The sequence below is a fragment of the Bradysia coprophila genome, unplaced genomic scaffold (genome assembly GCF_014529535.1).
Source record: "Bradysia coprophila strain Holo2 unplaced genomic scaffold, BU_Bcop_v1 contig_151, whole genome shotgun sequence".
Lineage (NCBI taxonomy): Eukaryota > Metazoa > Arthropoda > Insecta > Diptera > Sciaridae > Bradysia > Bradysia coprophila.
Genome location: NW_023503423.1, coordinates 464,465 through 608,643, shown reverse-complemented (window position 1 = coordinate 608,643; position 144,179 = coordinate 464,465). Strand labels below are relative to the sequence as shown.

The 144,179-nt window shown below is 35.3% G+C and overlaps 2 protein-coding genes across 2 annotated transcripts; one reads left to right on the top strand and one right to left on the bottom strand.

The window, feature by feature from the left end:
- The first annotated feature begins 24,794 nt into the window (after positions 1-24,794).
- LOC119074284 (somatomedin-B and thrombospondin type-1 domain-containing protein) lies at positions 24,795-129,564 on the top strand. The gene is made up of 5 exons (XM_037180303.1): positions 24,795-25,759; positions 91,318-91,512; positions 112,836-112,956; positions 128,536-128,612; positions 129,203-129,564. Exons 1-5 carry the CDS (start codon positions 25,507-25,509, stop codon positions 129,448-129,450), a joined length of 894 nt encoding a protein of 297 aa, XP_037036198.1. The 5' UTR covers positions 24,795-25,506; the 3' UTR covers positions 129,451-129,564.
- LOC119074282 lies at positions 70,878-72,098 on the bottom strand. The gene is made up of 2 exons (XM_037180302.1): positions 71,073-72,098; positions 70,878-70,934 (listed from the first exon to the last, which is right to left on the bottom strand). Coding segments are annotated over exons 1-2 (918 nt in total). The 5' UTR covers positions 71,990-72,098; the 3' UTR covers positions 70,878-70,933.
- Positions 129,565-144,179: the final 14,615 nt, after the last annotated feature.

Genomic DNA, 144,179 nt, shown 5'->3' with positions numbered 1-144,179 from the left:
CCTGAATGTGACCAAATGTTTCCAATACGGTTTACGATTTCTGATAATTATTGTAACAGTTCTAGTTATTTATGATGAAAAGTGACCAATTTCGAAACAATGCATCTCCGGTAATTTTAAACCTACATAGTCAAGGGATAGCTCGTTTTATTTTGTTGGTATCTAAAGCGAGAATATGATGGAATAGGGTTTGTGGTGATAAATACCAAAGAGTAGAAACTGAAATGTTCGGCTATACATAGTTGCCGCGTCTCAAAAAGTTTTCTTCGTTCTTTTATTGGGGTTAAGACTGCGTCAAGTCCTCCACTCCGGACATGATACACCAGTTAAGTCTTTCATTGGATATCAGAGACGGGGCGTAAAAACCTGAACAGGGGCGCTAACTGAGATCGCACGTGGTTAGTCCAAAGTTAATTGTCATCTTGTCATCGTGGGTGAAACTTTGACTGAAATAGGATGACAGAGTGCAGAACGGAATTTCAGCACCTTGACAGCCGGCTGTGTACTTGTTGATGCTGATATACAAACTTTTCAGACTTGGCAGGATATGTAAGAGCAAGATAAACTGCAGTCATCAACGTAAAGTATTCCATATACATATGTGTTCTTTGAACGTTAATGTGTGGAGCATAAACGCTTCCCATTAACAAAAACATTGCTAGAATGAGTAATGAACGATGGACAAAATTCATTTATGTCCGACCACAACGGTAACAAATTGACAGCAGATGGTTGGCAATAGATCACGACAGAGTAAAGTTAACCAGGCAGGAGCGCTGGTTTGATTAGGGACCTGAATAATCTAGTAACCCTATATTTTTGCGAATAAAATTTTTCAATTTATGTCAGTGTTTATTTGAGTTCATTTTCATACAGCGTATTAGGTCCCTTAGGAGCGGTTCATTTTCGAAACGTCAAGAAAATGAACCGCTCCTGCCTGGTTTATTTTACTTTGCCGTGCAATAGATCTGTTTCGCATTTTAGAGCAGAGGAAAATGAATGAAAAACCGAATATTTTATAAAACGTTAAAATTGTTTATTAAAGTGAAAATTAATCTTTTTCCAATGATTCCGAAGATCAGAATGAATATTTCTTTCACCTTTTTTCCGTGCTATTCTGATCCATATCTTTTTTGAATGATTTGAATGGTTTCCTTGATTTACAAAATACTGAACAAGATCACATGAAATATAAGTAGCTTGAACCATGTGAAGTAATCGCAGAACGTATTGCTGAAGATGTGAAACAAATCGACGTAAAGTACAATTTCATCCGCAAACAACAAAATCATCATAGAGTACATTCCATCGGAACAGCAGATACCATGACAATGCTTAGGAAGAACTACCTTCAAAAAACATTAAAGAATTATTTTTCACACAATAGAATAATTTCCTTTGCATGTAGCTGCAGCACTGGAAGTGTAATTGTGAGACTATGTAGACGGCGCATATACATTTTCAATCAATATTTTTCAATCATTTTTTAAGGTATATGCAACCGTAAACCGCTGCCACCGCGTATGGCATGTCACACTAATCAAATGTATACATCGTCCTTAACTCAATAATCATTTTAATAAATATGGTAACACAAACGTCGGTCGACTAGAACAAGGCAGCTAAAATAAATAATCAAATTTCCCATAATTTGACTTTCAAATAAATTTCCAGTTTACACATAAATTTCACATCAGCATACACGTACTGCGTGTGTAACATCTATGTAATGTGGAGATTAACGACCGAAATTTACAACATTTACATATACGAATTGAATGACAAGTAGTATAAAGTATTTCAATTAGGGGAGCTTTTTAAACGATTTTTAATGGTTTGAATTTGATGTCGCGTCGCTAAACTGGGATAAAACTGAAACGATACTTAGGCAAAGTTTTTCGTTTTTGTTTTTGGTAAAGCTCTCATTCAAAAAATGCCAGCGATATGGGGTATGGGGTATGCGAGGTATGCGGGGTGTGAGAGGTAAGGTGTAGCTTTGTAAAAGTAAATGAATGATTAATCTATTTACCGCTTTCGATGACAAATTAATTTGAGACCGGAAAAAGTTTGGTGCATGACTTGTAAACATTTTGTATCTAGTAGACCCAGCAGACACGTACAATTTCGATTCATGAAACAATTTTCACTCAGATTATTATATTTTACATACTTTTGTTTTCCCTAGGGTCGAAAGTAACTTATTAAACACGTAGGGAAAACAATAAATTTGGTTAGCGTTTCAAAAGCAGGTAAAGTCCATTACATAACTCGGGATATAAGTTGAAAAGTCTCGTTTTTGTGTTTTATCTCAATATATTGTTTTAGAGAAATGCACCACCCAATTTGAATTTTTTTTTTTAAATTTGAAATTTGAATTTTCGGTATTTTTATCGTTACGCTTTAGCAACGGACTATAGCAGTACACATGAGGAAAGTCTTCAAATGTGCGAAATTCTGAGTGGTAAGATGTAAATTTGGAATGTAGAGTGATTTTGAAGGTGTAATTTGAAATGAAAAATTGGTGCTAGGGTGGGAGACGAACCCACAATCTAAACCTTTCCGGCGAAATGTTGAGTCATATTGTTTTCAATGCAATGTTGATCTGATGGTCGCACATACTGAAATGGTCGCCAGAGTTAGAATTACGTAATTTGAAACAAAGATTCAATTTCAATTTGAAATGCACGACTGAAATAGCAAAGAAAACTGGCGATCTTACCATCTGGTAATTTGGATTTTAGCCCCCATTTTTAATCCTACGATGAGTCAGTTTCTTCGTAGCAACGGGTCAAAATAAACTATTATATGGGATCAAGAACAAATTGCAGCAGTGGTAAGATCGTCGACTGGAGTACTGACGGTCAAATCTCGTCCGGTAAATTTTTATTTGTGCTGTACAATGAAATAGTTGGATTTTTTGGCTGCTCTTACTATACAACCAGCTATGAATGTTCAGATTTCATAAAATCCAACTGGACAACGTTATATCAGTATTTAAAAAATTATTAGCGACAATATTATCCTTGTGCTTAGGGGCAGGTGATTCTCAGATTTCAATCAAAATCGTCACTCCCTTACATAGAATGCAAAAAAGACTAATTATTTTGCGAATCTGTGAAGAGATATTCCCACTCTCATATACCAAAATAAATTCAGATGTGTAAGTACGGTAGGTCCGTATTCAATCAAAACCATGCGTCTAAAAGCTTTTTAATTAAAATTGACTGAACAGTGTACATTTTAATGGAAAGAAAATTTACATCATACCAAAGTGTTTGCAATGGATTTTTATGGAAAAAAATATATTTTGAAATATAAAACTAGTTAACATAGTTCATGTATTAATGCGCCATTAGAAAATTTTGCTGCTGCACAAACTTACGAACTGCGTGAAATTTGATGTTACGAGGTTCATCGTAAGGTTCATCCATAAGAGAGGTTGGAAGGAAAGCCACTTCTACATTTTATTAAAGGGAAAACGAGCACGCACACACATTTCTCTAATACTCAATAGGATTTCCCATTGTCACCAAAATTTTTACGAAACAAAGGCAATTTATCTGACAACATAAGATTAAATATTTATTCTAAGTATTTTACTATCAATATAGAGATATTACCACCTAGCATCCAACCAGATGGACAGACAAGTAAAGCTTCAAAAGCGTATTATAAGTTTTTTTTCTGATATGATTGGGACAGTGTGACAATCAGAGTGGAATCAATGAAAAATTCAGAAGAAATTTCGACTACAATTGGATTGGAAATTTGCTATACAAATAACGAGAATTTGTTGGCGCTACATGTGAGTTAGGGTGTGTCAAATTACCGAAAAGGTCAAGTCGGACTTTGCGACCCACCTAGTCTGACTCAGCGAGTTCCATATAAATATATTAAATGCAAAAAAAAACACGGCATCAGAACAGTCGGAGCGTTTGCTGCGACTTAGCCCCGTACGACCCGTAATCCTATTTCGTCTGTAACCATAATACGTCCGTAACCATAATACGTCCGTAGCCGTAATACGCCCGCAACCATAATACGTCTACAATCCTCTAATGCGTCTGTTACCAAAATGCAAGTCAAGTTGGGCATGGTCAAATTTACTGAAAGTGTTCATTTTTAAAATTGCGCATAGCGCAATTACGAAAGCCCGTACGAAGTACATCTCAAATAAAACCAACAATTTACGACATTATTTTAGAAACCCAAAATTTTTTGCCAACTTTCTATTGGGTATTCAATTACCTCTCAAATAAAACAAAAACTAACAAAATCGGATGAGATTTACTCGATTTATGTGCAAAAAACACTTAGGGCCGAGTAACGGCCTTTGAGCCCTCCCAACAAGCTCGCGTTGCATCTTACCCAAAAACAATGTTCAGCTCGTCAATACTCTACTCGTCAATACCTTTCATTTGATATATCACAAACAGCTATTGCGTGCGTATTTCGGTAGATATCGTCGAAAGACTGAAAAACACCTATAGGGCCCTAGCTCTGGAAGGGCCGACCCTACCATGCCCATTTTCGAACTTGACCTTACTTTTGTCGATACCAATCGGGGAAAAAAAGAATTTTGAAAAAAGGTTGTGCTCAAGCTAGAGGGGTCACAGACGGACGGACGGACGGACGGACATTTTTTTTATTGCGGATTCGTCATCTATGAACACAACCAAATGCTTTGCCCTTACTGTCTGCTTCCAATTCGACGTGTTACAAACGGCATATTAATCTTATAAGCCCCCAGTACTTCGTACGGGGCTAAAAACATTTCAAAAATATCAATTAATGACCAACACTTAATCTTTACTAACTGCAATATCACTAGTCTCTTATATATCTTATTCGCTGCTCATGATCCAAACACTGTGGTGAACTCAAAAGGAGATACATCCGTAGCAGCTAAAGCTGCTTAACCATCGTTCTAGGTTTTCTTTATGGGACAGCTAAATTGCTTGTGAAAACTTTTATATAGACATTCGTACAGTACTGACTCAGTACAAAAACTGCAGTCTGTATAATCTGTTAGAATCATCGATTGCCTTTGAACATTTATTCAAAATTAATCCGCCAATATAATCGAATTTTTGTGCACCTTTGGTGATTTTACATAACAAAATCTATTCCATTGTATTACAATGAGCAATAATTATCATCAGATGTGGTGTGTCACCTGCGTATCTTTCTTTGGATAACCCCTCAATAATTTATACCACTACCCAAGTTTTACACTAATAGCCGAAGCGCATCGGCACTACCTTGAATTATTAGCCAACAATTTGTAAAAGGATGAATTCACTTGAACCAAAGAAAAATTGTCACTTTTTTAGCTCCAAGTGGTGCGTACCACAGTTGTTACTGCAATTTAAACTTATTGATTCAATAAGAAGAAGATTCAATGACAAAATATAACAATCCGTTTCCCTTTGCATGTGAAGTTACGAAGATGCACTTTTAAAATTTTTAGCGCTCACAAAAAGTGAACCATTTTTGACACCTTTTGATCTAGTACGTTTAGCACTACTATTTTGACGTATATTAAAAAATTTAAATCAAAAACAAACCGCAAAATGGTTCTTTGATGCAATGGCTGCTAGGAATTTCACGCCACGTCATTCACAATAATTGACAAAATGACACATTTTGTATAAGGAAAATGTCACTTTGTGGGTTATTGTGAATGACGCGGCGCGAAATTCCTCAACACCCTACTGACCTAGGGCATACAAATTTTGTTCTAGGACCCCTTCAACTTTCTTTTTTGAACATTTGTCCAGAAGATACCAAAGCTCTACGACGCCATCTTGTGACCGTACGAACATCAAAGTTGGCACACTGAATTGACACATTTCCCAACTTTTCTCGAAAACGCTTCCGCCGATTTTTGTGATATATACCTCAATCGATAGGTAATTACAGTGGCTATCAACGATTAAAGTTATACGAAAATTCTATGTACCGTTTTTGAGAAAATTAAGAAAAACCACCAAGACAACCGCTTACAAAACCGTTACAAAAAATTGCGTCACAAGTGGCAGATGTTGAGGAAGGCAAATTTTTATCATTGTGAAATATATTGCTTAAAAGAATGGAATTCAAACGGAAGAAAGCCGAATCATCTGCCCCTTTTTAACGCAATTTTTTTTGTGTTTTCCTCATCAGCTGCCATTTGTGACGCATATCTTTTTGGGTGTCGAATCTGTAAGCGTCACCTACACCGATATCAGTTCTTTTGTAAGTGGATAACATGACTTGCGTCACACCTCCACTGTAAGTGGTTTTGGGCGATATCAGCTCTTTTGTAAGTTGTGATTTTGGTCGCAGATAATAGACAATTATATTGTGTAGTTTGAACGAAAATATTCTTCTTACATAACTGTATAACTTTCTCTATGATCTGAACCTTCCAGCTTTCATTTGACGAAAATCGAAAATTTTACGAAATTAAAAAATTTGACGAAAATCGAAAATTTGACGAAATTTGAAAATTTGATGAAAATCGAAAATTTGACGAAAAGAAAAAATTTTACCAAAATTTGATAAATTTTTCAGTGTGAACGGACTTGCGTCACGGCTCTTCACTAACGTAGGGCCACGATTGTGGAAATTGTTCTCGTCACTACCGTCATTGTTTGTTAAAATTTTCGATCATAATTGACAGTGTCAATCATTACCGGTCCTGCTCAAATCCACAAACTTCTAAACTACAGCGCGCCAGAAAATGTTTGATTTTCTGTTTAACGATTCGTTTTAAAATACATTTTACACCACTCAACAGCAACTTTTTGTTTGGCTTTATTTCGAAAAACCTATTAATTTGCAACAATAAAAGCAAAACAAATTCTACAATGCAAATGTAACAAAGCCAAAAGACCTATCCAAATTACTAATACGACTATGGTGGTGACATGAGGAAATTAAAATGTTTTTTTTTGCAATGCCAACGAATTGATCTTTTGACAATAAACATCCGGACGTTAGCACAAATGTGGTAATACACACAACATTCATATAACATACACAACACATATCAAAACCCTCCAACAAGGAATAGGTGACGCAGTTCTGACAATTAAACTTCCAAAACGACTTACCAGTAAACATCTCTACAATAACACAGTCGAGGGATATAGCCAAGCATAGAACATCTTCTGACTGATGTTAGACACTGCACATGGGCTCGTTCCTATAATCCGCGTTGTATATGAAGTACGAAATCTGGATATAGCTTTTTCACACAAAAATGCAAACGGCTACGAAAAATCCAACATGTCAAATGTAAAATGTTCATCCTTCACATATGACAACTAGACCCACTAAATCCCACTAAAAAGTGCATCATTTTTATATTAAAGATATACAGCTCGTTGGACTCGTATTTAAGCATAGTTTTTGGACTTCTGGTGGATGTTTGTCAATGGTGAAAAATCAGAGATTCGTTTGTATCCTTGTTGTGTTTTCGTTACTTTACTTTTTATGAGAGGGGACAACTGCGTCACGAACTCCGCTATCAATGCATTCATGATCAAGGGCTCTGGATGCTATGGACTGAAAAGCTCTTTATTTGTCGTTGTTGGTAAATTTGGTTTTTCATCAGTCATGATTTAATTCTTTTATCATATCAGCATCAATACGATTTAAATAGAGCCTGCGTCGGGATCTAGGGAAGGTTTTAAATGTTAGTGCATATTTTATGATTACTCGTTTCTGGTGTTGAATATTGAAAATTTGTACCGACCACATTCGATTGAAGGACACCATCCAACAGTCAAACTTTTAAACGACGATTTTCATAATTTATATTCGCCAACGGACGAAAAAAAATTATTAAATACCTGACACCTGATTGTCTATTTTGTTTCGAATTGTCAGCAATGTTTCGCCACTCGTTTTCGCATGTGATACTAATAATGTGGTATCACTCGATTCATGAGCGATTGTGGTTTCAACTCAGGGGCGCCGACTTCTAGGTGGCAATGGGTGCGCGAGCACCCGACAAACGAATCTGTTGGGTGCGAAGCACCCGACAAGGGAAGGCTATACTTATTTTCGATTCAAATCTTTTGCAGCTCAAATAATTAATAATTTCACTATCAAATGTTTCCATACTATCCACGCAATTAGTGCTATCTGTTTTGTCAGATTGAGCCGATTGTGCTCTTTGTCAGTTTTCTAATTTCCAATTTATTTTTTGTTGAGATTTACGAACAGATAACTAATTGCTTTGATTGGAGTTACGTTCTACGAGTCAAAAATCATTCTATTCGGTCTTAGCTTATCGATATTAACTTTTTTTGGATTATGTTTTTTTAATCGGCGAAATCGTTGTTCGATGCAACAAATTGTTTCGTTGTCTTGTGACCAGAAAACGACTCATTACCTTGTAAAAATGGAAGGAAGACAACAAAATACCGCACTGTCTTGCAGCGAAGTTTTTTGTTTCGACGTGTGGGATGAATTCATCGCATTCGGCTCTAAATACAAACTTCACACACACCTCAAATGTCCCAGCGAGACAGTAATATACTATTTTCACACGAAAAAAACAAACCAAAAAACCAAATTTTATTGGACTGCGCAAATATTGGGAATGCGTAGAAATTTTCATCTCGGCAAGGCTTCAAATCTCAAAATTTTTCGCTCGCTCTGCTCGCGTAGTAAGTGTTCACTTAAGTTTTGATAAGGAGTGCCGTCAGAGGAAGTGGACGTCATTATTTATCAACCCATGGTGACTCAGTTAAAAAAAGTTAGAAAAATAAAAATTAAATACAATTTTTTACAATGGGCTCATAGCTTTAGTTTTTTTTTTCGTAAATTCGTTTGAAGTTGGTGTTATTTGAAGGCAATAGAGTAGATCTTGTCTTGCAAAGTATGTTACGCAGAGAACCGTTTCGAAAGTTATAGACTTTCCTGAATATGTTGTCTGAAGACGTTAGAATTATTTCAAGATCGCTCAACCGATGAAGCAAAAATTGAGGACGTATTTAGTTTAAATATTATACGCCTATGAAAGGTTTCCAGGAATATGATAGATTTTACGACTTTCTCCAATTTCAAAAGTTGCCCGAAACGATAATTTTGTATCTTTGATTTCATAATGATGAAATAAAAACTCTTGTGTTTAACAACTTGGGGTCTAGACTAATCAATTTCAGTAAAACTAAAACTATGATCTGAGTCAAAGGTTTGAGCACCCAACAACTCAAACGAAAGTCGGCGCCTCTGTTTCAACTGTACTGAACGCTAATATAATAAAGTTTGGTACGAGTAAATTATTTTACACAAATGTTGCATGACCATAATGCAATCATGAATGACTTAATCTGGATCACTTACTTGTAACATACAAACTATTCCATTCTGCTGGGATAAAAGTGCGAAATTTGCAACTTTTTTCTCGAGTCTCTATCTATCTCTTTCTAGTGTGTCATTTAGGCAATTTCCCACCCATAAGGCTTGATTTCCACTTAACAAAAAAGTACTTTGTGTGAGAGACAAAATTGAATTTTTTCAATTTTTGCTTATTAGTATACTTGACAGTTTGCTCTCTAACGGCTCTCGCACGGAGTACTTTTTGTTGAGTGGAAAACATACTTAACACTCGTTCCGCTCGTTCAAAAGAAGGGAAGATGGGAAGGGAAGTAGAAAGTTAATACACAAAGCTGTGACCTTACCGAAAATCTAGTAAATGGAAACGAGATTATTTGTTGAACTAAAATTGCGGCTTTCACATCAATACATCAATACAAGGCAGATTTCATAAAAAGCTCTCTTTCTTTGGATATGGTTTTTCTTTCTTTTCGTTTAAGAAAAATTGATTTATGTATAAATCTGAAAACTTCTTCGTACCATTTACAAATAAATTCTTATTGCAGAAAGCTCACTTATTGGCCTTCAATTTTTCATTCTATTTTTTATAGGAGCATACAATATTTTTATAAGAAGAGAAAAAAAAGTAACAAATCACTGCTAAGCAATTTGCGGTTTTATGTGGAATAATGATTTGGAGTCTGAAATAAATTATTTTCAGGGAAAATATATTTAATAAAATTGTTTGTCGGAAAAAAGGAAATCGGTAATCTGAAATCATCATCAATTTAAATTGAAAAATAATAAATTTGCTATTCATTATTTATGTACATTGTGACATCAAGAATGGTTGGAATTTTTGAATTTCATTTCAAATGAAAGTATAATTTTATATCATTTACTGTTCAAAATAGCTTAAGCAATCGAATCGTGTAGTTAGACTTTTAATTCTTTTATTTAGAATTAATCAGGAAAAAATAAATTTTTACAATTTATTTTAATGAATTAATAAATCTGTGACGATCTATTTTACAAAACAGAATCAACGACATCGATGGATGACTGTTTTTCGATATGGTGAAGAAGAACAGTGGAATATTGTACGCTACTTCAATGCTTATGAACTAAATTCAACCCTATCTCAAAACACCATTGTGTGTTTCCTGACTAATTAGAAAGGGCAATGAAAATTTAGCACAAGTTTATTTCAGCTGATTTTCGGCTGTAGTCTAGGTCTTTGTGTGCGCCTTAAGTTTTTTAAGATTTTCCTTTATTCCATGTTGTTTGTCACGAAAAGTCGTGGAACAATTTTTTTTTCCGAAAAATGGAAAATCGTTTTTCAGGCCGGAAAAACCATTTATATGAAAACTTTCAAAGTCGAATATCTCGGAAAATACAAGATCTTTTTGAAAAATTTCTTCTGTTCTGGTAAGGATGGCTCATTACCGATATTTAATGGAACTTTTTTTTTGAAGGAGTCGGAATGAAGTCGGGTTTCCACAAAAGTGTCCAGGAAAATTTGTCAACTTTGAAGCCCTGACCATCTCCAATTTACTTTTCATAAAAGTGGTGTCATTCGAAAGCTCCATTCAAGTACTTCTGATTTCAGCCGGCCGGCCATGATACATGTTTCAGGAGCCTGAGATATAGCCTGGGAAAGTCATGTATGTCGTCATCATGGGCGGAGCGACAGCGGAGGACTTGACGCAGTCTAACTTCCAAAAAAAGAACGAAGAAAATGAGCTATCACACGCCTACCAAAGTGCTCGGGAGTACAAATACATGAAAAATGGCATTCTTCAAACAATCGGTCTCGGTAAATCTGCAGCCAATCTCCATGAAATTTTGCATGAACCTTAGTCAGGCCATTAGAACTTAAGTTTCATTCATCATTATCCCTGGATCAGGATTTCGTGTAATTAATTAATTTCTCTCATATAAAAATGTACAGCAATTTTGTGATGAGAGTATTCTGATGATTGTTGTAAAGTTGGTTGTAATTTGGTCGTAATGTCAAAATTCAAAGTTTTTGGTCAAAGTTTTTTTTTCAAAGTATCACTGTCATGGTATGTTGGGCAGCTGGAAAAATTTGGTCACTTTCAGTGTATGTTGGGCAGCTGGAAAAATTTGATCACTTTCAGGGTACGTTGGGCAGCTGGAAAAATTTGGTCACTTTTAGGGTATGTCGGGCAGCTGGAAATATTTGGCCACTTTCAAGGTATGTTGCAAATCAGACCCGTATCAGATTATTTTGTTAAACATTTTCATTTAATTTTTTTATTCAACCAATAAAAATTATAGTTTTCTAAGAAAATAATTGAAAAAATATATTTAAGCGGAATGAGTAGCTCTTTTGAATTGTTTAATGCAAACTAGAGCTACGCAGGTCATGTCAAACAGAACTTTTTTTAAAGATGAAATAAATGAAATGAAATGAGGTCGAATTGGGTCAAATATGTATCCCGGCAAAAACTCTTTCAGAGCAAAGTTGGACGCAGTCTACAGTCTATATGTGTGATAACTTCTAAAACAAGTGATATCGCTAGAGGTGACGCTGTCAGCGTCGTTACGCAAAATTGAATTTCACAGCCAATTAATTGAAATTAGCTGATCTAGTTTTCCAAACCATTCGCCAATTATTTTTTTTCAGAAAAAATTTTAACCAACAGAATTTTGACTGAAAAATTTTCAACAAAAAATTCTGCGTCGCATGTGGCAGATTAAATGTTCTCGTAGGTTTGTCCGTGAGCATCTGCCACTTTGCGACGCAGAATTTTTTGTTGAAAATTTTTCAGTCAAAATTCTGTTGGTTAAAATTTTTTCTGAAAAAAAATAATTGGCGAATGGTTTGGAAAACTAGATCAGCTAATTTCAATTAATTGGCTGTGAAATTCAATTTTGCGTAACGACGCTGACAGCGTCACCTCTAGCGATATCACTTGTTTTAGAAGTTATCACACATATAGACTGTAGACTGCGTCCAACTTTGCTCTGAAAGAGTTTTTGCCGGGATATCAGTCGTTTTAGAAGTTAAGTCGGAAGTTGACGAAAATTAGAGGTGTGTGCCGGTTTTAAAATAGTCGGCGGCGATGCGCCGACTGGTAAGGGATCGACGGCGGCTAAATTATTTCAGAACGGCACATTGACTTAGTGTCAAACTTCGAAAGAACTCAGCTGATAACATTGTGATGCTGAGTTGCATAAAGTTGTTTTAGTAACACGCTAATACGTACCAATGATGAAATGGTCCATAATTGTGAACAAAAATAGTGTTGATAATCAAGGCTCCACATTTTGTCTCTTTTTATACACTTTTGGATATGCAAAAATTTCAAAAGTCTTTTTGTTACGCTAATTTTGCACATCTTTGATTTGAAATGTTTCAAGTATGTGCATGTTGTCAAAATTCGCAATAGTAAAGTCTACCTCTACACAGTAATCTTTGCATAAAATGCGTAATGTGCAGTGCCGCATCTAGTATACTCATACTCAGTGCTCCGGACCATTCTAACCTAGCGCACTTACGATCTATATCCATAGGATACCAATATTAGTTGTAAGACGCCGCTCAATGAAACCATATTTTTTTATAAATTTGACGAAATTCGAAAATTTGACGAAATTCGAAAATTTGACGAAATTTAAAAATTTGACGAAATTTGAAAATTTGACGAAATTCGAAAATTTGACGAAATTCGAAAATTTGACGAAATTTGAAAATTTGACGAAATTTGAAAATTTGACGAAATTTGAAAATTTGACGAAATTTGACGAAATTCTAAAATTTGACGAAATTCTAAAATTTGACGAAATTCGAAAATTTGACGAAATTCGAAAATTTGACGAAGTTCGAAAATTTGACGAAAATCGAAAATTTGACGAAAATCGAAAATTTGACGAAAATCGAAAATTTGACGAAAATCGAAAATTTGACGAAAATCGAAAATTTGACGAAATTTAAAAATTTGACGAAATTTGAAAATTTGACGAAATTCGAAAATTTGACGAAAATCGAAAATTTGACGAAATTCGAAAATTTGACGAAATTTGGAAATTTGACGAAATTTGAAAATTTGACGAAATTTGAAAATTTGACGAAATTCGAAAATTTGACGAAATTCGAAAATTTGACGAAAATCGAAAATTTGACGAAAATCGAAAATTTGACGAAAATCGAAAATTTGACGAAAATTAAAAAATTTGACGAAATTCGAAAATTTGACGAAATTCGAAAATTTGACGAAATTTAACGAAAATCGAAAATTTGACGAAATTCGAAAATTTGACGAAGAAATTCTCTATCTGCCACCAGTCAAGAAATATCTCCAAAACCCCAATTGACCCACCCATTTCCAACTTTCGACATTTTTCGCAAATGCCCTTCTTTTCTACTCGTAAAACTCTGAGACTTTGCCGAAGAAAGTAACTCTCTATCTGCCACCATTCAAGAAATACCTCTAAAAACATAATTGACCCACCCATTTCCAACTTTCGACATTTTTCACATATGCCAATGTGTTCTACTCGTAAAACTCTGAGACTTTGCCGAAGAAAGTAAATCTCTATCTCTCATAAGCCAAAAAATATTAGTCCTTTCATCCTACGCTCGAGTAGCTCAAAATTTGGTCACTCTGACCACTCCAGCTCAACCAAATCTGCACCAATTTTTCTAATTATTTTTTTGTTCGATTCGTGTGGCGAATACCTTTCATTTGATGGGTCACACGCCCCTGCAGGTTTCAATACAGCTGAGCTACAGCTGAAAACGCGTTCCCGACCCTCGAAAACCACACTCAGAAACCACTTCGAGGCCAATAAAACAAAATTCTGGTTTTTCCTGGGGTAGTGGCGTATCACATCTTCATTTTTATGCCCACCCTGAGGTTCCTGCAAAATTTCATGGAGATTGGCTGACTAGTTTCCGAGATCGACCGTCGATAGATAGACAGATAGACAGATAGACAGATAGAAACATACAGAGTAAGTTGAAAGATTTTGATTGTTTGGAAAACGTTAATTTGGTGCATTTTCTATCAAAATGACCAACTTCAAAACGATGTATCTCCGGCAATTTTAAAGTTACATAGTCGAGTGATAGCTCGTTTTGCTCGTATTTGAAGCGCGAATAAGATAGAATAGGATTTGTGGTGATACAGGCCAAAGGAAAGAAACTTAAATTCTCGCCTATATATAGTTGCCGCGTCTCAAAAAATTTTCTTCGTTCTTTTTTTGGAAGTTAGACTGCGTCAAGTCCTCCGCTATCGCTCCAGACATGATAGAAATCACAGTTGCAACTGTCACGTGATCAGTACGGATTAAATGTACAGCTATGTACGAATAAAGTGTACATCAACATATGGATTTAACTCCCAAAAACGAGATAAGACCAATGGTTTACGCATCCGTAAATTGTACGTCAAAAACGCACTTTTTACTTGTAGAAATTGGGCGATTTCAATGTACATCCAAACTTTCATATTTTTTTATGAGCTATTGAGTTGTTTGGGAATATCTGTAAGATCTCCAGCCCATCTTCGAACTTAATCTCAGGAATTCCCTGTCAAAAAAAAGTTTTTGAAAATATGTTCAGAATTGCTTGAGTAATTTTGTTTTCGAGCGCCGAGACAGAAATTCTTTTGGCTATAACGAAATCATTAAATCTGTTACTTCATTTGTGTATTTTCCTCTGCAAAATAAAAATGTCTTTGGAAAGGCTGTAAGTAACTTCAGAGGAGGGATGCATCAAAAAAATATTATCAGACATATTATTTACCTGCTTACTAAACATTAACATAAACATGAACATTATTTTGAAATTAATTTCAACATTTGATAATTATCGAAGCAAACAAATACACGCAGCAAATAAGATACAGATGTAGTTATATGCCAAATAAAAGCAAGTCTTCGACTTTCAAGAAAATTGAATTCAACTTTGCAATATGACTAAACATAATTTCGTTTCATCTGGATACTTTGTATCAACTACAACGATATTATACGTAGCGAAAGCTGAGAATGTATAAATCTTATTCAGCAGAAATTAAATTGGTTAAAATACTGATGATTGTATTTTATGAAGTGTGAATCGTTATCTTGTCTCCTTTTCGAAGGAAGTTCTGTACCATTCAAATATGACGAAAAGTTTTTAATTTCGAAATGGGTAAAACCAAAAGTAAATTAATTTCGTGTTTTCCATGTTTTATGTAAATAAATTTTCTTGGAAAATGTTTGTCATATTTTATGATCGAATTTCGAATGGAGAGCATTTTTTTAAATCAAATAATTTGTTTAATAAAATTGAATTATTTTACCAATATTATTGTAAAGGAATTAATTCAGACTTAATTTACTGATTTTCACAAGGATTTCGATCAATCTAAAGATAAGTATAAAGTATTTTGCGGCGTCAAATCAATTTCGATGATTGACTTTCATAGAATGGTAAGGCGTGCGCAAATACTTATGACTTGGTTATAACCCTAATGTATTACATAGATTTGCTCACGACATTGTCGTATGCAAATCAACTACGTTAGCTAACTAGATTCTTGCTGAAAATTATGAATATTTTCAAGGTGCAATAGATAAAACGAGACTTCACTTTTATCCAGAGTTAATGGATTTTACATGCGGAGTGCGTCAAATGTAGTATTTGAAACATGAAAAGTACGGTGTTCTGCGCATGTGGCATGTAAAAATCATTTATGCAATTCAGTGAGCGAATTCTATACTTACGCAGCCTGTGTGCAGTTTCATATGAACCAGTTTTATTTCAGCCAAAAATCAGTGCGAAAAAAAATTTATCGCACCCAAAATACATCGACACGATCATAATCATATATTCATCAAATGTAATAACACCTGTTATGAATACTGTTAGAACAACTGTTTTCGCAACAGTTGTAACACGTTTTTCAGTAGATGTCAACTTCAGTTTCAGTTTTTAGACCCGTACGAAGTACTGGGGTCTTATAGGTTTACGCATACGTTTGTAACACGTCGAATTGGACTCACTGAGTAAGGGGAAACCTATTGTGGTTGTCTAGAGATGCCAAATCCGCGAAAAAAAAATGTCCGTCTGTCCGTCTGTCTGTCTGCACGATAACTTGAGTAAAACGCATCCGATTTTGAAAATTCTTTTTTTTCCCGTTTGGTAATGTCAAAAGACAGGCTAAGTTCGAAGATGAGTGATTTTGGATCGACCCCTCCCGAGCTGTGGCCCAATAAGTGCTTTACGGTTTTTCGAAGATATCTCCGGACATTTAAACGTTAAACTTGTAAGTGATACGTCAAATAAAAGGTATTTACAATACCGATCGACAAAAAAAAAGTTTATGGAAATCGGATGACCGACTCGTGAGTTAGACCCCTTGGTGTGGAACAGGCACAGGGCGGCAAGCAGTTTTTGCTTGTAGGTCGGCCACATTTGAACATATTTCGTCTGTTTTAGCTTTATTAGATAGGTATTGACCGTACCAATCAGGGAAAATTTTTTTTATGAAATTATGTTCTCCGGAGCGTGAGCTAGGTCTCTTGGAGTGAGCTCTTATCTGGCTACTCGGAAGTACAGTGAACGTGGTGTATTTTGACAATATCTCGAGTAAATTTTGACCGAATTTCATGAATTTTTTTTTGTTTGAAAGGTATTAACGAATGTAAAGCGTCGGTACTATTTCTGGTCTCCTAACAAAATGGCTGCCGGCGGCCATATTGGATTTTAGTAAAATAGAAATATCTTGGGAAAAATGATACTTAGAGAGTTTCTGTTAACATGGAAATAATTTGTTATGTGTGTGGGGTTTCAGGGATTCCATATACGGACATCTATAAATACCTATATACAGCTATATTGAGCTATATACAGGCATATAGAGCTATATAATAGCATATATTTATCTGTGAAATGTTTATTTATAGTGAAACATAGTTAAATATAGCGGTATACAGCTGTTTAAATAGGAATTTATGAAATTTGTCTTCGTACGGGGCTGTCTATATTGCCTCCGGCAATTTAGTTGTATATGATAACAAGGCAAAGAGTGGATAATGTAAGTGATTTTAAAGGGAGAATAGTTTTTCAGCAGAGAAGAAAATGAAGTAAGAGAAATGAAGAGTTTCACATTAAAGGCTTTTGATACGAATAGGTGTTTCGTACGGGTTGGCGTTAGCTATGTTTTTAGTGAAAATTTTGTTTTTGTAGTTTGTTTTGTAGTCTTGGGGAATTCGCTCACTGAATTGCATCGGCTTCGCCTCGGGTTGACAATCGACATCTAGTGCGATAAAATACCTTCATACGTTTCTTGTTTCATAAATAACCATTATGCAATTCAGTGATTATATTTGTAACTTACACCGCCGTGTATAATGTCATATGAACGTATTTTATCGCACCAGTGCGATAAAGGATTTGCAAGATTATCTTCGGTATTTATTTGATTTTGTTCATTGCATAAAACGTTGTATGAAATCGCATTAGATGTCAGATGCCAATCCGAGGCGAAGCCGAGGCTGGCAAGACATTGTGTGTGATAATATCCCAGCATACGATTCTTGTTACATATATAACTATTTCGCAATTACAGGCCATAATCATCATTTTGAAGGTATTTATTTCACTATATTCCCAGACACAGTGAAATACAAACCTATTTTTTCGCACGCTACAGAACCTATTACATTCAACGAAGACTAAATTTTTATCAATAAAAATCTTGCATTGACCAGAATTCCAACCACAGACATCAAAATTTATTGATCGTTCAAATAAATTTCTGTTTACACGTGAATTTTGTATATGGTTTGCATTGAAAAGGTGATTATGTCTCGGAGGTCTGGAGGTCTCGCAGATACAGATACGCGGGTGACACACCACACTTGATGATAACATGGCGGATTTCATGCAAAAATTCACCTATTGTGATGATTGTCATCGCCGTGATCAAGTGGTGATTATTTTTTTGTATGTTAAATCATCAGACGTGGTGTGTTCCCGCGTGTCTAATAAAATGGCGGTCTGCGTGACCTCCCCAAAGTTTACAGCATTGGTATCTACTACGGTAGATATGCTGGTATTTTATCGTACGTCTTGTCGACCTCGATTTTGCCTCGGATCGACAATCGACTTTAGGGCGATAAAATAATTTTGACCCAAGACGAAGCCGAGGTTGACAAGACGTCGGATCGACAATCGAAATCTATGGCGATAAAATACTTTTGACCCGAGACGAAGCCGAGGTCGACAAGAGTTTTTTTTCGCACTCTTTGAAATAAGGATTTTTTTTTCGCACGCTAATCTTCGATGAAATAATCGAGCCTCATTACAGCCTGTGACAGTAAAAAAAAATGCATTTTTATTCTTTACGCGTTTCATCGATTTCAGTTGTTTTGCCATTGTAATTTGTATTGTTAAAACAGATGAAATCGATAAACACGAAATAGTTATTTATCTACCAAGGTAGGTATGAAGGTATTTTTTCGCACTAGATGTCGGCATACCGGCATACCGGCATACCTACCGTGGTAGATACAACGTTTTTCGCAATTTCGGGCCATAATCACCTTTCCAATGCAAAATATTACCAAAATTTCTACCAAACATTCACATGCAAACATGAATTCATTTGAACGACCAAGCAACATTGCAATGCGATGTATAGAGACGCGCTAAATAAAATCAAGTAGTCAATGCTTGCTTAGTATGTACGCTTCAACAAAACGTTCTGTATAATTGTGTGACTCTGTAGCCGAATGGCTATGTAGCGTGCGAAAAAAATGTGAAAAAGCCCAAGTGCGAAAAAATAATCAAAAACGCACTGTGAAATAAATACCTTCAAAACGACATTAAATGGATGCATGGAAAGGTGATGATTATGGACCGGAATTGCGAAAATCATAAAAATACACTTTTTTGACTGTCCTTGGCTGTAGAAACAGGCAAAAAAAGAATTTATTTACGTCAGTGAATTGCGAAAATGGATTTTCATGTATAAATTTGCGCACTAGTAAATTGACATTTGTAAAAAATGAGAATCCCACTGCTGCATATAAAATCTTGTTGCAAACACGTTATTAACCGGTGGTTTTACGCAAACTATGTGTTGGCGAACTCGCCTTCGGCAACATCCAACAATCCAACATCTAATCCGCAAAACATCCCATTTACTAACAAACTTGCAAAATAGCTATTTTGCGGGTTAAGCTGCCTTCGAAAACAAAGTTAAGTGTGTTGCAACGAGAAGAGAAGCCAGATGCAGGAGAAACTTGATGCACCTTGGTTGACCGAGGTAAGATGAAGAACATATTTTGTTTGTGTTTTATATTACAGATAGAGATTTTATTAGAGATATTTGAGTGAAGTGATGACACAATATTTTTCAACACAATCATCTGCAAATAAAACTTTACCCCCTTAAACCAACATTTTTATTGCGTCTTTTATTCTCTCATCCAATTTTCTTAATTACATTTTCTACCAGATGAAAGGGATCAAAAAAAATCAAATTACTTTTTAATATCCAAGTTTTAATAAAAAAAAAAAATCTGAAAAGATATCTGGAGCCCACCTACGTTACGATAATTTTCTTGAAAAAAATCTTTTAAATAGAAAATTGTTTGATGCATTTAATGAAAAATACAATTGTTGTTAGGGATGAAGGTATATGAAGTAAAATAAAAGCGAGGCAAGTATGTCTTAAACATGTTGTAGTGAGATTTAAATAACAACATATGAAATATGCTTTGACCGAATGGTCCAATAACTTAAGGTAAAAGTTAATACATAAACCACTAAACGCATTTTTTTAAACTCAATGACAAAGCAAAAGAGACATAAAATCAGAGTATCAACCCTTCATGATTAAAAATTGCCTAGATTTTGATAGGGAATTTTTACCTTGTTTGATGAAACATTTGTTTTTTTTTTTTTTTGGTAGGATCATTTAGATCACTTGCACATAATTATTCAAGGCCACGAGACCCGAGCAATAATTGGTTGAAAATGTAATAAGCGGAGAAAAACAAGAAATCGCAATTATGCAATCTTCTCATTCATTCCATATGACATGACGTAAAAAACAAGGCATCAGAACAGTCGGAGCGTTTGCTGCGACTTAGCCCCGTACGACCCGTAATCCTATTTCGTTCGTAACCATAATACGCCCGTAGCCGTAATACGCCCGCAACCATAATACGTCTACAACACTCTAATGCGTCTGTTACCAAAATGCAAGTCAAGTTGGGCATGGTCAAATTTACTGAAAGTGATCATTTTTAAAATTGCGCATAGCGCAATTACGAAAGCCCGTACGAAGTACCTCTCAAATAAAACCAACAATTTACGATATTATTTTCTACAGTGAACGACATCTCAAATTTTTTTCAGAGAATGTCATTGTGAATTTGCAATGACACAATAAAATTCTCAGAAAAATTTGACAGTGAGACATTTGAGATGTCGTTCACTGTATTGGGTATTCAATTATCTCTCAAATGAAACAAAAACTAGCAAAATCGGATGAGATTTACTCGATTTATGTGCAAAAAACACTTAGGGCCGAGTAGCGGCCTTAGTCCAAGGGCCCAAATGTGAAACTTTTTTCGCCACGTTCTTTTCGGTATTCAATTACCTTCCATAAAAAACTAAATCTAGCAAAATCGGATGAGATTTACTCGATTTATGTGCAAAAAACACTTAGGGCCGAGTAGCGGCCTTAGTCCAAAGGCCCAAATTTGAAACTTTTTTTGCCATCATTCTATTCGGCATTCAATTATCTCTCAAATGAAACAAAATCTAGCAAAATCGGATGAGATTTACTCGATTTATGTGGAAAAAACACGTAGGGCCGAGTAACGACCTTTGAGCCCTCCCAACAAGCTCACGTTGCATCCTACACAAAAACAATGTTCAGCAACTTTGTTCTACTCGTCAATACCTTTCATTTGATATATCACAAGCAGCTATTGCGTGCGTATTTCGGTAGATATCGTCGAAAGACTGAAAAACACCTATAGGGCCCTAGCTCTGGAAGGGCCTACCCTACCATGCCCATTTTCGAACTTGACCTTACTTTTGTCGATACCAATCGGGGAAAAAAAGAATTTTGAAAAAAGGTTGTGATTTGCTCAAGGTATAGGGGTCACAGACGGACAGACGGACGGACATTTTTTTTATTGCGGATTCGTCATCTATGAACATAACCAAATGCTTTGCCCTTACTGTCTGCTTCCAATTCGACGTGTTACAAACGGCATATTAATATTATAAGCCCACAGTTCTTCGTACGGGGCTAAAAACATGCGTCGAAAACCACACCACAATTATATAAAACGGGATAAAACGATAAAAAATATTGCTATTTTGTGTTTATTGACCTCGGCTACGCCTCTGATCAATAAAATTCAAACCAAAAAAGAGTAAAAGTAAAAAAGATCTATGGCCAGAAGATGCTGTATTGCTGTAACACGTTAGTTTTACTGAATATTATCTCGTAAGACTATAAATAATAAAATTCGCTCGAAAAAACGTTATTTTGGGGACCTTAAAGTTCGAAGAGTTTCCAAAATTTGATGGGTTGAGATACATTGTGAACAATCAACTCCGTTTCTATCTGGGACGGTGAGTATGGTCGAGTGGGATGTCAATGGATATGGCGAGAGGTAAGCTACAAGCCCAGAGCTCTTCAAAAATTTCGGTTTTTTCGAGGTTTTTCACTTGTTGTGGCGGCTGGGTCAAACATCGGCGTTTGTTGGTCAATAATATTCAGCTCATCGACCTTCATAAACGTACACAGTTTGACATTATTCACATCTCGCATGTTGGAGTAATTGATAAAAAACGATTTTCGCGACCACTTCGGAGAAAATTTTTCTAAGGGCCATGTCAGCCCAACAAATTTTTTTCGGAAAAAACGTTGTTCCACGATATTATCAGAATTGAACGACGATTCATTTGAGCCATAGCTCGTTTGGATCGCCGTCGGCTTGAATGCCGATTCCATATAAGCTGTTCGAAGTTTTGGCGAATTGACTCAATGTTGTCCAAAAATATTAAATTTTGCTTATTTTCATAAAAATGTCGTTTTTTTAAATGCAATATCTCAGTCAAATCGTAATCCACTTTGACGTGTGATGGCTGGTTGAACTCGTATGGATGCCTAGATTCGAAATATCCAATTTTGGGGTTCGTTGGATTCAAAGGGGGAAAGTCAAAAAGTTGCTGTAAATATGTAAATATAACAGCAGTGCCAGCAGACAAAGTGAACGAGATGAAAGATGCTTTTAACAAATACAACAAGCACATCCGATTCACAGTAGAAGAAGAGCTAAATCAACGAATATCTTTTCTGGAAGTGTTGTGCATACGGGACAACCGAAGCATCAAAACCGATTGGTATCACAAGGATACTTGGTCCGGACGCTATTTGAATTTTAAATCGCATTTACCGTCAACGTACAAACGGAACACTGTCACCTTGTTAACTGAGAAGATCTTTTTACTGTCTGAACCGGAATTCCACAATAAGAATTTGGATTTGTTAAGATCAACTTTGGCAAGGAATCTCTACCCAAAAAAGTTGGTAGAAAATTTGATCTTCGCAGCACAAGAAAAGTTCCGTAAACCCAAAAAAGACTCAACTAAAGAAAAATTACCGATTGCTGCTGTACCGTACGTGAAAGGTTTGTTTGAAAAACTCAGAACTGTTTGCAAGGATGACATCATGCTGGTTGGAAAAGGCGAGAATACACTGAAAAGAACGATTTTCAGTAAACTGAAAGATCCGACACCCAAATTACATCAATCCTTTTTGGTGTATTGCATTCCGTGTACTTGTGGCTATAAATACACTGGACAAACCTTGCAGCTTCTGAAAGACAGGATTTACCAACACAAATACAATGTCAGCACCAAGAACAACAGTCATAGTGCGTTGTGTGATCATGCTATCAACACCGGTCACATACCATTATGGGATGATGTAAAGATTGTGTACCGTGACACTAACCAAAAGAAAAGAGATATTATAGAGATGATTGCGGTAAAAAAGACAAATAACAATCTGAATAAGCAAATGGACTGTGTAATGCTTTCGACTGTTTACAATAACGTCATTTGAAATTCGTGTCTAATCAGATGAAGAAGTTCTTATCATTCAATTTTAGTTGGTATCAATGACTCATTCAGATTTTTCCTTTGTTTAAACTTCTGTCAGTTAATGTTTTGTTTTTGCTAATCGACCGTCGATCTATTATTTTAAATTAATTTATTCAACCGTAGGATTTAACCGATTATTCTGTTTATTCGTGACCACCGATGTTTTAAGTAGGTGACTATTGCTAAGCTAGTGTTTTCATTGAGAATCGTTTTAATGTTTTGTTTTGTAATTTAGCATTGAATTTTGACGAAACACGTATGTGTCAATGGTAGTCCTAAGTTTGTAAACACTCGAGGTAGGATATTGTGCTGTAATTTTCAATGAAAAATGTGTCCTTATTGTAACGATGTTTTCAGCCAAATTGATGTCGAAATTAATTTGGCATTAAATGAAATTGAATTGAGCGACTCCGAGTTTTCTACAAACTAGTAAATATGTTCCTTAGTCCCAAAGACTTGCGTCACGCCCACTTACTACCGTGCGGTCATGATAGTAAAACTGCGATTTTGTCTTATAATTATAAGTTTACGTTCGACTTTTTCGATGGGAAACACACAACTCATGAACAGGTCCGGATTAGCATTTATGTAGCCCTGTAAACATTCATTCTGTACTTTGACATAATAATGATATTTCCGCGTTTGTTCCTTGTGTTAAAATCCATTAATTCAAAAACACTGATACTTCAAGCAGCCAATGATACAAAGTAAATCTTTGCGTTGAAATTTCGGAAAAAATTGAAGAAAAATATTCGTCACTTGGAACAGACTTCAATATAAAAATAAGTTAAGGCCACAACAAATTTTATGAACACTGAGTTGAAAAGTGTCAAAAATTAAGGTTTTACTGAAACGAGCTACAGCTTGGGATTGTTTGTTTTGTAGGTTTTTACTCATGCAACGAAAACAAGTCATCTATCTTTACAAATAAAACGCAGTGATTTCATCAGCCTTCAAATAATTTCTGTGTTCATGCTAGAAGCAGTGCTGTGGTTAAATTCATAGAAGTAATAATATTTAGATGAAAAGAATATATCGACCTCTTTCGACTACCAGCAATTTCATCCAAATATTACATTTTCCGTAACACTCTACACTATTGACTATTGTGGTCGTTACCATCATGAAATGGTATTCATATTTCTCTCCAGGGTTGTTGAAAGAATCTCTTTCCGTTTATACCAGTCTCCGTGGTCTCTTTCAAATTCCTCTCATTCATCGGTTTTTTTCTTTTCAACATCTTCGTTCATTCAAAACGTTTTACCTTTTTATAAATAAATATCTGTCTGCATGCGCCGTTTGTTATTTTCTTTTTGTTTTTAAATATGCTCTCTTCAAACATGACTAACAGAGGCAGCGACAGCATAAACTTTGTGTATATTGACTGAATGGTTTTGTCGGGAAACTCTACCATCAGAGCAAGCACCATAATAATATTGTCATTCATCGTGCGGGCACCGTACGAGTTGGTTGAAAAATATTCCGTTTAATATTCTGAAAAATCAACTGGTTCAAGAATCTGTGTGCAGTTAAAGCATAAAGAAATGTTTAAAAATACACCTTTATCGAATACGGTATCCGCGAATATGGATGTTAATATTTAAAAAGACGTTGGTTTCTTGATAAAATTCAACATAAAAAGGAATTTTGCACTGTAACATTCTTGTGTGCGAAAGACGCGTGAACATAGGATAATATTTCTTTTCATTTTTTTGTTTCTTTTTCGTTGAAAGGAAGAGTTGTTGAAATCGTGACTGAGATACGTAAAAGAACGACAACTTTTTTCTGGTTATTAGATGGAATTTAGTGTATTAAAATCGATAAAAGATTCCAAACGGTGAGAGTTCGTATTCCAGAAGTAGCGATAATTAAAGTTATTTCCTGAAACCGTCGACCGGCAAAAAATACTTCCATAACAATATTTACTAAGGAATCCGAGTCGCAACTGGACGGAAAATAAACTACTAGTACAGGATTTGTAGTGCAAAATTTAATTGTTTTTATTAATCTAAATTGTCGTCGAAATAGTTTGCCTAAGCAAAATGAGCAAACTAATTGTTGCATATGAGAATGTGTTCGGTGTTGTCGCAATTTTCGCGATTTTAGTGGTTGGTGTGAACGGCGGCACATGTCGGGAGGCTACGTTGTGTTGCAATGGTCGAGATTCGTCGTGTGTTGTGCAGAAGGCTCCAATTAATGCCATTATCGAGGACTTGAACGATAAACCGTGCTATTGTGATCATGCTTGCTTAAAATTAGGCGATTGTTGTGAAGATTTTAAGCAACATTGCGGAGGTGAGTTTTTCAGTTTATTATGTTTTCAGAGTTAAAATCAGTCAAAACCGCCAAAAAAGGAGTAAAATGTGAATTTTGATTTTATATGTAGACTTGAATAAGCAATATGTTTTGACCGTTTCAATCTTTGGTCATTCATGAATAAAGCGACGTAGAATCAATATTGATGTCATTCAGAGCCTATTTTTATTGATTTAGAGTGTAAGTCATAAAAAGTAACGGCTAATTTAGACAAACAATTTAACACTACTACTTGATCCATCCAATCATAAATTTAAAGGTATGGTTATAGCCAATCGATCCCGCATCAACCTTTACATCTTAAGATTTTGGACGTTATTTGATGATTTTAAAAAATAACGAAAAAAAAATTTCAGAGAATTTGAATTGGTAAATTATGCTTATGAACTGTTCAGATAATTCAGATAATCAATGAGAATAGTGTTGGATTCTTGGCTTATAATTCGATTAATTTATTTTCATCAGTTAAATTATTCGTATAGGAAGGAAGTACGAATTGTTGGATCATCGTGTCTTAAGTGTTCAATGTTCATGAAGTCTAAGAAAAGTGGAATTATAAAAAAAAAAACTTTTCTCATAAAGGTCAATATTGACTTTTTGTACACAACAGCGAAAGTCGTTTTACATTTATAATTTTACGCAGGACATCTCTATAGCAAAGTGCACCTTTTAAGTTATAATAATTTCTATTCGACTTCAATTAATGTATCTCGTCTTTTTGGGCAAACTTTTTATGAAGCTCTACAGAATATTGAGAATTGAGTCCTCGATATCGACTTTAGTTTCTCGAGCGCGATAGACTTTAGTTTCTCTATATGTATCAAGTATTTTCCCAACTAATGTTGAAATATCGCGACTTCGTCGTGTATTCTAACGTCATTTAGGAAAAACGTTGTTCCCAACTTATGCTAAATAGTTATTATCTCGCTTCGCTCGTATCGTCAAACTCACATCTAGTGCGTAAAACAACCACATTTACAAACTCGTTAGCAACATTCTTGTGATCAGGTAGGCGAAGGCGGAGGTGACTGGTTGGTCCTCTCACTCAGATGTGAATGTATGTATACATGTATGATGGATGTGGCGTATGAAAAAAAGTTGCTGTTTTTTTCGCACGCAGTTAAATAAGAAATTTTGTGCACCGGACAACCGAAATACGACATATTTTGCCACGATTTTTTGATATGAAATGTCAAGGTTTCCCTAAGGATATATCGTTTTGGAAAAAAATCATTTTTTTACGATTTATCGTGTGAGAACGGTTTTGAATGAAATTTTCCATGACTATTTCATTGAACTGTAATATTTGGCGAATTTGAAAAAAAGTTAATTTCAAGTAAATTATGTGTTTTGTCTATTTCAGTTGTCCTGTGCAAAAACGTTGTTTGTACCTCTACATGAAAGTGATTTTTTCAGCACACGTCCTATTTTTCTGAATTTGCTGAAAAATCGACTTTTTCTTTCTTGGTACAAAAAAAAAAAAACTGCCACCGTTTCGGACTGTGAGATAATGTGATAATCTTACGATGTTTTGCATTAAATAATGCTGATCAAAAACACAATACCTGTCATGAGGCCAGTGGCAAAGAGATGACCAACCACTATGAAGTAGTTTATTCCCTTTCGCATGTACAAGTCTTGTGAATCATAAATGAAATGAAAAAGAACATTCATATTTCATCAACCGATTTGAAGACACATACGGGTCTAGTGATGAAGCAACCACTATGCTGATATTTTCCGACAACCACAGAGTGTTTTTTGTGAACATTTGGAGAATGAAAACTCGATTGAATGTCTAGTTCTATATTGACATACCGAGATGTATCGCAATAATATTGGTTCGGCTATCCGATTCGTCGATCAGATCAACAATGTTTTAGAAGAGCAGATACGCAAAGCTTACGTTTACTCACTACACCCTACGGAAACGCGTTTTTTTTGAATGAAACCAGTGATAAATCTAGTTTCCGGGTGTCTTAATGAGTAAAATACTTTTGTGGTCAGGGTAAACAAATCTCTAAACCAGCACATAATCTGCTATTTACTCCTAGATCAGTACTTTGAAGACTTTTAAGACTTAAAAAAAAACTTAGTTTCTTAGAGTTTCTGATATATAGCAAAATGTATGTTAATCTAAATTAAGCAAAAGATTTTTTTCGCCTGACGATCATAATTCGACGCTTTTCGTCACTCACTCCAATGATGGAATGTGCGTTTTTTCGGTACTGCTCACACCAAGATGGCCGCGTCCGAAAAAGTAACTTTTACTGCCGTTGATTGCGTTAAAAGTAACTTTTTCGGACGCAAAAGATGATTCTTAGAATTTCAAAGTAATTTCAACGTTTATTCTCGCAAATTATAATACAGCGTACACAAAGTCAAGCATTTTGTTTACTTTTGGTAAATATTTATCGTGCAGTTGCTCAGTACTTTGATTTCCAGGTTACTGTTCCGTTTCGGTGACACAGGAATGTTCAAGCACGATGCAACCGTTTGCGACTGCGACAATAACTGTTACTGTATGATTCACTGAATCCAATTGGCCAGTAACCGAATTCCCAGCAGCAACGTCGACCGAATCCATTTGTCGAATCACCGAATTGAATGGAGCAATTGCATGTACCGAACTGACCGGAGGAACTGTAATATCCGAATTGACTGGTGGAACTGCAATCGCCGAATTCACTCGTGCACCGTCGACATAATTGACTGGCTCAACTTCATCCATTTGTCCAACCACCGAATCGACTACAGCAGTGTCGACAGAAATTATGTTGCTCGCCTGTGGACGCATCACTTACATCAACTGAACTGACTGAAATTTTTGTACGCTTTTTCGTAAATTGGTGCTGATTTTTTAGGTTAAAGGTTCCGAATTACTATCTCAGCCTCCATCTCAATATCGAAAAAGTCGTTCGTCTTCGGTCTCGGATCCGCTCATTTTGCTTTTTTTTTGCAACACTAAATTATTTTACGTAGCCTTGAGTCGACACTAGAAAAATAGAATGTTCATGTGTCGTTTACGATTATTTGGTTTCTGTGCAACATTGATGTTTACATGACGGCCATTTTTATTTCCGTAGAGTGATTTTCATTTTTATTTATTTTTATTTAAATTTGTGTTTTGTCTCATTATGATCGTCAGGTGCAAAAAACGTAGTTCGTAACTCGTGATGAAATCAAAATTTTTCAGGACACGTCGTAAGCTTATCCTACTTGGCTTCGCCTCGTTAGGACAAGCTTATGACTAGTCCTGAAAAATTTCACTATTATCACTCGCAACGAAAAATACTATTATAATCTCATCACCGATAAAATGACGCCAAAAAAACGACGTGACAGATGTAGTGATTTTGCAATAATGACGATTAGCTTTTATGCTTGCAATTTTTTTTATTATTTATTGCTCTACCTTTTACGTTAGAATTATCTTCAGCGAATGCCACAATAAAGAGGTTTCGATTCATTCACTGACATTCTATTCTATTTCATTTGTCAGTCAATAAATACACTTCCTTTCTTTACCAAAATTTACAATACTTCGTTTATAAATATAAAGTAAATGTTTTATTGATTATGTTGAGATAGAATATACTATACGAATGAATGGAACTTTGATTGATAGTTTGTTGAATGTTGAACGAGTAATATTTAAGTTATTGATAGAATATTGGTTGAACTTTTGGGGTAAAGACTGTCATTGGTTGGTGTGGATTATAAAATCTCAACAAAAATCTCTTCGCGAATTTCGTCAAATTTTCGATTTTCGTAAAATTTTTGAATTAAAACTGTAAACTGTTATAAAAAGCAGTGTTGACTACACTTCTAAAACGACTGATATCCCAACAAAAATCTCTTCGAGAAAAGTGTGACGCAGTCTTTGAAGTACAATTTCTAAAATGAATGATATCGCTAGAGTTGACGCTTTCAGCTTCGTTACGCAAAAATTTAATTTTACACCCAATTTTAGTTCAAACAAGCTGGCTTAGTTTTTCTCATCATCTGCCAAATAATTTTTACCAAAAAAAAATTTGACTGGAAACAACCAAAATTTTACCAAAAAAATCTATGTCGCATGTGGCAAATAAATTTTCTTGTTCCTGAACATTTGCCACTTTGCGACGCAGATTTTTTTGGTAAAATTTTGGTTGTTTTCAGTCAATTTTTTTTTGGTAAATCTCTCGTAACCCAAAAAAATATTAGTCCTTCCATCCTACGCTCGAGTAGCTCAAAATTTGATCACTCTAATCACTCTAGCTCAAACGAATCTGCCCCGATTTTTTTAATTATTTTTTTGTTCGAATCGTGTTACGAATACCTTTCATTTGATGGGTCGCACGCCTCTGTAGGTTTCAATACAGCTAAGCTACAGCCGAAAACGCGTTCCCGACCCTCGAAAACCACACTCAGAAACCACTTCGAGGCCAATAAAACAAAATTCTGGTTTTTCCTGGGGTAATGGCGTATCACATTTTCAATTTTATGCCCACCCTGAGGTTTCTGCAAAATTTCATGGAGAGTGGCTGACTAGTTTCCGAGATCGACCGTCGATAGATAGACAGATAGATAGAAACATACAGAGTAAGTTGAAAGATTTTGATTGTTTGGAAAACGTTAATTTGGTGCATTTTCTATCAAAATGACCAACTTCAAAACGATGTATCTCCGGCAATTTTAAAGTTACATAGTCGAGTGATAGCTCGTTTTGCTCGTATTTCAAGCGCGAATAAGATAGAATAGGATTTGTGGTGATACAGGCCAAAGGAAAGAAACTTAAATTCTTGCCTATATATAGTTGCCGCGTCTCAAAAAAATTTCTTCGTTCTTTCTTTGGAAGTTAGACTGCGTCAAGTCCTCCGCTATCGCTCCGGACATGATGTTATTAATAATTCGGTTATTGGCGATCACGAACGTACCAATATATGTTTGAGAAATATTCTTCTTGTGAACATCCCGTCTGAGTTTTACGAAAATCATCTAATTCTATGCTTCAACATTCCAAAAGATGGTTTGACGTTTGTTCTTCCGAACGACAAAAAACACAGATCGGCGAGTTTAAGCTTAAGTGATAGGAATTTTATTTAAAAGTCACAGAGGATATGTGGAACATTTACATTTCTTTTCTAAAATAGTTTTTTTCGTTACGAGTGATGAAAAGTTGATTTTTTCAGGACTAGTGGTAAGCTTGTTCTAACGAGGCGAAGCCGATTACGTCACAACTCGATCGTTTCCCGCAGCTCCTCAGAACTTTATGATTTTAAAGGTGGCAACAGATTTGTTAAACCGACGATGTCATACATGCATATAGCATATATCAGACCTTATAAAGGCTTCGGTAGACATATATATGCCCTCGCATATGCCATACGGTCACATTACCCGATACGGAAAACATGATGAACCGTTTCCCCTGTTACAGTCTCACGGAATTTATACTTCACGTTTCCAATGGACAACGTCTTTCACAAACAGAGAAACAAAATTCAAATCAACTTTTTTTTCATGTTTTGTTTTTAAATCGAAGCTGGTACGCTGTAACATGATACTGAATTGTCGCCAATGGAATTCAACAATTTTGCCCTCACACTTAAGCTTTCCAGACAAAAGGTAAATGAGATAAATTCCCCGGTGTAACATTATACCTTGTTTCGTACCGATGTACATTACATTTTATTTAAAACTAACTAATCCAGGAGCTTAAGGTCACGCCGTTGGATTTCCGTGTGCGGAAAGTCTGGCTGTATCTATATTCCCTGCCGCCGTGTAGCCATAGAAACCATACCGTACGACCGGAGATCCAATATAACTTCGTTTTCATAAGACAAATATACTCAGCGAATGATTAAAAAGACTGAGAATTCATTCAAACAAATCTTTGTGAAACATCAACTACGGTCTCGAGATCTCGTCATTTACTGCATAACATAACATCATAAATATACAACAAACAGTCACAACATTGATAAATGAGCATTACACAACAAATTAGAGATTGTTTGGTATGTCTGAAATGATGAGTATATCCCGAGGTGTGTTAATGCTCAAACACATCCAAATCATTCACAGTGAAAATCTGCTGATTAATTTTTCATACATAATTACCTTCAATTTGAGATGCGAAGCTCTAATTTACAACATAAACAAAGCGTAACCCGAAAAGATGTTCAAAGCTGATAATAAAGATGGTGCTGAACGAACGACGACAAAAAAAAACGGTTTGTTTGACGGCACATCTCATTAAAATTAATAAGGACAGAGTTTTCGTTCGTGCACAAATACTTAGACAGATCAGACACATTTTTATGTGAAATCTTAAATCGGATAATTCATTGAGCAATTCGGTGCGCGTACAAATATAGCCAACTTTTATGTGTAATTACTGATTTCAACTTCCCATCATCATTTATCACCTAATCAAACAATAATGACGGTTTCAGGTGTCAGCACTTACAGGCCATTAATCATGTGTCTGAAATAAATATCATATCATATACATTACATTGATCAAATTACTACCAACCCCTTGTGCCTGATTGTAGTCGAACGGTATGTTTGCAGTATGAAAGAAAAGGAGTGTAGAGTGGAGGTGTGTAAACTTAATCATACACGTATATATTTGTTGGATACAGAGAACACACAGCAACCTTGAACATAACTTACCACCGAAAAGTTTATAGTGTTTTCAAAACATAAAGTAACTCGCATTTTGTGTTGCGGATATAAATGTCTGCACACAGTCTTGTTCGTTTATATGTATGTTCATTTGTCGAGTCTATTTTATGGCTCTTTATGTCGGATCTCTTATCGAATCATGGCCGGAGCGGTAGTGGAAGCCGTGGCGCTAGTCCTTTTCTTATTTTGAAAAATATTGACAAGACTGCTAAACTAAACTGCTCAAGATTTTTGGATTCAATATGATTTCTCTGGCATATTTCAACTTCCATCGGGTTTTTCGATGTTTTCGGATTAGTTCTGACATGAGTAACCTGCTCCCATGGTGATTCTTAGATTTTGGGATTCGAGGTGATTTCTCTGGCACATTCCAACTTCCATCAGGGTTTTCGCTGTTTTCGGATTAGTTCTGACTTGAGTAACCTGCTCCCATGGTTGGGAGATGATTTCTCTGGAATTTCACAACTTCCATCGGGTTTTTCGATGTTTTCGTTTTAGTTCCGACATGGAACATCTGCTCCCATAGTTGTTCCTAAATTTTGGGATTCGATGGCACTTCTTCTAAAACTAGTGATATCCCAACAAAGACCTCTAAAGAGAAGAGAGTGGCGCAGCCCTTGTGTTTCAACTTGAATTGAAAATAATTGATTCCATTTATTTTAGATGTTGAAACAGACGGGCTGCGCCACTGTTTTCTCTTTAGCGGTTTTTGTTGGGATGTTTAGGAATATCGGTGCTGACATTACTCGCAGTTAAGGCGAGAAAAAGAGAAAAAATTTCTCGTTCCTAAATATTTGAAATTTCACCTATGGATAATATAAATATTTAACGTTTTCCATCTAAAATTCAATTAGTTTTAAATTAAATTTTCAATAATTCATCACCTTCGAATATGATTTTATGGTAGATGATGAAAACCATGAAAGGTGGTGGTATAATTCGCATAGAAGATTCGTTTGACGGAACGTAAATTATTTTCTATTCAAAGGCATCAGTGTCAGTATCCATCAGGTAGACGGCACTGTCCAATTGAGGAAATTAATCCTTTTCCATCCTTGTGGCTAACATCATTAGATGAAGAACATGAATGGTGCTGTGATTCGTTTGATGAAAAGTTAATTAATTTCCGCACAAAGCCGTGCGAATCTGCATCTGTGATGTACATTTAAATATGGCTCGAAAATTAGGGAATAATATACCTAATAAATTTCTCAAAGCGTACATAATTGAACACATTGCACATTGTAACAACATAAACAGACCGTGTTCACTCAAGGGAAATAATTTTTAATCGATATAAACCGATATTAAAGATGCGTAATAGCTATTGACATCACAAGAGATAAAAAGTTCAAAACAAGAGTTTTCGTGTGAAATTTGTTGATCGGAGGCGAAGCCGAAAGAGATTTTTAATTTTATATCCCCAGTTAAGTAACCTGAATAAGTTTTGAAACCTAAACCAATCTTCTTGTTTTCCCTAGGTATGTAATAAGCCACTTTCGACCATAGGAAAACAAAAGCATGTCATCATTTGCATTTTCCCGCACGATTTCATTTGACAGAGATTTTAACGTGAATTTGTGACTTTTCGTTGAGTTTAATGACTTTTACTTCCTCGGTTTGTTGTTGTCGTCGGTGCATTTTCGATTGACATAACAAGTTTTTGCTCAGAATATCAATCTGAACAATTTTTATTTAAAATTTAAACGTAAACACTGACTTAAGCGCAACTGCTTACCGATAGAGTATGTATAAAGTCATAAATTTTAAATAAAGTCAGACCCTAGTGGCCATACATACCAACTTTTCCACTAAAATGGAAGTACCTATGTAAGTCAAATTCATTCAACGTCTACAGATGTAAATCGTTATTACAAATGGCTTTGTCAATCGATTCCAATTTTATATTTTCAATTGTTTTCATCGTTCTGTTTCCGTAAAAAGAAGTGCACTGTACCTTTACACAGTGAACATTTATTTTTTAGTGAAATATATTCCGATACACTCGTTCACTGACTCCCTGGTATTGTGGAGTATAATATGGAGAGGATATTTACATTAAATATTTACTCAAAGGAATTCATTACAGAAACAATAAACAAAACAAAACTGGAAATGACATAAAATGTACATAATATAGGTTATATGGGTAATGTGTGTGGATATGTTCAAATACCTTGAATGTGGTTGGCTATACATAATAGTCTGGGCTGCTATGTCACTAGTGAGTTTTAACGAATTTTGACGATTACGGGGTTCAAGTTTTCGCACTAAAATTTTCTTTTAGGTCTCATGAACCGGTAAATACCTTTTAACCTCTCTAGCGATCATAGGCGTTTTAAACTTTTCTAGAGCTTAAGGACGACAAACATTTCCATCTGTCACTTTACGTTCTTTTCTGGAGGTCAGTTCTTACAATTTCATCACACCTGGACATATAAGTTCCTGAAAGATGAAACTGTAGGGTCTGACCTCTAAAGAGATAAAACATCAGATGAAAATGTTTGAAGAGAATGTTTGAGAAGAAGATGGACCCTCAGGAACAATGGAATTCAAAGAACTAGCCTCTAGAGATCTCAAAAATTTCCTAAATGCAGATGAGAGTTCGAAAAAAATAAAATAAAATACATGCCATCTCTGAGTTATAAAACTAGAAAAAAGATAGACCTTCTGAAGTGATGGAATTCTGGGAACTGACCTTAAGACACCTTCTCCAAGTCCAGAAGAGAGTTCGAAAAAACCGATGGTAATGCTATACAATCCTTGAGTTCTAGAGCTGGGAAAAAGGCTGACCTTCAGGAGTGATGGAATTCTAAGAACTGACCTCTAGACGCCCAAATCTTTCCTCAAATCCAGAGTAAACTAAAAAAAGGATGTTAATGCTTGTTATCCTTGAGTTCTAACTTCAGAATGCGTGTGGAAAGACTCAAGAATATTCAAAGACGTCATGCTTCTGTGATTTTTATAGTAAATATAGTTACAATCCTTCGAGGCGTTAGTCAACACTGACATTTTCCAATAGAAAAATTGATTGAGAAAAGTACAGACGCTTCATAGAGTAGGGACCTTCGACCTTTTGACATGTCAGAACCAGCGTTGAGATCAGCTTTCCAAAAGGCATCTAAACGTCAAAAGTAATTAATAAATGGCCAGAGAAATCAGTCTCAAAGCAAGAGGTTTTTTCAGGGCACTTTTCCGGGAATTCCCCATAATCCAGGCCATTCTCATCTGTGACAAAAAAAAAACTTGTTCGGCGAGTTTTACTTTTTGAACCGACTGTCTTTCAGAATGCGTTTAAGATCATCAGAAACATATTCAGATTTGACAGAGATAGGTATCTAAGTTTTAAGAAAAAACGATTTTTACCAGTTCATGAGACTCAACATGTAGTTCGGAAACTTTGACCCCTCAATCATATCAAATCGTCAAAAAAAAACTCCCTAGCGAGCGAGATGACATAGCAGCCCGGACTAATGATATATAATATAATATACTATAAGAATCGAACGTTTCTCTTGATTAAATCGATTTTTCTGTGTCTGCCAGCGATGGGCAAATATTTACAGTCATCGATCAGATCCATTGTGAAAAAAAATGTGTTCTATGAATAGAGTGAACTAAACATAGATCCAATAAAAAGGTGTATCGTTCGACACGAACTAATGTACATCTATAAATATACCTGTGGTAAAATGTCTCTTCGTTTAATATTGTTATGGTGGACATAATTTCTTGTGTAACCGAGTGCATTGAGGTGTTACTCATTTAGTTGATGAGGAACTAACCAATTTCAATTAAAAACTATTTAGATGGAAAAAAATAGGAATTCTAATTGTATTGTACGCTGCTTGGAATAATAGAAGTGGAGAGAGAGACATTAACACGAACAGATAGTAAACGAAACGCATTCAAGAAGATTTAACAACACCAAAAACCGCATGACACGAAAATTGTTTGTTTTAGTTGTGGAATTTACATTATTTCTTAAATGAATATTTCTTTACCTCTGCTGTTCAAAGTATATGCTCGTGTCGGGATATAACATAATGAAATAAGCACACTCTGGTACACACTATTCACTAAGTAGTATTCGTTTACTCGTTTCAGTTGGTAATATTTTACATTTACCTTCTAGGAACCACAAAGAAATAGTTTGTGGGTGTGCGGAAATTCGTACAATATAAACTGAGTTGCGTCTGTTTAAATGTGAATGAGAATGTAATGGATATCGATGGCAACATTACTGAAGGGCGTAACTAATATATATCTCTCAAACTGCTGAACCGATTTAGTTTTTAAAAAACAAATGAAGTTTTTTAAAAGCTAAATCTAAGACGATACTATCACCCAGGATGATGTTACCATTCAAATCGATATTATCGTCCAACAAATTATCGCCCAGGACGACAGAAAATGATAGTAACGATAATATCGTCCAGTGGACATTTTTCTACAGGACGAAATTATCGAACAAAAAATATCTGCTTTCGTTCTGCAAAGTTTTATTCGTTCCACATCGAGAAACGCAAAGAGTGTCGCTGCACTCACTAACTTTTTGACAAACAAAACGTTAAGAACAGATGCAACAACTTGATGAAAATATCTCTAATAGATAACCATCAGCGGCTGTTAACGTCAATGTCGCTTTATTCCCATCGAATTAAAAAGTTGCTGAAAATTCGATTGACCTTTTTGATCCATATATCAAACAAAATGAAGAACGACCAGTGCTTGCAAAAGTTTATTTGAACTTTCAAATTCAATTAAGATATAAACCCTTCTCTATAATTGTTAGCGTAAGTAAGACCATGAGTTCTGTTGAATAAAAAAAAAACTTCAAAATCGCATAATGTTCTAGACTGTTACAAATTTGCATTAACTACACGTAAACCACAAGGACAGTTCCGAGATATTTACACAAGCATTTTCTTGTCTATTTTTCATGAATTTTTCTTTTTCTTCGTATAAAATAGAAAAATGGAAACTTTTCTTGTCTCAAAGTTGGTTTTTCTCATAATATCAAATTGGATTTTCAATTGAGTTATAAGCAAAATCTTTCTCATCATAGAGTCTCTTCCAATGAAAACTTTTTGTATGCATGCGACACAACAGCAAATAAGTTAACTTGTTGTGCAAAAGTTTCGTATATAACGCGGTAGATTATGTTAATGTTACTTCGAACGCTAACAAAACTGAACATCGGACTGAATATACTATATATAATGTTCTCTCGGTCTCGATTATGTTTGTTCTTTCATACTGAAATGCATAAATTGTTCTCATATGCGTTCATGGGTTCAGATGCAAACGTGCAATAAGAAAATGTCTCCAACGGAGATCTAAGGTTCTGTACGGGCTTGTACTGTTTTATACAGTGAATATCAACTGAATTTGTGTTTGCTTCATCTGTTTTACCAGCTGGTCCACTCTCACAATTTACCACTCATTTGTACAGGTTTGTACAGGTAGCACTGTTACTAGCCTTAACATATTTAGTATATCAGGATAGGCTTTGCATTGCTTACGTTAAGACAGGAGTTATTCTTTCTCGATGTGAATTCAAACGCACAACACATGCAAGTTTGGAGGCTTTTTGACGTCTGCCATACGAGTGCTAATGTTAGCACCAGTGACATGACAGCCAAACACGAGGTAATGGTAAAAATGCAGCACGTATACCGGTTGGTAAAACATATGAAGATAATTTCGAATGTATCGGGCAGGAGACAATGTCATTTTGTGTGATCATAAAAAAGCCATAGGTTCTAGAGCTGGGAAGTGTAAAGTTGTCTCTATAACTCTTTAAGTGAGGCGTTAGCCTTTAAATTTTCCAGGCGACCAAAAGAAACTTCTTGCGGCGCAAGAGCGATCCTTATGAGATCTTAGGGAAAAGGTCATTCGAGCAAAAGGGTCGGTATAGGGGAAGGGCAAGGTCGAATAAATGTCACAAAGCCAGGTATTAGCGACCGAAATAACTTTCTATATTTTATCTGAATTCCTATGAACTAGTTAAACGACTTAAAGCTAAAACTGGCACTCTTAACCTACTTGGCAACCTTAATCTAAATTTGCGTTCCTAAAACTATAGTTGGCAACCTTAACCTAAACTTGCATTCTTAAAACTATTGTGGCCGAATGTTTCACTTTTCACTTCACCGATTTAATGTGCATTAAATAAACAATAGCGTTAGGTACCTTTGGGATGTGGAATTGATGTAGCAAACGGGCAACCACGTGTTGGCAGGGGCAAGCAGATAATCGGGACCAGACGATTAACTCAAAATATTCAGGAACTCACAGTTTTCTTTATTGGAATTGAATTCGGGGAAATCACTTTCAGATGGAAATGATGGCGTCACAGTCCTTTTTTATCACACTTCTCAATCAAAAATAATTTGTCTGTACATTGGAATTGTTCGAAATAATTAGGCTTAAAGAGCATCGATCACTATTCGATCATACCGACACTTTTCTTTTGCACTTTCTATGCGTTAAAAGGCCGATGGCCGCCGATTTACTTTCGTTCGGGCCCATTCGTCTCAAAATCCGGAACTGCGATTAACGTTGACAATTATGAAACGTCGGTTAAGAAATCAATAATCGATGCGTCCCAATTAATTCAACACCTTCGCGCCAACATTTAAACTAGATTTTTGTGACAGTATTCCTCTTACGATCTATGGTCCTACGTATGGTCGCTAAAATTTATTTATTTTGTTTTCTTTCTTTTATATTTGTATTTTATTTCATTTTTTCTACAGGAGAAAGCACTAAAACTCCTTGAAATCGTTATAAAAGTTCACTTAGGGCTAAACTTATTTGCTAACAAACTGCCACTAGTGCAGTGCTATTTCTCCTAATTTACGATCGCTAATCCTGTACGATAAATTAATTGTATTCAATCGAAGGAGAAGAGAAAAGAGAATCTTAGAATGCGAAGTCAAAGTCAAAGGCAGTCAATTTTCAGCATAAATTTGCTTCAGCTGTTTTTCAGCTGATCCACACATACAATCAAAACTGGTTTTACTTGTTCATACGGTTGAAGCTGCTACACGCACGCGCACGATAGTGGTAAAACCGTATAAAGACGTATAAACGGTTGTGATTGTTTGTATGGATCAGCTGAAAAACAGCTGAAGCTAATTTATGCTGAAAATTGACTGTCTTTGACTGTAGCACTAGTGCAAAAATAGTGTTTATAATGATGAGTTATACAAATTTGGGAGTTGAAGAAAAAGCGATTTTTCATTTTCCAGAAAAAAAATCAGTTTCGCAGTTGTTCTCGCTCAATCACATGAAATAAAGAAAAAAATGCGAAAAACGTAAAGCGATCGAGCCCACTTTTCCTGACACAAGGGGCTAGACCCAGCGATGCTTTAAACATTTTCAATTATTATATCGCTCTTTGCAGCGTATATGAGGTAGAAAAGTTAGAAACTTACGAACAGGAGACTTCATGAGTGAGAGAAACTAACACAGAAACGAGAGCCTTCGGAAAAAAGTATTATGATGAAAAAATGGTACCGCTGTCATGCAAATGTCTAAAAAAGTAAATTGATTTTGTTACCTTTTCTTTTTACGTTTTGCACAAACTATAGAAAGTTGTTTCTCAGTTTCGTATTTCAAGAAGAAAAATTGCCCTCAGAAGAATAACTTGATGTGGTACTATCAAAACATTGCAGAAATAAAATATAAATCCGAAGGTATTACAGCGAAGTAAGGGTGTGTTTGCGATAAGCATTACCCATATTTTTTTTCCCTTTCAGAATAATACATTTACGAAAAAATATTTTAATTTCTTTTCGTTTTTCTCAGTTTTTTTTTCTTCTTCTTTACATCGGAGTTTAATGGAAAAAGTAATTTAACTTTTTCACCGATAAAATACACTAAAAATGCACTTACCTCAAAATCCACAATGGAAACCAAACTCGGTTGTGTAGAAGAAAAACATTCGAGACTCTCAACCAAAAACTACATATTTATCCACGTACCACTTTTCTCTATACAAATTGTGTGCGTTTTTCCTTCTATTTTCCTTTCAATATTCTACATTCAAATTCATTCTTGATTTATAATTCATTCTTTTGTACGGGAATATATTTCAGAAACACTTGTCAGCTATAAAATCCAAATGCCTTACTACTGCTGTGATATTGAAATTGAAAATTTTCACCGAAAATTCTATATGGTATACAACAGCAGCAGTATTTTTTTCATCAAAATAGAGTATCATTGCTATTTCCAATACAAGATTATTCCCAGAAAAACGAAAAGAAAGAAATCATGGCAGAATATGACTGTTGAACATCCTATGTAGACGTATTTCGTTTTTACGTCGTCGTCGTTATAATCAGAAACGTACATCCCTTCTATACATACGGTGGATAAAGTGGATATACACCATAACATACCAAATGTGCCAAGTTGCTGATTGTAATATTACGATTTAATGTAATGAAGTGATCATAAAGAAACTGCAGGAAAAAAAAACCGCCAATGAAATGCGAATTTTCCTGAGGAAATTGATAATTTTTTTCCATCCACATTCAGCTCTATACAGTATAGTATACGAGCTTATCGAACCATATTTTCCATGCTTTCAATTTCTCCGTTAGAATATCATAATGAGCTTGTGGTTGTCCAATTAGTGAAATTGGATTTGAAGATGAAAATATAAATGATATTTTCCATGAAACAGGGAAATAGATTTAATTCTGGTATCGATGGCTGGGTTCTGTTGGAATTTCCCTTTATTTTTAATTGTAGATTATATGGCTACAATTGACCAGATTAATTGTAATTGATGGTATGTAGAACTGCTGGTAGATTCAGTTAGATAAATAGTTTTTTACAGACTACATGCGTCGAAAATCTTACTTTCCATATAGTAGGACGTTTGACCACTGATTCGATCTGAGAAAAAATTAAATACGTCTTTCGACGTTTTGCATTTAAAATGCAGTTCAAAAATACCATTTATCGTCAGACCATGGCGACAGTGGTAATTGATACAATGCTCTAGGAACACTAAATCAATTTGCACGCGAACAAGTATAGCGAATCATAATCGAAATGAAATTCCAATTCATCACTAAACTTGCAGTCTGCAAGTTGCAGACTCGTGACGGTCTGTCGTTGAGCCACCACACAAACTAAACAAAGTTTTGGATTTTGTGTCTCATATTAGACGTATTTAATTTACTCTCAGATCGAAACAATGGTGAAACGTCCTACTATTTGTTCGACATTTTGCCAGTATAATGGAACGGATTCGTTATTGATGTTATGAATGCTTAGCATTCGATGTTAACCAATATAATGATGATCGGTTCATCTTTTGATTTAACAATTTTAACAAATACAGACACATTGCACTTTGTAACTATAGAAGAATCAAACCACCGTTGTCACATACGTGTGACATACATGACAGTTTGAAATTTTTGTCCTAAGTACACATTATTTGAGACACGACAGGTGAAACTTTGCACTTTAGTGTGGTTATTCGTTATTCACCTCGGCTTCGCCTCGAATCAATAAAATTCGCACGAAAACTGTACTTTTCCTAAGGCAAGGGCTACTAAAAAAAACAATTTCCCCTAGCTGTGTACAAAACTTGTCATGCCGAAATTGGTGAAGGTTGATTTATATTCTTTAGCGGAGCGAAAGTAGCTATTTTCGCCCCAATACAAGGCATGAAAAATAATGAACTTATATACAAATTGAAAAAGCAGAGTTTTGATGTTAACGGAGAAGTTTCTCACCCATATATGATTTTTCTGAATATAATACCAGAAGAAATTTATTGGTTGACTAACTCTCAAAGGAATTAGTTTTTTTTTGCCATCGGTTAATAATGGAGTTGCGCTATATTCAAAAGTGTCAAATTCGGTTAAGTTTCCGAACTGAAGATTTATGCATAAAATTCCACCTGAATCGACTTTCAAACAATAAACATAAATTTATTTTACAATTTATTATCATACTGTCTCGTGTTCAACTGCCATTGTAGCACAGTAATCGTTTCCCACCTCACTTGGAAAGCGAACGAAGTTAACAAATCCACGATCAAATAAAATTTCTTTATCACAATAAGTAGATAATAGAAAGTGTCAGATCTTTTCGGGACCGTTATCATTCTACTTTCTAAAAATCTGGAGTATGAGTGTGTTCTTAGACACTGTTTCAATAAAATCCTGAAGACGCTAATCGTTTCAAGTAGTTGTGTGGTGTTGACCTCAAGTTTTTTTTTAGACCCGTACTGGGGTCTTATAGGTTTACGCATACGTTTGTAACACGTCGAATTGGACTCCCTGAGTAAGGGGAAACCTACTGTGGTTGTATAGAGATGCCAAATCCGCGAAAAAAAATGTCCGTCCGTCTGTCCGTCTGTCTGTGGGTTCTCTAACTTGAGTAAAACGCATCCGATTTTAAAAATTCTTTTTTTCCTCGTTTGGTAATGTCAAAAGACAGGCTAAGTTCGAAGATGGGTGATTTCGGATCGACCTCTCCGGAGCTGGGGCCCAATAAGTGCCTAAGTGTTTTTCGACGATATCTCCAGACATTTAAGCACTACACTTGTCAGTGATACGTCAAATAAAAGGTTCTTACAATACCGATCGACAAAAAAAAAGTTTATGGAAATCGGATGTCTGACTCGTGAGTTAGACCCCTTGGTGTGAAACAGGCACAGGGCGGCAAGCAGTTTTTGCTTGTAGGTCGGCCACATTTGAACATATTTCGTCTGTTTTAGCTTTATTAGATAGGTATTGACCGTACCAATCAGGGAAAAAAAAGTTCATGAAATTATGTTCTCCGGAGCGTGAGCTAGGTCTCTTGAAGTGAGCTCTTATCTGGCTACTCGGAAGTACAGTGAACGTGGTGTATTTTGACAATATCTCGAGTAAATTTTGACCGAATTTCATGAATTTTTTTTGTTTGAAAGGTATTAACGAATGTAAAGCGTCGGTACTATTTCCGGTCTCCTAACAAAATGGCTGCCGGCGGCCATATTGGATTTTAGTAAAATAGAAATATCTTGGGAAAAATGATACTTAGAGAGTTTCTGTTAACATGGAAATAATTTGTTATGTGTGTGGGGTTTCAGGGATTCCATATACGGACATCTATATATACCTATATACAGCTATATTGAGCTATATACAGGCATATAGAGCTATATAATAGCATATATTTATCTGTGAAATGTTTATTTATAGTGAAATATAGTTAAATATAGCGGTATATAGCTGTTTAAATAGGAATTTATGAAATTTGTCTTCGTACGGGGATGTCTATATTGCCTCCGGCAATTTATTTGTATATGATAACAAGGCAAAGAGTGGATAATGTAAGTGATTTTAAAGGCTTTTGACACGAATAGGTGTTTCGTACGGGTCGGCGTTAGCTATGTTTTTCATATGGTTTCCTAACTTTTGACATAAAATCTTATATGGACCTTCAAACGTTTCACTTTTAATTTAAAAAAATATGTTTTTCCTTCCTGACGTTGGGAAGGCGTAAGGAATTGTGACGCTTAAATGGAGCCTGAAATTTAATCAACATCTAAGGCATCCCAATTTTTTCTTCTTTATACCATAATTCCGTCTCTCTGGTGGTCTACCTCTCCACCTAAAACCCATTTTTTTTAAGAAGAGAAAATCTTTATTAACGATAAAGGGGATTTTGTAAGTTGCTAAACACACCGTAGCTATAAATCATGTTATGACATTTTCCAGTTAATTATATTGTGGTGCAACATTTGAAAACACCTTACGAATTCAAATTTTGCGCCAAAATGTCATTAACTAATAATTTCCATTTATTTAACCATTAACGATTCCATTAACGATTCCATTAACTAAGAATCACTTAATTTGCTGGGAACATCAATGACTCTGATAAACTCTGATAAATCCTATAAATCTAAAATTGTGTTTTCTGAATGTGAATACACTGTACGACGAATGTTGTATATGCGTATATAAAGTATGGGAAATGTGCGGACAAGGAGCGGTCCCCGAGGAAAATTGAGAAGTTGCAATTACACTCACGGAATTTTGAAAAGCGACACATTTTCTTTTTTGAGGTTTATTGGTTTTTTGTGAATTTTAGTTATATTTTTATAATGGACAATTCAGAAACTCAAGTACAACAGAGAAACAGAAAGTGTGCCGGTTTTCAAAATTCCGTGCGCGTACTATCCAAATCTTCTTATTCATATATGCATTACCGATTATCGATCTTTTCATCGCAATGGATTAATCAACATGGTTCGTTAAAAATGTGACTCGCTTATTTTCTCGCACTGTATCCGATTCTGTTTTTCAACAAAATATTTTTTTTGTTTAATATGCAGTCCTCAGAACAATAAACTTCCTGTATAAATTGAAGGTATGCACACGATTGTACCGTTAACGATTTTATCGCAATAAAATTGGAAATAAAATTCATACTTTTGATATTCTTCATTAAAATTCATGAGCGAATGTAAAGTCAATTTAACGATGTCTTCTAAAAATATATTGTTACCGAGAAGTTGATGATTCCATTACACATATACACATTGTTTGTGTCTTCTTTTATATTGCAAGAACTGTGCGGGTATTTTATGTTCGAAAAATGGTAAATGGTTCGAATTCCTGTAACATAAAATATTTTTAAAAAAAATGTTTTGTCGAAAAGTCATCGTTAAATAAAGCTTTTTTACAAGAGAAACGAACTTACAGATAACGAAGGATTGTTCTGAAGTGTAAATAGATTAGAACTCATTTTCGCAGGGCTTCACAAGTAAAATGTCTTACGTAATTGTTTGCGAATTTTGATATTGCCTTGAATGATAATATCCCTTGCCTTCGGCTCGGGCTACAAACCTCCCAATTTAATTACTTTTGATTACTTTTGTTCTGAATCCGAAGCCAGTACGATGTATGTGGACAATAGGGGTGGTCCATTTCCCATTTTTGAATTTTTGAAATAGATGACATTTTGGCATAAAGAGGAATTAGAACTTTTTCATGCACTATATGTCCAGGTCAAGTGTAATTCACACTGCAATTCATGTTATAAGTCACGAATTCTCTGTACAATTAGCCGTTGAAATCGTAGAGATTTTTATTATTATTTTTTAACTATTTGAACGATATTACAACTAACCCAGGACGATATTATCATCCAAATCGATATTATCGTTCCAAAAATTATCGCCTACGATGATAATATCGTCCGAAAGAACGTAAAATCGTATAGAAAGCAATAAAAAAAACGATAACATCGTCCGAAAATAGTATTTTGCGTTACGAGTGATGAAAACTTGAACGAGGCAAAGCCGAGTAGGACAAGGTTACGACGTGTCCTGAAAAATTGTTCTTACTGCTTTCATAAATAACGAGTTACGAACTACGTTTTTTAGCCTTAAGGATCATAATTATCGTTAAGGATTTTCTTCCAGCGAGCAAAAGTGGAAAAAATTCCCAATTTTGACCCAATTTTCAATAAAACATAATTATATACTTAATTGAAATACATATGCAATAAAAAGGGTAGATATACTTAATGCCAAAGAATTCGGACACAACGCTCCCGTGTTCCCTATGGTTTTCCGTGAGCGCGCTGGATTTCGTTCGTTTTCTGTTAGCCTGGGACATCTCTTGCCAAAGACCGTTTATGTCAATATCACAGAAACTCAATTTAAAACAACACTAAACTAAAAAAAAGGATAAATTAAATTTCGTTGGAATGATTTAAAAGCCCAGCCCATGAACAACAAATGAAGCTGTGAAATATCCCCCCAAAAAAAAAGCGAACCACACCAGCATAAACAAATACGTAAATGAAAAGTGGAGCTTCAGTAACAGTGAAATTTGGTGTATATATGCATACACATATGCGAAAACCGTAAAATAGAGTGGATATGGAAATAAAATCCCCCGAAAAGCCAACACGAAGAAAAATATAAAACAATATTAATCAAACCGACAAGTCATAGCCCATTTAAAAAAAAATATAGAAAAGCACGAATGTGAACCTCGGGTAAAAAGTATGAGAGAAAATTGTCAACTGATTTAATGGGATGATATACGAAAAGCAAACTTTATTCAATCAACTTCAAGATATAAGCCAGTTTTATTTTGACTTCGTTTCAAGTTTCAGCTGTATGAGACCATGACGAACTTGTTAATGCTGCGCAGCAATCCAACTAATGCCCATGCTGAAAAGTAATTTCTGCTTGTAACTGATAAAAACTTTAACGTAATGCAGAAGTGACAAAAACTGGATCGCAACGGAGTTTAGGGAGGAAGTTGTATGGTTCTTTATGTTACCAACAGACATATCGTAATATGAGCTATTCATGTTGTTATTTAGTTCATTTTAAAATTTAACGCTGCTATTCACACGCTATTCCTATAAGTGTTGACTATCCGCCCTTAGGAAGTGTGAATAGCCATTTCTACAAGTTCCTCACGGCCGGACAAGTATTATTGCTTTGGAGAAGTGAGTAACATTTATTTTTGAATAATAATCAATTTCTGAAGGGCGGGTTATTCGAAAATTTGATGCATGCGCTTCTGATTAAAAAAAATATCGCAGAATTCCAGTTTAGATACAAGTTAGCAACAAGATTTTAAGCAAATTAAAACCGACAAGCATTTCTCGCTACATACCTGGAGAGGGATTAACGGCGTCAGTTCTCTTTTTTCTATTCAATCAAAACTCTTCTGATAGAGAACGATTCACTCTTCCACTGAAAGATGTCGCTGCAACAGAACCATTGTAAACAGAAAAATAATTAATTTTTTACTCGACGGATTTCAGTCAAATAAAATTCGTCGTATAGCGCATGATCTTAGGACTCCGGAACAGCAATCAGTTTTTCAATCGGCTTCATATCGGCTTAGCGATTAAAGTTTAAAGAAACAATATGATGCAATGACAGAAAACGTTTTTTCAAATCCTTATCGCCAAGCCGATATAGGGTCGATTGAAAAACTGATGAAAAAGTTCAATTTTCGCAGCGCAGTTCGTACGCAGTTCGTACCATCGATATAATATACTGTAGATAATGAGACACGAAGAACGAAGTTTCTTAAATATAGCACACATACAGAGAGATGCTAAGATAACGGCTGGGACGCCGTTTCGACGGATAGAGGGAATTTGTCAGCCTTTTTCATATAACGAATGAAATGTCAAAAATGGCTGACTTTTTCCAAAATTGGTCGGTTGTTTACAAAATAATTAATTTTTGACTACAATGATTCGAGAAGCAGAATATGGAAATACGTTTGCATCGGTGTCAAAATTAACGTAAAGGGTTTTATTTGCAAGGTACTTTCGTATTATCTGAGATATACGCGTTCAAAAATTGGTCTCCAAAATTGCTTTTTTCAATTCGGAAATAGTGTACGAATACTGAATCTGATTTATAAATAAATGGACTTACGTTCATTCTGATCCCACAAGGATCATATTAGCAATTTATTTCATTAAAATTGGTGATGCTGGAAGTATTAAAAAAAATCTGTGGTAATGTCTTTTTCAATTTGACAGCTGGTCGCATACGGTTCAAATTTTTTCAGAAATGATGAACAAATTCCCTCTATCCGTCGAAACGGCGTCCTAGCCGTCATATTAGCATCTCTCTGCACACATACAAGTGCAAAAAATACGAATCACAACACAAAACGAAGAGAAAAAGAAAATTGAGAAATGCAGAGTTTCAATTATTCCCTTGACTGAAAGTCAAGGGTCTTACGCCAGAAAATACCCTAAAATGTTGGTTACCACACAATGTATGAAATGTTATCAAAAACTTAATTGTTTTTTACCATTTTTTTTGTCATCACGATAACTTGAGTAATTCTTAACCGATTTTGATGATTTTCTTTTTAATCGACGAGGAATGGGATTCCTGAGGTTAAGTTCGAAGATGGGCCATCTCGGAATAAGGTTCTGGAAATTATTCCAGAAAAACAGGATTTTACTCTGTTGATAATTGTTCCCAAAATTATCGATTTGACATTTGGAAGGTCAAGTTCGACGATGAACTATGTGTGAACAATTCGTCAAAAGGTTTGCCAGAAAATATAAATGCAACAAAATAATCGATTTGATAATTGATAATTAACAAGCAGCAGATACCTAAAATTACATATACAGGGTAAGCAAATAGAATGCTGTAAATACAGCTAGGTCTTTTTTTGATTTATGTTGTGATTGATTCATGCCACACATTCAAAACTACAACGGAAGCATCATTTCGTCTAAACAACTGCAAGCAGAGATGTGGCTAAACAATGTTTCATGATCAAGAGGTACTTTATGCACGACGAGCAAATAGCAGCGGCCCAGAAGTACAGCACTGGTTGAAAGTTTTAACTTATTTGCTTACGTTTTTGTTCAAAAATCTATTGAGAAAATATCAGTCACTCAAAAGGTGCATTAGACAAAAAAAATAGTTGAAGATCTGCAAATTTGTGTCCACACATCAAATAATTTTCCTTGGTGCTAAATCGCTTAGTTCTCTTCTTTCAATCAACTGTCTTCAATTTGTCCATAATTAGTGATCCTTAATCATCCGTCCATAATTCCTTTCGCCTTCTCGCTCGTCCGTCGCCATGTAAATAAGCATCTAACACACTAACGCTAAATTAAGTTGGAAAGCCGTCCGTTGCTGCAAGTGAAATATTAGATTATATTTGTAATTTGTATTTTTTTGAATAATAAAGTTCGTTAAGTTAAGTTAAGTCATCCGTCCATAATTTTTAAATGATTCAAAGTTATTTGTAAGCTAAATTTTGGTAAAATAAAATTTCAAGAAAAAAAGAATAAATAATTTTTAATTATACATGAAATATGTCCTCAATTGTCCTTTCCTTCCGGACCTACTCTTAATTCACGTATTGTTAGTTAAAAATGTTATTTTAGAACAAAAGAAATGGTTAAGCTTAAAGCTTTACATCGCTGTTTCATTCATACATATTGTTGTCTAATGGATTTTTCATTAAACCAAAAATTTGTCCTTTCTAAGTACATTCGACTAAGTATTTTTTTCTCAAATTATTTATTTCACACGCAGAATGCGTCACCACAAGAGATATCAGATACTTTGTAAGTTATAACACAAAGAAGTGCGTCACCTTCACCCTGATTTCATATAATATTGACAATTATGACGCTTTTTTTATGAGATAAATATTTCATGTACTGATGTTGAAAAAGATTGTTCACAGTTGAGCGCACTTGGGAACTGCCCCCAAGGCCCTGCCTGTGCCCTCTTTTCTTCCCGTAGGAATCGGCGAGGAGTTAGGTCCGAAATGTGGCAACTTTAAGGAGAGTTTGCTTATAACTGATACACAATGATCGTATAAACAGTTTCTCATTGCCTAACAAGGAGTTAGGTTAATTGATCACCTATCGAATGATCGCCAACCCGAAAGAAATTCAAAACTAATGTGAACAATATACAACGTATACCGGCGGCAATGAGTGGTAAAACAAGACACATTCGCTACGAATGTATGCGCTATGCAAATGGATCAAGTAAGGACACCTATCTTACCAATACCGGCGGCAATGAGTGGTAAAACAAGACACATTCGCTACACACGTATGTGCTATGCAAATGGATCAAGTAAGGACACCTATCTTACCAGTGGAAAGTTCACATTAGATTCGAATTTCTTTGTAAAATTAGCTGTTACACATCGATGGGTGACAGAGAAATGACAACAGATGGTGTTGTCCCGGCCCAGACATCCGTTATCATTTCTCTGATGGCTTACAACTGACCTAAAGTTGCGTCCTATCTACCCCATCTAATGTGGCAATTTTAAGGAGAGTTTGCTTATAACTGATACACAATGATCGTATAAACGATTTCTCATTGCCTTACAAGGAGTTAGGTCAATTGATCACTTGTCAAATGATCGCTAACCCGAAAGAAATTCAAAACTAATGCGAACTATATACTACAACGTATACCGGCGGCAATGAGTGGTAAAACAAGACACATTCGCTACACATGTTTGTGCTATGCAAATGGATCAAGTAAGGACACCTATCTTACCAGTGGAAAGTTCACATTAGAATCGAATTTCTTTGCAAAATTAGCTGTTACACATCGAAGGGTGACAAATTTCCCTAACGTGATGTCCTATCCTTCGCTAAATTATTCATAACTAACTAAACCCTACAAATACCCTACTCTACCCCTCTGCGTTTTCACGGGCTTGGGACCGTTAAATAGCATGTGAAGCGTGCTATTTAGCCGCATTAGTAGATATTGCTGTCATTCAAGCGACCGACATTAAAACCTAGAGCGCAATATAAGTATGCACACAACACATATCAACTAGCATAGCAAACAATATCAGCACAACCAAACATACCACACAGTGCAACAATTCTCTTCTGTATCTTTATTATACATGAGTGGCTCTCCGGATAACAAAAACAACAGTACTTTGCTTTGATTGGTTTACTCTTTGACAGCTGATCACCGACTAAAGTATGTCCTTGTTTCGGCAGAGATGTTTACTCTTTGACAGCCAATCATCGACTGAAGTATACCATTGTTTTGGTAGAGATGTTTTCTCTTTGACAGAAAATCATCGACTAAAGTATGTCCTTGTTTTTGGCAGAGATATTTACTCTTTGACAGCTAATCATCGAATGAAGTAAACCATTGTTTTTCAGAGATGTTTACTCTTTGACAGACAATCATCGACTAAAGTATGTCCTTGTTTTGGCAGAGATGTTTACTCTTTGACAGCCAATCATCGACTTAAGTATGTCCTTGTTTTGGCAGAGATATTTACTCTTTGACAGCTAATCATCGACTGAAGTAATCATTGTTTTGGCAGAGATGTTTTCTCTTTGACAGAAAATCATCGACTAAAGTATGTCCTTGTTTTGGCAGAGATATTTACTCTTTGACAGCCACTCATCGACTGAAGTATACCATTGTTTTTCAGAGATGTTTACTCTTTGACAGACAATCATCGACTGAAGTATGTCCTTGTTTTGGCAGAGATGTTTACTCTTTGATAGCCAATCATCGACTTAAGTATGTTCTTGTTTTCAAAGATGTTTACTCTTTGACAGCCAATCATCGACTGAAGTAATCATTGTTTTGGCAGAGATGTTTTTTCTTTGACAGAAAATCATCGACTAAAGTATGTCCTTGTTTTGGCAGAGATATTTACTCTTTGACAGCCAATCATCGACTGAAGTATGTCCTTGTTTTGGAAGAGATATTTACTCTTTGACAGCCAATCATCGACTGAAGTAAACCATTGTTTTTCAGAGATGTTTACTCTTTGACAGCCAATCATCGACTGAAGTAAACCATTGTTTTTCAGAGATGTTTACTCTTTGACAGCCAATCATCGACTGAAGTAAACCATTGTTTTTCAGAGATGTTTACTCTTTGACAGACAATCATCGACTGAAGTATGTCCTTGTTTAGCCGAGTTGTTTTCTCTTTGACAGCTGATCACCGACTAAAGTATGTCCTTGTTTTGGCAGAGATGTTTACTCTTTGACAGCCAGTCATCGACTGAGGTATACCATTGTTTTGGCAGAGATGTTTACTCTTTGACAGACAATCATCGACTAAAGTATGTCCTTGTTTTGGCAGAGATGTTTACTCTTTGACAGCCAATCATCGACTAAAGTATGTCCTTGTTTTGGCAGAGATGTTTACTCTTTGACAGCTGATTACCGACTAAAGAATGTCCTTGTTTTGGCAGAGATGTTTACTCTTTGACAGCCAATCATCGACTAAAGTATGTCCTTGTTTTGGCAGAGATGTTTACTCTTTGACAGCTGATCACCGACTAAAGTATGTCCTTGTTTTGGCAGAGATGTTTACTCTTTGACAGCTGATCACCGACTAAAGTATGTCCTTGTTTTGGCAGAGATGTTTACTCTTTGACAGCCAATCATCGACTGAAGTATACCATTGTTTTGGCAGAGATGTTTCCTCTTTGACAGCCAATCACCGACTGAAGTATACCATTGTTTTGACAGAGATGTTTACTGTTTGACAGCCAATCATCGACTGAAGTATACCATTGTTTTGGCGGAGATGTCTACTCTTTGAGAGCCAATCATCGACTGAATGTCCTTGATTTCGCAGAGATGTTTACTCTTTGACAGCTCATCACAGATTGAAGTTAGTTTATAGCATATCAAAAACTAAATTATTGTATCGGTGATAGTGATTTAAGATGCTTAGGAAGTTTAAGAATGAAAAATAAGCTGATCAAAATTACATTGCAATAATTGTCAGTCAAGGGACCTGACCCACCCAAAAGGTGGGACCTAGTTTTCAAATATTTGTATGACATTATTTCGAGCGCTTTCTCAAAACGTAAGTTACGTTACACATACATCCATGTGATCTTTCCGCATAAAGTTGCTTTGAAGTAATCTACCCTATATTATATCAATGGTTCGTACGTACGGTGCTTTACGTGAATAGACACTGTGAATGCATATTTCATATAAGCGAAGCGCCATTTACATTGCCGTATCACGTAAAACTTATTTCGATTTATGGAGAACTTCTAGCGACCCACAACACTTTTCGCAGCATGTAAGCTAATGGGCTGTGTCTGTTTTTTTCTTCGTAAATAAGTTAATTATTGGCACTTGAGGTGGAAGCTGGTAACACCATTTAGCAAAGATCACGATACGTCCAAAATATGTGGAAAAATGAGAGACATGACAACTCGTGATCTTTGCTCATGTTTTTTTTTATATGAAAGTCGCGCCATCTACAGTGCATCTCAACTTACTTCAATCTTGACGATTTTCGAGTTTGTGTCTATAATATGCATATATCGATTTGAGTATATACTTGGCAATGGGATGAATGGACGTCAGTCTCCTACCATTGGTGATAGAAGACATATGCATTGAGCCAGAGGCATTAGTTAATTTGACTGTACTTTCGATTGCCTTTTCTGATTTCATACTGAAATAGGAAACAATTGTAAAATTTACAATACATTAACAAGGATACTGTCTGCTCTAATGCGCTCAACTATAGGACGAGTGTTTTTGTTCTGTCAGCTTTTCCCTATCCGAATGGTATGAAGTATGTCACCAACAACAGATAACATGAGGCATGAGATCTTTCGGTCGCTTAATAATTTTCTGAATTCAAGATTGTTTACAATCTGTAAATGTTTAACTTGGAAGATATTTAATGCTTTGCTGTGGTTTTAGATTATTAAGGTTTGTGTATTTATTTTGTTTGCTCAACTTAATATGTGTTATAATAGACAGTGATGATGAGAATATCACGTGTAATTTGTAATCGTGTATTTTAATGGCTGGCGCACTGTTTTGTCTTCATAATTTATTACCAGATTTTACGAGCGAAATTTATTTAAAATTTGCGAACATATTCGTTTCCGTCAGTGAAATGAGATTAATTTACATTCATATTTTAGTAAGGTGCGTAATTTTCTGTTTGATTTAACTACTCCGTAGGGGATGTAAATAGAATGGGATTATTCTTGCGTACCTAATACTGAGGTTTTCCTAGGTACTTTCTTCTTTTAACACACATGGTTCGATTTCAAGAAATTTGTGTTCAACGAATTTGTGTTATACAATAGTGCTGCGCAGTTTTTTTCACGCGTAACTCTCTACTCTATCCTTGGAATTAAGACTCACGTCGATTCTCGTTACAGAACTGTGGATGTCTAGCTAACTTCCATCTATTTTATCAAGAACGACAAAATGAAATATGAGCTCTGTTCATTGTAGGGCTCAAATGTAGATGACAGCTTCGATGACAGCACTGGTCTTGACAGCATGAACATAAAAATATTCGGAGACTGTTGAAATCACAGTAAGCACTGCATTTCTTATGTGAAGACAGATGACTTGTTGTCATTGGATAAGTTAAAACATACAATACATGCAATCGTAAGCGGTGGCTCTTATCTCTAAAGTCTCCCAATTTGACACTTGTCCATTCAGTGTGCATGCTAGAAGCAGTGCTTTGTGTAGATGCATGAATTTCACAGCAAACGACGTTTCCACCCATTGAATATTTCACATTTCAGTCTCGATACCAGTAGCTCTCAGCTTCATACAAAGTCATGGTAAATAGCTACTTTGCTAAAACTAGTTAGTAAATGGGACTGTTTTGCGAAATAACACATACAAAAACTTTAAAATTGAAATACTTGAAGCTAAACTGAAGGAGCAATTAGATTCCGGCATGCGATCCAACCGAAAACACTTAGGCCATTCTTTGTTGGGTCCATTGTGCTGTTCTCATTTGCTCAATAAATTTACCCTCGCGTTACGATCAGGCATTTGCTTCCTATGAAAGCAAGTTAGCCAGGTGTATTTCCAATTACTCTTCAGTCATATAGAAATGCCCTAAATGTCTCGTTCAGAGATACATCAGCGCTGGACATGTCCTGGGTCATTAACGATTCCCATATTGTTAAGGAGATAGTTTAGATTGTCTTGTCCCGTCAGAAAACCAATCAAGCTGCGAAGCTTGACTCGGCCCAGACCAAAAAGGAACTTGGTGTTCTTTCTATTGCAGCCCACCAAAAAGTTCTTCAATAGAAGCCTGTAGCTCCCACCTTTTTTTTGATGGATTCTTTCCGTTTCCCTCTTCACCGGAGATTTAATCAAAACTGCGTATCCCTCTACAGCTGATTCGGCCCCAACGAATTTCGAACTGCTCCCATCTCTGGGGCTGGTAAGTCGTTCCCAATATTCCAGAATGTCCCGGTACCCAGCGTGACATCTATTACTGCAAATGTCGGTTTTATTTTCTTTTAGGGAAAATTGTAAAAACAGAAATTATTGGAAGAAAACCCCACAACGGAAGATTTATTTTCAATTTTTGTAAAATGTTATTTTCCCAGCATTTTCCACTTGGCAACCATTATCGCAATATGCGACCATTTCACACATTAAAAATATTCACCAAAAATATATTTTTTTTTATAAACGACAAATCAAAGTTATATTTTGTGTTTGCTAAGCGTATTTTTTGGATTTATCGACATATCAATGGCTACAAAATTTAATACGTTGTGCATATGTGTGAAATATATACACACATATACACTCAAAATACTCAGAAAGGTGCGACCAGTGCCTCAAGGAGAAAAGGAAAAGAAAATCTTTTCTTTTGTCATATGTTGTACAAAATATTTTCTTTGAGTGCACTTGAGCAACTTCTTGATCCCTTTTTTGTGTAGCCAAAGGTAAAGTTAACATAAATTCTTCGTTCATAAATATCATTCATGTATGCTTTCATATTATGTACCAACCTCCCGAATATCATGTCTCGTACAAAATTTGACTGCTATTCAAATTTATATATGCTACAGCTACCCTATATTGATACATATAACAACTAACAATGATTCATGTATAAATCACACTCGGATTTTCCGATAGAAAGGTGTATTGAGATGATATTGGCTCCAACATAAATATCTTGTAATATTTTATTTTTGTTCGCACATTGCCTTTTTTACACACCAAAGCATTTTACCAAAATGGGGATTAAGGAAATGATTAGGCAAGGCTTTTTATTTGAGTATGTATGTTGGGAGTTGAAGAGATGTAAAAAAAAAACTGTAAACCAGCAGAATATGGTGGCGAGATTATTTTTCTTTCGTTTTATGTATTTATCTGTTCGGATACACACACGCAACGATTGAGCTTTTTCGTATAAACATGTAATATTCTGGAATGAATAATGAATTATCAATGTGATATGTGCGTGTAATGAGTTTCAGACGTTTTTTGAATACATATTGTTGATTTTGATTGAAGTAGCAACATAAAACATGTTCGAAAATGGCTATTCGCGTGCTAATATATTAGTTGGGATAGACCAATTTTATTTCGAATTTATTAGGGTGCAATACGATTTTATTTCAAAACAAGATGGTCTTTCTCACGTGGAGAAAACAGAAATGTTAGTAATAATTGTTAAAAATTTAAATCGTGTAAAAAAATGTGAGAAGTTCATTACACCGTCTGGTTGTATATTTGACGTAAGGTGGAAATTATAATGTGAATATCATAATCAACGAGCAGATCTTTTCCGATTCATTGTTTCGATTGTAATGTTTTACGAAGTACGAAGATTTAATGTTGAGAATCACCACTCGATTTGCTGCTCTTTTTTAAAAAAATGAATGAACAAAATCTCTACGGGAAAAGTGTGAAATTTGACTGGAAACAACACAAATTTTACCAAAAAAATCTGCGTTGCAAATTTTACAAAACTTTGTATTTTGTAGATACTCGAAAATTGGACGAAAATCGAAAATTTAACGAAATTCGAAAATTTGACGAAATTCGAAAATTTGACGAAAATGTAAAGTTTTACTAAAATCGAAAATTTGACGAAAATCGAAAATTTGACGAGCTTGAAATTTGGTGAAAATCGAAAGTTTGTAGAAAATCAGCTAACCTGAACGTGACCAAATTTTTCCAGCTGCCCAACATACCCCGAAATTGAGCAAATTTTTCCAGCTGCCCACCAAGTAATTCCATAATATTCATAATATTCATAATATTCAAACTTTGAATTTTGAAATTTCGACTAAATTACAACCAACAATCATTACAACACAATCATCACAAAATGGCTGTGGGAAAATTCGTTTATCCTGGAGGAGGATTTTTCCCTTGCCTTCGGCGCGGTAAATAATCATTATCTGCGCTTGACTCAAGGCCCAAGACTTGAAAAATCTATTGTATCACCAATTTCAAGGAAAATTTGTGTCTTTTTCGAATAACGTATGAACCTTGCAGTCCTTGCATTTGTAAATAGACTATTTATTGAGAACGAGCGGTTTGTGTCGGATTGTTTTGATGCATGAAAAATTAACGTTTACATCAAGCATTTTTCAGACTTTTTTCACGAACTGTGTCGAACATCGTGGAGTCCGTTGCACATCTAATATTAAATCTAATATTAAATTGAAACATATAAAGTAACGGCACCGTCTCTGTTGCGTCTAGCCTTGTTACATGAGTCAATACAGTTGCAACGGTTGATTTTGTGGGTTTCCAATAAGTGGAATCTAAGGTAGAAGCAGAGTTTCTATGCTAATTTCGGTTATTGTAAGTATGAAATTTTAGCGTGCAACTCTTTTTTTGCGTTCATACTACCATACTCTTAAACATCTTCGGCATTCGACGAAAGCCAATGAAAAACGACTGCTTGTTCTCATCAATGTCCCATATCTATCAATTAAACTTTATCCAGTTAACACACACTATGCAAACGAAATGTTTCCATTTGCATTCAATTCATTTCGATGGGATGGCGCATACACCTTATATGCAATTTTGCGCACAAAGCGAACGTTTGGTGAAACCAAACATAAAATAAACATTAAACTATCAGAAGCGCTTATCTTCAAACTCAAAAACAAATTCCTCTTGCAATGACAAAATTGTGGATGAAAAAGGAAATGAAATCAAAACAAAAACTCATGTCAGACAGTTTCACTATTTCGAAAACTTTGAGCAGTTGGATATAGTTTTCCAAGGAATCGAATGCAGCCAATTTCATGTGCAAACAAGAAACGTTTCTGTCTTCACCGAATATTTTTTTTTAAATAGGAAATTTGTTCGTTTGGGATATGGAAATAATGTCGTTTGCGTAAAGGCAAATCCCGGCCGAATCAATAAAATAAGCTTCTTTCCCGTGTGTTGTGTATCCACCACAAATTTCATTATGTAATGAATAATTGCGATTTGTGGAGGTATGTTCCGATAAAAAGTAGGTTCCAACATAACTCAATTGACATATCTGTTATTTAAATTCTTTGGTGGAACCCGAATTAAGAGCAATCGATCCTTTGCAAAGTAGCCTACATTTAGGCGGAAAAATATTCGTTTTTTGAAGATTTCTCTGAACCAAAACCTTTTTTTTAAGTAAAACCATTATAAGAAGCAAAAATGTGTGAAAAAGTGGTTTGTGGGTAATAACTTATCCCACTTAGAGAAACCTTTGCAGATTGTGTAAGGGACATTATATTGGCCGAGTACAACAAATCGAAAGTACCGGAACAAAAATTGATGTGATCGACTAAGATTATAATTTACCATTACTGATACGCCAGCACATGAGAGAAACCAGCACATGAAAAGTGAACGCATCCTAAGCTCTCTCGTGAGAGAGAGTTGTATTTCTGAAATAAAAAACCGCACATCTCTGGGATCGAACACGGGCCCTCTCACACGTCGGCTCATGCCAATTCATGCGAGCTAAATCGTTCTTACATGAAGTACGGTAATTGTCGAATAGAATTTATCTGCTCTTGTTGTACCAATTATTTTTATTTGTTTTGAAGCTTTGAAGGAAACCTCGGATCGACGTCTTCTTATTACCTTTTGAAAGCTTGTAAATTAAGACTTCAAAATCCAAAATACCTCATGGGTCCAAGCCTCCTGGCTCCAGATATAGCTTGTAGAATTTTCCATGTCACACAAAGGACTTTGTTCCAGAGCTACTAGAAGTCAGCCTTGGACTCATGTCTCACTATACTCAATCGATAGCTACTAGTACTAGGTAAATTCTGACGAAAAATTGTATGAGTCCAAGACTCCTGGCCCGAGATATAGCTTCTAGAATTTTTTATCCCATACAAAAAACTTTGTTCCAGAGCTACCAGATGTCAGCCTTGGACTCATGTCTCACTATACTCAATCGATAGCTACTAGTGCTAGGCAAATACTGACAAAAAATTGTATGAGTTCAATACTCCTGGCCCCAGATATAGCTTATAGAAACTGCTATTACTCAACGTTGTGATTTTCATTACTTTGTTGAGTAAAATCTGTAGGAAAATTTGTTTATCCCTTCGTTTTCGGCTCGTGATGCAAGTTTCTCCCTCTTAGATAAAGAAATTTTCCCACAAATGCGTAATGTACGATTATACTGTTACGTCGTACATCACTAAAATTTGGTAAACACGAGGGTAAACATTAGATTAGAATTCTGATGTCGTGCGGGTGAAAACAGAATTGACATAGTCACATCATTTTTTCCGTTAAATTTAAATTAATTTTCGGATGATGAGAACGGTGCAACTACGAAAGGTGTATTGTATGATTTCCGAGATTGTTCTTTAATTTCGTTAAGGAATTCGTTTATTATTTATGAGAAAATGTAACCTTCCACGTTATTGTAACTTTGATCAGGGCGAGTTTGCATGTTTAATACAACTACGTATACCACATTGAGAGAGCACATCGTTCTTCTACATTATAATACAAATACATAATGTTGTTCGGTTCAACGGTGCTGTGCGGTGAACGTATAAGAACATAAGAATAATGATGATAAACATTTTTCGGTAAAAATAAGGTATATTGTTGTCATATCACTTTATGAATGGTATGCTAAAGAAAGTGGAAAAATGTGTTTTGTGTCCTTAGGCATTGTTATCGTTTTTTAGAAGTGTCAGTGTTAGACGCTGATGTCAAGTCGTATTCTCTTAATACTTTTCATTCGTTTATAAATACGACTGGTATACAACAATGAAAAAGTCATGCTTTGATCTTACCAAATTATTATAAGGTAAATGCCATAATAAACAAAAACAAATGCTTCAAATGTGCGTAATCAATGTTTGCTTTAAAGTCTTCCGCAAATTAAACATGGAAAATTTAGTCTCATTCTGAAGCAAATTGTTGGGTTTGATATAATTCTTGATTTACATAGCAATGGAAAGTTAACCTGTTTTACAGACGGCAAGCATATGACCAGTATTACTATCGCGTCTATTTCTTAGTATTTTTAATCGGTTGATTTCAAATCTTGAACTTCAATTTTTTTAACACGCATTTTACTGTTTGAAAGACCCGTAGATTGTCATTATTTTTGTCGTCGTTATCGATAACAGATTAATAGACGTATGTGACAAGTTAAACAAAAAATTCTTTGGTTTTCAAGTCATATCGCATTGTCATAAAATGTCAAACTTTCATTTGCTACTAATTTTCTTTACGGCGGGGCTTTACGGCCTGCAACCTTGTGTCATAATTACACATCTAGATGTTAATAAAGTACTTTGTACCTCGATTGCATAAAATACTATTATGACATCGAGTATTTTATTAGGCACTAGATGTGTAATTATGACACGAGGCCGCAGGCCGTGTGTGATAATACACATAGTGCGCCTAAAAAATTACCTACTTTGCACCGAGTCGCATAAAATAATATGATGCGAGAGATAGAAGAAGGGGAAAACACTTTAAAGATGTGATATTGATTACGTTATACAAAACAAAGTGCTGAGTGTCTCAAACGCGAAAGAAAAAAAAAAACATTGTCACGGGCATGAATTGAAGTGGGGACCTCTCGATCTTGAGTCGATGATCTTCGCGCTGAGCTAACTGGATGTTGAGCTGAGCTACAAACAGTTTACTTTAAAGAGTTCTTTTGTTTGTCGTTCTCTTTTAAACACGAACTCTACACCGAGATAGAGAACAACAATTACATCTTCGTCGCGTTTGCCGTCGAAACAATGGAACCCTGGTGCATCGAAGCGCTTTCATTTGCTAACAAAATTGGTTCGAATTTGATAGACTGCAGTGGAGACCGTCGCGCAAGGGATTACTTTTTCCAGAGAATCTCAATGGCAATTCAACGAGCTAGCGCAGCTTGCATAATGGGATCTATTCCCGCGACATCTAGGCTCGACGAGATCTACTATTTGTGAATTTTCTTTTCTTTCCTTTTTTTTAAGTATAGTTTCCACTTAAAAAGAGCACTCCGTTTAGCCTCCGTCTACATGACAGTTGTAAAATAGAACAAAAGAACTGTCACGCAAACGGAGTGGAAATTGAATTTATTTATTAAACATTGTCATATTCTACTTTGTAACAATTATAATGGTCGTGCAATACTCTCTCTAGCAAACAAACTCTGAGCTCTCTGTGTCAAATTTACTCCTTATTCCTTTGTATTCTACAAACACTATTCTACATTTTGACTGACTACGCTGTAATGTACATGCAAATTCCAAAGGCTACTTGAATCTTTCACCACTTTAATAAAAGTAGTTTGGTTGCTACTAGTAGGGTATTGGGTCGTCAAATCCTAGGTTCAAAAGCTGATTAAAGCCTAGCAGTACCTTTTCTTCATCTATTTTTTTTCTGTCCGGGAAAATATTAGTAATCCAAGGTTCGTGAACAGAACACATGATCATACGATTCTCGGTGTATTTGGATATATTATTATGTAAGTTATAAGAGCAATTATTGTATTGCGGAAACGACCAACTTATCGACATAATAATGTAGGATATATTTACCTAGATAAATAATAATGACGTCATATCAATGGAATAATTGAGAGAAATAATGTTTGGTATAATACTCTGAAAAACAGTTTTTAATGTCGATATATAGACCGCAATGCAATAAAATAATTTGTGTAACAATTCAGAAATATCTGTTGACATCAACACCAAGCCAATAATGTTGTACGTCTTATATGTACACCATTCTACGTCTTAAACATAAATCATGCTACGGCTAAAGCGTACATTTCGACGATTCAATGGTTGAAGTAACCGTACATTTAACGTCTTATTCGTACATTTTTCGTCTTAGTAAGTAGAATGTACGTCTTAAATGTAGATTTTTTACGGCATTCCATCTGGCACACCTCTAAGGAGCGAATCTGGCACAGTCATGACTTTTCGTTACATGTAGTAAAAAGGCGCATACTATGATCGCGTGTGCTGATTCCCCAATGCCGAGATTTCACTTCAAAGTTGAGCAATTTTTAGTTGGGAACAAAACTATAGCTTTGAAAGGCCGAAAAGTGCCCAAAATTGTATGACCACGATCATCATCGAACCCTTGTGAAATGGTCTTGGCGCTGAATATGCTTAAAGAATCACTTGTGTGCTTTTTAGAAATTTTGAATCTATCCACCCTATGGTCTATGGTCCATAAAAAATCGAAAAAAAAATTGTTGAGTCTCATCATATTCTAGAATTAATTGAAGATCTCGAACATAGGCCCTGAGTATAAATTATCGATAAAAACTTTAAAATTATTTTCGCTTTTCCCCTCTTTTGTTTGATACAGAAAATCGGTTTGCATAGCACTATTTTGTTCGAAAACTTGAGATATAATGAATACACGACGAATAAAAGCTGATCTTCAAAAGGAACAAAATTTCTTTGGAAAAATGTGATGAAAGTTTAAACTTGTATATCGCAACGTTTCTCGCTGCTAGAAACTGAAAGCGCGCATAAAAGATGGTTGCATAACAATGAACAATTACTTTTTTGTTGACAAGACAACTTGAAGCGGCACTAAATGTTGCAATTTAGATATACACGTCACCTTCTAATTGAATTTTAATTAAAGTTAACTCGATTACATGGATTAATGGAAAACACTTTACTTTGACTGTTCTCTCGTTTTATCGTCAAAATTTAATAGAACAGCTGGGATTCAAGCATCTCTTGTATAGAAATTTCTTTGAAAATTGAAATTTGTGGTAAATGTTCAACGACATAGAGATGCAATCTTAGATTTATTGGGGGTGATATCATTGTTGGCTTTATTCTTCATTTCAAAGGATTCAGAAAAATACTGTAGCAAATCTAGCTGCAAGCACTTTTATCCTATAAATCATATACATGGTAGGGGTAACCAAAATCGGTAAACGCGAACGGAGGAAGGAGGTTCACATAATGTTTGTAACCGTGAATAAAAATCAAAGTAATTTAAGTTTCCACTGTGGTTTTCGTAAGTTTCGTTTGTTTTTATTTCATTAATATCCTCTCAGTTTGGCAAGATACTTTGTACGCGGACGACACAGTCCTTTACTATGCGGCTGATTCACCAACTACCTTGGAACAAATTATGCAACGCGACGTCAGGCTACTGCACAAATGGCTTAATCAAAATATTCTAACAATGAACATTGGGAAGACATGTTAAATGACGTTTGGACGTGCCAGCTCTCTACCTGACTTTAACATTATGATCGACAATGAAAACATAAAACGTGTTCGCACCTACAAGTACCTTGGTCTCATCTTAGACGAAAAGCTAACATTCGACTGTCACATCGAGCACGTTAAAAAGATGGTTCGTCCGTTCGCACCGCTGATGTGGAGATGTGGAAAATACATTCCGGCCGGTAAAAGAAAGCAACTTTATCATGCGTATGTTCAGAGTCACATCGTTTACATGCTACCGATCTACAGCCAGGGTAACAAGACAAAAATGGATGAACTGCAAACTATGCAAAATAAGTGCCTCAAAGCGTGCTTTCGACTTCCCAGAGACACTTCAACCACCTTTCTGTACAGCGTTAGCATTCTCCCGATTCATCAACTTGCCATAGTGGAGAGAGTGGTGCATCTGCATCGTATGGTTAAATCATTGACGAAACATGGATTTGACATCCGACTCAATGGAGACATTCATATGCGATCCTCAAGACGACGAAGTTGTGTGCATCTATTAAACATTCACCCGTCACTACAGCAGTCCATCAGTGAGTATAACCGGCTCAGTTCCGAAGTCCGTCAGCTCAGGTGTATTCACTCATTTAAAGCTAAAGTTAAGCTCAAAGTCATGAATGAAAGTGAGATGTTTTCTGCCATATCTCCCTTCGTTTTTGTGAATTGATTGTGGATAACTTTTTTGTGATATTTTATTCTAATTTTACCTTAGACGAAATTGATAGTATTCTTACTGTGATAAAAATTTAATTTATATTTTGATTGACACGAAAATTTGATTTTTTTTAATTGTATACTTTTTCGAATGAGGCTGTATTCCGCGCAATGTTTATTATGGAATTATAAAATAAATGATTTAAAAAAAAAAGTTTCGAACGTAATGGAACTTGCATATGACAAATTTTGTCGGTATGTGACTTTTTGGTGCTACTGAAAAACTATAAAATATTTTCCTCGGACGAAAATAGGTGTAATTTTTGATCACGGTGGTGAAGATACACCTTTCTGGCCCAAGTGGCATAATGTCAACTCAGGGACGAAAAATAAAACTGTTGTTGGCGTTTTGTACAGGTTGTCTCCATTTTTATTTATTTAATTTTTGCTAATTGATTGTTCGTATGAAATGAAATCTTTAAGATTTTAAACGACGTAACCTAATATATGACATAAGGTTGGGTTGTTGTCTACCATTTAATTTTTCGCCTCACAAAAAAACAAAGTAAAAAATGAACACGAGTTTTGAATGCTCCAGCCATTTCAAGGAATATTATAAAATTTAGCTTCCAAGTCCATTTTTGTTAGGAAATGCGGTTGGCGTTTCAGATTGATTTTTATTATTTTTTTTCAGTTCGTTAAATCAGCTACAACCCAGGTTGAAAACATGCACGTCCTTAATGGCATTTATAAATAACTGAGACCGAATATGATGAATTGTTTCAGTGTTTATGCTATCAGATATAACATTTCTGAAGAGATTAAAAATTTGAAATGGGTTTGTTATGTATTGTCGAGTGACCTCATAGGTAGATTGTTTTTTTTTTTAAATCGTCTCTGTTGCGGGTTCTTCGACAAAAAAAACACGAATATTTTTGGAATTTTATATCTTTTTTTTTGTATGCATTAGTAACGAATTAGAATGTGGAATTTGTGTGGAAACTGAACGATTTTATGAAAGAGAATTAAAATGATAGGATTACTCACTCAACGATAATGTCTCGTCCTCAGATCAGTTTTTGATATAATTTAATGCAAATAGCACGATCCAAAGTTTCTATAGAAAATTGTGTGTTACAAAAATAAGCTTGTGCAACGAAGTATCCAACTGTTGGTATGCCTTGAACGACAACGTGCATTTCATTTAAATAAAAAATGTGAATACAGTCACAGGAAGTGAAATGTCAGCATGAATTTGCTGCAGCTGTGTTCAGCTGATGTACACATACAATCAAAACTATTTATACGGTTGAAGCTGTGACACGCACGCGTGATAGTGGTAAAACTGTATAAACAGTTTTGATTGTTTGTGTGGATCAGCTGAAGCAAATTCATCGCCTTCGACTGTATTTCTTCAATAATTTGATCTACATTCCATTTCCTTTACATCATTTGTTTTTGTCGTTGTTGTCGATAAATTTATGACTAACCGTTTCTCAAAAGTATTAACCAAACTCTATCGGACTGTGAAGAAGAAAAAATAATACTTTTGACATTCCTTCAATCACTTCAAGCATGCGATGCTCATGTATTTATCTATCAAGACATATAAATGTAATATTGATTTGTACATAAGTATTTGCATAGCTATACACTATGTTGTTTAGGTACAATTATACATCTTCTATCGATTTAGAAGTTTTGAGTGAACCTTGTCGATGAACACAAAATACCCACTTTGCCATATTTATTATGTCGAAGTGTATCATTTAGCTAGACTTACTATATGCAATGTACGTGAACGCCGAAACCCATTCAAATAATAAAGTATCTTTGATAGAGTGCCGGAGGATATTATAATGAATACCAGTGAGTGAAGGTTATATATTCGAAAAGTTCGGTTTCAAGATAATTATACGGATCGAATACATTCGATTGAAGTAATCCAAATACCAGAGAGTGAAGTTATATATCGAAAAGTTCTCTATCTCTATCGACCTCTCTGAGGAACAAACTATGTCGTTGTTTTATCTTGTTATTCCCTTGACTGAAAGTCAGGGTCTTACACAAGAAAATACCGAAAAATGTGGGTAACAAAAAGGTTCACTGTGACTATCAAATTTGATAGTTGACTATCAAATTTGATAGTTGACTAACAACTTGATAGTTGACTATCAAATTTGATAGTTGTCTATCAAGTTGTTTGTCATTTATCAAGTAGGTAGTTTTTTACTCCCTTTAGAAGCACATCTTACGCCAGCAAAATGCCTGTTATCAAATTAGCACACTTTAAACACAGCATTAAAAAGTGTAAGAAATTTTAATAAAAAAGTTAAAAATTTTGCAGGCAATAGAGAAGATATGAAGTTTTTTTTAAATACATGGAATTAAATGAATCAAAGAGAATAGTGTAAAAATTTTACGAGTGTGTAGTTTGCGGCCAGAGCGAAGCGAGGGACGTAATTCACACGAGTCGTGACATTTTATTCACGATTGAAGGTTTTGTGAATGGGAAATCGAGGGATTATTTTTTCTCGGTCTACCAATAAATTTCTCCTTTTAAAAATATTTTACCATTATAGAGTGGTACCAATGTACCGAAAATATTGGTAAACTGAGTTATTTTTAACGATGAACCAAAAACTAATTAAGTTCATTTATTACAATGACACCATGTGAAGGTACACACGCGGAATTCTGAAAACCGACATATTTTCTGTTTTTGTGTTTTACGCGAGTTCTTGATTTCTCCCTTTAAAAATACATGCAAAAACCACAAAACTCTGACAATACACAAAACTGAAAATGTGTCGGTTTTCAGAATGCCGCGTGTGTACCTTCACATGGTGACATGGTAATAAGTGAATTTAATTGGTGCGAGTGTATATTAAGTATCGTAGGACTTCTTTTTTTTACGCAAAAGTGTTAGAGAAGAACATTTATCGCACTTTTTTATTTTGTGAAAAAGTCCTCGTTCGACATTCACAAAACAAACTTCGCATCTACTCTGATGTAACAAAAAGGCAATCAAACAGAATAATAGACAGCTCATACGAGTGGGAAGTTTACAGTCAGAGCGAAGCGAGGGCTGTAATCTACACAAGTCATATTTTATTTATGATTTGAGGTTGATTGAAAATCTTGAAAATTGATAAGAAAATTGAGAGCTCAAAAAGTGGTCAAAAATCATTCCACCTTACGCTCGATGGTTTCTAAGAATTTTTTTTTGTCAAATTTTACTGTCATTTGCGTGGAGTCATTAATATAGTAAATATATTATGTATTAAATGGAACAAGTTTTTATGAATACGGCAAAAATACATTTAGAAAAGTGTCAGTCAAGCGACCTGATCCGCCCAAAAGGTGGGACCCAGTTCTTAAATTTCATTTTAAAGCCGGTGGGGTTGCGGGTCAAGCTTTTCATTTTATTAAGCGAATTTATATTGGCACTTAAATTGAACATTAACTGATCTGGTTTTTCGAAGTAGCTGCTGATACGTAAATTTTATGGTGCCGAGTTAAATTTGTGTAATTAAAAGTCATTCCGTTTACCGTAACAATAAAATCTTTAAATTCGACTCAGATAGGGCGAAAGAGAGACGAAGAATTATCGCTTCCAATAAACAGTGTAAATAGGAACGAATGTCTTAACAATTTAAATTTACATCACTAACTTTTCGTTGTAAAAGTTCTATGCTGACAATGAATCATTTTTATCATTACTTCTTTATCGCAGCAGGTATAAAAAACAAAAAAAAAGTGTTTCAGTAAAGCAATCGTCACAAATGGCAATTTTGTTCCGACGAGATATTATGTTGCATTCTTATCCTTTTATCGTTTCGTCTCAAAATCCAACTTTTCTAGTAATTTCACGAACACGAGAATTTCATCTGAGTAGTTGTCAATGACTTCCCTGCTTGGATACCAATGCTATATGCATTATAGCAGAAACCACCGATAAGTTTTGCGGATGTCTGAAGCTCGTGTTTACAAGCTACTTTATAATAGTTTAAGATATGTTTTGAACTTGTAAACTTGTGGGGTCGATGATTTTGTGGAAACGAAAAATGTCGTTCCGAAACTACGTTTATGTTGAGATATGTATATTTGGGTTGAATGAACATTGAGCATAAAAATCGTCGCTTCTCTGAAAGTTCTTCACCTCTTCTTCTACGTCATGGATAGTTTTCCGTTAGAGCACGAGTACCTTGTTGAATACATTAAAGAGTCGTGCGATGGGTGAGGAGAGGAATCTACAATAATTATAAAATAGCACTCCTCTCATCTGTATGTAGAATACTGCTATTTTGCTATGCGATGCGTAAGTGCCCATTCCACTGAAAAAAAGTACTCCGTGAGAGAGCCGTGAGAGAGTAAACTGTCAAATAAACAAAGAAAAATTGAAAAAATTCAATTTTGTCTCTCACACGGAGTACTTTTTTTGGTAAGAGGAAACAAAGCATTATGCTGTAGCATAGGCAACAAAAATCGGTCAGTATTTCGCTCGAAATTTTAAACATTTCAATCTAGACATCGTTTTCTCCCCTCCGCTGAAACTTCGGAAACCTTTGTTACGAAAAACCTCGGTAAAAAAATTGTAAATTGCATTTCTCGTGACGTTTTGGCAACGAACGACACCACCTAAATGCCATTTCCATTTTCTTCCCTCGGTGAACAAATAACTCTTCACTCAAAAGACTATGAGAAAATGACGTGGCTGATGACAGTTCTGGGCAGAAAATGTTTATTTTCCCCTCTCTTACTTTCCTCTTTTTGGAATTTCCTACTTTCTTCCTACAGTAACCAAATTACTATAACTCCAGTGCTCTTTAGCTTATTGATTGCAAAGTCAACATAAATTTGCGAATTGTGTACCCATTCGATTATTACACAGTGTTCACCACAATGTTGACGACAAATCGAAAGCATTGTTGTTGACTCAACTGGATTCGATATGAATTTCATGTGGAACTGTTTTCTGTTGGCTGTTGTTTTATTTGTGTGTGTGTGCTTCTGCTTATGAAAAAGTGCATCCATTGTTGCATGGAAAATTACCCAAAGAAACATTCAGGACCTTTATATATGAGCTTGAAAGTTCAAGAGATACTCTGAATTATTAAAACAAGAGGTAGACATTATTTGATAAACTAAAAATGGCGTCTTTCGACGATGATGTATTCAATGTGCATGCAATGTACTGAACTTTGCCAATTTCTTCTTAGTAGTTACTTCGAGCACATGATTTACGTATTAAACTAAAACCTCTTAAGAGAGTGAAGCAAGTCCTTCACGTACAAAAGTTTTGATATCAGAATATGTGACGCTTACAACTCAGATTGACAAAAAGATTTACAACCAATTTACAGTTTTGGCTATGGAGGATTCCCGAAAAGGTGTACAAAATAACGATTGGAGGATTTTTTTAAGGTGGTATAAAACCTTATCAACGGTAGCTGGACGAGCTGTGACATAACAAAGGATCGGGAACCTAGCTCTAGTAATCATCTGTACTTACCTCAAACATTTTTTTCTTTCTCCATATTCTTCCCTGTTCTAGAACTCAAGGACGACAAAAATTTCATCTGTTTTTGAGCTCTTTTCTGTATGCATTAAGGACTGAGACGAATATGGACCCTTAGGAATGATGGAAATTTAGGAACTAGAATCTAGAGACCTCAAAATCCAGAATAGAGAATACCTGTTATCCCTGAGTTCTAGAAAAGGATAGATCTTCTGGAGGAAACGACCTTTAGATACTTAAGCCGTTAGGATTTGTTGCCCTTTTGTTCGTATAATTAATAAATGAAATAACGTCCAGAAAAGAGTATAAAAAAATCTGATGGGTATGCTTGCTATCCTTGAGTTCTACTAGAGCTCGCAAGATGGTGGACCTTCTGGAGTGATGGAACTCAAGGATCTGGCACCTCAATCTTTCCCTAAATCCAGAGGAAACTACAAAAAAATGGTGTAAATGCTTTTAATCCTTGAGTTCTAGTGCAGATCATTGAAAGGCATCATTGTCTTGTGATTTTTAGAGCAAAAATAGTTGAAATCCTTCATTTAATGAAAAAATATTATTTGTGGAACGTACAGATAATTCCTAGTGAGGCTTTCAATCCTTTGATATGCTCCAATCGTGAAAATAAATTAGAAATGGCCAGAGAAATTAGTCTCATAGTTAGCGATTTTTGAGACACTTTTTCGGACATTTTCCACAATCCGGACTGTTCCAGACCTTTGCCAAAAAACAATGTTCTACGAGCTGTAGTTATTAAACCAACCTTTCAGAATCCGTTCAGATCATCAAAAAATATCCAGATTTGACGGAAATTTGAATTTTTAGTGATAAACCGGTTTTTACCGGTTCATGAGCACCAACAAAAAAAAAAAAATTCGGAAACTTTGACCTCTCAATAATAATCCAATCGTCAAAATTGTTTTCGAAAATGTGTAGATCCAAATCGTTTTTTCGGTTGAAATGGTGCCCTTATCCTGTGTAGCTAGAAAACCTGCTGCCCTGCTCTACAATATGAATATAACATCTGCTGAATAAAAACCTTAAAGTTGAAAATTTTGTGTATTTTTATGCAAATTTCACATGCAAAAATTATGGTTGAACAAAAATGTTACAAATAGTGAAATGTGGTCGCTTTTCTCACTGGTTTGCGCCCTTTGGTTCGTCTATAGTTCCGGAAAGAACATGTCATCCGAGCACTAAACTAAATGAATTTCATCTATGGTGAATATGAAAAGTACTCCATTTCAGTTCATTTCAAACAAAATCACAAAAGTAAAATATTAGAGAATAAATTTATTAAAATAAATAAATTGTGCTGCCTACTTACAGAAGGTTGCTAAAAACACAGCATATCGATCTATCACAGTTGACAATCTTAATTCTAACATTTTGTTGAGGTAATTTTTCGTCGTTATTTACATATTAAGCTAAGCATTTCAACGTCAGAAATATTTCAGCCATCATACATCTCACGCCGCCACCCCCATTGTTTTCAATAACATCAACATTTTCATGAATAATTTTGTTAAATTTCGAAATGGTTGCAATTTGATCTCCCGTTAGGCTATTGAAAGCTCTAGTACTCATCACGAGTACTTTCTCTCCGGTGATACCATTTTGTAGTTGTAGCACATTAGCAGCAAAATTATTCATCTGATCCAGCGATATTGAGATCACACTCTTTGATGATTCGTGAAACGATTTTAACAATTCACGTCGCTGATTTTCATCCCGAACGGCATCCAGGCAAACAATAACATATCGATCAGCCACACTCAACATAACATTCGTATGATAAATTGGTACATTGTTTGAGTCGACAGCATTGAAGCATATGCCTTTGAAATTGAATAAATTGCAATAATTTTCAAATTCAGCGCGATGTGTGCGAGAAGACAGGCACCCGTAAGCGATTCGATTTTTTCGGTCAAGTATAACACTTCCAGTTCCTTCCAAATACTGGTGTTTCGCTTCGGAAGCCGTCAAGTCAACCGTTTCCGAAATAAGAAATTTTTCTCTTAGTGCGGATAAGACGTGCGGCTTTCTCTCAGCTCTCCGATTCATATTTTCCATAGAGTGAAGGCATATGCCGTTGTGGTAAAATGTAATCCAATTATTTGGAAAAATGGAATCAGGTGTGTGTGGCTCCACAGTATCATCGATAACGGTTACATCGACACCGTTATCTTTGAGTAGTTTAACAAAATTATCGAATTGTTCACTCGATTTTTGGTGCACCTCGTCATTTGTTTGGTGGGTCGGTTTTTGAAATGCATTTGTGTGGCACGTCTCTGGATTCATTGCAAATTTTACCGGTCGTATCATCAGAACTTGTGTAGCTGTTTCCATTTTAATCCTGGTATAAATACACAATAAACTTCACTTAGAACCTTTTTTTAAATGAACGGATTGTACTACAACGTCTGTTATTACAAGAGTGATCTATTTAATCTGTAAATATAGTTCACAGCCAGTTTGCTTGAAATTTGAACTTGTTGATAGTATGCTATCTGATTAGATTAGACACAGGGATGTATTCTGCTTATAAATCGAGTCAAACGGTTTTGAAAATTTCTCTTTGCGGAACGCATAATGTTCGTTGCGAATTTTTTTTGTCTCGTATTCGCTTATGCGATAAAAAAGAGTATGTATTTATGAAGGCAAGCCTTGACAACCGCTTCATAAGTGCATAATATTTATAAAGTGGGCTCCACCAAAACAGAGTGGATCAGAAAAAAAAAACAATAAAGTCTAAGGCATTGGTTCGGACTTAAGTATAGTTTCCACTTAAAAAGAGCACTCCGTTTAGCCTCCGTCTACATGACAGTTGTAAAATAGAACAAAAGAACTGTCACGCAAACGGAGTGGAAACTGAATTTATTTCAATTTTTTACTCCGTTTACGTGACAGTTCCTTTGTTCCATTTTACAACTGTCATGTAGACGGAGGCTAAACGGAGTGCTCTTTTTATGTGGAAACTATACTTTAGTATTACAGGAACGACGCATTTTTAAGTCTCGTTCAAAACTGAAAATTTATTAATTTTGGTCAAACCATAATCCCTATACTAAGTTTGCAGGTAATCGGAATATTTCATTCTTCGTTGATTGGATGAAAGTTTTTGAAAATCGTTTCAGCACCACCCAAGTTATCCTAGATCATTGAGTCAGATACTCTATAGCTACTAATCGAATGTCTTAAAGTTCGCTTGCTCTGCCGTAAATTGGACTTTACAGTAAAAATTTAAAAAAAATTGACAAAATTCGGCAATTTTTAAGTATTTATGAATTGAAATTCCGAATAACAAGCTCTGATTCTAAGACACTAAGTGTTTTTTTTATAGCGTATATGAGCATTATTTGATAGGTTACTATGTGTACGTATACGTAAAAACTTTCAATCTTGATAAATATCGCCAAAGTCAGAAAATTATTGTTGACGATTTTCCTGATTTGGATTTTGACATTTTTTAATCGCCGAAATGAGAAGAAACAAACGAGGCACTGAAAACGTGTTTTGGTCCTAGTTTTCATTGACAGATGCAGCAATCGCAATTTTGAATAGAAAAAGTTCTAACTTCATTTGACAGTTTCGAAAATTTCGTCATAGGACCAAAACACGTTTTCAATGCCTCGTTTGTTTTGAGCATAAGAAACTCAAGGATCGTTTTTCAAATTGCTAAAATTAGAAGAATCACCAAAAATCTCAACTGTTTCCAAATTTAGTTTTAATTTATACTCTTTGGCGATTCGACTCATTTTGTCGTTCTTTCTTGACGATTTTTCTTGTTTTAGCGATATAAAAAAGCCATTCACCATTATCACATCATCTGTCAATTGTCAACTCTTCTAATTTTGTCTATTTGAATTTTTTCGTTTTTCATCGATATTTCTAGTCGATTCTTCAAAGGCGGTATTTAACGGGTATCTGACTTTCGTAATTGTACACATTGCACAGTTACTAAAATAAATACTTTCTTTCACCATCAGGACATCTAATTTCGATTTTTTTTTTGTGTTTTGAGTTAACTTTTTGTCATTCAAGCTTCAGAAATTTATACGACAAATAAGACGAAGTGCAATATGTTGATCAATGGCTTCCAGAACGATCTTTAACATAGATTCTACGACCTGTGTAATATCTCTGGCATTAAGTTATGCCCATTTATTTAATTTTCATGTGTGCAGTGCAATTTTCAAGTAACTCACATAACTCACTTCTACCATAGCTGCAATTCCATGTGAAAAACAAACAATGAAATGAAAAGCACGTGCTTCCTCAAAGCGATTCCTTTTTGCATTTATTTGTCGATTTTACTGTGAGTACTCGAAAGGTGTGCTGTTTGACTATACGTTTAAAATACAAACCAAAAGCAATGAGTCGCTTTTAACATTATTGACTTCAGTCACGTTCAGTCGATGAAAAGAAACGTTAAAAAAACAGACATTGCTGGAAAACGATAAATCAGTCGATTGAATAATGTGAAACACCTTGTACGCGAGAGATGTGTTGCAAAAGTGAAAAAAATGGATGAGTCAAGAACAGTTAAAATGAATCTTTGAATCTTAGTGTTTGAGTTTAAATGGGTTGTATGAAGTGAACATATTTAAACTTGTCGTTTTGAATGATATCGGACGATATTAAATGATTTTGTTTTTTTTTCATTACATAGGATTTCACAAAAATTTCGTTAAATCCCACAAATTTCGTTAAATTTCACCAAGTTCGTTAAATCTCACAAATTTCGTTAAATCTCACAGAATCTGTGACATTAGTGAAATTTAACGAAATTTGTGGGATTTAACGAAATTGATGAAATTTAACGTAATCTGATTTCACAAATTTCGCTAATTTCGTTAAATCTCACATATTTTGTTAAACACAAATTTCGTAATACACACACGGAATTTTGGAAACCGACACATTTTCTGTTTCTGTGTTTTACTTGAGTTTCTGATTTCTCCATATAAAAATACATGCAAAATTCACAAAAAACCAGCAAACCACGAAACAGAAAATGTGTCGGTTTTCAAAATTCCGTGAGTGTATCTCACAAATTTCGTTAAATCCAACAAATTTCGTTAAATTCACAAATTGCGTATTATCCCACAATTTTCGTTAAATCTCACAGATTTCGTTAAATGTCACAGTCTTAGATAAAAAAAGCCGAGCCATCTGTCACGCCTGACGCAAAGTTTTTTTTTGTTAACTTTTCTTTGGGACAATTTTTGCTTTCAGTACTAAAACCTGAAGGAAAATTCAATTTAAATAACTTAACCAGCTGTTTAACATCCCACTGTACAGGTTGACCTATATTTACCAGGTTTATTAACATGCTTCAATAATTTAATATATTTTTAAGAGCTGCTAATTAAAGTGGCAGAAACTGGGACACATTTTTTCCCCATTGTACATTTGAAATTAGTGAGTTTTTGTTATAGCACAAAGCCTAATTTCACAGTACATGAAACAGAAAACAAATTCAAACAACGCACTATTACCAGGCACTACAGAAGAACTTTCAAGAGCAGCATCCACAACACAGTTTTAGATGTTTCCGTAATAAATGCGTTCAAATTCTGTTATTTATATTTTGAAGTAAAAAGGACTATGATTATGTATGAGGGAAAGCTCGTCAAGCATCTAAGTCCCCATTACATTGAGATAACCATATATTCGATCTAAGTTAACGTTTTTTTTTTTTGAATAGTTGAACCATTTTAATTCTTCATTTACCTTTCGATTAAATGCGTTGAGTTACACCATCTAAGATCTTGCATTAACTTTGGATTAAATTCATAATTGACGACATAGAATCATCTTAATCATTAGTTCATCCTTACATTTTTCCATATAAAAAGACATCAGCCACAGTGCATCGCATAATTTCGGCTCCAGAAATCAGATGATTAAAACATTTAAAAATATTGGCAGCAAGTGAACGTTGAAGCGATGCTTAATTTAAATGAAGATTTCCCGCAACCCACACAATTCGGTTCAGTCAATTTCAACTTTTCAGTCCTTGTTTCACATGCACGCGAAACGAAAATAAAACATAAAATATAATTAATTCAAATTCATACACACAACATTGGAATGGAGTTCTTCTAGCATTTGCCTTTTTACTACATTGATATTCACAAATTGAAAACTTTTTAGTTTGACTTCGAAGTTATTTATAAACTAAAGAAATGTGAACGGTAATCACACAATAGTATAAAATATTTACCTTTGCATGGGAGCATCGTCCTTTTGTAGGCTTATGGCAGGCTTATTCTGATATTGAATTTTTTTTTGTCTGTAACTTTATTGTGTTGTCTAATTTATATTCACGAATTTTCATAATTTGACAGTGTGGTGTGAGTGAAGCTGGTAAAGTGGCAATGATGTTCTTTTGTGAATTTGTATTTAAAAATCTTAGTAAACGTTTTCATTACATTGCGGTGAATATATCGACATTAAACACTGTTTTTCGGAGTATTATACCGAACGAGTGCAACGAGTGTAATATACAAGAGAGTTTTTCGCGTGCAATATTCTCCGATATCATAATATACTATTGTTGTATTGGAGCAAACAATCAACTTATCGACATAATAATGTAGGCCTTTGAACTCTAGGTAAACAATAATGACATCAAGCATAGCGCAAATTATGTCAGAATTAAAGTTCGATATATCGGAAAAACAGTGCTTAATGTCGATATACACACGACAATGCAATAATAGTACATTATGATACAGGGGAATATTGCCAGCGTTAAACACTCGTGTGTATTACTCAAAACACTAGTGTATGTGTAATATACAAGAGAATATTACGCGTGCAAAATTCCCCGGTATCATAATGTACTATTATTGCATTGTCGTGTGTATATCGACATTAAGCACTGTTTTTTCGAAGTATTTTACCGAACATTAATTCTGCCATAGTGTGCGCTTTGCGTGACGTCACTATTATTTACCTAGAGTTTAAAACCTTACAATATTATGTCGATAAATTGGTTAATAATCAACAATTCGACAATCAACGAATAAAATGTTAAATCATCAAGCAACAATGTAATTAACTTACACATTGTTAAAATAAATTTAATTTGCAACCAAACCAACCGAATCAAATAACGAGAGTGTGCAATATACTCTCCGTTAATGAATTTAATTAAAGTTTCAAATTTGCCGCTGTACCTGTGTGTGTATGTGTTTCTATTTCTATTGTCTAGTGTTTTATCCGAGGAACTACAGACATTCCTCTACCCCTCGCCCACAAATAAAACAGAAACTGAGTGGCTCTTGTTAATTTGATTTCTTCAACTAATGGATTTGTTATGAGCTAAAATGCTTCGAACATTTAATTATGTATCCGCCAGATTAAACATCCATTAGAAACTGATAGACAATTTTAAGTTAAAATATATTTAAGTTTCAAGCTTTTGAAATTCATTAAATTCCAATAAAAATGGGAAATTGTTTTTCAAACGTGAACTGAAAACTTATGTTCTCAAGTAGTTTTATGTATAAAATTGACTGACTGAAGGTGTTTCGTCTACATTGTAGAAGTGTGTGTTGAGTCACATTTAAATTAATGGAATTTACTGATTAATGTAACTTGTTTGGTTGTTTGTATTTTCCTTTCATTTAGTTTCTTTTAAGCGGACCAAGATATTATTCACGGCATTTATAATTGCCGAGCATGCATTTATCAGCGCTACTTTCTATTCTAGGCTAATAACATTTTTGGGATTGGGTTCTAGCCTTGCTGGTGTCATACATTTAATTTTAGTGGCGCTTCAAGGGGGATATAAGTGTTTACATAAGTTCTTTTTAAAATAAAACAATATTCTAAGAAAAAAACCGTTTTACGGGGTGTTCTTATAAAATACTAATTTTTAGGTATATGTCGTCAGCGCCCCCACCTTTTTGGGCTGGGGTTTTCGTTGCTGATTATTATTTTTTTTTTTTTTTCAAAAATACCTTTATTGGTAAGAATAGTACAATCTTATCTTGTTTGATAATTTATTACTAGTGTTGAGTTGTACTACCTCCTTTTTACATTTACAACAAAAGGTAGTAAAGACGCGTGCGGGACTGATGATCCATTGATCAGGGCCCAAAGTGTATTCTTCATTTCGTTAGCTCATGTGGTTTAACTCGTTTCAGCCTTCTTACTTCGTCAGTTATGTCCAGAAGGAGGATGGCTTCGACATTGGTGTGGTTATGGAGTCGTTTTTCGTGACCTAAGGCAATTTCCCGAATTACCTCAGCTACCCATTTAATTTCTAAGTCTCTGTGAATTTCCTTGTTTGTCACGTAGCGATATGCGTTGGTGATCATACGAAGAAAGTTGTTTTGGCTTGTTTGTATGATATCTATGTTGGATTTTTTAGAACAGCCCCAAAGTGGTGAGCCGTACATCCAGATAGGTGCGAAAATTGATTTATATATCAACCTTTTGCAGTACAGGTTTAGTTTAGAATTATGTCCAACCAGCCAGTACATTTTTCTCGTTTTATGTTTCAGTTGTTTAGATTTTTGTTTCACATGGTGTTTCCAGTTCAATTTGTTGTCCAAATGTAAGCCCAGATATTTTGTTGACTTTACCTGTGGGACTTGGATTCCGTTGAGGTAAATGTGGAGATTGCTATTTGTGTGCCGCAATGCAAAAGTGATGTGATTAGATTTTGACTCGTTGAGCTTTATTTTCCAATCAATGGTCCACTTATTTATTTTATCCAAAGCATTCTGTAATTCTTTGACTGCCTCCTCTTGCGAAGAATTTGATGTCATGACCGATGTGTCATCTGCGAATGTTCCGATGAATGAATTTTTTGGCACGGGTATGTCCGCAGTAAATAGAGTATAAAGAAAAGGTGCCAATACGCTTCCTTGTGGTACTCCTGCGTGGATATGATAGTAACTTGAGTAAGTCTCTTCGTCCTTAACTCTAAACTTTCTGTCCGATATGTATGATTCGAGCAGTTGACAATAATTTCCCGGAAGGGCTTTACTCATTTTGAAGATGAGCCCTTCGTGCCACACTTTGTCAAATGCTTGTGAGACATCCAGGAATGCTGCTTCGCAGTACTCTTTCCTCTCGAACGTTTTTTCAATTTTGGTAGTGAGCCTGTGAATTTGCTCTATCGTTGAGTGATTATTCCTGAATCCAAATTGGAAGTCTGGGATTTTTACTAGTGGTTTAAGCCTTTCTATTAACAGCTTTTCGAATATTTTTGATATTGTTGGTAACAGTGATATCGGTCTGTACGACGTTACTTTTTCTGATGGTTTTTCTGGTTTTAGTAGCATAATGACTTGCGCAATCTTGAAGCATTTTGGTATATATTTTAGCTGAAGACATGCGTTGAAGAGGAATGTAATCATAGTGATAGCCTGTTTTGGAAGTTCTTTGAAGACTCCCGGCGCTAGTTCATCCACTCCTGGCGCCTTTTTTCTGTTCAGTCTGTCAATTTCCTTTGCAACTTCACACGGTGTGATTTTTTTGAATTTTTTGTCTGGACGGTAGGTTATTGTGGTGTCTATATTTGAATTTATGTCGTGCGGCTGGAACACTTCCGCGAGATGTTTGGCGAAATATTCCGATTTTTCGTTGTCCTTCCTTAACCATTTTCCACTGGCGTCTTTGATAGGAGAGATTTGTACAGCTGGTCTCTTGTATTTTCTTGTTGCTTTCCATAGTGAATAATCATTTTCTTTACTCGAGCCCAAATTACTCAAGTAGTTGTCTAAACATTTTTGTTTATGTAATTTTATGAGTTTGTTGACTTTATTGCTAATGTGGTTGAAGTAGTTTTTATCGTTTCGATTTCTGGTTCTGTGCCAGTATCTTCTCGCTTTCCTTCTTTCTTTGATTAAGTCTCTTATTTCAGATGGATATTTTATTTCTTGAATAGGTTTATCTTTTAACTTTGGAGTTGATTTTCTTGCTGCATCTTGAAGTAGGCAAATGAATTTTTGAGACTGCAGGTCGACTTCCTGTTTCGTTTTTAGGCTGACGTTTAGTTTAATTGACTCTTCCACAATTTTTCTGAAAAGGTTCCAATCAGTGTATTTGTTGGTGAGGTTCTGTTTTTTGTTTTTCAAAATGACTGAAGCACTGAAGTTTAGCAGAACCGGTGTATGATCTGAAGTAAGATCAATTATATTTTCCGCTTCCATATTGTTTGATGAGATTCCTTTAGATACGAAGAAATCGAGTAGATCAGGTATTTTTTTGGGGTCCTTAGGCCAGTATGTAGGCTTACGTGCTGAGTGATAGTTACAATTTTCCTTTTTGATTGCATTAAGAAGACCGTTGCCTTTTACAGGAGTTATTAGTCTCGATCCCCATGCTGTATGTTTGGTGTTGAAATCTCCACCGATGACGAATCGTTGCCCCATTTTTTTGAAGATTTCAATCCATTGTAAGTATGTAGGTGTATTTTTTGGAGGGCAATATGCTGCTGCGATATTGACATCCTGGTTGTTGAATTTTATGGTTACCGTGGTAGTTTGGATAAATATTTCTCGAATGTCCTCATGTCTATGGTATTTAATATTGTTTTTAATAATAATTGCTGAACCACCCCTTGCTCTATCGCTGGGATGAGTAGTCCAATGGATGTCATATCCATAAATTTTTAAGTAGCTTTTGTCCGAAAAGTGAATTTCAGATATTAATGCAATATCTATATTATTTGTTCGGAGAAAAATTTCAAGTTCGTGGATTCTTTCTAGCAACCCATTTGCGTTCCAAGTGATTATGCGCAGGAACCGATTATTCATTTTTATTTTGTTTAACTTTCGATTTATTTGGTAGATGGAGTTTCTCCAATTTTTCCAATCTGTTTGACAACTGGCCGATATGGTTGTTAATATCGGTGAGAATTTGCATCATATCGCTGATTGAAGGTTCTTTTGAAGTGTTGGCGGATTTATTTACATTAGAGTTTTTTGTAACTTGCGCATACGATAATCCTGTTTCAGACGGTTTAAGGGTAGTAGTAGCCTCAGAATGGGACTCACGGAGGCGACTTAAAGCTGTTTTCGCTGGTTTATTTTGGCTAGTCAATTTCTTTTGGTAAACAGAGCATCCCCTGTAGTTTGCTGTGTGACCTTCTTGTTTGCATAGGACACATTTCGGTGCCTCGTTGAATTTTTTTGTACAAGACACGGTCCTGTGCTGTCCTGCACATTTTACACATCTCGATTCTCTTGTACAGAAGTTTCTGGTGTGGCCTAGCTGTTGGCAATTCGAGCACTGAGGAATTGCTGTTACTTTTCTTGGTGCTTCCACTTTAATTTTACAGTTCAACAAGTATTTGATATCATATACATCTTTGTTGTTGCTGTTTTGTTTGATTTCTACCATAAACAATGGGAATTTAATAACGATAATTTTTCCTTCTTCATTTTTAATTTTTTTGATTATGTTTGTGGTCCTGACGACGTCGTGACCCAAATTTTTTAACTCTGTGGTAACATCTTCTTCCTCACAGGTAGGGGGTAGACCTCTAATAACTACCCTGAAACTTCTTTCACTTTTTAACTGGTATGTGTGGTACTCAATGCCAGCTAAGTCTCCTTCATTTGTCGCTTGTTCTTCTAGAACTTTTTTGATTTTTCTGTATTCATCTTCGTTTTGAACGGTTATTTTTATGTTGTTTGCTGTTGTAGCTTTAAATTTTGCTGAGCTAGCACTAGCAATTATTTTTTGGCTGAACGTAGCGAAGTTCTTAACGTTACTTACGTTAATTGGCGGTGGTAGAGGTGATTTCACATTTTTTACTGGTTTTTCTTTATGAGTTTTCTCTGCATTTTTTGAATCATTTTCCATTGGTACTTTGGGTGACTTCCGTCTTCTTTTGCTAGATTGACGTTGGATGTTTTCAGGATCAATTTCCTTTTCTAATTCGTCCTCATCCGTTGTGTATTCAACGATATTTTTGTCTTCTGGATTACCTGGTTGCACGTTTTTGGAAGAGATTTCCAATGCAGCGATTTTTTTACCAAACAATTCCAATTGTTTTTTTAAGTCTGCATTTATAACACTTTGTGTAGCTTCACTTGTTTTTAAATTGTCAATTTGTTTAAGACTCTCACTTAACTTTTTTTTTAGGTCATCGTTTTCATCATATAATTGTTCTGCAAATTGACTTTTTTGCACTAGATTTTCATAGTCTGATTGCGTTAGCTTAATCATATCGTCCGAGGTCGGGCTTTGTTTATCTTTTTTCGAAAACATTGCACAGCACTTTCACGGTTATTTTACTTGCACTTGCATTTATAAATGTTAAGTTTGTTTATAAATAGTCATTTTTGCACTACATCGCATTATGCGATTGAGTAATTTTTTGTTTTTAAATTCCCATTAACAGTATGTTCAATAACTATGAATTATTCAGAGTGATTTAATTATACGTCTGTTCGCTCGAACGGTCGAATGAAGAATGCTGATTATTATGAGCTAGGTTTTGTGCTTTCGAATAATGCTACCCAAAAGTTTTGTGCTGCTCAGGCACCCGAGCACAAAACTACTTTCTATTCAAAACATGTCGCTTTGTATGGGAGACCCCTAATATATCAACTGCACCCAAAATACAATTCTAGGACTACAACGTACATATTATGTGCTGACAATATCACCTCACCAATAGTTTAGTGCTGCCACCTGTGTCCAGCACAAAACTACTTTCTGCTCAAAACATGTCACTTTGTATGGGTGACCCCTAATATATCAACTTTATTCAAAATACAATTGCAGGACTGAAATCTATACATTATGTGCTGACGATATAACCCCACCAATAGTTTAGTGCTGCCACCTGTGCCCAGCACAAAACTACTTTCTGCTCAAAACATGTCACTCTGTATGGGAGACCCCTAATATATCAACTTTATTCAAAATACAATTGCAGGACTGAAATCTATACATTATGTGCTGACGATATAACCCCACCAATAGTTTAGTGCTGCCCAGCACAAAACTACTTTCTGGTCTACTACTTCATGATTCAACAGATCAACCAAAAATGATGAATAACCGAGAAAAATCGCCAAAGACTGATGAAACGGGGTCGTAAGTCTTATGTTGAGATTTTCAACTTAAGAATAATTTTTGCAATGCAGTGACGATAAATTGAAAATACCAAGCTGCGTTGTATTTAATGAGCTCAAAAAAAACTACAATAATAAATGATTGGTTTGTGCTGCGTGTTGAAATAAACAAACAAAATACTAAAAGAAACGCATAAAAGTTCTTGAGTTCAACAACGGTTTTATTAAAGGCACAAGACTCTTGACTTGAAACCTATACAATCTTTAAAAAAAAAATCATAAAATTAGTTTGTTTATGTTTTCGGTTGTGACTTGTGAAAGGGCAATTTTAAAAATAAAAATCTTTAAGCACTGCCTTTGTGTATAATTTGCTACATACATTGAGAGAGAACGGTACTATACGAATCTTCTGGTGAGGGATTCGTTTGAAAAATAGTCTGCCGAAATCGCACGCATTTTCCAGTCGAATGTTTCACACTCTTCACACTATAATCATTTCGGTATTTATTCGGTTTTCTTCATTGCATAAAACGTTGTATGCAACACGAATCGTATGGAGGTATATTATCGCACACGACGTCTTACCAACCTCGGTTTCGCTTCGTATTGGCAATCTGACATCTAGTGCGATAATATACCTTCATACGATTCTTGTTACATTATTATGATTGGTTATTGTACCAAGAAAAAAGATTTTTTAGTCGCAGATGCCGCTGTAATCCAAGATGGCTATGAAGTGCTTCATAAAATCTTTTTTTTTTGTGCCTAACGATCATAATACGACGTTCTTCGTCACTGCACCTACGATCGAAAAATTTAATTTGTCAGAACTTCTCAGAGAGCCGTATTTTCGGCCGTAAAAGTAACTTTCACGGATGCTCTCTCCGGCCGACAATGGAATTTCAAACATACTTTTTCGATCGGAATCGAGTGTGCGTGATAGTTGATGAAATTGTTGTAGGATTCTAAAATTAAATTCTAAATAAAGTATAGTTTCCACTTAAAAAGAGCACTCCGTTTAGCCTCCGTCTACATGACATGACAGTTGTAAAATCGAACAAAAGAACTGTCACGCAAACGGAGTGGAAATTGAATTTATTTCAATTTTTTACTCCGTTTACGTGACAGTTGCTTTGTTCTATTTGACAACTGTCATGTAAACGGAGTGCTCTTTTTAAGTGGAAACTATACTTAAACAAAATTCCTCAACGCTTGCGGGAGGTGACGACCATAAATCGAAAGCACGCACTTTTATAATGGAAATTTGGAATTCATCCGAAACGCAACGAAAACGTCAAAAAAACTCTTTTGTCGATTAGATACTGGTATTAAATTTGCAAAGAAAACGAACATGCTTGGCTAATGTCAAGATGAATGAGTCTTTGAGACTCACTTCTTCTACTCGAAGTATTTCTGGCACAGATACGATTTGACGAAAAAAGCTGGCACCAGTAAAGATCTAGCAAAACAGTTTTATGGTGTCTTCGTTACGTTTTGGGTGTAGACGAACTGGTAGAACTTAACCGAAATAGTTTCATTTTTGTCCACCTTTTCAGCCACTCATAGCTTAGGCTGAATGCATTTTAAATCCAATTGACACCCCTCACGACCTTTTACGGTTCGTAACGTTTTACGGTTACCTGCATGTTTTCAGTTTTCGCTCACCTCCCCACTAACCACACAAGCGCCGAGGATTTGTTTTGAAAGTGGTTTTGCCTCCTAACACTTTCCTAGGCACATAAAAAAGTTAAAAGGAAAATACGTTCGATTTCGGCAGACTCATTTCAAAACAATCCCTCGGTACATATTGTAGTCCAAGAGTGTACGGCAAACAACATGTTCATTACGAAAAAAAAAAATCGAACAAGAAGTTAAAATTTATGGAAAATTTATCGAGACAGTATTAGGGTGGGTGTTAAAGTGACTCTGGCGTGTATTTATTACATCTAAAAGGTTTGAACGCATACAATTTGATTTAAGAGTTGGTGATTAAGGGCTTTCAGATTGAATTAAACGAAAGAGAAAAAGCGGGAAAGAGTAAATGAATGAATTAATTGGTAAAACATTTTTTTCCTGTTTAGATCACCGTTTTGTTGTAAAAACCTATTAAGTATACACACCAATTTATTGTCCTGAAATTTCGACGACATGAGTATCGGTGACTTCCTGAAGAAACGGTGATTTCCTGAAGAAACGACGAGAAGAAACGGTGACTTCCTGAAGAAACGACGAGAAGTAACGGCCACTAAAGTCGCCGTTTCTTCTCGTCGTTTCTCCAGGAAGTCACCGTTTCTTCAGAAAGTCACTGTTTCTTCAGGAAGTCACCGTTTCTTCTGGAAGTCGTCGTTTCTTCTCGTCGTTTCTTCAGAAAATCTGGAGAGGCGTCAGTACATGTCGCCGTTTTTTCAGAAAGTCGCTGTTTCTTCGAAACCGTCGACTTCCTGAAGAAACGACGAGAAGAAACAACGACTTCCAGAAGAAACAGTGAGATGAAACAGCCTCTGATTGCAACCAACTAAAGCAAATAAAATAAACAGTTCATATTTTAATTTAAATGAATTAAATCTACGTATAGAGGCTTATTTTTGAGTTGAGCTGAAATTTCGATTTCGATTCCTAATTTTCTTCTCGCCGTAAAGGCGTTTTGTTGGTTCTTATAGAATACATCCTTTTACGAATTGTAACGTAAAGGAGTTTGGTTCGTCCTTACAGAATGCATCTTTTTACGAAATGAATTTTCATTTTACATAAAAAGCGTTTTAACACGCCGAGCGATCCGGCCCATTGCCCCGGAGCGAAGCGGAGGGCCGCAATGCGAGCCGGGCGCCGGAACGGTGTCGGTAACTTGGGAGTTATTTTTTTTTCTCTCGCATCGTCTAATAATTAGCCGCATAAAAAGCGTTTTAACACGCCGAGCGATCCGGCCCATTGCCCCGGAGCGAAGCGGAGGGCCGCAATGCGAGCCGGGCGCCGGAACGGTGTCGGTAACTTGGGAGTTAATTTTTTTTTCTCGCATCGTCTAATAATTAGCCGCATAAAAAGCGTTTTAACACGCCGAGCGATCCGGCCCATTGCCCCGGAGCGAAGCGGAGGGCCGCAATGCGAGCCGGGCGCCGGAACGGTGTCGGTAACTTAGGAGTTAATTTTTTTTCTCTCGCATCGTCTAATAATTAGCCGCATAAAAAGCGTTTTAACACGCCGAGCGATCCGGCCCATTGCCCCGGAGCGAAGCGGAGGGCCGCAATGCGAGCCGGGCGCCGGAACGGTGTCGGTAACTTGGGAGTTAATTTTTTTTTCTCGCATCGTCTAATAATTAGCCGCATAAAAAGCGTTTTAACACGCCGAGCGATCCGGCCCATTGCCCCGGAGCGAAGCGGAGGGCCGCAATGCGAGCCGGGCGCCGGAACGGTGTCGGTAACTTGGGAGTTAATTTTTTTTTCTCGCATCGTCTAATAATTAGCCGCATAAAAAGCGTTTTAACACGCCGAGCGATCCGGCCCATTGCCCCGGAGCGAAGCGGAGGGCCGCAATGCGAGCCGGGCGCCGGAACGGTGTCGGTAACTTAGGAGTTAATTTTTTTTCTCTCGCATCGTCTAATAATTAGCCGCATAAAAAGCGTTTTAACACGCCGAGCCGGGCGCCGGCCAAAGTACCTGACAACTGGTTTTTGATACATTTTGTAAAAGGATGAGTTCCATATGGTTGAATAAATCGCGTTTTCGATGTATTTCGTAAAAGGGTAAATTGCCTATGGTTAGCAAATTTCTTTTAGTCACATAAGGATAAAATACAGCTATTTGTTCAGCCATAGGGAATTCATCCTTTTACGAAATGTATCAAAAAGCAGTTGTCAGGTAATTTGTCTGTAACTTCAGTATACATGCTGAATTTATGGACAACTTTCTTGCCAAACTTTCGCCTGGCTCCACTTCAGCAGCTCGTCGATTTGTGTGGCCTGTGTTATAGGGAAATGTTCTAATTGTTTTTTTGTGGTTCTTCGGTCTCACTTCTTCAGAAAGTCACAGTTTTTTAGAATGTCACCACTTCTTCGAAATCGTTCACTTCCTGAAGAAACGACAAGAAGAAACGGCGACTTCCTGAAGAAACGATGAAAAGAAACGGTGAGTTCCTGAAAAAACGACAAGAAACTTCCGTCTCCGTTTCTTCAGGAACTTGTCATTTCTAATAAATTCACCGTTTCTTCCCGTCGTTTCTTCAGGAAGTCATCGTTTCTACAGAAAGTCGCCACTTTTTACCAAAAACGGCGACATCCTGAAGAAACTGTGACTTCCTGAAGAAACGACGAGAAGAAACGACGACTTCCTGAAGAAACGGTGACTTCCTGAAGAAACAGTGACTTCCTGAAGAAACGGCGACTACTCGCCGTTTCTTCATGAAGTCGCCGATACTCATGTCGTCGAAATTTCAGGACAATCACCAATTTTAGCTTAAAATATGGGTTCTTTTTTATTTGATTATTTTCTTTGCCCGGTATCGATTATTTTTCTTACAACAATGAATGGGTTTCTTTCTGTGTCTATTTTTTATGGAACGTTGATGTGGTGAATAGATCTTTTTTTTACACAATTCAATTTTGGTTCTAGCAATGGGTGTCTTTATTGACTCATTTCTTTATGAATTATTATTGTAAGCCATTTCCGCACACTCACTGCTCAGCAGTTACACTTTGCATACGGTGTGTGCTTTGTTTATACCTGGAAATAATCGCAGGAATGGAAAGCGTTCATGCAATGTTAGATAATGTAATAAAAGGAATGATGGAGTAGGTCAGCCATGAGGCTGTTTGTGTCCCGTCAAAGCTAGATCTTGATGCGGTTAAACTTGTGTCCTTGTGTGGATATATCGTCACTCAAAACATACCCGCACGATAGTAAGCTAGTAAGCTTAATAGTTATTTATATAACAAGAATCGTATAGAGGTATATTATCGCACTAGATGTCAGATTGCCAATCCGAGGCATCAATCTGACATCTCGTGCGATAATATACCTCCATACGATTCGTGTTGCGTTGCATACAACGTTTTATGAAATGAAGAAAATCGAATAAATACGCACTAGTGCGATAAAGTACGTTCATATGACATTGATCGCAGGTGGCGTAAGTTACAAATATCATCACTGAATTGCATAAAATGTTTTTTGGGACGGCGGAGCGTATTTACAGCAAATTTCTGGCTTTTCCCTCTTGGCGGCTCCAATGGCCCCAAACACGGATATCTTCTTCTGGAATATCTGGAATCAAGGAATCCATACGATTACAACAAGCTAAACGTTACTGCAGCTTCAAAATTGGCCGAGATATTGAACTTCGAAATATTGAAGTTTGTGTGAAAATAAGCAAAATCTCGAATTTTCAGATAGTCCGAATCGCCTACATTAGTAAGTTACTTAGTTCCTATGTAAAAGTGGCACCAGCAACTCCTAAACGTTTCTATAGATTTTCCTAAAATAGTTATAGGCCCAACAATAAGAATGTAATTTTCAAAAGCTGGAAAAAATCCATATCTTGGGAGCTGTAGCTCTCCAAGGTCTCCATACAAATGGCACATAAAAGCCAATTTTAATGTGTGTGTGTGTGTGTGTGGGATGACAGATCATTCATCTGGCACTTTCTAACTTCTATTAGATTTTTTGATGGATTTGGGTTATTTTCGATGTAAGGGAGGTGTTCCAAAGTTGGTTCCTAAATTATGAGATTCAGCCTGAGGATATGCCCGACATAACTGTTGATGAAGTCAAGGCCGCAGTAGCCGAGATGAAAAACAAAAAGTCTCCAGGAGAAGATGGTGTTCCAGTGGAAGCCATTAAACTAGGTGGAGACTCCTTATTAAAGGCAATCACGGCTTTGTTTAATCAATGTCTCCAATGGGAAGAAGTACCAGAAGCTTGGGAAAATGCGGTAATTACATTGCTGCATAAAAAAGGAGACATAACAAAGCTGGAAAATTACCGACCCATAAGCCTATTGTCAACACTCTACAAGTTGTTTATGAAAATCATTACGAAGAGGAACACTAACAAGTTCGACTTCTACCAACCTGTTGAACAAGCTGCTTTCAGATCTGGTTTCAGCACAAACGACCATTTGCAAGTGATGAGAACGCTTATTGAGAAGTGTCGTGAATACAACATCGACATAGTCTTGCTATTCATAGACTTCGAAAAAGCTTTCGATTCAGTGGAAACATGGTCGATATTGGACGCATTAGACGAATGTAGAGTAGACTCAAGGTACTCCAACACAATTCGATATGTGTACAAAAATGCTACTTCATGTATAAAACTTCATAAGAGCACGGAGAAATTCAGAATTGGCCGAGGTGTAAGGCAGGGTGACACCATTTCACCGAAATTATTCACGGCGATTCTGCAGAGTGTTTTTAGGAAGTTAAACTGGAGTAAAATGGGAATAAATATAAATGGAGAGTACCTGAGCAATCTCCGCTTCGCTGATGACATAGTACCGATAGCAGCGAATCTAGGTCAGGCTCAGCTTATGCTACAACAGTTAAGTGAAGAGGCAAACAAAGTTGGCCTCAAGATGAACTTATCGAAAACAAAAGTCATGACCAACATCGGGGACGATAGAGAAATCAAAATTGGTGACACTGTCATTGAACGAGTCGACAGCTACGTATATCTAGGACATAAGCTGAAGTTAGGTCTGGACAACCAAACTGCAGAAATAAGACGTAGGATTGGTCTTGCATGGGCAGCGTTCGGAAAACTCAGACTAATTTTCAAAAGCAAAATGAATAATAGTCTGAAACGCAAAGTTTTCGACACTTGTGTCCTTCCAGTGCTCACTTATGGAGCGGAAACGTTAACTTTAACGAAAGCATCCGAAGAAAAATTGAGAGTGACACAAAGAGCCATGGAACGGAGTATGCTTGGAATAACACTCAGAGACAGAATGACGAATCAATGGATTCGACAACAAACCAGGGTCGTTGATGTCATGGAAAGAATAGCATCTCTGAAATGGAGCTGGGCGGGACATATTGCAAGAAGGACAGACGAACGTTGGACCAAAAAGATCATGAACTGGCGACCATATAAAAGACGAGCTATAGGTAGACCACCAGAGAGATGGACAAACGGAATTAAGAATATTGCAGGTACAAACTGGCAGCAAATGGCAATGGATCGTACGAAATGGAAAGAAGTTGGAGAGGCCTACATCCAGCAGTGGATAGAAACAGGCTGAAAAAGAAGAAGAAGAAGAAGCCTGATTTCTTAAGATTTTTTTTCATCAGGTTTTTTGACGTTGTCAAAATGACATACTTACAAAAGTGGTGATATCAGTCAAAAAACCCTTAAAGGGTAAATGTGACGCAAGTCCTCTATCTTACTTACAAAATAACTGATATTGCTGAAGGTGACGCATTGTGACGCCGTTCGCAAAAGTTTTATCAACAAAAAATTGACCCACAAAATTTGTGAAAGAGACTTTTACAAAAAAAAAATTGCGTCACAAGTGGCAGATGCCGAAGAAACCACCGGGAAACGGATGGACCGGTAAGTTCGATTTATGTTTTCAGTTACCGGGAAATTTTGACTCTTCTGAGTCAATAGTTATTTGTTTGCCGAGGGAAGAAAACAGGAAATTCCAAAAAGAGCGACATTATTTGTGGCCAGAGCGAAGCGATAGGTGAACACAACGTTCTTCATATGTGTGAGGTGTGATTTACAATTCTTATGAACAGTTCATCTCCACGAAACATCACATATGTTTCACCATTTTATGAAATCATTGGTGACAATTACAAAGAGAAAAGAGTTTACCCCATGGTAGGTAACAAGAGGTGAGAAAATAAGAAATGTCTTGCCTGAACTGTCATCAGAGACACCCATTTGTGTGGAGAAAATAAGGTAAATCACATCGCACATATATGAACACATTATTTTCATTTTCAGAGAGGTGCAATCACCATTTTCATAAAGTGGTGAAAACTCTTACAACCGACAGCCAAGATCAGAAACTAGCAATCAATGGTCATTCCACTACAAATCGTTGACGTATCTACGTTTCAACCATAAACTGATATTGGTTTAATTGGTTTAATTCAAAAAAGTCCATCGTAACCAATCATTGAAAGCAGGTCAACTGGGTCAACTACATCTTGTAATCGAGTAAAATATCATAATACCGATTGCGGATGTATAAATATCCCATCCCCCATCCATAAAGATTCCGAAATCGAAACGTTTCCCATTTCAAATATATTTTATGTTGGAAATGTGTTTTATGTCGACTGCAAGTGTAACGTTGAACGAAATTAAACCCCGAAACGTTTATTGGAACTGATGTTCTCGTGTGCGCTTCCATATTACTCGTAAATTATTTAATTTAATTGAACGTCATAGCAGGTGCCAAAAATTACTCTCTCGTTTTGAAAAATTTATCGATGATAATAAACAGGGATTTTTTTTTATTTGCACGTTACATCCCGTTCCGATTCACTGTTTTTCGTTATTATATAACATAATGTTACACGTTTTATTATTACTGTACTGAAATTTTATTATAAATTGAATTTAATTAATTTTGCCAATGATCGATGTTCATTAACAATTTTTTCTCGTTCGGCTCTTTTTTCAGTTATCGATTGTACAGTGAGCGAATGGGGTGTATGGAGCGATTGTGATACATTATGTGGAACTGGTATTATGTCAAGAACGAGGAAAGTGATAAACTCACCAACGAATGGAGGTAAACATTGTCCGTCGCTGGTTCAGAAACGAGGCTGTCAAGGTTTTAAATGCCACAGTCACTCTGATCGAAGAGTCCAACGCGGTGAGTAATTGATTTTATTTTCGAGAAGTAGAGGTTTTAACATAAATCGCGGTTAATGACGGCATTTATCATTTGACTAAGAAAACCTTTCGTTGCCCATACACGAAAGTTGACCAATACACAGTACTTTGCTTTCCACGAAAATGATCCGTTATATGACATACATTGGATGCTGCTACGTAATTCATTAATTCCGAAAGAACTCTTACTCACAAACTCAGTTTTGTTTGCACTTCATGCTTTATAATCGGAACGAATCGGTAACAGTTACTAGTTGTAGTTGAAAGGTACAATCTTCTTTGTGAAATCCGACGAGAAGCCGAAATTAATAGACACACGAAAATAAGACTTTTCATTTTTATGTCAGTCATTTTAAGCAACGGGGTTTCAAAAATGGCATTTTGTCTCGTGTAGTTGCATACCTTGTCTTCTTCGGCTCTACACTTGTCAGAATAACATTTTGCAAACCTCGTTGCTTAAAATATACTCGTGAGTTTGGCCACGACAGAGTAAAGTTAACCAGGCAGTAGCGCTGCTTTGACTAGGGACCTGAATAATCTAGAATCTAGTAGCCCAATATTTTTTGCGAATAAAATTTTTCAATTTGAGTTCATTTTCATACAGTGGATTAGGTCCCTTATTTGACGTTTCGAAAATGAACCACTACTGCCTGGTTTATTTTACTCTGCCGTGGTTTGGCTCGTATCACAAATTGATCCATCATGTAGTGAATTACTTCTGCCGCATCCAATATATTCTACTATTTATTAGCATCCCTCTTTTTCGGGCTTATCGGTGTTAAGGTAATCAAAAACGTTTTTTGAGGATATCAAATATATTTCTCTGGCTTATCAATTCCTTTTTAAGGCTGTCAACAACACTTTTTAAATATATATTAATTTGACGAGAAAAAAATCTTTTTTTGAGGATATAATAGGAAAGGGCAATAAAATTTCAGCTCATAAAAACAAACTTGCGAAAATAGTTTTTTTTTATACAAATTGTTTATGGTCAATGCGAGGGTTATTCCTTTTTTGTAAAGACACTTTACCATAAAAATTGTCGTAAAATACCATCGATTTTAGGCAATTGCCGAAGACAATTTACTATAACAGAAAATCGTTGTTGCCGAAAACTATAAACATTAACGAACTACATGAAAAAGGCAGCAGATTTTGGTTTTGATTTTGTCAAGTTGAATTTCAGTGTAGAACCTGGCTGTAAATTACCATTTGATCGATTACCAGCTGGTCCACGGGATAATTACTCGTTAAGCGCATCTACTTCTTTAATTAAATTAATTAAAATCTGATTGTTATTGTAAAAAAAACCTTGGAACGAGCCGAACAATTCGTATGATCTGGAATTTCCAATTGTATCACAGAAATCGGTTAAATTTGCATTTAAAATGTTTGTCGATTTATTTGACTGGATCTGCGTTGGGTAATCAAAATTCCAGATCATAAGAATTGTTCGGCTCGTTCCAAGTTTTTTTTTACAATAAGAATCAGATTTTAATTAAATTAATTGGAGAACTAGACGCAAATGCGACTTTAATTCGCCACCCACCGGTTCAAAAAATATTTCGGTACATGTTGTGGTATTGTTCAGCTTCAACAACCGATGCTATCATAATGGTATCGCTTGATACCATACAACAATCAACAATGTAATTGTTACATCGCTGGATGTTGTTTAGGTGGACCATTAGTGTTGTTTCTTACAACAATGATTAATCGATAAACGATTTGCGATACACACACTAAATACCTAGTTTTTATCAGCTGAATGAATCTAAATAATGTTTTTCGTATGCAAAAGTTTTCGGTAATTCTCTAGCTTTCAATGCATAAATGCTGTATTACGTATACACTGCTTCAGTAGTTAAATGCATTTAAACATGATGATGTAAGAAGACTAATTGATTCTGTCATTGCCATATAGTTCGACTGTCGGTAACATAATTTGCAAGGAAAGTCATTTGAAAATTTGAAATCTAAATGATTTTGCAGCTATTAACAGTATAGTTTATATAAATGTACTAATAATATAGGTTAAGCCGATTAGGTTTTGTGTCTAACAACCACTGAAAAGTGAAAACCGACACAATTTCTATTATGTCGTTTACATGTGTCGATTTCTCTTAACACATATAGAGCGACAACATCAAGTCATATATCTGTACAAAAGGCACGCAGTGCCTACTGTCATTTCATCAGCCTCCGAATATTTTCTGTTTTCATGCTAGAAGCAGCGCTGTGGCGACAATCACATAAATGATAAAGCAGAAACAGATAACAATATTGACTGGTCTGATGATAGAGAAGAAAATATAATTCGGACCAGTTATTTGAACTAGCCTTGAGGGATGTGTAAAATTTTTATGAAAATATTCAATGACCTCAAGACAATGTTATAATGAACTGGTCTTTAATCGACTCCCTCTTTTCAGACTGTTACGTATTACCCATGTATTAAGTATACAGTGTTAGAGCAGAGGGAATTTCAATTAAATTTAGCGGGATTGAGGTCAAACTTATCAATGGAAATAAATCGAAATTCATAATTCGAATTTTCGAGGTAGGAAATTCGTATGTGTATCTTCTATCATTTTGACACTTGACCTATATAGATGTTAAGTGCGATTTAATAATTGAAATTTGCTCTTCAATCAAAACACTTCCCCGGCATAAGAGTTGTGAACATTGACAGTTTTCTCTTAAAGAAATAATTGGCACTCTAGGTGTAAGCTGGCAACACTTTTAGCAAAGAGAGTATTATGATGAAAGAGAAATATGACAAATGCCCCAAGGCAAGTTATAATAAACTGATCTTCGGCCCTATCGCTTGCATTATAATCTGTTGAAAGAGAAGCAAATACTTTGACAAGTACACCAAGGCAAGTTATTAGTAACGAGTCTTCGGTTTTGTCGCTCTGATCGTAATAGTCTAGATCACGATACGTCAAAAATATATAGAAAGGTGACAGAGAGAGACAAAAATAACATGACTACTAGTGATCTTTGCTTTTTCATAGAAAAGTAACACCCTCTGCAGTGCAGTTCAAGTGCAAATGACTGTGCGCGCTCTCTTATTTTGATTATACATTTTACTATGGCTTCATGGAATATTTATTTCATATTCATAAACTTACTTCCTCCATGGAATCAATTGAAATTATTTGAAAGTGAATTATCTATCCTGAGCATTTTCATTAATCAGTGAGGGCTTTCCACAACATAGTTTATAAGTTCCTTAACGCAAAAACGTTCATTTCGAACAAGTAATGCATTTCGAACAAGTAATACATTTCGACCACTGTCGATCTGTGAGAAAATTAAATACGTCTTTCGACGTTTTGCGTTAATATGCAGCGCAAAAATAACATTTCTCGTGAGGCCATGGTGTCAGTGGTATTCGATACAGTGCTCTATCGAACGCTATACCGATTTGTCTATCGAATCATAATTAAAATAAATTTTCAATTTGTTTCTAAACTCAACCACTGTGTGTGGCTAGTCATTTCGAAGACATTCCACCCGACACGCAAAATGTATGAGAATTTACAAAAAAAAGTGTAAAGACTATCACGGAACTGTCCAGGTTCCATGGACTCACGCCCTATACGTGTCGGGTTTGACTCCCATCTCAGACATAGGTCATAGGGGTTTTTCTAATCGTAAATGATTAGTCTCTGCTGTTAGTTACCACTAGTCAGCTCTATCGACCGTAATAGGTCTCTAAGAAAACAACAACAAAAAATGCTTAACACAGTTCTCATACGTCACAATCGTGATTCTAAAAAATGTCAACCACTAGCGACACCTATGTTCTAATAGAAAATTATATGATCCACAGTTGTAAAATCTATCGAAAATATGGGTAATGCACAACAGGCCCATTGCGGGCATCATCTTTCCTGCCCATCTTATCCTATCCTATTCTATCCAATCACGCAAAAAGTCTTAAAACCTCTCTCCTCTCTTGCGTTACGTAATTTATGAAGTTGGGCCTTTATTCGTTAAAATGATGTCCTGTGAAAAGTGGATCTCGACTGCACTACATTAATGAAAAACAGTAACCGGTCGTCGTATATCTAAAAAAAAACTTCGTAAACCAAAGTAAGTACACCCTAAAGTTGCATTAACAAATTTATGGTAAGCGACAATGTAGGTCACGGTGGTCTGATATAAACAAACACACATTATAATTATGTAGATAAAACTTCACACCTACTTTACTCCACCACCTAACCAAATGTAAACTTCGGGCCAGCACGAATATAGATCCTGAAAACTCTCAAGTTGAACTGTTTTACCTTCGAACCAGAGATAAACACTCATATATATATTTCACTGTTCTACAAGAATTTTGTGCAACGGACAGCTACAATACGACCAATTTCCCTATGATTTTGTCATTGCGATTTTTCCACAAGATAACGATCGTAAAGAGTAGTTATTTTTGCAACCGAATGACGAATGTATTTTTAGGCACTACATGTTTAGAGCAACAATACGCAGTGTGGCTGAAACAGAATTTATACCCGAGTTGTTAAAAAAGCGCAACGAAACTTTTATTTTTCGCCACTGAGTTGAAAAAACCGTTACAGTGAACGACATCTCAAATGTCTCACTCTCAAATTTTTCTGAGAATTTTATTGTGTCATTGCAAATTCACAATGACATTCTCTGAAAAAAATGACAGTGACACATTTGAGATGTCGTTCACTGTACTTTTTGTCCTTCGTTTAGAATGTCACTTTTCGGTCATCTTAATGGTTAGGTTAGGTTCGGTGAGCTTAATGAAGTACTTTGCACCGAGATTCATAGGCTTGTTCCAAATAACTGTAAACCCGAACTTTGACAACAAGAAACGCTTTCATGATGAAATTTTCATCCACATAACCTGAACGTCAACAAATTTCTTTGTAAATTTTTCTTTAAAACATTCGTCAACCTGAAAGTTGAGGTTAAGTTGCCCTCTGTGGATGAAAATTGATATTTCGAAATGATCTTGAAATAAAGATCAAACCTATACAACGATTTATACAGTATACGGTACCAAAAATAATATAATTTGAGCAAAAAACGTTTTGAGAAACATTTAAATATTAAAAAATATGAAAAGACGAGTTTTTGGAACCACCTAGACAAACATTATTACTGCATGCCCCATCCGAAAGTGGAGCATTACACATCAATTTGCCCACCACATGTGGAATATTTTCGGTTAATTTTTCGTGAATTTTTACGTGAAATTCAACTTTCGCATATGGTAGACAGTAAAACAGAATACATTGGATTCTGCTACGTAATTCATTATGGTTCGGTAAAGTTCGTGAGTATGGAAATTTAGTGAACTTTTGACATTTCTTCCAAATATTTTCTGTCAAAACTCTACGAAATCACCATACTCACGAGCTTTACGAACCATAATGGTTTTCCCCTATTAATTAAACAACAATTTTGCAATACTCGCAAACTACCTCGTGTACTTTTGAGCAACTTATTTTGGTTACTGTTTTTCGACAAGTCCTAGCCTTTGTCCTAGTGATTTTTCCCTGGCTTGGTACAAAAAGTGCTATTATATTATGTAACATTACGCCAAAACCTGAACTGGGCTTTATATTTTTCCTTTTCTTTTTCGAAAAAAAAGTATGGGATAAAGCGACGTGCATGTTTTAAGTGTTAGTATGCAGATCTGTCTGCCGTGTAATAATACCTGCAGCATATCTACCGTAACAAAAGAAGTAAGGCAATGTTTATTAGGAAATGTTACAGCGGAAAAGTTAGTTGAAATAAGATAAAATGTACCTACCTATGTTCCCTACACAGTGGTGCACATTTAACAAAAAAAAATCTTTCAAATTAACGCAGTCAGAACTACTTTTTTTCCGTCGGTACTCGGTACAAACTTTTGAATTCTCTACGGATGAAGCCCGTAACGAATACTTACCGACAATTGATGTGAAGGCGAAAAGTGTTCATACTTTATTAAACAGGATCAAATTTCTGCAAAGCTATCAAGCTGAAAGGTTAAACATCAGAGTTGAGAGTGTAAAGGAAAACTTTTATTACGAAAACTTTATCGGATTAATGGAATTTGATAATTTAATTAAATCAAACATTTGCAGAAGGCGGTTACTTGGATTGGCTTCCCTCTAGCTAATTGGACAAGATGAATTAGATGAAATTTAAGGCTTTTGTCTTAGTTTCAATGCAACGAATATTTTAGACGACAGGATCATTGTAATAGTCCGGGTTGTTATGTCATCTCGCTCGCTTAATGTATTTTGACGGTGATATGTTTGAAGAGTCAACGTTTCCGAACTAGATCTTTATTTGGTCTCATGAACCGGTAAATCGGAATATTTTTTGATGATCTGAACGGATTCTGAAAGGTTGGTTCAATAACTAGAACTCGTAGAACAACTTGCTTGTCAAGAGTCTGGAACGGTATGGGCTACGGAGGATTCCCGAAAATATGTCCCAAAAAACCGCTAACTTTGAGACTGACCATTTCTTAATTATTTTGACGATTGGAGGCGTTTTGGAAACCTGATCTCAAACCCTTTAAACCATAAAAGGTAACAGGCCAAGCTCTGACTGACATGTCAAAGGATCGGTAGCCTCAGCTCTAGGAAGTATCAGGACTTTACTCAAACATTTGTCTTCAGGAAAATGTCAAAATTAACAAATGCTTCGAATGATTGCAACTATTTTTGCTTTAAAAATAACAGGACCACAAGACCATGATGCCTTTGAATGAACTCAAGGATAACAAGCATTTACATCATTTTTTGCAGTTTCTTGAATTCTATCACTGCAGAAGGCATATCAAGCATTTCTATCGGTTTTTTTTTAAACTTTCTTTTGGACTTGTGAAAAGGTTTAACCGTCCACAGATCAGTATCGAGAATTCCGTCATTCCAGAAGGTCTATTTTTCCTAGTTCTAGATCGGTTCTTGAGACCAAAAAAAAAAATTAGTTCGGAAACTTTCACATCCATTACATTTAAATGTGCTAACGAGCGAGGCGACATAGCAGCCCAGACTAAAAATTTCTTCTCCGTCGAAATTTTGCCATTATACGAAGAGAAATCCATACTTCCGTTTTAAAAGTGGTTGCGGATAGGCATTATGTCATTTTTCTTTCCTTTATTTAGCACGAACCGAATACATTTTCCAACACGTCTCATATATAACTTTAATGAAACATAATTACCAGCGAAATGAACACACGAACTCTACTTCGTAATAATTGTTCTATTTAACGCTAGTGCACTGCATCAGGCAAAACAAAACCTCATAATTCGCTTCCTAATACCATCCGCATACACCAAAAGCACGCTAGATATTTTAGGCTTCGGGCAACTCCAACTATTTTATATTAATACGTGAAGTATTTTATCTTTTGCGAACAATCCTGCACAGGGCCATATGGTGAAATCGGGCAATCCCGATTTCGTCTCGTAGTTTTATCTATTTTTAAATTCATATTTTGGCGCCTATATCTCACGTAATTTTGGGCATTTAGAGTAAGATTTTGTGTCCATAGATTAAATGCCCGATGAGCCCTCAGGTAGTCCGACCTTAATCGTTTCTCATAACAAACTAGAAACACCATCGTGCCTATCTTTGTAAGCTAAATTTTATATGGGCAGTAAGATACTGGAATGTAAAGTGGTGGTGTCTGCCCACCATGGAAACGTTACACTTGTATAATTGGTGTTATTATTTGCCTTGTAATTGTAATTGGTGTGCGACATATAAACATTATAAGTAGAAGAATATACTGGATGTCATTTTGAATGAATTGGTGAGTTTCTAGTTGATAGAGTCCCTTGTATCCAATAAATAAAATTTTATGAAGGATATTCCCTTGACTGAAAGTCAAGGGTCTTACGCCAGAAAATACCATAAAATGTTTGTAACCTAACAATGAATGAAATGTTATCAAAAACGTAATTGTTTGCTACCATTTTTCTTTGTCATCACGATAACTTGAGTAATTCATAACCGATTTTGATGATTTTTTTTTTGATCGACGAGGAATGGGATTCCTGAGGTTAAGTTCGAAGATGGGCCATCTCGGGATAAGGCTTTGGAAATTATTCCAGAAAAACAGGATTTTACTCTGTTGATAATTGATAATACATGATAAGGTTCCAAAATTATCCATTTGACATTTGTAAGGTCAAGTTCCAGGATGAGCTATGTGTGATCAATGCTTCGGAAGTTATGCCGGAAAATAGAAATGCAATGCAATGCATGCTGAACAATAATTGATATTTGATAATTGTTATTTGATAATTAACAATCAGCATATACCTGAAACTACATAATACAATACAATGAGTATATAGTGTTGCAAAAGTCAAGCAATTGTAACATTAGACAACGTCGACCAGTGTGAAGTTTGCGGCCCGAGCGAAGCGAGGGTCGTAATTCTCACGAGTCGCGGTATCTTATTACAACATAAAAAACGTAATTATTTGTATCCATTTTCTCATGAACCGGATCATGAACCGATTTTCTCTATTTTACCGGAAACGCTAAAGCGTAGTTTTTAAGAATACCGCCGACATTTTAGTATTTCCATAAAAAAAATTTTTGTCAAGAAACATGTTCCATTTTGGCAAATTTTAAGTTTTCGTCTTCACAAAAATTTCCATACAAAATTTTTTTTTCAAGAAACATGCTCCATTTTGGCTAATTTTAAGTTTTCGTCTTCACAAAAATTTCCATACAAAATTTTTTTTTTTAAGAAACATGCTCCATTTTGGCCAATTTTAAGTTTTCGTCTTCACAAAAATTTCCATACAAAATTTTTTTTTTCAAGAAACATGCTCCATTTTGGCTAATTTTAAGTTTTCGTCTTCACAAAAATTTCCATACAAAATTTTTTTTTTAAGAAACATGCTCCATTTTGGCTAATTTTAAGTTTTCGTCTTCACAAAAATTTCCATACAAAATTTTTTTTTTTTAAGAAACATGCTTCATTTTGGCTAATTTTAAGTTTTCGTCTTCACAAAAATTTCCATACAAAATTTTTTTTTTTAAGAAACATGCTCCATTTTGGCCAATTTTAAGTTTTCGTCTTCACAAAAATTTCCATACAAAATTTTTTTTTCAAGAAACATGCTCCATTTTGGCCAATTTTAAGTTTTCGTCTTCACAAAAATTTCCATACAAAAATTTTTTTTTTCAAGAAACATGCTCCATTTTGGCCAATTTTAAGTTTTCGTCTTTACAAAAATTTCCATACAAAATTTTTTTTTTCAAGAAACATGCTCCATTATGGCTAATTTTAAGTTTTCGTCTTCACAAAAATTTCCATACAAAATTTTTTTTTTCAAAAAACATGCTCCATTATGGCTAATTTTAAGTTTTCGTCTTCACAAAAATTTCCATACAAAAATATTTTTTTCAAAAAACATGCTCCATTTTGGCCAATTTTAAGTTTTCGTCTTCACAAAAATTTCCATACAAAAATTTTTTTTTTTTCAAGAAACATGCTCCATTTTGGCAAATTTTAAGTTTTCGTCTTCACAAAAATTTCCATACAAAAATTTTTTTTTTTAAGAAACATGCTCCATTTTGGCAAATTTTAAGTTTTCGTCTTCACAAAAATTTCCATACAAAATTTTTTTTTTCAAAAAACATGCTCCATTATGGCTAATTTTAAGTTTTCGTCTTCACAAAAATTTCCATACAAAAATATTTTTTTCAAAAAACATGCTCCATTTTGGCCAATTTTAAGTTTTCGTCTTCACAAAAATTTCCATACAAAATTTTTTTTTTTTTCAAGAAACATGCTCCATTTTGGCAAATTTTAAGTTTTCGTCTTCACAAAAATTTCCATACAAAAATTTTTTTTTTTAAGAAACATGCTCCATTTTGGCAAATTTTAAGTTTTCGTCTTCACAAAAATTTCCATACAAAAATTTTTTTTTTTCAAGAAACATGCTCCATTTTGGCAAATTTTAAGTTTTCGTCTTCACAAAAATTTCCATACAAAATTTTTTTTTCAAGAAACATGCTCCATTTTGGCTAATTTTAAGTTTTCGTCTTCACAAAAATTTCCATACAAAATTTTTTTTTTTAAGAAACATGCTCCATTTTGGCCAATTTTAAGTTTTCGTCTTCACAAAAATTTCCATACAAAATTTTTTTTTTCAAGAAACATGCTCCATTTTGGCTAATTTTAAGTTTTCGTCTTCACAAAAATTTCCATACAAAATTTTTTTTTTAAGAAACATGCTCCATTTTGGCTAATTTTAAGTTTTCGTCTTCACAAAAATTTCCATACAAAATTTTTTTTTTTTAAGAAACATGCTTCATTTTGGCTAATTTTAAGTTTTCGTCTTCACAAAAATTTCCATACAAAATTTTTTTTTTTAAGAAACATGCTCCATTTTGGCCAATTTTAAGTTTTCGTCTTCACAAAAATTTCCATACAAAATTTTTTTTTCAAGAAACATGCTCCATTTTGGCCAATTTTAAGTTTTCGTCTTCACAAAAATTTCCATACAAAAATTTTTTTTTTCAAGAAACATGCTCCATTTTGGCCAATTTTAAGTTTTCGTCTTTACAAAAATTTCCATACAAAATTTTTTTTTTCAAAAAACATGCTCCATTATGGCTAATTTTAAGTTTTCGTCTTCACAAAAATTTCCATACAAAAATATTTTTTTCAAAAAACATGCTCCATTTTGGCAAATTTTAAGTTTTCGTCTTCACAAAAATTTCCATACAAAAATTTTTTTTTTAAGAAACATGCTCCATTTTGGCAAATTTTAAGTTTTCGTCTTCACAAAAATTTCCATACAAAAATTTTTTTTTTTAAGAAACATGCTCCATTTTGGCAAATTTTAAGTTTTCGTCTTCACAAAAATTTCCATACAAAAATTTTTTTTTTTTCAAGAAACATGCTCCATTTTGGCAAATTTTAAGTTTTCGTCTTCACAAAAATTTCCATACAAAAATTTTTTTTTCAAGAAACATGCTCCATTTTGGCCAATTTTAAGTTTTCGTCTTCCCAAATATCCATACAAAAATTTTTTTTTTCAAGAAACATGCTCCATTTTGGCCAATTTTAAGTTTTCGTCTTCACAAAAATTTCCATACAAAAAAATTTTTTGTCAAGAAAAGTGCTCCATTTTGGCAAATTTTAAGTTGTCGTCTTCACTAAAATAATAATCCAGAACAATAATATCATTTAAAATTTAGTTTTTTAAAAACAATCTTGACGATATCATCGTCCAGTACTTAATAGCACCTAAGGGAGACTATTTTTACGATGTGTAAATAGCACCCAAGAGGCACTTTTTGCACGACGGACAAATAGCAGCGGCCCAGACGTACATCACTATTTGAAAGTTGACCATACTTTGACTGATGGCTGGCCATGGGTGGTGAGTTCGGACGTCAGAGTGGGCTCAATTTGTCGGCCGTGTGTAGACCAACAATCCTACAAATTTTAGCATATTTGGTTTCTCCTTACTCAAGTTATTGCCAAAACAGTGTTTTAACCACCCTCTGAGATCATATGACATGTAGACATATTACACTCGAACTGGATTTTGTTTTAAAAAAAAATACAGATACCTGTTCGCTAGAATTGAATCCAATGAGCTACAACTCAATCATATCGGAGCGAGCTTGTTTTCTGAGTAATTGGCGAATTGACTCTTAATATAAACTTGTCGAATATCCAATTAAATTAGGATCAGTCAAGGGACCCGACCCATCCACAAGATGGGACCTAGTTAATTACAAACACAAGAATTTTAGTTGTCTTACACCTGCTTCACTCCAGTATATTATAATCAATGTCGGTATATGCCTTTCATTGGGTTGTATTGTTATTATATACCCCAAACGAAACCATGTACCGCATTTTGTATATAATAATAATATGAAAGAAGTGCGATCAACGAAGCATTCTAATTAATGACAACCCAATTTTTCTATTGTTCCAAACAACTCTTGTGAAAATCATTTCATTGATCCTTTAAATTTCGTTTGTATTTTTCGGAGCAATTGATGTATGAAAGAAGAAAATTTAATTAAAAATTTTAGAAAATAAATTAGTTTCTAACGTGTATTTATAGATGTGAGAGTGAGCTTTTTTACCGTTCCATTGAACCGTGTATCTTTGTCATTCTTCACAAAAAAAATAAGAATATTTAAGGCGTTTGGGACAAAATGACAGTTATATGCAAGTTTTCATGTTAACCTAGAGGAAGAGAAAGATTTTATTGTTATCATTCAAGTATGGTCATTTAGATCAGCATTGCCTGAAGATTTTTTTTAGTGTAATGTGAATACTAGTGCTGCACTCTTGGTTATATCTACTGAAATATTTACTATCTCTCATAATATTGTGTCTCTTTTTCAATTCTATGGAAGTTAAACGTTCAAATGTCAAATATTTTAATGTCATTGGCAGAGAAAAGAATTCACGCCGTAGGTGCGCGTAAAATTCATTTTGTCTGAACTCGTGGCTTTGGCGCTAGAGCTCTCGACTCATAATCGATAGGCACCGTGTTCAAATCCGCGGCTGTGCATGAGGATTTTTCCTTCATTCGCTTTCTATGTAACACTAACTAATTCGATATTGTAATAGTCCGTTACCAATTCGCAACGTTGAAAATATCGAATGTTCTATTTCTGCCATTTCCTTGTAGTTTGGATCGTCAACTCTGCTTTGTAAGTTTTGTTGGTTGTAGTTTTGTTTAATCATTTCTTAACAACAAATCGTTGGGCTTCATAATTACTACACAGTGACCTTGAAATTTTTTTTAGTCAAATCGTTCTACACATTTCGTTATCTTTCAGTAATTCAGTAATTTCAGTCTGACGATGATTTTCGGGTTGCTAGGAATCTCGCGCCGTATGGGAGATTACTACGTTTATATGGTGAAAAAAGGAATCTCGCGCCGCGCGAAATTCCTACTCTAGAGTGGTAATTTCGCGCCCATACATTTTTTTGATCTACAGTACTTTTGAACATGTGTTGTTGGAAGTCAGCGCGAACTATAAAATTCGGCGCGAATTCCATTTTTGATGGTTTTAGGCAAATTAAAAAATTGGAAATGGTTGCGAACTCCATTTAAAGCATTTTTGAAAAAACTGAAAGTTGGAAATTGGTGCGAACTCGACTTAGAGCAGTTTTGGAAAAACTGAAAGTTGGAAATGGGTGCGAACTCGATTTAGAGCATTTTCAAAGGAACTGAAAGTTGGAAATAAATTGCCTCAGTCTTTGTTAACATTTCGTAAAAGGAAAATTGCCTCAGTCTTTGTTAACATTTCGTTAAAGGAAAATTCCCTCAGTCTTTGTGAAGATTTCGTAAAAGGAAAATTCAATCAGTATTTGTTAACATTTCCAAAAATGCTCTAAACCGAGTTCGCACCCATTTCCAACTTTCAGTTTTTCCAAAAATGCTCTAAATCGAGCTCGCACCCATTTCCAACTTTCGGTTTTCCATAAACGCTTTAAATCGGGTTCGCACCCATTTCCAACTTTCACTTGCTTTGAAAATGCTCTAAATCGAGTTCGCACCCATTCCCAACTTTTCAAATCAAATTCGCCCCAAATTCCATAATTCGCGCTGACTTCCAACCACACATTGGCAAAAAACTGGAGATTCAAAAAATGTATGGGCGCGAAATTACCACTCTAGAGTAGGAATTTCGCACGGCGCGAGATTCCCCGACACCGATTTTCGTGTAAAAATTAAAATCGTCGTATTTAAAGTTAAAAAATCTTTTTCAAGGTCACCGCACCTCAGATTCACAATTACTTTCTCATTAATTACTAAACAGATTTTGGTTCTTTTCCAAATAATTATTTATAATTATAATGTGTTAGTAAATCGTATGCTTTTATACTAATGGGAGTAGGTATATGATTCATTTGAATCCGTTCGTAGTGAAAAATTTATCCAGAAGTTTGCAGCGAATTTTGCCCAAACTCGAAAGTTTAATTATTTAATAAAACTTTTTGGTTTTCACAAACAATTGATGTTATATACCACACCACACCTTTCTTCTACGCATTATTCTCTATAATAAAAGTGGTATGAACGTGTAACTTTTATATACAAATGAATTATTTAAATTTCATTTAAAAAATTTTTAGGCTACTTCATTAATTGGTTAAATGTATCCCACTTAAGGACGCTTGAGAAGCCGCAAGCAGTCCCATTTATCATAACATTATAATCAAAAAGTATATATACGTGTATCATGCTGCGATTATTCGGGTTGAAAATATTATGCGAATAATCAGAGATTTGTATGTGCCATGAATAAATAAGTCGTTAGCAATTTTCGGGGAACTTAAGTTGTAACATACATAGGTATAAACTTCAAATATAATATATGAAGCAATTGCGGGTTTTTTTCGGCTGTTGAATACCTGCTGAGAGCTTTAAAATTAATATTGCGGTACTTTATGGTTCACATGTATAACATTTATTGTGAAAAGAGCGACAGGGTTTGGAATCGGAATGTCTTTAATTTTGGTTCACATGCCTGAATAATAATAATATTTATTTTAAAAAAATGAAAAATGAAAGGCCCGATGCACTCTTACCCACAAAGCGAAAAATTCAACTAATGACTTTCTATAAAAAGGAGTTATTAAGAGCCACCGGTACTTAGCTAAAACTGTAGCCTACATTTGTGTGCCTCGTATTTTATTTTTGATGATATCTTTTCATCAGAATCCTTTTGAAAAATGTACGACCGCAATTCCGACCACGAATGCGTTAGCTACAAATAGCAATTAGTTTTGGTTGTATAGTCGTTTGACCGGCTCTGAAAAACGTGAGCAGTTTAACGAAATTTTCATAAACTGTTTAGTTTTCTCAGGGCTGGTAAAACTGCTACAACCAAAACTATTTTTTATTTAAAGCTACCACATAAGTGGTCGGAACTGCGGTCGTATATTTTTGAAAAAGGATTCTGGTGGAAAGATATCATCAGAAGTAAACTAAAGTTCAGTATTTAAAAAACGTCCAAATCTATGCTTTTCAGCAAAGTACCGGTGGTGCCTCTTAATACAAGAAAAACTTTAGCGCAAAAAGAAAATCCGTTCGCTCCGCTCGTTGTTGTACACTATCTTGGTCGTATAATATCCTTGAATATAAAAATTAGGAATTTTACAATACAGAAAATAGTCCTAATTCGCATAATATTCGATGAATGATATCAGGGACAAAAGAATATCTTCACAATTTCAATGTCTATTTGTGCAGAGATATTCGAATCAGTAAAAAAAAACCTTAAAGGGTAAATGTGACGCAGGTCCTTTATCTTACTTACAAAATAACTGATATTGCTGAGAGTGACGCATTGTGTGCCGTACGCGAAAGTTTTATCAACAAAAAATTGACCCAAACAATTTGTGAAAGAAAATTTTACAAAAAGAAATTGGCGTCACAAGTGGCACTAACTAACTAACGTAGGCGATTTGCATTATCTGAGAATTCGAGATTTTGCTTAAACAAACATCAATAGTTCGAAGTTCAATATCTCGGCCAATTTTGAAGCTGCTGTAACGTGTGATAGCTCGTTGAGTTCGTATGATATCCTAGTTTGGGGGTCATTGCAGCCAAGGGGGAGAAGTAAAAAAGTTGCTGTAAATATGCTCCACCGTCCCAAAAAAAACAAAATTGTAAAACTTTTTTGGTAGTGGACTTGCGTCACGCCCGCTTACTAACGTAGCGGGCATGATTCTTGACTTAAAATATGAATTATACAAAAAAAAACCTGGACATAGTTTCCGACCTTGTGTGCTTGGTAGCTGCAACGATGCACTCACCGAATGAATCGTACCACGTAACCCAAATATGATGAATTTGTGAACATAATGTCTAAGCTATATTTAGCCGGGATACCACCTAAATTTCATCAGAGAGGCGTGGTTCGGAAGTCACGTTAAGCTAGTGGTCCAGACTGTATTATTACTCAGATGAAAATGACTTTATAAATGAATAATATGATGTTTGCGGTTCTATTTATTGTATCCGACTCAGGCACTAAACTATAATTCCGTTTGATATGTAAGCTATTGATCATTTGTAAAGAAGCTTTCGCAAGCTTTATTTGGAATTTGAGAGTATTTTACTTTAATTTACTGGATGCGAGGTACGTTTGTCGCTGATATTTTGTAGTATGCACACATACACATTAAATCCGATTTCATCGTAAACTGATCTCATCATAAGAATGTAATTTTGGTGGATTTCGTTTGTTTCTTTCGTCTTATTTGTTCCACACGTATTCCACCACGTAGAAGAAGCGTTTGGCTTTACGTTTCTTCAATTTCACACGTACGTGTAAGTGAAACGACACTCTTTACGCTTCTTTTGTTGACAACATGTAGAACAATTAAAACTGTAGAATGCTAACCAATTACAAACTTTAATCGAGTTGAGTTTATTTAACTTTTCACCGATTTTTGAATTCACACAAAATGAGAGGACTTTGTAAGCATGTTGTGAGTAATGATGATGAAATGAAACGTCAAGTGTTTTCCTTAATATTTGACTATATTACTTACGAAATAGGTACAGGCGAAACATGTTATAGCCGATGTCGCACATAACACGTGGATTAGACAAATAAATTCCATCACATTCTCGAGCTGTCAACTTCTGGCATACTTGGTATCTTATAAGAGAAATCTAACTTGAAAAAACCTCATTTTATTTCATTTATTTTCAAAAAAATAATTTCTTTAACAAATGATCCGCGTAGCCCAGTATGTAAACATTTCTAAAGAGCTCAAAAGTGTTCTATAAGTTGACAGTTCTGGTTACACCTATGCGAACTTTTTTTTTTTTAAATATAAAACCATCCGAAATTGTGAGTTTCCGCTTACTAAAAAGAATGGCGATCCTGCGTGACCTCCCCAACTGTATACAGCTATGAGATTGATAGCAATTGCAGTCTTCTAAAGATGATGGTAAAACTGTTGAAGTAAAAAAAGTTACTGTCAATCTGTTGAAAATAAATACTTCGATCACGAGAAGGAACAGGTGATATGCCTGCCGCCCGTAAAATACTATTTCAACTTCTCTTATTTTTAATATTTCGTTAAAAAGACCTGGTATATACGACATGTTAGCGACACGCTGTTTTAATTTTAATTATTAATAAACTCAAGCAGAAGCAAAGCACTAAAAATATAATGAAAAAGGAGAAAATTAGTTTTAAAACTTTTATATGAACTGCATTACAAAATGTCAATAACAATACTTTACTTATACACAAGTAGGTATAAAACAATAATGCTGGATGTTATTACCAGTGCACATTTATATATATGCCTGACTCCTTTTATAATCCCACATATCGTATTAAAACTTTACCAGTGCTTGTATACCACCGAATGCAGCATTTTGACATTGTACATTTGGATATATGTGCAAGACTTATTATACGGTTTCTCATATGCTTTCCCACCCCACATATGTGAGATTTTGTTGAATTTAGATTTTGTGTTGTGTAAAGAATTATTACGGGTTGTGGGTTCCATGCATCGAATATTTACTTTACACGGCATATGTGTATATAGGAGATGACGACATTCTATGTAGTGAAAAGTTGATATGATATGCCACAACTTCAACAATTATCCACTTAACTTTAAATATTCAATTTCCAGTTTGGTATTGTTGGACGAAAATCCATCAAGGGTCTTTATAAACTGCACTTGGAACTATAATTGATTAGTCTAGTAGTCCGCTTATGTTCGGATTAATATTGGAAGTGATCAAAGAATGGGGATTCGTTTAGTACTTTAGTAGTTACGGGATTAGGAAAACAATGAAGGAATTTTTCGATCGCAAATTTGCCAACAATACCTGACAATTATTCAACAAAATCAGAATTGATTGAATTTTCCACATTGTACACTTATTGAGACAATCGCTGCTTTTAACTTGTTGTCCTACTATTCGACCCGTGCTAACCTTACTCTCTGCATAACCAAGGTACGTCAGTGCCATTACCTAAAACTTGAATGTACATACAAATCGCATACAATTATGCATAAGCGCGCATAAACCAGCAACTATGACTGAACAGTGAAGAGCATGAAATCAAAGAATAACAAAGCTGCACAAATATTTATTTTAGTTTGTTGCAGACGATGTTTTTTGCTCTGCTAAATGCATTCGATTTTCAACGAGATTTATTTTCGTTTGACTTGCGGGACAATCAATAAATATTACATTCATCGAGTAGGTATGGAGTGCTAAATACACAGAACAATTTCTATTGTCGCTGCTTAGAACATTTTTGATTTTTGTACCAGCCCTGTTGAATGTTTATAGTTTTCGGCAACAACGATTTTCTGTTATAGTAACCTTTGTAACCTAAATTGTCTTCGGCAATTGCCTAAAATCGATGGTATTTTACGACAATTTTTATGGTAAAGTAGTACATTCGTGAGTAAATACTCCTATTGGTTGAATGTCGGTACAACTTGGACGTTGGTATGTTTTATAATGCTGAAAAAGAATGGTTAAAAATTATTCATATTATAGCAGCTGTGATGGAATTCTGAATTTTCATATAAAAGTTAAACGGTGTTTATAAGAAAATATCAAGCGCAATTGAATTAAGTAATTCACGCCCCTACTCAACAAAAAAGAAGTTTTTCCGAAATGCACCCAAAAACTAAAAACGCACATCGATTCAGGGACCTATTGGGAGCTCAAAACAGCATTCAGTAAAATCGGACCAGTTCCTTCCCCATACAAAATTTTTCATTTCATGAAATTTCATACACGTCTCTGGAGTGGACATATTTTGATCGAAGCTAATTTTTATCTTATAGTCAGAGGTCATACCTTTCTAACCATACCCCACTCAATGTATTTCATTTGAGAAAAATCACTTTGTTGACTTAAAAAGTGTCGTGAAGTCGCCAAATTGCCTACTTCCTATAGAAAAGTGGACTCCTAAACGTTTCTATAGATTTTCCTGAAATTTTGGTTATAGGCCAAAAAACCCATATCTTGGGAGCTGGAGCTCCACAAAGTCTCCATATCAAAACCAATTTGTATGTGTGTGTGTGTGTTGTATATTTTGATGCATGATATGGATGGTAATGAAAGGTCGTCTATGGTGTCTAGTGAAAGGTGTCTATGGTGATTCCTCTGGCACTTCCTAACTTCCATCGGATTTTTTGATGGATTTGGGTTGTTTTCGACATGATGGAGGTGTTCCAAGGTTGGTTCCTAAATTTTGGGATGACAGATGATTCCTCTGGCACTTCCTAACTTCCGTCTGTTTTTTTTATGGATTTGGGTTATTTTCGAAATAAGTGAGGTGTTCCAAGGTTGGTTCCTAAATTTTGGGATGGCAGATGTTTCTTCTTACACTACCCAACTTCAATCGGATTTTTCGATGGATTTGAGTTATTTTCGACATGAGTGAAGTTCCAAGATTGCTTTGTGGTATTCAGGCTCCTTTCTCTAGAATATTTTAACTTCATCAAGTTTTTTTAATGTTGTCGAAATGTTGTCTTTATCATAGTTACAAAATAACTGATTTCGCTGACCCAAAAAATTTGTGAAAGAAAATTTTACAAAAAGAAATTTGCGTCACAGGTGGCAAATGATTCGGTTTTCTTCCGTTAAATTCTTTCAGCATATTTTTTAACCATTGTCCTAACAATCGGTTCCTCAACATCGGATACTTGTGACGCTCTTTTTGTAAAATTTTCTTTCACAAATTTTTTGTGTCGATTTTTTGTTGATAAAACTTTTGCGTACGACGCACAATGCGTCACCCTCAGCGATATCAGTTATTCTGTAAGTAAGATCAAGTATTTGCGTCACATTTACCCTTTAAGGGGGTTTTGACTGATTCACTTTTGCAATGCGTTGCCTTGTCATGCAAATTAAAAGTGAATGATTTTTCATTTTTCTAAACACAGAAACGGGCAATCAAATTTAAGCCTAAGTTTGTTACAGCTGATTTCCTGCTTATAAAAAATAAACTGGTTATGAGTTTTTATACGGATTTAACAGTACACGCATGCAGGTGATAGTGGTAAAACCGTATAAACCTGCATAGCCAGTTTTGTTTGTATGAATTAAATAGCTGAAAGCTTTCATGTAAATATCAAATTGTAACAATCTAATTGTTTTCGCTCTCCAGCCAAGTTTTTTCATTTTGCTATCGAGCATCAGCATCCCCACAGCGCTACCTCTCGTTTGATAACGTTTTCTTAAGTCTCAATTAACATCGGCAATCCAGGTGGCTGGTTACTGAGTTTCGTAACTAACTTTGTGCACCGGACAACTGAAATACGACATATTTTGCCATGATTTTTTTGTTTTGGCTAACCGAAAAACTGGTTCGCTTCAAACCCGGTTTGCATTCCCTAATTTTAAGCCAATAAATCCACATCAATGTTTTTTCCATATAATAAAAAAAAAAAAATCGTGGTTACACTAGAAAAGTCGTTAGTACACTATCCAATCCATGATGAAAACCGGACTGTATAGGGTTTGCTGTTACAAAACAAATTCAATCTCAATTACATTAAAACTAATTTAGTTAAGTGAATATTATAAATATTTAAAAGGATAACTTTATTTTCCAACCGAAAACTTTTTCCGGTCCCAAATCAAAAACTAGGTACAAAAAATCTTATCTTTGTGCCGTGCTGTGTACATTTACATTATATATATATACAAACCAAATGATATAACAACCTCTCATGTTTCAAGTGAAGTGTGGTGTGTAGTGTAGATATATCTCTTCAACTTGAGTATGTCAAAGGGTAAAAACAAATAGAATAACCCCACATTAGTAACCAGTTAGACCAAAACGACATAGAGGAGGTTGATGTGCAAAAAAAAGTAGTCAAAATACAAATTATTTACTCTCTGTATTAAGTGGAACGGTTTTATTTGCAAAGGGTGGACTCGGTCATCATCCTTTATGTTGTATTATATCCCATTTGTCCTTTTTTATATGAAAAAAAGACGAAGATTTAAACCAGGAACACACAGGTAACGGTAACACAGCAAAAGACTTATCGTTGTACCTTTTTATTTTATTGTTGGATATTTGTCCAAAGACATTAGGTTACCTTTATTTCGTTTCTTTTTTAACTATAGAAAAAACTGTGTATTCCATCAAAACGGATCGAATGTAAAACACAAGAACTTGAAATACCTTTTATAAGACATCATACCTTAAGTATATACGTAATAACAACACAAAAATACAAAATTTATGGCTCGAAAAATTATTTTCTCATTTTTATTTTTGTCTGCTTTGTTCACAGAAATGGCACTGCTTTTACCAGCGGAATTATCAAAGAGTCGGCATGAAAATGACACAAGTGATATTAGACGAAATCTGAGGTTGCGGTACTCGGATTCATTTAAACACAATAGAGAACATGAGTGAGTACATGACTTTTTCTTGGATTTATTACAAATTTTCCTTAGTTTTTGGTATGGATTAACAGCATTTTAAATGCCGTATAAAACGTTTACAAAAATATGCAGAAGAAATTCTTTTAGAAATAAATTTAGATCGAAAAAGTATACCGTCAAAAAACGGAGGAATGTGTTGTCCTTAAATGCTATAAGAGTAAGAGTAAGAGGGAATGTTGGCATTTGAAACATGCACCCAATTGCTTATCATTGGATGATTTCAGCATTTACTTGTAACACATGACGATGGATAAATTTCGTTTGTCACGGATAAATCAGCACTTATGGCAACTTCTCAAAACTTTTTCAACTTTTACGCCGTTGATCTCAATTACCCCTGGATTCCGCTCCAGCATTTTCAAACAAAACATTGGAATAATATAAGCTATATAGCATCTTGAAACTACACTGCATCTTCAAAACTCTATCGAAGTAAGGTTGCTTACAACGGCGTGGGATAATCTGACACACCATACAAACATGATGGTGTGCCAGGGCGAATCTGCCACAGTCATGATTTTTCGTTACATGTAGTAAAAGGCCGCATACTATGATCGCGTGTGCCAGATTCCCCGATGCCCTTACAATTAAGGCTATATACCCATATATTTCGCCACAGATAGCTATAATAGCTATTTTGCTAACTAGTTTATAAATCAGGTTGTTTTGTGCAGTAGATGTGAGTTTCCTGATACAAGCGAAGCGAGTGCGGAACACACTGTATTCGCACCATTTACGACCATGTTAGCAACAAGATTTTATTTATTGTCAGTGAAAATATTTATAATTTTCATGCAAAGCCACATCAAGCCCTAAGTTACACAGAATCGTACTACACATGATCGTAGCAGGAATCTGTCAAATGCTTGAGTAAATCCTTATATATTAGTTATATGCATAAAGACATATAGATCACCTTAAAGTTACGGAGCCTGCAGACGTAATCTCATCCAAGTTTCGTTAAATGTTTCGTGCATTCAGAGGGATTCTTTTGAATTTCAACTGACCGAAATCGGCGCTATTTTTTCCGGGACTTTTTTATATATGCCTAGTTAGGCCTTGGTGCCTAGGCCCCAAAACCAGTCTCAGATATTTTTGATCTTCCATACCTGGCTGGTTGTAAGTGGCCAAAAGTCGAAAAATGAGGTTTCGTAGTTCGGATTTCATTTCCGTAAGGTGGCGAGGACACAGGCGTGTATGGGTTCGTTGGAAAGCTGAGGTCAAGTACTCCTGGGGCAAATATTAACTTCATAAAATTTGCTGATAATCGGCCGAAAATATGACTTCTGGAAAATTTCTCAGAATCGATGGAACCTCCGTGAACTTTGATGAGAGCTGTGACCTCACTAATGCAATTATTTGATTAAATTATTACTTATTATGAATGTGGAAGGCCTCAGCTTTACAGCGATACGCATATTTACTAGTTTGGCGGAGTGAAACACACAGTTTTCATCTGTTACGTAGTCACGTACCAAACTACTAAATATGGATATCGGTGTAAAGCTGAGGTCCTCCACATTCATAATAAGTAATAATTTAATCAAATAATTGCATTAGTGAGGTCACAGCTCTCATCAAAGTTCACGGAGGTTCCATCGATTCTGAGAAATTTTCCGGAAGTCATATTTTCGGCCGATTATCATCAAATTTTATGAAGTTAATATTGCCCCAGGAGTACTTGACCTCAGCTTTCCAACGAACCCATACACGCCCGTGTCCTCGCCACCTTACGGAAATGAAATCCGAACTACGAAACCTCATTTTTCGACTTTTGGCCACTTACAACCAGCCAGGTATGGAAGATCAAAAATATCTTAGACTGGTTTTGGGGCCTAGGCACCAAGGCCTAACTAGGCATATATAAAAAAGTCCCGGAAAAAATAGCGCCGATTTCGGTCAGTCGAAATTCAAAAGAATCCCTCTCATTGATTTGTATGAGATTTTTTTTAACACGAACGACAACAATTTCATCCACAGAGATGAACATAACCTAAATGTCAACCAATTTCTTTGTAAATTTTTCGTAAAAATTTTCGTCAACCTGACAGTTGAGGTTAAGTTGCCTTCTGAAATTTGACATTTCGAAATGGCCTTGGAACAAACCTGCACTGACCAAAAAGTTTTCAGATTATTAACTGTGACAGATAATCTTTCCCCAGGTAATGTAATTTCTCTGTCACAGATAATGCGATTTTTATATGACAAATGACATTACCTGGTAACAGAACTGTCAACTTTTTTCTCAGTGTGTAACCAAAGTTATAAATATTTGCATTCGCATTCGCTGAAGATTATGAATATTTTCAACTTACAGTAGATGAAGAAACATTTTACAGCTCAATATGGGTCTATATATGTTACATATAATATGTAGCTGTATGAGAACTGAAACACGCCCAGCACATACCATAATAATAACTTCCTTCTCGACAGCATCTCAGTAAGTATCATTTTTACTGAGGTGTATCATTTACACTAAAAGCCAAAAACGGAGACTGGCGACTACATAACTTAAAATACACGTAACTTCTGATTAACTAACATGTCCATGGTGTATTTGTGAAATGCTTTTGAAACCGCCATTAAACAATTCTCACATGTTCGAACAACCTAATCCGTTAAGATGCTAATCTACAATCAATTGACGGTCGTAACGTTTTGAAATCTAAGCCAATAAATAACAGTGCAGTGATTTCGCTGATCGCGAATTTGTAATTTTATTTTAATCGAAACAGCTCATCACATTTCAATTCGCACCGAAATGACGACAAACTATTTTAATTTTCTATTTGTTGCCGGTGTCTATCTATATCTACCAACCAACCAATATTACAGAATGCCAATAATATAAATGTGCAATAAATAACATTGCTTACTTAAGCGAAATGGGATTTTCAATTTCCATTTCGATTTCCATTTTGTTGGAAGCAAATATATGTTGTGGCTGCTATTGCAAAGCTTGAAAATTGATTGATTTTTGTTTTGTGGCTTGTGGACACTCTGTGTTATTTTGTGTATATACAAAGAGGTACCAGTTTATGTCCTAAGGCGAACATAAATGTATGTAAAGTTAAGATCGAAAGCGGTTATCTTAATAACCTTAGTTCCTTCGTGGTTATAGTTGGGGAAGACATTTCGGATTTTGTTCCATTTATTGTAAATTCCAGAAGTAAATGAGTATTGATAAAATTGTTGTATTGCTTGGTATGAGTATAATTTTTAATGTACACACACACTATTTTCGAATGGCTTGCTGAAGTTGATACGAACCTTTTGTTATTTTTTATCCTAATTTATAATTTTTTTTTTCAATTAAGATACGTAATTGATTCATTATACTGATCTCACCTAAAATAAACACGCAGGAAAGTAACAATGTTATTTTTTTATTTTTTTGAGGGAAGGTAAAATCAGTCAAAAATTCTTACAAAGGGAGTATGACGCAAGTCCCTGTGTATACTCTATTAAGGCATTGCGAATAGTATTTTATCACAACAAAATCTCTACGAGAAAAGTGTGACGCAGTCTTTGTAGTAGAATTTCAGCTTCGTTACGCAAAAATTAAATTGTACACCCAATTCGGTCAAACAAGCTGGCTTAGTTTTCCTCATCTACCGAATAATTTTTACCAAAAAAACATTTGACTGGAAACAACGAAAATTTTACCAAAAAAGTCTACGTCGCATGTGGCAGATAAATTATCTTGTAGATCGTTCCTGAACATCTGCCACTTTGCGACGCAGACTTTTTTGGTAAAATTTTCGTTGTTTCCAGTCAAATGTTTAACTTTTGCTTAACGAAGCTAAAAGCGTCAATTCTAGCGATATCATTCATTTTGGAAATTCTACTACAAAGACTGCGTCACACTTTTCTCGAAGAGATTTTTGTTAGGATATCAGTCGTTTTAGAAGTTATAGTTAAAAAATTTGACGAAAATCAAAATTTTGACAAAAATTTGACGAAAATAAAAAATTTAACGAAAATCGAATTGTGAAAATTAGCTACCCTGAAAGTGATTAAATTTTTCCAGCTGCCCAACATACCCTGAAATTGACCAAATTTTTCTAATTGCCCACCATGACAACCATATTAAAGGCAGTTTAAATTGAAATGATCGATCATTAAGATTTTTAGCGTATTGTGATTTGAAAACAATCTTTCGGTCGATTTACATAATATTCACAATGTTTTTTTTCGGTGAATTGAGCTTGCGCGCGCACGTTTATACTTCGAACTCGAGCTTATGCGTATGCATTGGAACTGTTTACAGATAAAAAACCTAACAAATACACCATAAACAGTTCAAATGGGCGGTATGTAAGACTATACTGGCTTTCAAATCTGTATACACTCAGATCATTTCATTTTGCTTCCACTTTATTCAAAAACTTTGAATTTCGAAATTTCGACCAAATTACAACCAACTTCACAACACTATAGTATATAGTTGACGCGTCTCAAAAAATTTTCTTCGTTCTTTTTTTGTGGGTTAGACTGCGTCAAGTCCTCCGCTATCGCTCCGGACATGATATACTATTCGCCTGCGAGAAACTTATTTGAAAAGGATTTGAAAATAACAGCTGACTCTAAATATATTGTCTTTTTAGATAAAATGACGAAAAGCGACGGAAATATGTAGGAGTTTTTAAGCATTTTATTTCCTTATAACAAACCAACAGCCCAGTCAGTTCTCATAAAAGTATAACTAAAATTTCCTTTCATTTCGATTTCAGAGCACTAAAGCAGATCCTATGACGAACACTTATTTTTCTAACGTCAAAAAGCATCCAAATTTGTGTCATATATGCGTGTACGATTGCATGTGTTTTGTGTTTTTATTCACACCAAGAAAATTATGACCTCAGTCTTTACGAAAGAAATGCAAGGCCTATTTTGAGTGCATCCGAATATTTCTTATGTTCATGCTAAGGAGCAAAGCTGTAGTTGTAGAGTAGATAACAGTGAAATATTCTCCGGTATCATATTTTTTTTATTGTATTGCGGAAACGACCAACTTATCGACATAATAATGTAGGATATATTTACCTAGATAAATAATAATGACGTCATATCAATGGAATAATTGAGAGAAATAATGTTTGGTATAATACTCTGAAAAACAGTGTTTAATGTCGATATATAGACCGCAATGCAATAAAAAATTATAAGGTATCAGTGAATATACCACGCACTAATACTCTTCTGTATATTACAGATACACTCGTTACACTCGTGTTTGTGCAATATACAGAAGAGTATCAATTCTCGGTATATTCACCGGTACCTTAATGTACTATTTTTGCAAGCCGTTTTTTATTGAATTTTCTTGTTTATTCGCGCGCGAATCATTGATTTTTATATTACGACAAACAATACATTTGTTTTTAAAAGTAAATTTTATATTTTCTTCCACTCCGATAATTTTGTTCGTGCAAGGACATAGCACTTCGTCCTCTTAAAACAAGTGATATCATTTTAGGTGACACATTCTTCGCCTGAATGCAAACATTTCATCAAGAAGATATTTTATAGAGAAAATGTTATCTTAACTGGCTCCGCAGTTTCCGACAAAAAAATGTTTTTGAATTTTTTTCTCGCAATTGGACTTGCGTCACGCCCGCTATGCTAACGAGTGGACATGATTTCTTGTTAAACGATTTCTTTAGAATTTTAATAAACTTGAATATCTAGCCCAGTTCCCCATTATTTATCTCCCACCAATTTTTTCTTTTACTTCACTGTCACCAAACTGTTTATTTATGCGAAATTATTACTTAGTCTCAGTCCTCCATTGTATTATCATAATCTCTCATTTTCAGAATGAAAAAAATAAGTCTCGAGAAATCATTACAAAACCAACGACGAAAAACCTTTATTTACGAAAATCACGCTATTTTACTTTTTTCTTCGTTTTTAAATTGGAATTTTTTCTACTTACCTTTTTTTTGCCGTAATATTGACTGAAAGTATATTCAGGTCGCGTTTTCAACCTTGATTTTTTCTTCTAAAAAATGAAAACGTATTTGCATTTTTCGTAGAGGAATATATTTTGTAATACGAGAATATCACTGACAGAGGTAGTGCAACTAGTACCTCGAAAGGAATCTTTTATTTTCGAACCATATTTGGTATGGTGGTAACCACACCACCTCCTTTTGAAGTCGCCAAGAGATACAACAATAGAATAAGGTTAGCTCGATGTTTAGTATTGCGTAGGTGGAATCGCGGGTTTTCAGGGGGTATATATAATGTACCAATGCATTTGAGTCAACTTGCAAAAAAAGCCACTGCTGCAATACATAATATTTTGAATCTCCTGCTCAATGGATTTTTAATGGTTTGTTTGTAATAGTACATTAGATATGGTGCTGATGATGAGTCGTTCATTACATGATAGATCAATTTTGTGATACGAGACGAGCTCACAAGTTAACCAACAAACTTTGGAACCTTTTGAAAAGGATAGAGTTTGAATATCTGAGCCGAAGGCGAGTTAGCGAGCTCACAAATTCTTCCCGAATTAAGGAATTACGAAGCAGCGTCCAATTTAGGCGGTTTTGTTATCTGCCCCTGCCGGACCTCTCCGAAAGTTTAATATTACAAATTTTACAAATCGCTATGTAATGCCGGTGTTGAGGAATTTCGCGCCGCGTCATTCACAATAACCCCCAAAGTGACATTTTCCTTATACAAAATGTGTCATTCTGTCAATTATTGTGAATGACGCGGCGCGAAATTCCTAGCAGCCGTAATGCCCAACTTTCGCAGGGTAGAGACAACAAAATGTATCTTCATGGCGGCGAAACTTTACATCAAATGATGGAAATGGCACTGATTGTGTGCTTACCGATCCGATTTAACACAAAAAGTGCTATTTCCATCATTTGTCCCTTTAGTAAGTAATTGATGTGGCATACTCACAATATGACAAATGCAATATGTCCATCCATTTTGACAGAAACGTCACGATATTGGCAAAAAATTGCAATCGATTAAACTTTTTCAAAATATGAGCAAGTGGTAACCATCGATGTAATATAAGGTACATTGGTACACACGAAGAACGTTTGTGCGGAAAGAATGTAAGAATGTATGTGTAACGTAACTAACGTTCTGAGAAAGCGCGCGGAAGAAAACCATACAAATATTTCAAAATCTTAATGTCACCTTCTCTCTTTTCTCTTTTAATGTCCCTTCGTTTTGTTTTGTGTTGTGGTTAAAAAATTGTGTCGTTGTGTGCGTGATATATTTCAATTTATGTCAGTGTTCATTTGAGTTTATTTTCATACAGGTACTAGGTCCCTTATTTGACGTTTCAAAAATAAAGCGCTCCTGCCTGGTTTATTTTACTCTGCCACGGTGCGACACACTGAACTCAAGTACATTCTACATCGCTTGCTGTCGTCAATAAATGTTCCGTCAAATGAAGAACTGCCAAGACTTTCGCAAGTTAAGGCCAGTTCATGGTCGCATGGCTGAACACTGAGAACATGGGAAATGGACAATACCATACCATTGGGATACGACTTGTGTGGTCACACGGTAGTTGACCCATATTTGCACAAATCGGCACATCAATCCGCTATCATCGAACAGAATTTGCTCCAAACAGTAAGCATTTAAAACGATCATTGCTTCTGCAGTGGAAACGTTTGGCCCATGGTCTTCCCGAGGCAACGATATTAATAAACAAGATTGGAAAGAAATTTAATGATATCAACGGACACAGCTGACAGCAGGTCGAAAAAAATTCTTATCCAAACAAATTTCACTAACCATTCAACGCGACAGTCCCGCTTGTCTGTTGAGCAGTAAATATTACCAATACAAAATCTTTCAATTTGAATGTATAACAACAACAAATCGAAATAATTAAATATCTTATAGTTTCTACAAAGCTCAAAACAGTGCTGAAAGTTTACCTCTACCTCCTCTTTCCAACGCGTCGTCGCTTCAAAAAATATTTGTTCTTTGTTCTCCAGCATTTTAAATATCACCTCAACGCTTTTTGTATAATTGTAAGAGAGATTTCCCTTAAAATTATCGTAAAACATTTTTCAAAAAGCCGAAAGAATTATCCTTCAAAGTAAATGTGAATTTCCGGTAAGACTTTTGTTCAAATGAAAGTTTATTCTTTAAGCGTCTGTGCATTTATTCAAAATAATATTTTATTTAGTCCTGACAAATAAGTCAAAATCAAATGTGTGCAACTGGCTGTGAAGTTTTTTTTTTCAGCAGCAAAATTTTATTCAAATTCAAATCGTAATCACCATATTTCGCTGTATCGTTAATATTTCATAACAAAACGACAAATAAGCTTTCCCAATTTTAATATATATCCGTTTTACCGAATATTTAGGCTTGTACGAAAACGGCGGGACTTATATGTTCAATAGACCTTTCTTCAATAAACTGTTTTATTAAAAACGTGAGGTAAAGTTAACTTTACTGCACGGTTGCAAAACTTTACCTCAACGTTTTGAATAAAATGCCTTACTCGGCAATGGGGCAAACGGTACTGTGTGTTTACAAAATTTCACACAAGAAGTCCCATTTCCTTTTCCCCATCGTTAAGTCATAGGACAACGGTATGGCGAATTAAGCTAATGTAACGATAAGATGACAGTTCGTGAAAAATGGTTGGAAAATGACTGAAAAATGACATACGGACAACTGACTGGAAAATGCGTGAAATTAGAGTCCAGAGTTACCAATTTTTTCTTTTAATGGTATACAAATATTGTGCTGTTGGTAATTAAGTTGTTGTTAAAATGTGTCATATGTCAAAATTTTCAGCTCGTGTGGAACAAAGTATGAGAATCCACGCGGTTAGTGGTACGGTGGAAAGCGCTGTAAAAAAAGCAGTCGAATCCGATATTTTGATTTTTTGTGTGTGAATTCACATTCAAACGTTGATATCTCCCCTGTTTTTAAAGAATAATAGCCAGATTTTGCTAGGTTTGCATCCTATATGGAGTTTTATCGATTGGAATACTCATTTTTGTGAAACGTTGAGAAAAAAGTTTCTTCTAATTATTTTACACAAATGAGTATGCCAATCGATAGAACTACATAAAAGATGCAAACCTAGCAAACTCTGGCTCTTATTCTTCAAAAACAACGGAGATATCAACGTTTGAATGTGAATTCCCATATAAAAATTCAAAATATCGGATTCGACCGCTTTTTTATGCCAAACACTTGGATTGTACCGACTGGTTTTTCTTCTTAGCTTTAGGTATATTTCTGTACGCTCGGAGAAAAAAAAACGAACATTTTTACTGTGGCAGTGCGGGCCATCCTAACTGCCAAAATATTCGTTTAAAGCTTTTCTGAACCTATTTAAAAACCGAACGATAACGTGCGGATTAAATGTTATGTTATAGGGGAAACATGTCTATATCCGACCACATTAAAATAAAATCAGAAAATCGTTATTTTCCCGTTTATTTAAATAATATAAAATCCAAATAATAGGATATTGTTCTCCAATCGGTGTATAGTATGTCGATGATAATGTTGCTTTTGAAGGTATAATATAATGTACACGTACACATACCACGATCACCAGCCGAATCTCTACTAGCTCTCCCACAGTAAAATCAATATTTATTTTGGTTGTGCGGTGGAAATGTACTTTTTGGATACAAAACAGTCGGATAATTATTTTTTATGAATAAATTTGAATTTCAGAATTTGAAACTTGCTCGCAATGTTCATTCGTTCTTGTTTTGAATAATATTCTAACTGTAGGTATTTATACACAGAAAACGTTTTCATGTTCGTTTATTGGTCAGTACATAATTAAGTTTACGTTTGTCATTAATTTGCAACAGTTTCAAGAATCGTTTACGTAGAGGTGCCTTATTACTATTAGCGACAGGCAATTTTCAAAGTGTATCAGTACACAGTTATTTCCATTCAGAGCGAAGACTTTGAAATTTCCCGAACTGTACAAAGTATTTTCGAATTTTTACACGTTAATTCGTTAATTATTTCAATATATTTTAGCCATCTTTTCCATCCTACGCTCCGACTCGACATTAGTTATGGGAGCGAACTTTTCCAAGGCGCTGAAAGAACAGGTTAAGATTAGACACTTATGAAGGCGGGTGGTACAAGTTTTCATGACAAAATTATCGTAATTGCGGCAAATGAAGGAACTTTTCCATACAAAATTGTTTGAGTGGATCAGCTGAAAAACATGCTGAAATTTTACTGTCTCTAATTGTATTTATAGTATGGCGAAAATGAGTGACGCAGTCACTTCCCCAAAATGGGAAGTATTTATTGCCGAGAACACATTATAATACGATATTAACCACAGGCTAAACAATGGAAAACGCAGCATAACTGTCAAACCCATCAACGCAAAATTACTCGTATGTTTTGGGCGTAAAACTTATCGACAATTCGAATCTTGCAGAATGTAACGTTTGCGAACGTTTTACCACCAAAACAACTAAAACGACCGAACGATACATACTTTATAGGGTCAACACTAAGAGCTACTTCCTTAATCGTAGTTCTAGATTGTGGTAACAGTTTTCTGCCTAGCCCACTCAAACTAACTAACTGTAGCAAGAGCTAAAATGATAATGGATTAATATTAGATTATTCACCTCTGTCCACATGTTTATTTAGACACTTGGGGTTATACCATGAGCCGAAGGCTATTATTTCACCAAGGTAGATAAAAAGAAATTCATAAACAAATCGATAAAAATATGTTTCAGAAACGTGACGACAATGTCATGAAAAAGATAAATAGATTCGTCTATTGTAAATTTTCCAGCGACAGGGTAGTGTACTATGTCTTTCTCCTTCACTATTTATATGAGTATTTGCTTGGTAGTATGATTTATGTTTTGCATGCTTGTTTTATAAAGTTACACATTCACGAAACATTATTTAACAATCTATACGGTTACGGTACGATACAACGGTACATACGAGGCTATAAATTTCTGTTTTTCGGTCTATTAAAAAATTACCATATTTCGTAGGGATGACCAGCTCAAACTATAACGATTGCTCGAAGTTCTGTTGCTGCAAGAATCGTTGCTCTTGTGTTTCAATAAGTAACGTTACTCGAAAAGAAACAAAAAATCTTTAATTTTTGATCGATTCAATATTTTAAATTGTAACCTTCAAATTTTGCAACTTTTTGATTCGCCAATTTCTATCTTATCGTGAGTGAAAAAGCATAACCTAAAGATCCAGCGATTACCACTACCTCAACATCACTATCATCACTATCATCATCACCATACCACAAGTTTAATGTCAGTCGTCAAAATTGTAGCACACCTACAGAACAGTGGGTATATATTAGAAGAATATTATATGACCATATCGAAAATTTCCATATAAAAAACGTGCATTAAAATTGCTACGTTAGCGCCACAATTTCTGGCTGATGCAAAAAAACGGAATTATCAAGTACAACTATCACAAAAAAGATAAATTTACGCTGCAATTGCGCTACAGAGTAAAGTACCGTAAGAAAAATTTAAAACAAAAGATTTTCCGAAGCCGCATCTGAGCGTTTCATACAAAGCCGATCGTCGTTGAATTTATCTTTTTTGGGATATCTGTAGCAATAGTTTCCTTATTTTTCATAAATGATATTTCCATCGTGAATCTGTATGATTTGTATGATACTGGCATACCCTCCCGATATAGGATCACTTGCCACGTCAGCGTTTATATATATTTGTTTCAACGTTTTCCGTCTGATCCACTTATAAAGATAATACTATAATCGTACGTCGTTATATGTGTTTCATAAGGTGGTACTAAATATCCATCCTTGTCAATAGTTATATGGAAAGTCGTGCAGGTTATACTGCTGTGGATGAAATCGTTGTCGTTCCTGTTGTCAAAGTTTGTGTTGACAGTTATTTAGAACAAATCTATATGGTTTTACTACAGATAAATGAAAAGTTGGTACGCCTGTGGCGAGATAGAATGACAGTTAACTTCTATGGGAGAGAATGTGAGAGAGTTACATACAAATTCTCTGATATTCTTACCCATAAAGGCCAACTGTCATTCCAATGTTCCTTCTATCTCGCCACAGGCGTACCAACTTTTCATTTCTCTGTTTTACTCCTATCACTCACGTGCGCGTAATTATTTCAACCGTATAAACAGGGTAATCACCTCTTGTTTAATGAGTAGACCAGTTGAAGCAAATTCATGTCTGAATTTGATTGATGTCGCATGTAATTAATTCATTCGACAATTTTGCCATGATAAAATAGAGCAATCGAACAGTTATAGCTCAGTTAATACAAATAAAATTGGTAAAACTCTGTGAGACTCGGTAGCACGATTTTCTATTTCGAATAACTTCGAGTGAATAAAACACAACCTCGTAAAACAAACAATTTGCATTATAATATCACAATTCCCCTGTTTATGGCACATCATTACACCGAATACACTTCAATCATTAAATAAATTAAGTTAGCTAGAGTAGGTGATGTTTCGTATTCTTTTCACTGATAATATCGTTTAAAGAATTCCTGTTTTAAACATCTAGAACGTAGGCATATATCTTATACCTGGGGTATTGACTGACTGACAGACTGACAGAAAAGTAAGGAGCGAACATTCGGCGAAAAAAAGTCCTAATTTTTCACTTTGACATTTTCTATGTGTTTACGCTAACTTTAATATTTACAATAAATGTACGCCATTTATCCGGCTTTGAACGTGTATTTGATAAAGCATCGATGCATCGCAATAAGAAAACCCGAAGCCCAAACTGAAGCTTACCTTAAACTTAACATTAATTATTAACTTCAGTCGACGATTTTATTGATTTTTTATCATGTTAGTAAGAAGGAGTGACGCAAGTCCACTACCAAAAAAGTTCATTTTTTTGTGGACGGCAGAACATATTAATAGTAACTTTTTAACTTTTCCCTTTGGTTCCGCCTACATTAGTTCGTTTCTAAGGAAAAGTGGATCCAGCAACTTTTAAACTTCTAAACTCTCAATAGATGGAGTTGGATGAACTAGGGTTTTCCAAAATCTTCATTCAAATGCCATATAAAGGCCAATTTGTTTATATGTGTGTGTGTGTGTGTGTTGTATATTTTGGTGCAAGATATGGATAGTAATGTGGTGTGTGGTTTTTTATTTGGGTGTTCCAGTGTTCCAAGATTGGTTTCTAGATTTTGGGATTCGATTTAGACTGTATTTATATTTTTTTCTAGAATTTTTTTTATTTCCATAAGGTTTTTTGATGTTGTCGATATGACATATGTAAGTACTTACAAAAGTGGTGATATCAGTCGAAAAACCCTTAAAGGGTAAATGTGACTCAGGTCATTTATCTTTATTACAAAATAACTGATATCGCCTAAGGTGACACATTGTGAGCCGTTCGCAAAAGTAAATTTTACAAAAAATAAATTTGCGTCACAAGTTACAGATGTTGAGGAAGCTGTTGTTAGGAAAGAATGGACTGAAAGAATTTAAACGGAATCATCAGCCGAATCATCTGCTACTTGTGATACAACTTCCTTTTTGTAAAATTTTCTTTCAAAAATTTTTTGGGACAATTTTTTGTTGATAAAACATTTGTGTACGGCGAATGAATTAACGTGTAATGAATTTCTTCCGCTAATTGAATTTTAGCGAGTGCTAGTATTACAACTACCACCTGCTATCGTTTAGCAACTTTGACCATATAAACTAGTATTAGGAGTTTTGATGGGTGTGGATCAGCTGGAAAACAGTTGAAGAAATTCATGCTGAAATTTCACTGCCTCTGACTGTATTTTTGATCAAAACAATATACACCGAAGATATACAGCGATAGGAAATTCTGAATACAGCTACCCGATATTATTATATCTGATTTACCGATTTCGAAAATACTTCGCTTTATGCATAGGACGAGAAAATTTATAATTTATAAATGGAGCAGTACAAATTATACCGCCTTGTCGTATACGGTTCTGACTTTGCGATTGTGCGACATGAAAATCATCCGGGATGTGAATAACAATTTTCCCTTTTTTTCTTAATAAAAAATTTACATACAAAATAATAAGATACAAACAAAGACAAATTTGGTTATGGTGGAAGTAGTCGTTAAATTTCTGTATTTTATTTTGAATCTACTCCTCGTTTTTCCAATGTGCGTTCAAAATACCTTTTCTCTTCATTCGGATTGATTCGAATTTTTATATTAAAAAGCTACAATGTCCATGGAATATCAAGTAGAGCTGCGTTTATATATTTAATGAAACATACACTTCTCAAATCCTTTATTCATTCTGTTCACGGATATCATGTTACCCGTAAAATTAGGGAATCTTACAATTCAATAAGCAAGAGTATTAGAGCTTATGTACACTTATATAGTATGCTATGAGACATTGATCTAGGAGAAAATTCTGAAACTTAACAGTCTAAATATTATGGCCTAAATAAAGGAGGAGAGTTATGAATTAACAAAAAGACATTTCCCAAATAAAAACTTTTCTGTTCATACATATCTCTCCTCAAAGGTAGAAAGTCCTATTCGTCATGTGATACAGCTATCAAAAATTAGTTAATATCACATTTTTGTTTTATGTAGGATCTGATATTTCTAGTTCCACAGACTCTGACAGCTGTTATATTGAATGAAATATTTGAATTTTTTCCCAGTCGAAATTTTTGTCGCACACATGTAATGACCAGTTTACTGGGATACAAACCAAAAAACCATTCAATATCAATACTGTCAAATCTGTGGATCTAGAAATTATGTAGAATCTGTTGAAAACGAAAATGTGATATAAAGTAAATTTTTTTAAGTGTAGTAGGATTATTAAATACTTGACGGATAGGTTTGTTCCAAATAGCTGTAAACACGAACTTTGACAACCCGAACCACGATGATTTGATCCATAGCAACGTCGCCTACGAGATGTTTCATACAAATATGGCAACGTCGCCTACGTGATTTACACACAAATATTATTGAGGTTATGGTTCTATGGATCAAATTTGACAATTCATACAGCCTTGGAACAAACCTATACTAGAAAATTCTTACGGTTTGAGTGACAGAGCCTTTTTTTTGGGAAATTGATTTTTTGCTGGAATTTTCCAAAACAAATTCTTTACAAAAATTATGAGGCCCAAAATCGGATAGTATCCGCTTGCAAATTACGTTTTGAGTTGGAATTGCATGGGTAATCTGTCAAGTATTTGGCAGCTGCATTGATATTTGCTAAAATTTGCTGGAACGCGCCATTAGCATATTTAGGAGTTTTTGACAAATTTTATCATACGGACAATTCTGGAAACTTGATCAAAGTTTGTGAAATTCTGGCAAATTTTAGCAACTTATGAAAAAATCAATTTTCCAAAATATTGAATTTTACTTAATTCGTTGCTAAACTTTAGGCCAAAGCTGAATGAATAAATAGATAAATAACACAGAGAAATGATAACAGATGGCGCTGCCCTTTTTCACCGTTTCAGTAAACAAATTAATATATAATTTTTAACGAAACTTCGTGTTGTTATTTACAGATACTGCGTCGAATTTGAAGTAATTAAAGCGTCAAAGGCTTGCCGTAAAATTCCACCATATAATCAGCTTGCTGAAGGTAGGTATATTAATTTACATGCTTTTGCACGGTAAAGTGCACTTTACATCACTGCTTGTGACAGGGAAAATGCACTTACCGTCCTTACATGTTTGTGGGACCTTCTGAAGAAAGTTTTTGCGAATTTTCAGTCTTTCTATAGGTTTCAGGGATTTTCCTTTGAGAAAAAAATATTTTTCCACTTTGACCAATTTTTTCCGCCATTTTGGATTCAAATGTCAAAAAATAAATTCCGCCAAAAAAAAAATTCAGACTTTTCTCTAAAATTTATCCTTTGGAAGTAGATTAATATCTCTTCCCGTTTACGAATGAAAAATCATAGAAATAAAAGTGACATAACGGCCGCTCACCGGAGAACTATTGAGCTGCCGTCTTGGCCCCACATCAATTTAGAATCAGGAATCGATACGGAACAACCTACAATCATCGTTACAACGATTTTGTACGATGCACGATTTTTTGCCTAAGCAGGTCGGCACTATCGGCACAGTTTCGTTGAAAATCTAAATTGTGCTAATTATTCTTTATTTGCGATTTCTGTAATTTAGAGCAACAGTTTTTGTTGAATGAATATTCTCTCAAAATTATAGGAGATCGGGTCGTTATTCGCTGTGATTTAGAAGCTCAACAACATGAAACAATCACAACGGAAATAACCGATAATTCATCAATACAGGACGATGAACCGAAAGCAAAATTTCGTTGCCGTGGCGAAGGACTACCCGGTAGGAATACACATTGGAGCGCATTAGCTGTGCCATCATGTCGTGGCAAATGGCTTCGACTGACTGTGGGTCAACCAAAAAAATGCAAAGAATCACAATTCATTTTTATATAAAGAAAGAAAAAAACAAGTTGGTTACAATCAAATCCAATATGTGCGCGTCATGTGCGGTTATTCTTTGTTCTCTTAATTGCAACTTTGTTTAATTAAATGTTTTAGTTTAAGATATTCGTTGTTTAGAGCTTTTGAGCCTTCGAAAGGATAATAAATTTTGTGTATTTAGAAAGTTAAGGAGAAACTCGTGTTATGTTTTTTTTTAGGAATAATAATCGGTTTAAACAACACGAACTGAAAAATACCCACGCCAAAACAAATCACGTTATACCATTAGAAAGTTTCCATGTGCTGCAGAGCGCAAATTATACATATTATGACTCTGTTATAAGTGTTTGACCATCTCCATGATCATGTCCGGAGCGATAGCGGAGGACTTGACGCAGTCCAACTTCCAAAAAAAGAACGAAGAAATTTTTTTGAGACGCGGCAACTATATATAGCCGAACATTTTAGTTTCTACCCTTTGGTTTATATCACCACAAAACATATTTTATCATATTCTCACTTCAAATACGAGCAAAACGAGCTATCACTCGACTATGTAGGTTTAAAATTGCCGGAGATACGTCGTTTTGAAATTGGTCACTTTTCATACAAAATACACCAAATTGACTTTTCCCAAACAATCAAAATCGTTCAACTTACTCTGTATGTTTCTTTCTATCTATCTGTCTATCTATCTATCGACGGTCGATCTCGGAAACTAGTCAGCCAATCTCCATGAAATTTTGCAGGAACCTCAGGGTGGGCATAAAAATGAAAATGTGATACGCCATTACCCCAGGAAAAACCAGAATTTTGTTTTATTGGCCTCGAAGTGGCTTCTGACCACAATTTTTTGTGTGGTACTCTCACGGAAGTTTTAAAACCGACACATTTTGTGGTTTACTTGAGTATGGACGTATCTTTGATAGATTCGATGATTTAGGGATCAACATTTTGAATTGAATCATCTCATTGCATGTGTACTATTTTGGAATTACCAGCACTGCAATGGAATGAAATTGTTGATACAGGCCACCCACTCAAAATCCAGCTTATTAAGGAATTCAGGAGAAAATTAAGATTTTCGAACGAAATTTTTGAAAGGTCGTATATTTAACAAGTAACAAGTGTCGAAAGTGATAAAAAATGTGAAGATGAATCAAATATTGGAAAATTAGATTTTTAGATTTTTATAGAAACTAAATGCACACACGGTCTCCTCAGAATTTCAGCAGACGTTCAAAGTGTGGACAATCAGTTTTACCACGAGTCCATAAATAAATTCCAACGCGAAACACAAAATTGTTCACTTCCTCTTGTTATGTAAATAAATATCCGCTTGCTTTTGAATCTTTAGGATGCATGGGTCCAGAAACAAAGAAATTTGTCACGAAATTAGGATCATTGATGAAAAAAACTTCAGGGGAAAAGCGTTCAACAATTGAATTCAAAGAATTTCAATTGCTATTCAAAGGGGAAACGCAGCATGTATTCTCACGGTGCGCCTTAACCAACTTTAAATAGTAGTGTCGGATAACAAAAAAATTTCTTTTGTAATATTGACGAGGTAAGGGGTGAGTAAGTAATTCATTTATTTATAAATAAGCTCGAACCGTTGGTAGATTTTTGAGGTCGGGATGCAATGACTCCTCATGACCACCCATGGTCCGTCGAGTCGCCTAGCGTCCCAATTTATATTGTGATTAGTAGAGTGACTGACAGCAAGATCGTCAGTATAAAAAAAGTTACTCTAGTCCAGCATCGTCTTGCTGGTATCACCCTTTGAAAATTGTGCTTTTTTAACTTTCCAAGGCCACTGCTCTGCAACCGAGTGGACTAGAGTAACTTTTTTTATACGAACGATCTTGCAGTCAGTCACTCTACTAATCACAATATAAATTTGGACGCTAGGCGACTCGACGGACCATGGGAGGTCATGAGGAGTCATTGCATCCCGACCTCAAAAATCTCCCAGCGGTTCGAGCTAATTTATAAATAATTGAATTACTTACTCACCCCTTACCTCGTCAATATTACAAAAGAAAAATTTTTGTTATCCGACACTTCTATTTAAAGTTGGTTAAGGCGCACTGTGATTCTTTCTCGCTGATTCCGCATAAGTCTTTGGTTTAATAATTGTAGTTGATTTTTTTTTCCACTTGGTTAGCAAATCATCATTTTTGGTGGTTCATGTGTGCAACCACTGGTCCCTCCAATTTCAAATTCTGAGGCACACTTTTCAAAAATTAGAAAATATCGAAAAATAAGGAAATAAGGAGGGGAAATAAGCATCAGGGGAAAAGCGTTCAACAGATTATTTATTGCAAAAAATTTCAATTGCTATTCAAACGCAGCATGTATTCTTGGAACGTTGGGAAGGAATAGAGTGGACGATTTTTATTTATTGTAATTTCTGTTTTTTGAAAAGATCGATTTTTTACTGGCTGTGCAATTTGAGCAGTTTTTTTTTCGCTTATCTCAAAACAAGGAGGAGAGGGAGGCCTGTTGTTGGTAAAATATACACGTTGGTTTATTTTGTTTGTCTTTTTTTAACGAACCAAATGTAAATACTTTTCAAAATAACACAGAACAATAGTATGAATTTATATCATTAAATCCGTATAATCCCTGTATGCCATGAAAGGAATTATGTTGTTTAATAAATGAAATTCAATAATTTGATTTGCATAAAATGAAATATATTTTATTTTCAATTGAACTTGAACGCTGAAAATTCATTAAGTTTATCCAGATTTATGTCAATTACGTGCTTTATTTACAATATGGTAAATCTATTCCCTCCCGAATTATAAATTGAAAAAAAAAGAACATTAAAAACAACATAATTACGTATGCATTAAAAATCATTCAATGGATTTAACCAACAATAATTGTAAATATCCGAACTATTTTCAAATAAGGAATTTAATTAAATATAAATAAATAAAATTACTGTCGGAGGAAAGTGAGAAGTCACAATTACAATCCAATTCTCTTTATTCCTAATTTATTAACAATGTCAAATGCCTACGTATAGTGCCTTCACTAAGGCTGGAAAATACACTAGGATTGTGCAAACTGATGTAAAATTGATTTTGTATTGATCTGTATCGAATGCTGATTCTAAAATCATCGGGGCAACTCCGGCAGCTCACTCGTTCCACCGGGAGCGGCCGTTATGTCACTTTGGCTTCACCGAACTTTCCTGCCACTTCCGAAACAGATATCGACGGAATAAGCTTTTAAATGATCTTAAATGTTCAATTTTTTTTGAAATAATTTTTTTTGTCGACAAAAAAAATCAAAAATGAACCAAAAAAATGGCGGAAGTTGAAGGTTCATTTTTTTCTGCTTAAAACCTTGAAATCCGAAATCCGAAAACGAAATAACCAAAAAAATTGACAAATTATTTTTGACACTTTTGAAATACTCTATGGAAAAGTGTAATCTAGATGGGATATCTCTTAAAGTTTTGGGCGATTTAAATTTTTTTAAAGCGTAAAGTATATGATTTTGAATTGGCTACAAACTTACCGAAGAAAGTTTTCTCGATTTTTTAGTATTTCGATTGGATTTCTAGGTTTTAAGGCCCCCGTCATAGGAAATGACAGGACAGTTTTCCGAAAATGCATGGAAAATTTTATCACAAAAAAAATTAACCTTCAACTTCCGCCATTTTTTCGGCCGTTTTGAATTTTTTGTTATCTGTTTTGGAACTGGCACGAAAATTCAGTGAAGCCAATGCCCCCGATGATTATGGGTCATAAAAAAATCATAAACTCAATCTTACCTCAATTTGCACAATCTTTTGCCTTAGCGGACGCACCAGTGTGTTTCATTGTTTATATTAACCATATGATAGTGAAACACAAGTAAATCGTAGTCAGCCATTTTTAAAAAAATCTATCATTAGCATCGAATTAATGTGCGTCCTGAATGACATTCCCTGACCAACTTAAAAAAAAAAACTTGATATAAATGTGGATATCGAATGTGGAATGTATAAAGTATAGGTTCCACTTAAAAAGAGCACTCCGTTTAGCCTCCGTTTACATGACAGTTGTGAAATAGAACAAAGGAACTGTCACGTAAACGGAATAAAAAATGGAAATAAATTCAATTTCCACTCCGTTTGCGTGACAGTTCTTTTGTTCTATTTTACAACTGTCATGTAGACGGAGGCTAAACGAAGTGCTCTTTTTAAGTGGAAACTATACTTAAAGAGATTTGATGGCTTGTCTTTATAAAGAGATGTGGATTTGGATTTGGTTGAAAATGTGACATCTTAAGATTAAAAAAAAGTTAAAAAATTATGTAAACCATCATTATCAATAACTGAATTAGAGATTAGTATAAAATAATGAACTAGGCTAGTAATTAAAAAAAAATATTTTTGCATTTAAATAGAGATTAATCTGAGCCCATCTAAATATACATACATACACAAACACACATACACGTGTCAAATTGGTCTTATTCGAGTGCATAATGCTGAAAACAAACGAGACATTGAAAACGTGTTTTGGTCCTTGTTTTTATGACATAATTGTTGCAACTGTCAAATAAAATAAATTTCTAACTTTCCAGCCTAAGAGCCATATCATTGAGCTTAACAATATTTGAAATGCTTCTTGCTAATTTAGTTGAGGCATAGCACTGCTTCTAGCACGAACACTCATTTTTCCAACGTCAAGAAGCCTCCAAATTTTCAAATATGTATGTGTGTACGATAACAAGTGTTGTGTGTTTTTAATCACACCAAAAACCATGACACACCATGACTAGACTCCTATTTATACGAGAAAATGGAAGGCCCATTTTGGAAGGTCTTCGAATGTTTTTTATGTTCATGCTAGAAGCGGAGCTGTGGTCGAGGCAATTTTTGTAAGTTATTTTTAATCAACCTAAGTCATTGTTCTAAGCAAAACAATAAATTTACGGTACGTCTCTAAAATGCACCAATTTTTATTATAAAGCTGTTCAAATGTCATTCCGTGCAGCCCCCTACATAAAATATCAAAATGGCCGACCAACATGGCTGACTGAGAATGTGGCCAAACATATTTTCTAGCTGCCAGGTAACTCAGACAATTTTTTTTTTCATATAGTGGCTGTAGAATGGATAAAAATGGATGTCGGTCGGTGCACGTAATGAATTACTTTTGCCCTATCTAATGTAATCTACTATACTTGCAGCCCGGAAATTATCCATAATGACATTGACTGTTATTTTCATTTCCCCGGAAGTTAAAAAAACTTACGTAATTGTTTGGACAAAACTTTTGCGGCGAGGCCTTTTTGACAGATGACATTCGAGTGTCAATGCTTGAAACTATAGTGCTTTGCCCTTACGCACTTGACTACTCTACATAAATACATAATGATTTAGTGCAGATTATGTTGAAAATTCTTGATTTTCCTTTTATAGAGCAATGATTTTGTGAAATAGGACTAGCAAGTAGGAATAAAACCGCAAATTTCTCGTCCGACGCGGAATCGGTTGATTTTTTGCAGCAAGTTGCTATGAATACGTTTGCTTATAAATTTCGTTTCAAAATGCATTTTATAGGTTTTCCATTGATGATAATTTTAAAAATCTTCGCAATTGTATCTGTCAGAATTCAATTTTCAACAAATAACGCAATGAATCGAAAATCTACGGATTATTATAGTAGAATGACGTTGCGTAGAGATGGTGCTCTGTACTCTGTAGATATTTATAAAACAGATGATCGTCGGTGTATGTATGTTATGATTTTCGTTTTCGTCTTTTAAGTACAATTGATAAACCGAACTGGTATGCATACGTTATTTTGCACCAGCTGGTCTCATTCAATTCCAAATGGGACCAGCTGGTGCAAAATGACGTATGCACACCAGATCGGTTTAGCATGACGAGTGAGTTCGGAGTTGACGGTTCGAATGGAACCATCATTGGCTAGCAAAAATACAGTCACCCAAATATCTTCAAAACTCATATTTCATAATTTATGGTGTGCAGTTTAGTAGTTTTTTTTTTATTGGATTGAGTCCAAGGTCAGTTAATTATTTTTCTTAAGACGAATCGACACACCACTAAATTTGTACGAAAAAATGATATATTTTCGATGATAACTAAGTATCCACGTCCTATCTGGTAAAAGTGCTTTGTGAACAATCACTTTTTGACACGAAACAATGATCCCATGTTTTCCAGAGAAGCTATCATCGAAAATGTATTATTTGTTCGCAAAAATTTAGGCTACAATTTAGAGTTGTGTAGATTATTCGTCTTAAAGAAATGAAAGAAAACCACAAATTTCGAAACCATAACATATCAAATTTAACGAATTTCCAATAACAAACATTCATTTTTCTCCACATTTTTCCACTAAATTCTTTATTTTACCATTTAATGTTTTAATGTTAAATCAAAATAATTATAATAATACTCATCAAAATATACAAAAAATAAAATAAAATTTTATGAGAAAATTCGTTTTATTACATGGACTGGACATCACAGCACAATAAAACCAAAGCACTATATAAACCGGCAACAGAACAGATTTGAGATAAGACGGGATAACGAGCCTACTCCAAGGTTCTGAAAGAACAGGTAAAGACAGCCACCTTGGCCTACTCGACGCAATAGTCAAAATTTTTTCTTACAAATTTAGTTTTTTTGTGTTGGTAGAATACCACTGCGGGGCCCAAAATAAGATGGTTTTTGATCGTTAAAAAAATTGTTTTGATGCCTGTTTAAAGCACGCACTCCAAGAACAGGCACGATAACAGAATTAGATAAGAAGCATCCACGACGCAGTAGTTTAAAATTCTCATATAAATTCAGTTTTTTTATGTTGGTATAGGCCACTCACTGCGTTACTGACGTTCCATACAAAATAAGTAACCAAATGACCGTTAAAAAAATCTGTTCTTGTGCCTGTTATTGAAGTGCGTTGGTGCAACACTATTTATGGTGACAGAAATTGATGAAGAAGACGTCGATGCCGCTGATCAACCATAGAATGTTCTCTTAGCACAGTTCATAAAAGTTTTGAAAACAGTTGGTCTGCACCGACTCCGACTCCACTATACCCAGCTAGTGATGTATGTCAATCGGTATGCATCCTAGATTATTCATGTTCGATATCCACCTTCTATCAATTCATTGGAATTAATGTTCTCAGTGTCTCGCCTGAAATTTATCGTGTCATTCGTCATAATAGATAACAGAGAACGTCAGATTTTTTTAACGCTAAATTTAACATCTGTGAGGCCACTAAAAAATCAGGCACTTTTTCATCTCTGAATACATCACCAATCGTTGTTTGAAATTTAAAAAATAATTTATTGCCATAATTCTAAGGTCCATTAATATGAGATTCGTCATTTATTTGCAAGAAATTTACAAAAATTTATTTATGAAATATGGATACATGGTCGACTAACTCATTAATGTTGCCTTTATCGTCGACATTTGCTATTACCGTACGGATTTAGCGTTAGTGTGTGGCATTTAGCGTTAAAACATCTGACGTTCTCTAATGTATAGGGATCTTCGTTATTCGTTATTTACCCGTAATTAAATCGCAAAACATCCATTAAAAACAAAGTTTTTTATTTGTCGACCGGAAAATCAAGGAGAACTAAAACCCTCACTATTCTATGCCAACCAGGTAAGTGGTAAAGAATAATCACACAAAGAGCGTTTGAAAATCGACAAATTTTTTTTTTGAAATTTCATACGATGATATTTTGGTCAATACGGGTCCAATTGGTGAAAAAATTTCGTTGCGGTCAGTTTGACATGGAGAAAAAAAGAGTTACACTTTGTTTGGCTTGAATTGTCGAATTAATAATTTTTTATTATTTCATTCATGATGACAATCACATTTTTTGGACAGCCGGGGCCTTGGATTTAATTTTTTTTTAAACGCCGTCATACGCATTGGTGAGGCGGCAGCAATGCCCTATGTTATCATTTCTCTGCCTCAGACTAACTGTTCTAAAAACATCACCTAGTAAAACAAGTAGAACTGCTGCTTTAAATGACAACAAATTTGTGGTAATGGAAATAAAAACTGAATTCTTTTTGCTATATCTCCTCCAAATACCATTACTGGTACGCCAGCACATGAGAGAAACCAGCACATGAACGCATCCTAAGGTCTCTTTTGAGAGAGAGTTGAATTTCTGAAATAAAAAACCGCACATCTCTGGGATCGAACACGGGCCCTCTCACACATCAGCTCATGACAATTCATGTGAGCTAAATCGTTCTTACATGAAGTACGGTAATTGTCGAATAGTATTTATCTGGGCTCATTGATTGTACCAATTACTTTTATTGGTTTTGGATGAGAAGGAAGCCTCGGAGCGACGTCTTCTTATAATATTTTGAAAGCTTGTAAATTAAGACTTCAAAATCCAAAATACCTCATGGGTCCAAGACTCCTGGCCCGAGATATAGCTTCTAGAATTTTTCATTCCATACAAAGGACTTAGGTCCAGAGCTACCAGAAGTCAGCCTTGGACTCATGTATCACTATACTCAATCGATAGCTACTAGTACTAGGTAAATGCTGACAAAAAATTATATGAGTCCAAGACTCCTGGCCCGAGATATAGCTTCTAGAATTTTTATCCCATACAAAGGACTTAGGTCCAGACCTACCAGATGTCAGCCGTGGACTCATGTCTCACTATACTCAATCGATAGCTGCTAGTGCTAGGTAAACACTGACAAAAAATTATATGAGTCCAAGCCTCCTGGCCCGAGATAAAGCTTCTAAAATTTTTCATCCCATACAAAGGACTTTGTTCCAGAGCTACCAGATGTCAGCCTTGGACTCATGTCTCACTATACTCAATCGATAGCTACTAGTTCTAGGTAAACACTGACAAAAAATTATATGAGTCCAAGCCTCCTAGCCCGAGATATAGCTTCTAGAATTTTTCATTCCATACAAAGGACTTAGGTCCAGAGCTACCAGAAGTCAGCCTTGAACTCATGTATCACTATACTCAATCGATAGCTGCTAGTGCTAGGTAAACACTGACAAAAAATTATATGAGTCCAAGCCTCCTGGCCCGAGATAAAGCTTCTAAAATTTTTCATCCCATACAAAGGACTTTGTTCCAGAGCTACCAGATGTCAGCCTTGGACTCATGTCTCACTATACTCAATCGATAGCTGCTAGTACTAGGTAAACACTGACAAAAAATTATATGAGTCCAAGCCTCCTGGCCCGACATAAAGCTTCTAGAATTTTTCATCCCATACAAAGGACTTTGTTTCAGACCAGATGTCAGCCTTGGACTCATGTCTCACTATACTCAATCGATAGCTACTAGTGCTAGGTAAACACTGACAAAAAATTATATGAGTCCAAGCCTCCTAGCCCGAGATATAGCTTCTAGAATTTTTCATCCTATACAAAGGACTTTGTTCCAGAGCTACCAGATGTCAGCCTTGGACTCATGTCTCACTATACTCAATCGATAGCTGCTAGTACTAGGTAAACACTGACAAAAAATTATATGAGTCCAAGCCTCCTGGCCCGACATAAAGCTTCTAGAATTTTTCATCCCATACAAAGGACTTTGTTTCAGACCAGATGTCAGCCTTGGACTCATGTCTCACTATACTCAATCGATAGCTACTAGTGCTAGGTAAACACTGACAAAAAATTGTATGAGTCCAGGCCTCCTGGCCCGAGATATAGCTTCTAGAATTTTTCATTCCATACAAAGGACTTTGTTCCAGAGCTACCAGATGTCAGCCTTGGACTCATGTCTCACTATACTCAATCGATAGCTGCTAGTGCTAGGTAAACACTGACAAAAAATTGTATGAGTCCAAGCCTCCTGGCCCGAGATATAGCTTCTAGAATTTTTCATTCCATACAAAGGACTTTGTTCCAGAGCTACCAGATGTCAGCCTTGGACTCATGTCTCACTATACTCAATCGATAGCTGCTAGTGCTAGGTAAACACTGACAAAAAATTGTATGAGTCCAAGCCTCCTGGCCCGAGATATAGCTTCTAGAATTTTTCATTCCATACAAAGGACTTTGTTCCAGAGCTACCAGATGTCAGCCTTGGAATCATGTCTCACTATACTCAATCGATAGCTGCTAGTGCTAGGTAAACACTGACAAAAAATTATATGAGTCCAAGCCTCCTAGCCCGAGATATAGCTTCTAGAATTTTTCATCCTATACAAAGGACTTTGTTCCAGAGCTACCAGATGTCAGCCTTGGACTCATGTCTCACTATACTCAATCGATAGCTACTAGTGCTAGGTAAACACTGACAAAAAATTGTATGAGTCCAAGCCTCCTGGCCCGAGATATAGCTTCTAGAATTTTTCATTCCATACAAAGGACTTTGTTCCAGAGCTACCAGATGTCAGCCTTGGACTCATGTCTCACTATACTCAATCGATAGCTGCTAGTGCTAGGTAAACACTGACAAAAAATTGTATGAGTCCAAGCCTCCTGGCCCGAGATATAGCTTCTAGAATTTTTCATTCCATACAAAGGACTTTGTTCCAGAGCTACCAGATGTCAGCCTTGGACTCATGTCTCACTATACTCAATCGATAGCTGCTAGTGCTAGGTAAACACTGACAAAAAATTATATGAGTCCAAGCCTCCTAGCCCGAGATATAGCTTCTAGAATTTTTCATCCCATTCAAAGGACTTTGTTCCAGAGCTACCAGATGTCAGCCTTGAACTCATGTCTCACTATGCTCAATCGATAGCTACTAGTACTAGGTAAACACTGACAAAAAATTGTATGAGTCCAAGCCTCCTGGCCCGAGATATAGCTTCTAGGATTTTTCATTCCATACAAAGGACTTTGTTCCAGAGCTACCAGATGTCAGCCTTGGACTCATGTCTCACTATACTCAATCGATAGCTGCTAGTGCTAGGTAAACACTGACAAAAAATTATATGAGTCCAAGCCTCCTAGCCCGAGATATAGCTTCTAGAATTTTTCATCCCATTCAAAGGACTTTGTTCCAGAGCTACCAGATGTCAGCCTTGAACTCATGTCTCACTATGCTCAATCGATAGCTACTAGTACTAGGCAAATGCTGACAAAATATTATATGAGTCCAGGACTCCTGGCAAGAGATATGGCTTCTAGAATTTTCATACCATATAAAGGACTTTGTTCCAGAGCTACCAGAAGTCTCCTGGCCAGAGATATAAACTATTCGGTTTATGCATTTGTCTCTGTCGAAAATACTTAGGTGAAGGCAATGAATGGATTTTTAATTGTTATCCTAACGACAAAAATGCTTGTCTCTGAAATATTCGCCAAAATCGTTAGTGTTGAATGTCTTATGCATTCCCCAATTTTAGTCATGTTCACTGAATTTCATTTATGGAATTAACATTGTAAATTTACCGATTATCAGTGGATATTTATCGATTATCCATAATACATTCGGTTGATATTTATAATAATCGGTTCTACGGAAATAGTTGATATTTTATCAAACGAATGAATTATCAAACATGCTTCCTACATACACTCAGTACATACTTTTGGTTCTAGACGAGGATGCAGTCTTTTGTTACAAAAAGAACCAAAAAAAATATCTACAAACGTTTCCCCATCACCCTAGAGGTAGTTCGACGACGCGTTTTTTTTAAGGAGGTTTCCCCAGTAGGCCTAACTCCTCCTTTTTTCCTGTTACCGATTGCATTTCATCTGTTATGTGGTAAACTCAAGCATATGTCTGATTATTAAGTTTCTTAGTCTTTACATATGTTACATAAAAAGAATTTATTGTGTAGCTGTTCAGGAGCTATTTCCTCTCCATTATTAAGTTTCTTAGTCTTTACATATGTTACATAAAAAGAATTTATTGTGTAGCTGTTCAGGAGCTATTTCCTCTCCCAAGCACTGAAGGTGAGTAAGTCGTGAACAAGAGCCATTATCACACTTCACCCACGCTTGTGCATTTTTCTGAATTAATATACCACAAATTACACATCTATTTCTCATTTGAGCAGAAGATCTGAGAACATAGTGCTGTAGGTGTTCGCGGAATGCTTCTTCTTCTTCTTCTTTTTCAGCCTGTTTCTATCCACTGCTGGATGTAGGCCTCTCCAACTTCTTTCCATTTCGTACGATCCATTGCCATTTGCTGCCAGTTTGTACCTGCAATATTCTTAATTCCGTTTGTCCATCTCTCTGGTGGTCTACCTATAGCTCGTCTTTTATATGGTCGCCAGTTCATGATCTTTTTGGTCCAACGTTCGTCTGTCCTTCTTGCAATATGTCCCGCCCAGCTCCATTTCAGAGATGCTATTCTTTCCATGACATCAACGACCCTGGTTTGTTGTCGAATCCATTGATTCGTCATTCTGTCTCTGAGTGTTATTCCAAGCATACTCCGTTCCATGGCTCTTTGTGTCACTCTCAATTTATCTTCGGATGCTTTCGTTAAAGTTAACGTTTCCGCTCCATAAGTGAGCACCGGAAGGACACAAGTGTCGAAAACTTTGCGTTTCAGACTATTGTTCATTCTGCTTTTGAAAATTAGTCTGAGTTTTCCGAACGCTGCCCATGCAAGACCAATCCTACGTCTTATTTCTGCAGTTTGGTTGTCCAGACCTAACTTCAGCTTATGTCCTAGATATACGTAGCTGTCGACTCGTTCAATGACAGTGTCACCAATTTTGATTTCTCTATCGTCCCCGATGTTGGTCATGACTTTTGTTTTCGATAAGTTCATCTTGAGGCCAACTTTGTTTGCCTCTTCACTTAACTGTTGTAGCATAAGCTGAGCCTGACCTAGAATCGCTGCTATCGGTACAATGTCATCAGCGAAGCGGAGATTGCTCAGGTACTCTCCATTTATCTTTATTCCCATTTTACTCCAGTTTAACTTCCTAAAAACACTCTGCAGAATCGCCGTGAATAATTTCGGTGAAATGGTGTCACCCTGCCTTACACCTCGGCCAATTCTGAATTTCTCCGTGCTCTTATGAAGTTTTATACATGAAGTAGCATTTTTGTACACATATCGAATTGTGTTGGAGTACCTTGAGTCTACTCTACATTCGTCTAATGCGTCCAATATCGACCATGTTTCCACTGAATCGAAAGCTTTTTCGAAGTCTATGAATAGCAAGACTATGTCGATGTTGTATTCACGACACTTCTCAATAAGCGTTCTCATCACTTGCAAATGGTCGTTTGTGCTGAAACCAGATCTGAAAGCAGCTTGTTCAACAGGTTGGTAGAAGTCGAACTTGTTAGTGTTCCTCTTCGTAATGATTTTCATAAACAACTTGTAGAGTGTTGACAATAGGCTTATGGGTCGGTAATTTTCCAGCTTTGTTATGTCTCCTTTTTTATGCAGCAATGTAATTACCGCATTTTCCCAGGCTTCTGGTACTTCTTCCCATTGGAGACATTGATTAAACAAAGCCGTGATTGCCTTTAATAAGGAGTCTCCACCTAGTTTAATGGCTTCCACTGGAACACCATCTTCTCCTGGAGACTTTTTGTTTTTCATCTCGGCTACTGCGACCTTGACTTCATCAACAGTTATGTCGGGCATATCATCCGATCCCACGTTTCTTATTATTGGTCTATCTTCGGTTTCTTCCGTTGGACTCTGTCTTGCTGAAGAAAACAAATTCTCATAAAATTCTGTTGCAATATTTAATATCGCATTTCGATCCGTTTGGATCGTTCCTGTTTTGTCTCGTAATTTGAAGATTTCTTTTTTGGCGTTTGTCATTTTTCTCCGTAGGACTTTCATATTGCAGTTAGCTTCAATTATGTTTTGAGCCAATTGGACATTATATTTTCTTTCATCTGATCTCCTTGCTTTGTTGATACTTTTAGACAGGTTCCGGTATTCCACCGAATCTCGTCCTCCGTTTTTTACCAACTCTGCTCTGCTTGCGATCAGGTCTAATGTTTCTCTGCTGAGTTTTGATTCTTTCCCTTGGACGGATTTGCATTTGGATTTCATGAAACCCATTATTGTATCGACGATTTTGGTATTCAATTCGTCCAATGTTTCACATTGATTGTTGACGTTGACGTTGTTGTCGCGGAATGCGTTTGGACAAAATTCTTCTGAAATGTTACAAACGGATACTGTTTTAAGAAATTCTTTAGCACAATAAATAACAACAACACCACAGTTAAATCCACCTTTTTGAAGTGGATAACTAAAGTTTTTTATTGTCCACCCATCATTCGGGAGACTACATTTAGGATATGATGCATTATGTCTGATAATAAAATCTTTAAATGCATTCAAATAAACTTCTGTTACAGGTGGGCTCAATGGATCCATGTAACTGAAGGTCTTCTTCATTACATCAATAATGAGCAACGTGTAATGATCTCTATGTGATAGAGCTGCAACCAAAACTTTTTTCTCAATCTTAGGCAATCGCAAATTTCTCGTGTTGGGAAAACATAAAAGATTCGCTCGTGACACTTCAAATTGAATACTTTTATTCGTCTCTTCCGATTCAGATTCTAAAGTTTTGAAAATGTATTCTATCAAAGCGTCGCTAAGCCATTGTCCATCTGAGATTGTGATGTAATCATCCCTGCGAACAATATATTTGTCGAAAAAAGCAACTGTGAAGGGATACTTTAAATTCATATAAATCTCTGGATTAGCCCTTAAACAATTTTTATATTTATTTGTCTGTTGCGGCTTTTTTCCAGTTTTTTTTGACGTCGGAGCACTTTTCTGAAATCCTTTG

What these genes read in the sequence shown, in the direction of transcription:
- LOC119074282 (XM_037180302.1), bottom strand. Translation starts at nt 71,989, where the DNA reads ATGGAAACAGCTACACAAGTTCTGATGATACGACCGGTAAAATTTGCA.
- LOC119074284 (XM_037180303.1), top strand. Translation starts at nt 25,507, where the DNA reads ATGAGCAAACTAATTGTTGCATATGAGAATGTGTTCGGTGTTGTCGCA. An exon ending in TTTTAAGCAACATTGCGGAG is followed by an intron (nt 25,760 to 91,317) that starts GTGAGTTTTTCA and finishes CTCTTTTTTCAG; the next exon opens with TTATCGATTGTACAGTGAGC. An exon ending in TGATCGAAGAGTCCAACGCG is followed by an intron (nt 91,513 to 112,835) that starts GTGAGTAATTGA and finishes CTTTGTTCACAG; the next exon opens with AAATGGCACTGCTTTTACCA.